The 144,179-nt window shown below is 36.5% G+C and overlaps 2 protein-coding genes across 12 annotated transcripts in view; one reads left to right on the top strand and one right to left on the bottom strand.

The window, feature by feature from the left end:
• The window catches only part of LOC106875078 (uncharacterized), a 97,897-nt gene extending 67,392 nt beyond the window's left edge, over nt 1–30,505 (top strand). For 4 of the 5 annotated variants that reach the window (XM_014923047.3, XM_089362504.1, XM_052972749.2 and 1 more), the window contains 4 exons: nt 1,472–1,634; nt 6,225–6,381; nt 9,286–9,412; nt 10,579–10,821. In XM_014923047.3, the coding sequence (XP_014778533.2) occupies nt 1,472–1,634; nt 6,225–6,381; nt 9,286–9,412; nt 10,579–10,617 (486 nt within the window). In that variant the 3' untranslated portion in view covers nt 10,618–10,821. Of the gene's footprint in view, nt 1–1,471; nt 1,635–6,224; nt 6,382–9,285; nt 9,413–10,578; nt 10,822–29,417 lie in introns of those variants that run through there. The other variant, XM_052972750.2, reaches the window with a different exon arrangement.
• A 23,634-nt stretch (nt 30,506–54,139) lies between these two features.
• On the bottom strand, nt 54,140–129,845 carry LOC106875077 (E3 ubiquitin-protein ligase MARCHF5). 7 transcript variants are annotated; one of them, XM_089362501.1, is made up of 8 exons: nt 129,694–129,802; nt 100,875–101,063; nt 88,353–88,555; nt 72,836–72,966; nt 69,706–69,774; nt 62,058–62,244; nt 60,942–61,105; nt 54,140–58,060 (listed from the first exon to the last, which is right to left on the bottom strand). In XM_089362501.1, the coding sequence occupies exons 2-8, from the start codon at nt 100,910–100,912 to the stop codon at nt 57,878–57,880; spliced, it is 975 nt and encodes a 324-aa protein (XP_089218627.1). In that variant the 5' UTR covers nt 100,913–101,063; nt 129,694–129,802; the 3' UTR covers nt 54,140–57,877. The 7 variants fall into 7 exon arrangements, with proteins under 7 accessions (XP_089218627.1, XP_089218625.1, XP_089218626.1 ...); XM_089362499.1 differs by lacking the exon at nt 129,694–129,802 and adding an exon at nt 101,675–101,827; XM_089362500.1 differs by lacking the exon at nt 129,694–129,802 and adding an exon at nt 101,800–101,827.
• Between the last annotated feature and the right edge of the window lie 14,334 nt (nt 129,846–144,179).

Genomic DNA, 144,179 nt, shown 5'->3' with positions numbered 1-144,179 from the left:
AACTTTATGTAAACTGTTCAATTCAATACCTGCAGGGAGAAGATTCCAGAAGGCTGATGTTCTAGGGATGTAAGACTGTGTATAGTGGTTAGTATAGGGTGGAGGATACAATAAGAATGATGAGAGGTGGAAGGACAAATGAGCCAGGAGTGCCTGAGTGACAGAAGTACAACAGCAGCCATTTCTGATAAACAGAGACTTTTATTATAGCAATAGGTAAGACAGAGAGGAAACAGCATGCTGATGGGCTAGAGACTGGAGTATGTCTGTGAGTGCTGCTTCCAAAAGTTTTTCTTCCATGTATATATTTTAAAGTACTTTTCACACTGAAGTTGTATCTGGTTAGGATCAAATCAACATAAATCCTGTTGTAGTTATTTTACTATGTGGTCAGAAATTTCCTTTTAACAGCCAGAAGTTATTCATAGTCTTAGTGAGTTTATTTTCTGCTGTTAACAATGTTGTATCATTCATTCATCTGCTCTCTCTCTCTCTTCCTTCTGATAGTTGGTGTGTTATCATCCTCTTTTTTTCATTATCTTTCTTCAAAAGTAGAGTTAATTAATTCTTCAATGATAAGCAAGCAGACAAAAACTAAAAGCATTCTATACTGTGTAAAAACCATACCAAAACAATTGAAGTACAATGCAATCCGCAGATCCTTCAGATCTTGCCAAAATATCCAACTCTTGCCTAAATCAAAAATGGACATTAAAAGATGATGACAATATACTTCTACTTAAATTGTTCCATAATTGCATATCTGACTCCTAATTCTTTAACCATGTAAAAATTGGTGTTTCCTTGCATTGGTATCTTATCATAAAATTTGATTCATCTTAAAATTCATGATGTTAAAGTTATATAATATAAGCCCTCTGAGAGAGATTATTGCCTGCATTTTATTCTTGGCATTTAGTGAGGCCTAATATTTAGAGAAGTCATGAAAGCTTTAGGTGAATGTTGGTCGTGTTCAAGGGTAATGTGAGGCAATGATGTTTTCTTGATGTGAGTAGTGTTTGTGGTGGGGGTTCACTGTTTAAAAGATAAGATTGGTATGGCCCCACAGGATGCTTTTATGGTCTCTATGGAATCAGTACAAATTTGATGTTTGGTATCTAAGCTGGATGTCGATGATACATAACTGGAGAAGATTAGGAATAGCAAATCATATCCTCTAGGTTAGAATGGATATTGTTGGATGTGATGACGAGCAGGTCATTGATGTATAAGATGTTTTTAAGGTCTCAACTCAAGGACATACAATTATTTCTAGTAGTAACTCATAAAACAGTGATCTACCTCTGCCATTATGCTTTGTAAGGTGATCACTACGAGATGGAATTTACATTGTCTGCTAGTAAACTGTATTGTGATACTCATTTAGTGAGGGCTTTCACATGGACACATATAACAGGGTTACCTTGGATTTATATGTACTAACTGCATGTTGACCCTCTTCTCATTCCAGAATGTCAAAAAGTCATATGAGAACCTTGAGACATTAGTGCCGTTGCCATGGGAAGCTGTTTACTCCAGTGAACTTGAGAAAGAGTGGCTAAACAGTGAAACCTCTTTAAACAGCAGCAGCACTGTACAATTACCAGAAGGCAAGGAACTACATTTAAAATCACGTGAGTCATCTTTGAAGTAACATGTATTTATTATGCATGGTGGCTGTATAATTCTGCTTGTTTTATTTTATCTCATTGCTGTCTTGTTCCATACCTATTTATATGACAAATATCTCTAGTATATGCATATGTGTCTATCAACTTGGTCCACCCATATGGTGTAGAAGTTTGTCATGGATGAGGATTGCTTAGATGTATAAATATTTTCTAAAGTACTACATATATTTCCAACCAGAAAAAATCTGAGAAATATTCAGTGATTATGAATGAAAACTAAATAGATTTCCTATGTAAATATGTATATATAAGAAAATTAATAAGAAAGGGTTGAAAATGCATAAAATTTTTATACATGCAAGAGTGGCTATATAGGCGCAGGAGTGGCTGTATAGGTGCAAAAGCGGCTGTGTGGTAAGAAGTTTGCTTCTCATCCATGTGGTTCCGGGTTCAATCCCACTGCATGGAACCTTGGGCAAGTGTCTTCTATAGCCTCAGGCTGACCAAAGCCTTGTGAGTGGATTTGGTAGATGGAAACTGAAAGTGGCCAGTCGTTTGTGTGTGTGTGTGTGTCCACCGTCGCTTGACAACTGGTGTTGGTGTGTTTACATCCCTGTAACTTGGTAGTTCAGCAAAAGAGACTGATAGAATAAGTACTAGGCAAACAAAGAATAAGTCCTGAGGTCGATTTGTTCAACTAAAGGTGGTGCTCCAACATGGCCACAGTCAAATGACTGTAACAAGTGAAAGAATAGAAGAATGTGTATTTATGACTTTTTAACACAGAAGGTAAATATTTTTATCATGTATTTATATATATATGAAAGTAAAAATACAAAAATGTTTTCACTCTACAAATGCTTTCATATAACAGTATTACTGAATAAATTTTAGTGCATGTTGTAATCAGAAGAGGTTTTGCAGTTGAAGAAATATCATGTGAGTGTGTGTTTACATGTAAGCAGAAAAGGTTTGTCAATGTTCTACAGTGTAAGGATCAAAGGCATAAATTGTTTTGGATTGTAAGGCAGTGTATCAGAAAAAAATCATGTTATTGTAGGAGAGAAGTGTGTTTATGGAAGGGTAATAGTTCCTTGTTCTTCAGGGTTTTAGAAAGAAAGAGGTATGGAAGTGCTATTTAGAAAGACTACTAAATGTGGAGAATGGATGGGGAAAAGGTAGAGTCTTCTTAATGTGAACCCAACAGCAAATCCATCCATTCTCATTGACAGCAGAGTGATAGACAAAGCAATTAAGAATATGAAGATAGGTAAAGTCTCTGGTCCATCAGAAATTACTGCTGGAATAAAATATGGCCTAGTCACTTGCATAGTTAATCAGTTTGTACAGGGAGGTATCATGCCCAATGATTGGTGTAGCAGCAGCATAGTCAACTGTTACAAACATAAAGGAAATACATTAGAGTGAAGTAATTAAAGAAATACCAAATTACCAAGTTCTGAAAGTCATTGAAAGTATCATATCTCGATTAATTAGGAAGAAAGTTAACGTAAATGAGATGCAGTTTGGTTTCGTGTTGGGGAGAATGTACTACTGGTGCACTCTTTACAATTTGGTGACTGTAAGAGAAGTATTTAGCAAAAAGCAAACTACTGTATTTTGTCAACCTGGAGAAAACTTTAGACCAGATGTGTCTTTGGGCAGTCACTGTAGAAAGTCTCACCTTATTGATAGTGGGATGCTATCGATAAGGTGAGAGTTAGCAATGCATACAGCAATGAATTTAATGTGCAAGTTGGAGTTCATCAGTGTTCAGTTATCAGTCCTCCTCTTATTTATCATTGTTCTTCAGATCATAACAGGAATTTAAGGCTGGATGCCCATGAGAATTCCTCTATGCTGATGACCTTGTTCCTATAACTGAAACTGTAATTGAAGAAGAAAGGAAATTCCAGGTGTAGATGCAAAACCTGGAATCACAGGGTTTTAAAGTTAACTTAGCAAAGACTAAAGTTCTATTTAGCAGGAAAACAAGCAAGATGCTGATCCCTTTATATAAATGGCCCCATTCATCATGTTGAAGAAGTGTTAGTAGAAATTCCATATGGTGTACTCATTGCAAACTATGGTTGCCTAAGAGTTGCAATGGGATCACAGGAAGGTTAACAAAGTAGGTAGAATAAACACTAAAAGCACATAGGAAATAGATTTTTTGAGGATGTTTTGGAAGAGACATAAAGGTAGTAAATAGTTTCTGTTGCCTAAGAGATGTAATTTGCTGCAAAGGTAAGGGGAGTAATCTGAAAGTATAATTGTTAGAATAGCTGGAGAAAGTTCAGACAACTATCACCTCTGTTGGTAACAAAAGGCTTCTCTCTCAGAGTGAAAGGCAGATTGTATGATGCCTATGTACAAACAGCAGTGCAGCATGATTATGAAACTTGGTGTGAATGCAGACGTGGCTGTGTAGTAAGAAGTTTGCTTCCCAGCCCCATTGTTCTGGGTTCAGTCCCACTGCATGACACCTTGGGCAAGTGTCTTCTACTATAACTTCAGGCCAACCAAAGCTTAGTGAGTGAATTTGATAGACAGAAACTGAAAGAAGCCCATCATATGTGTGTGTGTATTATATATGTATAATCGTGTATGTTAATATATATATATGTTCACATGTACATTGTGTGTGTGTATTGGGTTGGATCGAAAGTGCATACCATTTTTCAGTTGGCAGCATTTAAATACGATTTCATTTCTCACATAACAGAAGCATATGACAAATATATATATTCTGAAAGGCAACATTTCATCACATGTTTTTACATTTTTCTTATTGCGTGGATTATTGATTTCTAATGTTTTTATGTTAAAAGTGAAAATAGATGAAAATGAGATTCATTTTCATCATTTGATGCTCTTTTATTTCTGAGATGAAAAAAAATGCTGTACAAACAGCAAAAGAGATTTGTGCAATTTATGGAGATGGTGTCATAGCTAAGATTACTGTTCATGAATGGTTTGCTAAGTTTAGGAGTGAAAATTTTGTGCAAAAAGACTATGTATGTTCTGGCAGACCTACAGCTATTGATAAGGACTCAATGCTAATCAAAAGCAATCCAGGTTACATGACACAAGACATCACCGAGATACTCCACATGTAGCATATGCTCATTTCAAGGCCTTTAAAAACACTTGGATGAATTACTATGATTTTTTAATGTCTCATAATTTAGCATAAAAAATTTTCATGGCCCACATTTCCATCTACAACACCCTGCTCAAATGCAACAAAAACAACCCATTTTTGAAAAGAACAATCACAGGTGATAAAAAATGGATTTACAGTGTGGGAATGTAAAAAAGGTCCTGGAGAAAACGAAATGGACAACCTTTATTCACCCTGAAAGCCTGTCAGTATCCTGGCAGGATTGGAAGGGCATTGTGAACTCCTTCCATAAAATCAAACATTGAACTCAGACAATTTTTTTCTAATGAGAAGCATCAAGAATTGGCCATTCAAAAAAGTGTCATCTTCCTTCAGGACAACTCCAGGCATTACATCTCCTTACAGACCAAGCAGAAATTGGTACTGCTTAGCTGAGATGTTTTACCTTACCTATTGTACTCATCTGACCTTGCATCTTTGGATTACCATTTATTTCAATCCCTACAAAATTCTCTTAATGGGAAGAACTTCAATTCTTTGAAAGACTGTAAGATCCATTTCAACTGCAAGTTCTGGGAGGATGGGAACATGAAGTTGCCTCAAAGATGGCGAAAGGTAGTGGGACAAAATGGGATATATGTGGTTGAATAAAGGTATGTAGAAATATCTAAAGAATGTTTTTGAATTTTATGTAAAATACATTACAAACTTTTTCCATCCCAATATATGTATATATATATGTATGTGTCTATATATTATAGGCCTCTTTCATTTTCCAACTACCAAATCCACTGACATGGCTTTGGTCAGGCAGGGGCTATAATAGAAGACACCTATCCAAAGCGTCATGCAGTGGGACTGAACCAAGAATCGTGTGATTGAGAAATAGACTTTTTAACCACATAGCCATTCCTGCATATACACGCATATATAAAGTAGGCTGAAGCTATAGTGCTAGTATTGAGACCACAGATATAGTTGAAGAATATCTGCAAGTTTTAATCTATTGAAGTGCTACAAGTGTTAAGATTCTGTGAGGATCATCCAACCCATGTCAATAAAATGATGATGATGATATATATAATATGACCGCAGCCACTTGGCTGAAACACATAAATAAAAAAAAAAATAAAAAAAAAATACATACACTTTTATTAAAGCTGAAAAATTCTTCACAGGCTGTTACTCATTTTCATGCTACCATTTGTCAGACAGTTGTGATCTTACCATCTGATCACAACTGTCCAACAAACAGTAACATGAAACACTTGAATAACATTTTGTGAAGAATTTTCCTGCTTAAATAAAATCATATTACTCTACCTTCAGTATCCAAGTACTATTTTTTTTTTGCCTTGTTTTGCATGTATGTGCTTACTCATGTGTATATATATATATATATATATATATATCCATATGTGTATAATGGTCTTTTTATATTTTGTTTGCCTTCTTCGCTTTATTTTTAGGGTCCATAAAGAAACCTTGCAGCTTTTTCCTGGAGGGAAACTGCCGGCGCACTGAATGCAAGTTCTCCCATGATATTTCTACCATCACCTGCAGGTTTTGGGAGGATGGTGAATGTTTTAAAGGGGACACTTGTCCATTTCTACACGGCTATTATACGTGAGTTATTCTTATGAGTTCCATCTCTGTTATCATTGTGGAAATTGGTGTGACGTGACACCCTGAACATTGCCGAAAATCATTATCACTATTATCTCAGCCTGCAACTTATGTCTCAACACAAAACTAATGAGGAAGCTTCTACATAATTACTCGACATACTAGATGTAGTAGCTACATTTTCTCAAATAATACTCTACTGAAAGACACATGAGATAATATTGTCTTTGATGCTTTGTCTGAAAAAAAATACACTCAGTTGGGGCTGATCTGGTACTAACCAGTATCAAAACATAAGCACAAATTTCTCTCACAAGTTAAGATGAGGAGCTTATAAAGAAATTAAGGGACTTACTTGCTTGATGTAGAAGCCAAATATCTAAGAAAATCAACTTGTCTTCTGCAAACTTTTCTGTTTTAAATGCTAAATATGAGCAACATGCCTCACAGGAAAGATATGCTAGTTACAACTCAACAATACTCTGATCAGCTATTTCCTTGTAATGACAATGAAATGTGAACTGTGAATGAGGACATGTGAAGACTAGAAAGAATGTGCAATGTCAGTGTGTACATATGACAAAGTGCAAATATGTTGTTGAAAGAAAAATTGGGCATAAAGAGGAATCAGATGTAGTGTGGTATGGAGATAACAAAGGACCAAGATGAGTGGCAATTTGTCATGCTAGAGAAGGCTTGTCCATCTCAGCAAAAATAGGGGGTCCTAAATGTATATCATCAAATGTCTATGCCCCTGCACTCAATCTGTACGAGTCAAGCCTTCTCCATAACTCATCTTTATATGTTCACACAGTTCTACCATAACTCAATGTCACTGAGGTGGGTGGGTCTTCTCCAAAATCGTATATCACCAATTACCTTGATCCCTTGTCATCTCCACTATGAATTCAAGGTCCTGAGACCAGCCTTCCCTGGCTCTTCAATCAGCACATTTGTCCCGTGTCTTTCATGCACATTCAACAAAGCATGCTTGCCTTATTTCTTTCTTGAAAGCCCATGTCTAATACTGTACAGTGTGAAACTGGCATTGTCCTAGCCTTTATGATCAGACTTACCAGCAAACTGGTGCTGCTTTCTTTTACCATATCCAAGAGGAAATGAAAGGGTAATTTGCCTGAAATGGAAATCAACTGTAACTGTTTTTAGTGCCTATGCTCCTACAATGACAAACAAACAAAACAAGGAAGAGTTTTATGATACACTACATTGACACCTGAATATTATGCTAACAATTGATAAGTTGCTTAATGGGGATAGTTTACCAAACATGGGATTCACCCCAAGGTAATTTGGGAAAAAGTAATATTAATTCGACTGGACAACTTCTACGTGAACTATGCACCAACTATAATCTAGCTGTGACAAACATCTTATCTCAGCTTTGTAAAAAATGGTTTTACAGCTGATACCATTCTCAGTGAAAGTGATGGCCTCTATTGCATACTCATTTGACTGCACCTGAGGTGACATCCATAACTTCTGGAGTTGTAACTGGAGATGGCTCTCTGGAAGCCAGCTGGTCTGTTGCTTCAAATGCTAGCCTTTCCAATTCTTCAGGACAAAAGGCCCTCAATAGTTCTTGTTCCCATATTAATAACAGCTGTGGGCCTTTTTGTACTACACCATCAATCTCATACTTTTTGTTACTGCACCTTCAACTAGGCAGAACTCCAATATGGTCTTGTGGTTTTCAGGTGTCATTTGGATTTGCAACATTGATTAACCATTGGGACTTGACCATATCCTTTATATTTCTTCTGCCTCACATACTAGGCTACAAGGTGTGTCTTACTATTTTAGCCTATGTTTTAGCTGATTTCTCAACCCTTTTATGTCCTGTAAGGCTTCTTCCAGTTGCTGTTTTGTGAGTCACCGGAATCCTCAACCATTTTTTTAAAAGGCACACAAATTAATTTATAATTGACCTATTCTTATATGTAGTTTTTAAGCAGGGATTGTCTGGAGTGATATTGTATTCCCAAAATAGCCCTTTTTCAAGGAAATTCCTCATGTCCATAGTTTCCACCAAGCATGTCATGTGAGCAAAACTGACTGAATCTGTAATGTTCTTAATAATTTGGCTTAATTAATGCAGCAAGCTGGCAGAATCGTTAGCACACCAGGCAAAATGCTCAGCAGCATTTCATCAATCTTTATGTTCTGAGTTCAAATTCTGCCAAGGTCAGCTTTACCTTTCATATTTTTGGGGTTGATAAAATAAGTATCAGTTGAACACTGGGGTCAATGTAATCAACTAACCCCCTCTCCAGAATTGCTGGCCTTGTGCTAAAATTTGAAGCCAATATTTTGGCTTGATGTCATAGGCGTTTGTATGTCATTGTTGGCAGTTATGGACAAAAGAGATAGCATTGTTTATACTAGTCATGCTCACAAGGGAATCATCATTAATAGTCAGTTTATTATAATGTGCTTGTCTTTATTCATAATGTTTTCTTGCTTTCCCTGTTTGCAGTTGGCTTAGTTCTACAATTTTTCCTTTCAAGGGCCCATGGTTCAAAATCTTTTACTTCCTCTTTCCCTTTTTTTCAATAGACATCATGAAACAAATAAACTATCTAAAAAAAATTGGTAAATGTCTTTTTCTATCAAACTGGTATGGGTAGACTCCAAGCTTTCTGAAGTTGTAAGCAGGTGATTTAAATTAAAAAAAGTCTCTTCTATGTGGTAATTATTCTTTCTTTCAAGAGTGACTTGAAAACATTTGACTTGGTTAGCAGTGAATAATAAAAACAAAAAATTGTAAATTAACTGAAAATTTTAAACTTCATTTTTTGTGATGTATTATGAAATGTTGAACTGCATTTTATTGAAATAATCACTAAATTCTCCTTCATTTACTCTCAAATTGTTTATCCATTGCAGTACTGCTACTGTAACATCTTCAGCCACTACTGCAGCAGACAAGTATGAAAGTGCAGCAGTTGGTAGTAGTTCTGAAATTGCTTCTTCTAGTACCGTGAAGGAACTCTCTTTCCTACCTCAGTCTAAAGTAAGTAGTTTTGCCTTACACCTTCAGCAGCAACTCTGCATACATAGCTTACATACCACGGTCCAATGTAATTTGACAAAAATATTCTCTATGGCCCAAGGAAATTTATGGACTAGTATCTAATACAGGCTTCTTGGTGTTGCACAGATGAGAGATAAATCTCCTCTAGATAAGTTGCTGGTCTATTTTAGCTAACATTGCCAGGGAATCTGATTTATAGCTAAACTAGATAAATGTAGGAAAACATTTTTGGTTATTCAATGTTAAGCTCACATGAGCTTATGCTGTTGGCCTTAAGATTTCTTTAGTAAATTATAAGAGGTACACCTAGCAAAGATGAAATAAGCTAAATCAAGCCAGTGAGGAAGCTTCTTGTTAGCACTTGGGCTGGTAAAAATAGCTTCTAAATCTGAAATTAACATATTGGCCGATGTAATCTTAGAAACAACATGTATGAAAGAAAAAAAAAAGATGGTCCCAGCAAGAATGTTTTTATACTGTTTTAAATATACAACCGAAATACACAACAAAACTTATCAGTGGATGTGTGTGTGTGTGTGTGTGTGTGTGTCTATTTCTAGTTTAGTTTAATATTGGTTTCAAATTTTGGCTCAAGGCCTACAATTTCATGGGAAGGGGTAAGTTGATTACATTGACCTCCAGTGTTCAACTAGTACTTATTTTGTCAACCCTGAAAGGATGAAAGGCAAAGTCAGCCATGGTGGAATTTGAACTCAGAATGTAAAGACAGACGAAATGCTGCTAACAATTCTGCCAGCTCGCCACCTTCAATTGAATTTAATGTAGAAGGTTAAATGACTCAGCAATCAAATCACCAATAGTATATTGCAAATTGAGGGCTTTTTAACTATTCTTTTCCTTTCAGTATGTAAACTTTTACATGAAGTTAAATATACATCATCATTTAACATCATTGTATTCACCGTTCAAATCCCAATGATGTCCACTTTGTGATAAACTCTACATTAACTAACTGGACTGATTCATCTGAATATACTACTATCCTACTCTTACAAATATTAACACTCTGGTTAAACGGAAAAAATCATCGTTGGTGTTTTGTTCTTAATTGCTATGTCATTTAGAGAAATATCTGTGTATGTCAGTGAATAAATAAAGCAAGTGCTGTTTCTGTTCTGTTACAGGTGACCGACAACCCAGCCAGCAGTCAGACATGTGTCTGAGTCATGAAGTGTTTAGGAACTGTGATGCAAATGTAACCATAGACATTGTTGCTATGGCTGGATGTAAGAAGATGAGATGCAAAGTTGAAGGATACTCACAATGTCCCCAATTCCTTTTCCTCATTCTTCTGTAACTTCTTCACCCATCTGTTGGGTGAAGCCCAATAGATTGTCTTTCAAATAAATTATATTTATTTAACTAAATATAAACATACACATGAACAAATATTATGTGTATGTGTGTGTATATATGTATATATATGTATATGTATATATATATATATATATATACACACACACTCACACACACACACATACATACATATGCACACATATATATACATACATATACATATGTGTATGTGTTTATAAATGTATCTATGTATTTGCATATATGTATATGCATATATATTGTGTGTATGTATATATATTTTGTGTGTGTGTGTATATATATATATAATCTCATTGTGTATTTGTGTGTGTGTGTGTGTGTATATATATATATATATATATATATATATATATATATCGACAGATATAATGTATATATGTATGTTTATAGATATGTGTAAAACTGTAAATATAATGTTATATGTATATATACATGTGTGTGTGTGTGTGTGTATATATTATATACATATGCACATATATATATATGTATGTGTGTGTGTATATAAGATGTATATACAAATTTTATATAAATTTCAATCTTACTAGCATATGATTTTTTGGCCTTTCTGTGAGCTGTTCACTATATATTAAAATACATATGTTATGTATATCAGTAAGTATTAATGTCTGTGTGCATAAATATATGTATGTATGAGCTTGTGCTTGTATATCTGTGTTTGTTCATGAATTTCTGTTTATTATATGTTTATGTATATAAATGAATGTTTACATGTGTGTTGTTTGTGTGTTATACACACACTGAGAGGTATGTGTACATATATATGTATGTATATACATACACCCGTGTGTGTTAAGTCTTGGAACTATGTTTAAGTAACACCATTGACATATATACACATACTGTAATTTTTGGATTGTAATATATACAAAGTTCCAATTAATCATTACAAGTGTATGTGTGTGTGTGGGCATAATTATATGTATGTGTTTATATGTGTGTATGTGTATAAGCTTAAGTATATGTTCGTGTGGTTGGGGTTGTGTGAATGTGTATTTCTGTCCTGTACATGAAAGGATACTCACCTACAGGTAATGTGTCTTGATGCTCTCTCTAAACCTTTTGTCCTCAAGCTCTGAAATGTTTCTGTTTTTTGTTTTGTTTCCCCCCCCCCTTTTCTGAGAAATTCTTTCTTAGTTGAAAAACATGTATTTCCAACAGCAGAGGCATCCATTTGTAGCACAATACCTTCATAATTGGTAATCACCTAACCCCTGCTACCATGTGTCTGAGTGTGTGTTTATATGTATATATTGGTATATATGTATGTGTGTATTATACATGTGTGTGTGTGTTTGTATATGTATGTATATACATGTAAATGTTTATATTTACCTGTATATATATTTTTATGCATGTGTATGCGCATATATATATATATATATATATATATATATATATATATAATGTATGTGTGTATGTTAAGGCTGTTTGCCAAATTGTAATATTTGGCTTATGTTTGTAAGGTTGTTTTGATTCCTGCAATGTGCAGCATGTTGTGTCCCTGAGCAGGACATGTCATTTCATGTTGCTTCAGTCTATTTAGTTGCAAAATTGTACCAGCTGAATGCAGGCCCAGCTCTCTCTCTCTCTCTCTCTCTCTTCAGTTGTCGTAACCTTCAAATTCCACTGAGCCATGATTGGGAGTGCTGAGATAGATGATGTCTGTGTCTACTTGTGCCTACATTGGTACCAAATACGATTAACAGGAGCATCATACATGCTAGTATGTGTTACTTGCTTTCCTGTGACAGTTAAATTCGTGTATGTATGTGTATATCTATCTACATATAGTAGGTAAGAAGTTGCTAGTATAAGTATAGAATTAGTGCTCAGAATTGTCAGATTCTTAAATTCCAACATTCTAATCAGGGCAAAATAGTCCAACAAAACAAGAGTTGGCTATAAGAAATACATAATCCAAGCAAGTAATAAAGAGTCAATGTATGGATAAACAATTATAGATCGCAAGTATTCATTTATGAGATGTTACATATACATATTCCTTTTACAAAAAGATAAATCTTTACAGCTGTTTCAAAGACTCAGCAACTGGTTGATGCTATAATGCATATTGTGCAAACAGGCATAATAATATTAGAGTTCAATCTAATCACTGTTGAATTTGTTTTAAGTATTGTTAAGAGCATCTTCTTTAGAATTTCCTACTTTTCCACAAATCATGATATGTTTAATAATCACATCCCAAACTATAATCAAGCCCTGCATACTAGTGATTTCCCTGATAAAATATCTTACACCCAGAACACTAGGCACAAAATCATGCTTAAAGAACTAATTCTACACAATAATTGTACTATAACTAATCTTAATTAGACCACTAATTCTAATAAGGTTTTAATTAGGATAGTAATTATGCTGCCAATTTCATAGTCTTTCATAGAAAACACCCCTCTCTTCCTAAGTATAATACTAACAGTTCGCCCTTAGTTATGCCATGACTACCCTTCTGGATGATGGGTTTGGAGAACTCAAGATTCATCTATCCCAGGATCATAACCCACTAAAATATCCAGGAAAGTATAAGAAGTATAGGAGGCATGAGGCTTTTATGGTTTGCACCACTATTTTGTTTACAAGTAAGTCTCATTGAAACTGATCCTCATTATTTCAATGTTCAGTTTTCCATGCTTGCATGTACTTGACAGAATTTGTTGAAGCAGATTTTCAATAGGGTGGCTACCCTTCCTGTCGCCAACTCCCACCTGTTTCCAAGGAAGGCCAAATGTGCTTGCATGGAAGGAAGGAAATGAAAGACACCACTTGTATGTCAGCCACACTCTTTTAAGTCCATTCAGAATACTTAGGTCAATTTGGAGTTGTAGCAGAAGACACTTTCCCAAGGTGCCATGCATTGGGACTGAACCCAAGACCATGTGGTTGAGAAACAAGCTTCTTAACTACACAACCACACCTGTACCTACATGTCTTTCAATATTCGAAGACCACCTTGATGTAAATACCACTCCAAATCTTTCATGTCCACAATCAAACTTTCTTATTCTACCACACCTAATCTTGGATCCATAGTCACAGCAGCAAATAAATGGAAACTCAGCCTTATATAGACTTGTAAATTTTGTATTTAGTGTTACCATAATATTAATAATGGTAGTGGTAGTAATAATATTAATAATGATATGAATGTGGTTTACTATCTTCATAATAATAATAATATATTCTTGAACAACAACAATTGTGATGATAACCATAATAATAGTAATAATGATATTAATAGCAAAACCAACATCATTCACATCAGACATGGAAATAACACCCTTACTGGAGATATGAATAAGAAATGCTCCAATATCAGCAACAGCATTAAGAAGAAGAATCCCAGTTGTAATAATTTTATTTACAGTAATTGTAATCTTATATTATAAAAGAGAAGCCGATCTTCATCTGACTGTCCATAACAACATGTATGTAGAGGGAGGGAAGAAGGGGAGAAATCAACTGGGGAGGTAACCCTTGTCACAGCATATGTTTAGGAGAGGAGGAGAAAAGTTGTTGAGAGAGAGAGAGTGTGAAAGATAGATAAATAAGTAGACAGGTAGTGTTGTTACCAAAATAACTAACAAGTTTTTATTAAAAACACAAGAATTTTAAGTGAAAGTCTGTCAACACAACGCAGACTTTAAAATAACTGTATGTATAATATATAGTTATTATTTTTGTTGTATGTTTCTGTATGTCTTTCAACATATAAACAATGCAACACAGACTTTAAAAAAATACTTTCACTATAATGAGAAGTGGTTATTGTTGAGAGAGAGCGAGAGAGAAAAAAAAAGAAACAGTTTGTTGTTGAGCATATCATTGTGACCGCTGTCTGTAGTAATCACCAAAATATACAAAGACTCTTTGGCTGATTTTAGGAGATGCTGTTTGGCACATATTAGTTTGTTCTCTAATATTAAGCATAAATCTTCTACTTAGCTAGTAAATTATATTCATCATCTCAAAGCTAATAGTATTTCCTTTAACATCTGGTTAAATTAGGGCTGGAAGACCTTACATGGATGGTTGCACTGCATACAATTTGTGCAATGAAGAATCCCTTAAGATTTTACACGAGAATAAGGATCTCTTTAATAAGCAGTATTATATAATAACATTCTGCAGGCATAGATTTTTAAACATTTTTCCTTTTACCATAGATTAACATGTTCCAGTTGGCGTTTATAACTATACATTTGTATTCAGATCTAACATTCTAATTCTTGCTTTTATGTCTTTAGCCTAAATAGAATGTTGACCTACCTTAATTCAAATGGAACTTTACAATTATTGTACATTTTTCATTTACGTAATATTGTTGATTTTTATAGTTCATCCTTATACATTTACATCTTTTTATTTCTTTATATTTTTCTACTGGCTTTATTCTTATCTACACATTCAGACACTTAAATCAGCTTGTCAATGCCTCTTTTACACAGAAGAGGCCATTTCATTTACCATTTCTTTTTTCTTAATAGATTCTCTTTCATCTCGCTTCTTTATTCCATATTCTTCAAACTTAGATCTACAACCTTAATAGTCAAGCTTTTCAAACCAGTCTTTCATTCTTTACTTTCTTCTTTCTCACCCTTTTTCTATATCCCACCTCTCTCACACATTTTAATGACATATTTTTGCTCTAGATCTTACATCCTTTCTCTTCTTTTCCTTTATTCACATCACCAGTTCTAATTACCCTCTTCTTCCTCCATCTTTTTATTGATGCTTATGGATTTTCCTAAATATGTAACCTGCTACTATTGCATTCACATTTGCTACTGATCCTTCTGATGAAAATATTCAGCATTTCTAGCATAAAGATATTAACGTATCATGCTTGATATTTTTGCTTATTTGCTGTATATGATTATTGTTTCGCTATGTACATCTGTTTGCCTAATATGCACTGTAGCATCAACTTTGGAAACAGCTGTAAAGATAACATCTCATATAATTGCATTAATGCCATCTTTTATTTCATGTGTGTGTGTATATAAATATATGTATACACACACACACACACACACAACATTTGAAGGCAGTTGCATATGTTTGTGTGTGTTTGTCATCACTTGGCAACCAGTGGTGATTCTTGTTTTTAAACTTTTCATAACTTAGTATTGCATCAAACAGTTACTGAAACTCGGTACCAAATTTAAAATATGTATTCATTTGATCTGGTGAAGTAATGCATATACACATACACACGTGTCTGTTTGTGTGTGTTTGTAGGCATATATACATATATAAGGCAAAGTATGCATATGTGATTAGGAGGATCACTTATCCTTGTGGTTTTGGTTTTCTCCTACCCAGCAGCACCTAAAGCTACTGTCTACTGCTGTGAAACCAGGCTAGCCAATGTTTTGCAAATGAATTTGGTAGACAGCTGTTATGTGTGTGGGGAGGGGAGGAGTAACTTAGTGAATGTTTATACCTTCCAAGCTTCACATTAAAATGTCCAGAGCTCCAAGCAGTTAAAGTTTGTTGTCATTTTTCATGTCAGCAACGTTGTCCATTGGCTCTGCACTTTTGACAGTATGTTTGAGTAAGAGATTCCTTGCTTATATAACAGGTAAGGTTTGGTGACAGGAAGAGCATCTGGCTGTAAAATAATGCCTTAATAATAAATATTTGTCTAAACACATTCTAGAATAGTGAGAAGTGCATGGACAAGCAAACAGTGTGTATGTGTGCATATATATATATATATGGCAAGATGGATTAAATAGATTGAATTGTTTGTATGTGAATTTATAGATATATTTATCATAACTGGTTTTAACAAGTACATTTACATGTATGTTTATATGTATATGTTTGTCATGTATGTGTGTGTGTAGGTTTTATGTATATGTAATGTCCATATTTGAATGTATGTATACATTTTTTATTTATGTACACGTGTGTATATATGCGTGAAAGTATTTTTGTATATATAACTATGTAAATGAATATATGTTATACAAATATATGTATATATTATATACATATACATCTATATATAATATATATATGTATACATATGTGTGTGTATATTCATTTATATATGCCTATATACATATATATATCCTTGTTAAGTTTGAAGTACTTATATTCTGCTGTTGATTTGTCAAATCAATGGCAGTGTATTGATTGAACTTCAAAATCTGGTTAAATTAATGGGAATTGTCCTCCAAAAATTAACACAATTCTATTAAAAGAAATATTTATCCACTCATCCGGTGTTTAGTACTCATTCTTTCAGTTCATTACTAACATATCCATATGTATCTCTGTGTGTCTATATATATGTGTGTGTGTGTGTATTTATGTGTATATGTATGTATGCACATATATATATATATATATATATATATATATATATATACACGTGTATATGTATACAAAAATGTATGTATATTACGTGTGTGTATTTCTGTTAACCATCCTACCCATGCATGCATGGAAGACAGACATTATATGATGGTGATGATATATATATATATATATATATATATATATATGCAGGCATTTATGTTGGAATGTGTGATCATAAGAGAGAGTGCATACATGTATCAGTGGTTCTTACAGGAGAAAACACAACCCATGAAACAATGCATGTGCTGCTATATCTGTGACTAAGACTGAAATGTTTGTGGAGTAAACTCTATGCCCTTGAGCCAGTGATGTAGCTCCACAAATTACACAATTGTATACAGATATAGCACAAGGTATATAGACACACACACACACTCATGTATGTATGTATATATATATATATATATATATACTGTTATGTTTGCATATAATTGTATAAGTGTAATTTAAAATATGTATTCTCCAACCTATGCCTGCATGGAAGACAGATGTTAAATGATGATGATGGTGACATAAGTATATACATATATGCATTTATGTATTTACATTTTCGCATCTATCTTTTTGTGGAGAGTGGTTTTAGTGTTTGGCTACAGCATAATGTAAACGTGTGCATGCATGCATGCATTCACATACACACACACATGTACATATATGCTGTAAAATGTGAATTTAATTTTCCCTGAATATACACACTATTTCATTCACATGTGTATCAGTACACATACACACATTCGTGTGTGTATGTACATGTATATACATCAAATTCTTCTCATGCACATGCATCCAATTTTTTGTTTTTGTTTATTTGTGAACATATTTTTTATGTTTTATTTTTTACTTTTTGTTTGTTACAGAACCTAAAATCCACTCCTGTTACTTGTGACTAAATCCACTCTCGTATACCCTTTACTTATCTACACAAATGATTATATGCATATGCATCAGTGTTTGTTTTTTATTTTAATGTATATTCACACAACCAAAGCTGTATGTCTAAACTAAAATTAGCATATGCACACAAACATACATTTTTATATGGTTGTGTCTGATGAGACACACACACACACACACACATGTATTTGCATGTATATATACAAACATACACACACTCATGCTCACTTCTTTATAGTTACACAAATATCAACCTGTCAAAAATTCCTGACTCCACACATGATAACATGTTGAGTAACATGTTGAGACAGCTGAGCAAATGTAATATACATGCATATAAAATAGTTACTACTAATGTAAACTTTCATTTTTCTTAATCCCACACACAGACATATCTGTCCTGAGATATATATATATATATATATATATATATATATATATATATATTTATTTATTTATTTACACACACACACACATTATATGTGTGTTTGTGTGTATATATATTTACACACACACACTTTGTGTGTGTGTGTATGTATACCCACAGATGTACATATATATATGTATACATATATATATATATATATATATATATATATATATATACACTCACACATGTATGTATGTAATTATATATATATGTATATTTATCAAAACATTGTAAGAGCCAAGTGTTTCATGCATAGCACTTACCAGACTTAAATGTATATATGCATCTGTGTGTGTGTGTGTTTATATATATATATATATATATATATATATATATATAAACTTGGATTGAGTTCTTCTCTGGAAATACCCTACAAGGACCTAAGATATATATATATATATATATATATATATATATATATATATATATATATATATATATACGTGCCTATGTAAATTTATCTATCCATAAACGTTTGTATATATTTGTATATTCAATATGCATATGGATAAATATATGTGTTGTGTATGTGTATATGTGTGTTTATATGCATATGTGTGTATATATACATATATATGCATATACCTGGGTGTATAAATGTGTATGTTATATATATATATATATATATATATATATATATAGTGTAGTGGCCAAAACTCTTATACCCTTGTTACCTGTTGGGTTCATACTTTTTCCTCTTCATTATGTTTGTAATCAATTTCAAAAGTTTTGTTGATCTTTTATCTATTTTACTTTGAAATTGATATGTTGTTCACACTAAAACAGATATTAATAAAATTAAGGCTGTATAAATCTGTTACTGAAAGTAAAAATGTGATTTCTGTACTTCCTGTTCATTAGCCAATCAACATTGTAACAGGATCATTCCTCTTTAAGTCACCAATTAGTGGTGAACACAGTATGATTACTTTCAGTAACCAATTATTGTTGAAGCCCGATCACACTAGTTTCAGAGGTTGCCTTTCATTGATCTACACTCTCATTATTTCTCGCAACTACTCAATCATTGATGGTAAAGTATTGAATTTGCCTTCTTCACATGTTCTCACATGTTCAAAATAATTGGCCACCATCTAAGCTAGTGGTTGTCAACTAGAGTCTACATGACCCCTGGGGGTGGAGATGGGGGGGGGGGGGGCCCATGAAGAAATTTTTCTTTAGATGTTTTTACAGCAAGGAAAATCTGTTTCTTTCTCTAATATTTTATATAGTTCAACCTACACAAGTTAATCTTTGTAAGACAAAATAGGAATTTTGAAAGAAGTATCTGTATAAATAGTTTTTAAACATTGAATAGCTATGGGGTTCACCAGTGTAAAGTAGTGATGAAAGGAGTCCATAGGTAAAAAAAAAAGACTGGTTGAGAACCACTTATCTAAGCAATGAATAGATCCTTTGAGAATAAGTTTACACCTTTCAACAAATAACTAGAAACATTGTAGAACATGGAACAAAATGTGGCATAAAAAAGTTTGTCAACACTTATAAAAAAGGTTGAAACTGTGAAGACTGCAAAACACAGCGAGTAGCCTAACCAACATATCAAGTCAGCTCTAACTGATCATTGGAAGACATCAAAAAAAATCTTGCAGACATTATCAGCTTGAGAGGTCAGATCAAGCAATAGAAGTATCAGGTACAAGCTCTTTAATTTAAAACAAGACTGTCAAGAAATGTAATAGTGTAGAAATTGTAGCCATATTGAAATTATAAATAGAAATTTAAATTTAAAGAAACTATTTTTTGAATGAAGTTGACATACTTCCTCATAATTCAAATGAAGCAATTTTTCAGGTTGACAGCACCCCCATATTGAGCGAAATCCGGTATGAAATGGTTGAAGACCATAAAATAAACGTTTTTACAATGGATTGTAAAGAACCTCAACCTTAACCCGATAAAACATTCATAATCAAGAATGTAGACCAGTATCAGTTTTCAGTTTGGAAAACTCAGTTGATTGAAGCAAACATAATATTGTTCTGAACACTAATACTTATTGTTATACAGTACACTAAATTATTTTGCTTTATATGGTGCTTCAGGTACTTGACATTAATGCATTTTGCAGTATTTAAATGTCAATGTTGCTTTATTCAGTTGAAGAACAATATCCATTTTAAAGTAACTTAGGTTACAGAACCATAAAGTATTCTTTGAAGATATCAAGGAAAATTATTATAAATAGGAAATGGGCACAAAGTCAACAAGCAACAACTATGTAAGAAAATGTTCAGAATTTTGGCCACTGTGTGTGTGTGTGTGTAAAATATATATAGTGTATTAATATACATGTTATATATTTATGTGTGTGCGTGTATATATATATAATGCATACTGCTAATAGCATATGCAGATTGCAATCAACTGAAGGGTTCTGGAGTGAAAAAAATCAAAACTATTTCCTCCAGTGATAGACAGACAGTTAGTCTGATATTTGCAAGGGCAATTATGTATTTTCTCAGAAACAGTGTTATGCTGTGTCCCTCATCTTGAACGATGGCTTTTCTACCTATCAAAGAATCTAAGAATGTTCTGAGGAAAACTTGTCTTTTTTTTTTTTTTTCTCTCCTCTTGTTGTTTTACACTCTATTATTGCCATTGATTAACTTTTTTTGTTGTTTTTGTCAGCAGCCATGTTGATGGTGGTTGTTTTTGCGGTAGAATCGCAAGTGACATTCACTACCCTTGTTATTGTTATTGAGATTGTTGTTGATGATGATGATGTTTGTTTTTCCTTTATCAAATGTGGCAGTTTTGTTTTAGCAGAATTGAAAACGCCTCAACTCCCCCCATTCCCTACCACCACATCTACCTTCTTCACATGTATTCTTTTTCTTCTTCACTTGATTTATAGAATAATTTCTTGTTCAGTTTGAGTATGTAGCCATATCTTGGTTTGTTGCCAATGATATTTTCAATACACTCTGTAGTCTTTTCCTATTCTTATTTTCACTTTCTGACTCTCTCTCTCTCTCTTGTGTGTTTTTTGTTTTGTAAACTTATGGAACAGAACTAAACTCGCAGATGTGTTTGCACACACATTGTCACTGGAGATAAAACTATTTAATAAAAATAAAATAAATTTTGAAATAAGCAAAGTAACATTGGAAGTGTGGTGGTTTGGGAGGATACTAATTTATTCATTTTTTTTTCATGTTATTATTCAACATTTGAAGTGACAGAGCATAAAATAGAGGCCAATATATCCACCCTCCAACTCATGTATGTTCTTTTTTTCATATGTGTATACTGTATGTATGTATTTGTATGCACTGTCTCCCCTCAAGATAATATTGCCAAACATCCACCTGATAAGCGAGGGTTGATTTAAGATTTTTAGGATCTTCTGCACACAAGACATGATTCTCACATGTCACTGGTTATAATTTGGTCACCTTGGTTCTATCATGTATACTTAATGTCTCTCAAAGAATGTGAAATGGAGAGTGCAGATAATCAAATGAATGGGATGCAACTCTAACAGCTAAGTGAAGCAAACTCTGAACTGGTGTTAGTAATTGGTGTAGTTCACAGATGTAATCTTTTGTAGTATTTCTAAAAGCGATGAGTTTTTATTAGCTTTGAGTTTACGTCCACCTGTCAATGTGGCAAAGGCAATGAAAAAAGCACTTCACTTTGTTCTTTCTTGGAATCAATATATTATCACTTGCAAGACTAAAAGAAAGTATTGATGGATGATTAACTCAAAGGTGTAGCATGTTTGTGTAATCTTGCTGAGCAAAGTATCAATTAATTGTGAACCAAGTTTGAGAATCTGGATTTGAAGGATGGAGTTCTGTTTTGGAAACACAACCTTCAATTAATATTTCTCTATTAATAAAACCTCTCTCTTTATATATTCACACATCAATTATAGATTTCAATTTCCCAAAATAGAATTAGGGAGGATTTTGGTTACTTGATGTTATGCCAGTGTGAGAAACCATTATTTTATTATAGTAACTAGTACTTTAGTGAATTCACAGTGCAGTTTCGGTTCCTGGTTGAAGCCATTTCATACCTTTACACTGCTAATACCTTTCAAATTAGTACGAGCATCATGTACCCTATTTCCTTCCTCTTTAAATCTTCAACTTTGTGACTCATCAAAAAGTATTTTGATTTTGTATTTAATGTTTCTTTCCCTGTTATCAAGAACTGGGTAATTTTCATGATCAAGATATGTGGCACTTTATTGTTGATCTACCCAAATCATACCAACATGCAAAAATGGACTCTAAAACATTGGTTATATATGTAGCTATGTCACTACATTTCTATCCATATGATCATGACTCCAAACCTTACTTTATCTATCATGTTATGTCTCTCGACAGACTGCATAACTCTGCCTGCAACAGTCTGTCTACTTGACAATCACAGTCTATTATTACATTAGTTTTATTTTCAATGATGATGATGATTAAGGCTCTAGCATCACAAAAATGGTAGTGATAGACAAAATGAGTTGTGGTAAAGGAGATTGATTCAAATTGATTTTGCCTTTCATTATTCCAGGGTCAATAAAACTGGTTAACAAAAAAAAAAGGCCTGTGTCAATTTAAAATTCATCATCATCATTATTATTGTTGATGATGTTATATTAATGTAGAATATCTAGAAAGATAAGATTTCACATTCTGGGTTCTTACCTGTTGCCAGCATTCCAATGTTATCCCTGAACAACACTTTACTTGCACTTAATCAAGACTCAGTTGGTGTGTTTAGTTAGTTATTCAAGACATATACTGGAAGGTGTGCATTGTTAAATTGTGTTTTTGATGCTCTGATGTTCGTTTAGTTACTGGATTTTATTAGATGCTAGAATTGCAGTGTAGCTTTCTAAGAATTTAGTTTCAATTAAAAACTATAGCAGCCAGTGTGAGACACATTAAAAATTTTTGATGTGCTTGTGTGTCTCTATAATAATATTGAAATTGCATAGAATGTTTAGATTTCCAGCTTCTGGTGACCAAGTGCACTTGTGCTCCATTTATTTACTCGTTGATTTTCTTGAAAAAGTTAAAAACTGAAAGAAAAATAAAAGCCTTAGGTTGGTGTCTCTTTTAGTGTTGTATATTATTAATGGAATGAGACTATGTCAGTATATTTATGTCTCCTGTATTTAAGCACTTAAGAAAGTTCATGATCAGGGTTCAAGTATTCAGGGTCTTAAACCCTCTCAGATGTGTGGAGCCTAGTTCTGTAGATGATTCTTGAGTTTGTAATAGCTAATATGTAGGTCAGATAATGCTGTGATTCTGTGTAATAGTGTGATATATTACAAGTTAGGGTGTTGCATTACTACTACTACTACTACATGATAAGGAGACATGATATAGAACTCTAATGTCATTGGCAAGAGTTTTGATTGGATTTGAACTTGTTGACCAGAATTAATGTTCACAATGAAAGTACAGTCTTAGCTCACATGGCTTTACCTATATGTAATCCATGCAAGGATCATTGCTGCACTTTTGAAAACATGAAGTGCCTTTAGGAATTCCACTTGTCATAAAGAGTTAACCACCAGAAACTGCCTGATGGAGACCAAGTTCCAGACTATGCCAGTTGAAGAGAACTGGTCATATAATGTCTCTGATGATTAGTGGGATAACTGACATAAAAGTGAATATACACCTATTTATCGCCAAGACACTGCCAAGTAAAAGTCAGCTTTAGTCAGAATACCAGCCCTATCAAGTTTTGAACTTGTGATTCCTCTTTCTTTTTCAGTCGACCAAAGAACTGTATTGTATTCTAAAGCTTTGCTTGGACAGGGCTGAGTGGTTGAGAGAGGTGGGGGACTAATGTAGTTGTTCTGTAAAATTTTCAAATGTTTTGTAAACATTATTGTTGTTATGAAAGAAATTATTATTTATGAAAGAAATCATTATTGTTATTACATCAATGTGTAATAGCTGAATGCTGCTCTGTCATGAATTAGTACGCTCTTAAAAGCATTTTGTTATATCTAGACATGATTCTTGGCTCTATTTGCCTTACAAAATTATTACTACAACTACTATTCACAGTGACATTGGACTACTGTATCACATTTAACAATAAAATGTCCTCAATTTGCTCACATTAGTGATATTGAACTCTGCTCTTAGCAAGTTTGTGTCAGCTGTTGTTTCTATGTCCATATGTGTAAACCACTTCTTATTCAGGTCCTGATTAATTCATGAAAACATAAGCAATCTCAGAGTTTTTCCAGTCTCAGTTTTCTTCAGTAAAATAGTTAGAAATGAGTGATTGGGAAATTACAATTAGTTAGATCTTGATTATTTCACTTGTAGAAAATAAAGGATTTGCTGAGATAATAATACTAAATTATGTATCATTTGTCCTTTATTTTCTACATACCAAAAAAAGAAAGATTGTGTTCTGTCTTATTGATAGAATAATTCAATAGGAACTAGACTGCACATTGTTTCTAAAATGCAGGATTGAAATAGTTACAATAATTCAAGCACAAAATGTAACGGGTTTCAATTTACAATCCGACCAAATTTACATAAATCATAATGTATTACAGCTTTTTTTTTTTTAATTACAAAATTGTCATTTGTGTTGTAGAAAAAGCATTATTAATATAATTGGCTTGAAGGCAATTCATTTAAACAGGACATGTCTTGTACCATGACTAGCTAAATGAGAGGTTCTGTATTGTAAAAAGTAATGTTATGTCATTGACTTATTTGAGTGCCACATGTATGCAAGCAGATCATGAGAAAAGGAAAAGAAGTGAACATATGTGTATTATTGATAGAAATCACTAAATGGTTGGTTGTTCTGCTCTGTATTGCTTTTTTACTGTGGAAAGAGAAAACAGCTCAATCTGCTCCATTGAAGTGAAAACCAAAAAAGAGTAAACTGTCACACTCCTATTTAGGATAGTTAAAATGGTGAAAATAAAATGTGATAAAACAGTGAAACCAAAATACCACTTGTTGCTTGAAGAGAATGAAATTGTTACATTAGCCGCTTAGATTGATGGAGAAGCAGTGATTGATAACAACTAACAAAATGGTAATACAAATATTTTAATAGAAGTGAGTTGACTGTAGAACCAACAGAGAAATAGCATGTATGCATGTGCAAGGTGCAAATTGGACAGGTGGCTGCATGATATGTATACAAGATACAAGTGAGTGTGTGATATGCACACAAGCTACAAGTAAGGTTTTGCATGTGCACATTGCAAGTGAATCTTAAGAAAATGCTTTCATATAAGAGAATCTGCAGAAAGGTGAAATGGTATAGTTTTCCTAACATAAATATGGTTTACTTTGATATCACCATGTGCTCTAAAGGAATATCTAGTTGGAGGGGAAAGCTGAAAACTGCAGACTACAGCAAGTCTGCTCTTCAGCTGCATAATTAATTGATTAATGTGTATTGTTCCTGTATTTATGTTAGTTGTGTGTGTGAAACAAACGAAAATTGAGTTAATGATAAAGCCACCCAAGAAAAAGGAAATATTTGTTACTGGGTGGTAGATTAGGCCAATACATGTTGAAAACAGTTAAAAGGTTGAAATGATTAATTATTATTTAAAGATATTAACTGTTTCATTGCTTGAAAAATTAACAAGATATAAAAGAAACTTTCCCAAGAAATCCTGTTTACATAGGTAACCAGTAATTAAAACCATATTTCTACTGAATTTGTTTGTTTGTTTTTTCTTGAGTTTTGGTAGAGAGATGGTGATTAAATATTTGCCATAGTTAATGTTGATCTGTTTCATGTATGAGATGATGGTATTGATGTGCCACTGTTGAGCTGGTTAGTGTTCCATGTAATTGACAATTGTTCTATCATAATTGGATTACCAATTATTTCTGTCTAAACTGCATCAATAATGAAGGCAAAAACTACTCGCTATTTTGTCATGTTAGAGAATGGGGTTTAAATCATGGAAAACAAGATGGGTTGTTGGGTCAGCTTCATGCAGACAACTGACTCAAAAAAAACTGGGAATAATAGCAGCAAGAATACAGACAAACCTAGTTGTTGTAAACAAAACTATTGGGAATTGTAAACAACTGTATTGTACTCTCCTATCAGAAGAATGTCTATTGAATCGAAAGCATTGCTGTTTGTTTGAAAGTCAAGGGTCAAGAATTGTATAAAATTAAGGGTTCATTACAATAGCAATGATAATAAATATGCATACTACTTATATTGTCTACATGCCAACAGAAGATAATGTTCTTCCAGTCTAATTGGTAAAATAATTCAATACATGATTTGGGAGTGCAAATTTGAAACTGGAGAATTATACAGATATAGAATATAACTAATTTCAATCAAAGCAAAGTTTACATAAAATGTATGTTTTACAAAGCCAATAGAGTTGTAGAAATAATGCTATTAATATAATTTGCCAGGCAGAAGAAATGAAGCAATTTTATGTTACATTCAACCCAGTTATTAAGAACAGTGAAGTAAAGGTGGGTCAATATTACAGAAAATAATGTTAAATGAATACCTGAGTAAATGTTTCCTTTGAGTGCTATGCATATGCTAGCAAATATTGACACACGAAATTCATTTACAGGGTGTTTGAGCAAAATCTGATGAGATTCTTTTTTTCTGGGGGTTTTTTTTTTTGTCCTTTTTTTAGGAATAGCTTGATGTATTGGTGAAGAGCCAACAGCATTGGAAAGCATAAAAGTTAGCTAACATGGAGGACTGGATGCCATCTGAATACTGGAAAAGAGTTACCATGATGAGTCAGGCTAGGTGTCAAGATGCTAACATGATGTTCAATGCTCTGTAAACATTGTAAAGGCTGCAAGGCATGAAATGGATGGCTGCAACAGAGACTATGAAGCTATTGCCAGCAGAAGGGGAGACGCTCTGACTGCATCTGCACACTGGAATTTATCTCCACTGACTCAATTGAATCAGCTATGTGGAGCTGCTGGAGACTAGTAAATCCTGGGCTGAAAGGCTATACGTGTAGCAACAGGATTTGGCTCCTTACTATGCCTCCAGAAAGAGTTAGAAGTGGTTGTCGGAGACTTTACCAGCCACCATTCCTGGGGTGCAGTTAGGAAAAAAACACCAACTGCTCTGCCTGCAACCCCTAGGCCAAGATCAAGGTGTTCATAGATCTTACTAGAGACACAGGTTCCAGAGCTCTCTGGAAGCTGAGGGTGGCTACTTTGAGTAAGTTATCTTCCAGACATAATCTACAGGGTATTTGGGCTAAATTTGATGATTTTTTTTTTTTTTTATATTTCCTTTTTTCAGGTACAGCTTCATATATTGGTGAATGGTCAACAGCATTGCTGAGCAAAAAGATTAAAGCTGTAGTTGAGAAATAATTAGCTGGCATAGAGGACTGGAAGCCATCTAAATATTGGAATATGATGATTCATGCCAAGTACCAAAATGTCGACATCATGACTGCTGCTCAATGTTCTGTGAACACTGTAAATGCTGTAATCTGGACAGCTTCAGTGGAGACTACAGTGCTGATTTATGTACTAAATATTCTTTATAAGTTATTGATTCTGAAATAGATTCAAATTTATTTGGAATGAATCGGTCAAAAGCATTTATCACCAATATCTATGTTCAATGATACTACTGACATTGTTAATTAATGTTCATAATTCAACTCTGAATATTAAAAATAAAATCAATGATTTATGTACTAAATATTCTAAAGAATTTTCACTTGGTTTAGGCTACATCATAAAAACAGGCCACACTTTGCATTCTTGTGCAAAACTAATAAATTGGAAGGTTAGATCATTACTGTTTCCAAAAGCCAAATTAGTGAAAGAAAATTAACAACATAAAATCCTTTATAACAAATTAGAACTGACTAATTACAGTGATTAAGTTGCACCAATTTTCACTGACTGGAAGCTGAACTGCAAAATTCATGCCTAGCAATTACAAAATCTCAAAGAGACTAGGGTAAAATGATAATATGATGATTTGGTCATGCTGCTTTCACAGATTCCCATGACTCTGTCACCAACCAATTCCGTTATTATGAATTTGAATTGGGAGCTTAAATCATACTGAATCTTTCATTAGCTGATTACACAACCATGGACGCTACCCCTATGGATGCATTGCAGTTATTTTCTTGATGGATCTTGGTGTTCCTGACCATTGATCTTCCAAGATTCCTCTGCTCAGCATCATTGGCTCAGTCGAGTTCTTCTGTTACCTCTTCACAACCCACCATACAGCAATCCCATGATTTCACTTTCTCCCTGGCAGGATGGCTGAATGAGTGCTATACTTTGCAAAAGGGCAACCTGTAACTATGCAGAACATGGCCATCACTCCATGAGGTATTTTCATGATATCCACATAGCATCCCCACCCCGCAAAAAGCCAGTATAATCAGTGTAAAAGGCACATATTTACAGGTTAATAGAAGAGACACGAAAATTATTTCATATAAATATGCCTTTCAAGTACAAATGAATGCTATTTGGGATTTCCAGTGCATCTAGAACATTTTTATATTTTGTTTGATCAGACGTAATCTGACATAAAAAATTGTGCAGTATACTGGACAATATCATCCTCACCAGCATTATGAATGAGGAACGTTTAAATAATTTAGAAATAATATTTAAAGAGTTAAGTGATAATGGCTTAAAGTGTTATAAAGGAAATGCAGTTCTCTTCATTATACAGGGTGGAGCATAAAAATCTCCCACATTTGGAGGCTGCACCATGTGGACTTCAGTAAAAGTAGAGAGACGGAACAGGCTTCATTTGGAAGACTAAGATATATCATTTTTGTATTCATTATTAAATACTCAAAAACTTCTTTTTTTAGGTTCTACCATTTTCATATTCATTCATTACTCAAAAAATTTCTTTCTTTTTTAGAACCCGTCATGAATTAGACCAGTGAACATCATGGCTTTGTTGTTCAAGGATATTATGAAAACAACCGATCTGTAATAGCGACACAGCAAGCATTCCATAGACACTTTGCACTCAGTCGGAATGCATCTGTACCACACCAGAAAATGATTTTACTTTGAATTTCTAACCTTCAAGCAACTGAATCCACATTGAAAAGAAAATCTCCAGGCAGACCTAGGACCGTTAAAACTCCAGAAAATGTAGCATTAATGATAGCATCTGTTCAGCAATCACCAAAGCATTCTGATCATAAGCATAGCATTAGAAAAATCTAGCTGAAGTTTGAGGAGGATTCTCTGCATGCTGATTTGAAACTGCATCCTTACAAAATGATGTTAGTTCAAGAATTAACCGACACCAATCATAACAATCGTAAAGCCCTATGTGCAGATATTCTTGCACAAGTTCTTGCTGTAGCTGTTCTTCTGAGTACCAATGAGGCTCACTTCCATATCAATGGAAACATTAACAAGCAGAATTTTCGCTACTGGGCTGAACATAATCCTCACGAACTCCTTGAAAGACTGCTTCATTGCTGCTTTTGGAGTCACTGGCCCATACGTTTTTGAAGAAGGTGATGAAACAGTAACGGTTACCTCTGGCCAGTACTTTGAAATGTTGGAGAATTTTTTGCACCCTGAAATGGATGGGTTGGATACCAAACATCTATGGTTTCAACAGCACAACATTCACTTGGAGTGTTGAGGGAAATGTTTCCTGGGCATTTGATTTCTTTGAAGGGAGATGTGGGGCAGCCGGCAAGGTCACCAGATTTAAGCCCTTGTGACTTTTTCCTTTGGGGATACCTAAAGGAAAAAGCTTTCCAGCATCGTCCTCGAACTCTTGAGGATTTCAAAGAAAGGATTCATGAGGAAATCAATGCAATACCACCTGAGATGACATGGAGAGTCATGGAGAACTTCTGGGAACGATTGCATCAATGTATTGCCAACAATGGCCACCATTTGCCCAATATAGTTTTTAAAACCCAGTAATATAAACTGTTTTTTATGTACTTTTCAGAAATATAATAAATTTTTTCCAGGGTGGTTGTGTTCTCTTTTTATATTCATTCACAATGAAACTCTGCTTGCGAAGACCTGTTGGGGCAAGCGAAATCGTGATGGCACCTGTGCCCAGTGTTGCCTTCCTGGCACGTGTAGAGACATTCGAGTGAGACCGTTGCCAGTGCCGCTGGACTGGCTCCTGTGCAGGTGGCACGTAAAATACACCATTTTGAGCGTGGCCGTTGCCAGTACCGTCTGACTGGTTTTCGTGCTGGTGGCACGTAAAAGCACCCACTACACTCTCAGAGTGGTTGGCGTTAGGAAGGGCATCCAGCTGTAGAAACTCTGCCAAATCAGATTGGAGCCTGGTGGTTCACCAGTCCTCAGTCAAATCGTCCAACCCATGCTAGCATGGAAAGCAGACGTTAAACGATGATGATGATGATGAATGTGGGAGATCTTTATGCTCCACTCTCTACTATAATTTCTTATGGCAAAATATTATCTAGAAAAAAAGACAAGGCAATTAAAAAACTTGCACAAGTTGAATATCAAACACTCATTAAGATCATGGCAAGCTTTACTACACCAGTATATAATTTAACAGAAAAGAATATACCATTCAAATATTTAGTTGATTTTGAAAAAGAGCTGTTGGGTTGAAACAAATAAATGAAGCCACAGAGTTCATGCATTGCAACAATAATTTGACACTAATTTCGTAGATATGTTGCCATTCAGTGTTGGTGTAGTGCTGGAATTGGCCCACAAATCCAAACTATTGAATGCACGTTAATGGCAATATCCAAAGAAACTTTCTATTGTATTTCATCTCCATAAATTTAATCAATTCTTTTGTGCAGAGCATTTTTAATTAATCACCAATCATAAGCAACTTAAACACATATTCTTCTGATAAAGATATACCAGTACTAAAATTTCATTGACTGTTCCTGATTACAATTTTGAAGAAAGTAATATTCAATCTGGATTTGAAATACATGAAATTATTAATGAAGTCTTCATGGCTGGAAAAACTTAATATTTAAAATGTTCATCTAAGAGAGTTTTGGATTAAATATGATGCAAATAATTACTATGAGAATTTATTAATTTTATAGTCTAATTTTTCATTGGAAACATTACAAAGTAAAATTTTGTCTCAACTGTATGAAGATTATTGGGGCATGTCCTTAATGAAACAAATGAATTATAAACACTGTGACTGGCCAAAAATGTGAGAGATTATCTGATGCTGTTGCCAGAACTATCTGGAACAGAACAAGTAAAAAGAAAAATTCAGAAGACAAAGTTGACTATATTGAGACCAATGAGTCAAAAGAATATTAGCAGAACTTAAAAATTAAAACAGCCACCAAGTTAAAATACAACCAACCAGATATTGTGGGACTACAAAGGAAATAAAACATGCTCTGTTGTTGAAACCAGCTACCCTCTGGACGCCCATGTAGTTAGAAAAATACAGGAGAAAGAGAACATCTATGGACCATTGATAAGGAGTTTGAAAATCCAGTACCCAGTATATGCTTTCAGCTTCATACCTATTATCATTGGAGCAAAATCATACGTACCAACCCACCTGGAACAAAATATGCCTGAACTTGGATTCATGGGGAGGGAATACAACTTTTTAATATTTGCTACAAATGTTGAAGTTATTTAGGAAAATTAAAATCAGCAGGACGTTCTTAAGATTTAAGGGATAATGAACAAAAGATCCTTTCCTTCAAAACTTTGCAGCTAAGTAAATGGCCAGTCAAAACTAACTAAATTAAAAACAGAAAAAAGAATAACATACATACATGTGGGGTAGGGTATTTAGGCTGGTCCAGTGCCCTATCCTGGAGTTTCCGCTATGTGAGACAAATCGAAACTCAGGTACAACAAACCAATGGAGCGGCCTGGATAAACTATTGCACTCTAAATTTGTATCGAGTATTTCTTCTGATCGTTACATAACAACAGTGTGTGTGTGTATTCGCGTACATAAGTAAATTTATGTATACTCGTGTAATCATAAACTTTGACTTCGCAACACTGAAGCAAGTGAATGAGAGTTACTTCCCTTGAACTTTTGCCTGCGTATTGTCGAGCTGATATTAAACTTCGTAAAAGTAACGGAATTTGTAGCGTCCAGAGAACCACATCTGCTATTTTTGTTTTAATCTGAACTCGCAGCCTGAACGACTGCAATATAGTTTTTGTGTGAACATGAAGCTTAGATGTGCAATGCTGATTCTGGTATTAGTGTTAATATGTAGCAGGATGGTGTAGCGAAAGATGTTGAGGTAGCAGACGAAATAGGTATGTGGATGACATCGAAGTAAAACAATGGGAAAGCATCGAATTGTGGTTTAAATAATTTATTTAATTGACGCTTGCATTTACGTATTGTATACACCAGAAAATTTACTACATGACATTACCAACTTGCTTCGAGTAGGCGAAGAAGAAAATAAACAGGGGAAATAGTGTCGATGTGATTAGTTAGAACTGGGTATGTTTTGTGTCTGTGTGTGCGTTGGTCATTCGGTGGTGTCTGTTTATGTTCTGCGACTGCTACTGTGTTGGGTCGTTCATACTGAATATGTGGTTCTATGTTGGCTGCTTGACTGGCGCAAGTTACTTGCTGGCTGTCTGCTTGTCTCTTGACAGTTCGCCTGGTGATGGCTATCTGTAGTCCCTTGACAAATTGCCGCTTGAAGGCTATCTGACTGTATTTATAATGGTCATGACAGCTAGGACAGACATACCACAGGAGTAATTTCTACTTATGTAAGTCGCCTCCTGTCCACTTGAACCTTAAATGACACAGCTAAGGTCATAGGTCGAAGGGAAATCAATCCATTACTTTTTGACAGGACAATGAAATTTCTCTCGAGCCTTAGATTCGGTTTCAAATTTCAGTTCGGAAAAAAGAAGTGTAAGTTTTTACAAATATAACTGTTATATCAATTGTATATATGTAGTTATATTTTATATTGTATAATATAAGAAAGTTTTTATTACCAACAGAAAATAATTGCGTATATAAAACGTATGTATATGATACATATGTAATACAAAACCACACTATATAATGTATATTGTATTAATATTGTTTGGTTAGAAGTGAAGGGCTGTACCGATTACTATTTTCAAGATTGGTACAATGATAGTGTAGCAAGGCCCATAAAGGCTAAAAGGAACAGGGCAGAATGATGTTTCCTTATTCTATCATCAGTAGGTGACGCTGCAATGGCACTTCCGCTACAGAACTATAGAAACCCAAGAGGGACAACGATTTTACCCTCTTTTCACCGCTCTCGCTTGTGGGCAGTTTGACTTGTCAACTGACACAGCCATCTAGGACTGCTGGTTTGCTTCGCCTTTGGCCATTACTACTACCGCATTATGTAGCAGGCGCATCTCTTACTCTCTTCATTTTCAGCGTCAGTCAGTCACATAAGATGTAACCATGTTTGTACGACTTTTATTTATTCACGTCCATTTTTGTATAAACACTATCATAAAAAGTTGTTGTTTAACTTTGACTCGATGTTGTTTGTCACACCAGTAGACGCACCTTAACACAAACAAGAACACAGGATTCATGTTTACTCTTCACCAAAATGGTGACCCCAACGTAAGAATATTCACGTGGAATATTCTCTCAAAAATAATTGTGTAGAGTTGACATGTGTCTGATTCTTCTTCCTAAGGCGGCCCACTGGGTACGGCATATTTTTCTTTTTCTCGCTGACCATCATCCAACATTTTCTGTACCCTGGAGCAACATGCAGCATTCTTCTTTGTCCGTTTTAGCGGTGATGTCCGTCTCTGGTTTGTTCAGGTGGAAGACTGCTTTGTGGCGAGCAATATTCAGTCCAGCCAGCAGCAACTAAACATTCTACTCAGCGCCATTTCCGTTGCCTTAGCTGCTCAACTCAAGGATCTAATAACTGACACACCACATGACGCGACTTATGCATCCATAAAGTTCTTTGCAGGACATCTCTTTCGGCCGAGCGCCGTTTCCAGACCCTGGTAAACTACGAACATTTGGATGACAGAAAGCCCACTGAATTTTTTCGTTGCATTCGCGACCTCACAGACTTGTCCCCTGAAGACAGCTCTCTTCTAAAACAGTTATTCTTCTCGCGCCTACCGTCACACGTTCAGTCAATTTTGGCGCCCATGGCCGAATGAAGTTCAGTCAAACAAATCGCAAATTCGGCCGATAAAATCATGGAATTTTCCAGAAATCCGCCCGCGACAGACAGAGTCGTTGCTGTGACTTCATCGATGGCCACGGCTCCCGACCAACAGCAGCTCTACTCAGTCGGCAACTTTAGAAACCATTTTATAACTGACTAAGCTGGTGCAGAGGTTGTGTTCGTCCCGAAGTTTCCAGCATCGCGGCCATTCAACCAGTTGTGGCCAGCATTCTTCGTTGCCCGCCTCGCCACATGGTTTTTGTTGGTACCATGACCGTTTTGGCATGAAGGTGCGGAAATGCCTTCCGCCATGCTCTTATGCGCGCCAGGAAAACTAACCAGGAAGACCCTGATCACGTCAGCAGCTCCCGCTAACCCTAATCGTGCATTTTTGTGCTGGACCGTAACTCGCACAAGAATTTTATGGTTGACGCCGGCGCTTCATTAGCATCTGGCCGGTAAAGTTCGTGACTGAGTAAGCCTGTTCTCTCTCGGATTTCTCTGCAAGCAGTCAACCATTCTCCTATCGATACGTTCAGACAGATATCTCTCTCCTTGGATTTGGCACACCGGAGGGACCTTAAATGGATTTTCGAAATTGCGGACCTACCCTATCCTATTCTTGGAGCAGATTTCCTCCACCGTTTCTCACTGTTGGTGGACGTTCACCAACAGCGATTGTTGGATAATTCAATGCAATTATCGGTTCGTGGTTGTCCAGCGTCCGCTCCTGTTGTAATCCCAGTAATTTTTAGTGCTGTATCCGGTGATACATACCATTCTCTTCTCAACTCTTTCTCGGAGCTTACCGATTTAACCTTCAACGTAGCTGATCCTGTACGTTCAATGAGACATTTTATCCACACCAATGATCTACCAGTGTTCGCTCGTCCTCACGGTCTTCTTCCTAATAAACTCAAGGCTACAAAAGCGGAATTCAAGGATCTACTGATTTTCGTCCTGTTGGGGATTATCAAAGATTAAATCCTATTACGATCCCTGACAAATACCATTTTCCATCTTCTGCAGGACTTTTCTTCTACCTTGCACGGTAGTACTGTTTTTTCGAAGGTTGATCTCGTCCGGGCATATCACCAGATCCCTTTAAATCTAAACGATATACCAAAGACTGCCGTTACTACTCCTTTTGGTTCATTTGAATTTCTTTCAATGCCTTTTGGGGTGCAGAACGCAGCTAGCAACTTTCAAATGTTTGTAGACGATGTCATTCACGGTCTCGACTTCGTCTATGTCTACATTGATGACTTACTCATCGCCAGTCTTACAAAAGAAGAGCATGTCCACCACCCAACGCTCCTTTTTCAGCGTCTACGCGATTATCGAGTTAAAATCAACCCGGCAAAGTGTGTGTTTGGTTCTGCGTCGCTTGAATGTTTGGGCCACATCATCGACCATGATGGAATTCGTCCTCTCCCAGAGAAGGTACAGACAATTCAGAAGCTCCCTCCTCCATCTTCTCTTCAGTAGCTTCGCCATTTCCTCAGTTTAGTAAATTTTTATCGTGGATTCATCCCAAATTGTGCAGAAAAAATTGAGATCACTTACAGCATTACTGAAGGATCATAAGAAGAACGAGGTTATCTCCCTTTCACCGTCACTTGTTTTCTGATTTTCAGACTGTCAAACAGGCGCTGGCTAACGTTTCAATATTAGTACACCCGAAATCCAATGCAAAGCTCTCGCTTGTGATAGATGAATTGAATGCAGCCGTGGGTGCAGTATTACAGCAAGCTGACCAAGAAATTCTGCAACTGCTGGCATTTTCTTCCCGCCAGCTCAAGCCCACGGAGATGTACTAAATAAAGCACGTTTGGAAGAGAATTACTTCATGTAGTGAAGCCTTTTTGTCATTTCCTGAAAGGAAGGGAGTTTACGATATTCACAGACCACAAACTCCTTACCTTTGCTCTTTTTACCAAGTCGGACAAGTATTCGCCGAGATAAATCCGTTATCTTGATTATATATCAGAGTTTTCTCGTGATATTCGGCATATTTCCGGTGTCTATGGTAGTATGGTGGGGTCACAAATAATATCAGCTTTGATATACGTGTACTTAATTCTTGCTCGATGAATAAACAAGACTATACGAAAGAAGTATACACATACGTATTTGTTTATTCTTAAAAGGAAAAAAAAACCCTCAAATCGATAGTATTTGATGTTCTCTTTTTCCACAACTTAAGACGAAGCATTCACATCCTCTAGACAGCTGACCTCTGCAATGTCGCATGATTTTTTTTTTTTTTTTTTTTTGAATGTCCAATCACTTGGTCTATTTTATTTGCACATGTTCTGGTATTGATGCAGTCTGGTTCTCACGTAACCTCTTTGCTTTGAAATTCGGGATATTCTTACAGATGTAAGTTTGGCAACAATATGATGCTTTATAGGAAGGTAATACTTTGTGTACATATTTTGGTAGCTACAAATGTGGGTATCATGTTATAATCATGTATCGTTGTTCACAAACGTTGTCCCTGCAGTATTTGTTTTTAAGGCAGAAGCAACGCTACAGCATAGGGAAGGGAAGACAACTCTCACAAACCCTTTTTATTTCAGTAAATAGCTTCTTGAAAGTGTGTATGTGTGCCTGCGTGTCTCCTAAAATGTACGCATCCACTGAATTAATATAAAATTAGTGTTTATTAAAATATATTTCATTTTCAAACTTTTTAAAATATCTGCAGACAATTTTATATTATTAATAATGAACGCTTGTTTTCAAACAGATAACCGTTCTTATCCAGGTACTGTTAGTAACACCAAACAATGAAATTGCAAACATCAAAAAACATTTCGTTCGGTATTTTTGCGCATCCTCGTTCAATGGCTGCCATCAACTCGTCGACTGTTGCTGGTTTTGTACCCTAAACTTTGTCTTTTAAGTATCCCCCATAAAAAAAAGTCTAGTGGTGCGAAGTCCAATGAATGTGGAGGGTATTCTAATGAACCTCTTCGTCCAATTTATTTGACAAAATTTCAGGGTAGGCCTTTATATTACTATGGTACTGTAGGGTGCCCTATCTTGCTGAAAATAGAACGTCATCTCTTGAAAGTCCTCTTAAATTCTTGGCATGACAGATTGTCGCGGCAAGTTAAAAAGTAAAACTCCATCAGCCACATTACCATAAAAAAAGAAAGGTTCAATTAATTCTTTTGATGATAAGCTACAACATATTGTATCTCCTACTATTTAACACGATGTTCCTACGTAATATGCAGAATCTCATGTTCCTAATAAGTGTAGTTGTAGTAGTTAATTGAGCCATTTAATTTTAATGTAACCTCTTCACTCTAGACAATTTTTGTTGTAAAGAATGCATCCTGTACGCATCGCGCCAAGTATCACTCGCAAAATTTCACTCTACAGTTCAGATCATCTTCATTGAGAACATGGACTGTTCTTGGAATGTAACTTTTCCAATAGCAGCACTTTAAAATGCGATGGATGCTTTGATTTTGAAATTCCTGTTTCACGACTCGCTTGCTACACAGATTTACTTGAATTCTGGCAAAATGTTTGTAGTACCCTTTCTTGATTTGTAACGCTCGTCGATGTTCACGGTCTTCTGGAACGTTTCTTGTGGACATTATGAAGTTTCATCCCCCTTAAACATATTTGTAATTCAAGTGATGGTTAATCTCATAGGTGAATCTGTTTTAAGCTCATCTCCTGCATTGTCTTTGCATTTCGACTTCGTTTTAATATTTTCAGTAGCAATTAAGAATAAATTTTCTTTGTTCAAAGCTTAGTCTGGTTCCCTTCGTTATTTCTAATGAGTAAAATCTGAAAAGAAATGAAAATTAAGTTATCACCTTTTAAAGTGTGTATACATTTTTGGGATACCCCATCCATCCGTGCGTCCGTCCGTCCATCCATCCATCCATCTATCTATCTATCTATCATCGAGAAACTAGTCGACAAGGCGCAAACATGTGCCGTACCGGGCAGGAATATCCATGACAACCTCTATCTGATGCGCTACATCATAGACGGGGCAGTTAAGGAACCCAAGGTGGGTGGGGCGCTGATCAATTTGGATCAATCGAAAGCTTTCGATAGGATCGACCATCGTTACTTGGAGGCAGTCCTTAGAGCGGCTTATTTCGGTCCCGTCTTCTGTGGTTTGATCGCGGCCTTGTACAGCGACATCTACTCGGTAGTTCGCGTAAATGGTCATCTATCAAGACCGTTTAACTTCACGCATTCGGTCCGTCAAGGATGTCCCCTCTCATCGCTTCTGTACGTATTAACTCTTGAGCCACTACTGCAGAAGCTGGTGAAGCTGAGGGGCATCCTTCGAGAACTGGGACGCGGGAGGAGAGTGTCTGCATACGCGGACGACGTTACCGTCATAGTGGAGCCACAGGCATATCGACCTGGTCGGCGAGACACTGAAAGAATACAAAGCAGTAACGGGGGCGAAAATTAACTCGGAGAAGTCAGTGGCAGAAGCAAGTCCATGTTGTCCAGCAGCGTCTCCATTGTGGGACACTGGACCGACGGACCGGTTAAATTGCTCGGGGTCTGGTTAGGACCAGACCTCCAAATGGAGACTGGAACGAGATAACGAGTAGGGTGGCTTCTCTCACCCAGCAATGGGCCGAGAGGAAGCTATCCCTAAAAGATCGAGCGGAGGTGGCATCCGTCATCTATTACCGTCTGACCGTCGTTCCTTGTCCTTATCCTACCATCACCAAACTGGAACGCATACTCTTCCGCTTTTTGTGGAAGGGAAGCGTTTTGATGATGCGCAGACATGCGCTGAGACTGCGGCATCTCCGGCGCTTCATAGACGACGGTGAACAGGTATGGTCGCCGTTTGTGAGACACGCTTTACCGCAGTTCGTCTCTTTGATCAAACAGAGACCTATTCTAGGCGATGGCGCTGCGAGTGCCGCCTTGCTCTCGAGCAACTCTGCCGTCCGGGACCAAACTTGTGCGACTCCAATTCCACGAAGGCGTTCTATAGAGGATTAGTGGAGAGGAGGTGCGACGACATTCTTGAGGAGAACCTGGGCGTCGACAAGGAACACCTGACTCGCCTCTTCAGGACCACTTTCGGGCCGGGACCTATGGACAATCATCAGAGATCCCTGGCCAAGCAGTACTATCGGGGAGTATTGCCCGTTTGGGATAAGTTCTATAGGCACGGTTCGAGAAACACCGGACCGACTTTCCCGAAGTGCGGTCAGAGCGATGAAACCGTTCTGCACGCACTTGTGGGCTTATGTCGAACGGCTGCTGTCACGTGTAGGACGAATTCGGTTATCGGCCGAGTCTATCGTGAATATTGCCCCGCCACTTTCCTTTAACCGGGAAGGCAAGGCAGTTTTCATTGTACTGGTGGCTATGGCGAAAGAATGTGTGTGGTGGACTCATGCGAAAGGTTTAGAGACAAACACTTTCCTCTCTGGCCAATCGATCATCAACTTTTTCAAGTACCACTTGAAAAGGAAGGTGAGAATAGAGAGGGAAGTTTTGTCTTATGAAAGTGTCAATAAAAAGTGGGTGAATGTAGCAAAGATGGTATACATGAATGACGAAACCACTTTGAGCATGATCCTGTAAATCCAAAAGAGAGAGAGAGCGCTTTGCTCTCATGTGTTTCTTTTCCTGCCCGAGGTTACCATGGTCTTCTAGTAACGCCGTGCGCATGCGTAGTCTCACGCATGCGTGGAATTCAACAAGCAAGCTTTCCCGCTTCATTCTGTCTCTTTCTTGCTGGCCAGAAATTGAGCATGGACGTGTTTAGCTGTCTCTCTCCATCTTTCGAACTTACGCTAGACAGCTCGCTTACATCTATATACCAACGTCCCAACAACCATGCTCACAAACACAGAAGCAGTAACAACAAACAAGAGCTAAAGATGTATATATTTACCACCTGAATAAATGTTGCTAGAGTTGATAGTCTGGAGTTCAGCGTTCCGTTATATTCTTAATTTTATATAGGAAAGTGGTGTACATCTAATGATGTATAACCCACTTTCCTATAAAGTGGTGACCCCCGACGTGATTCGAACACGCAGCCCGCTGAGCTACAATAACCCACTTTCCTATAAAGTGGTGACCCCGACGAAGAAAAACGCAGCATGGATTCTGGACTACCAACCTATAACTGGTGAACCCGACTAAAGAACAAATGCGGCCATGGAGACTGAACTACCAAGCAACGATGACCACCAGCATCTCCAACCATAGCCAACACGACTTACTGTGTACTCAAGAACTTGGTATAAAACTCTCACGTGTACTGACTTTCTATCTGCTGTGATATCTCACATACATATAGACGGCCTGTCTTTTATTATGTTCTTATATGTCGCATTCACACTCTCACATACACATACATCTTTTATGCCACACTAAATATCTGTTGTTATTCATTTTATACGGTTGTGCATATCATCTTTGATATATTATTTTGTGTTCGACCGTGTGACACGTTTAAATAAAAGGAGTCCTCTGTTTTTCCATTCGTCACCATTTCTCCTTTTTGAGTTCGCACGGTCGTTCTTTCATCTTGGGTTAAGAGAATTTTCTTCAAGGTTTTCGCTAATGGTCGTACAGAGATTTGTCTGTCGACCGTCTGTAAAAGCGCACCTCTTCAAACACCATCATCACCGAGCGACCTTTTCGCCACCAGCTTCGTTCAACTAAGATTACCACCGTGACGACAACTACTACTACTACTACCAACTACAAGCATTCCCCCGACGTCGCCAAGTTTCAACAGGACATCATTACCACCGTCATCATCATTACCACCACACATACAGAACACAGCTATATTACAGTTCCTGCGCCGACGTCTTCACCATCAATGTACTGTCTACCAGAATGTCGTGCGCCAACAACCCCACCACCAGGGACACACCAATATCAACACACTCGGTTTTATGGACTCTGTTAGAGTGGATGTTTCCACTCACGATCAACAGACCAAATTTCCTTGAGTAACTTTTATAGAATATTCCGTACCAGGTAACCGGTCACAACTGGCATCCGACGCTCAACTATAGCTCTGCCAACTGACCACGACTTCCTGAGTACAGACATTCTATCTCCTTGTGGAATTTTAATACGAACTGGTTTTCTCTATCTCGGTGTTTTAGGATTTTTCGCAGTCTATACCACAGACACTTTTACTATATTCTGTGTTTTTTCTCACACACACACTTGTGCACTCATATATTTTCTTTCCTTTCAGAAAGAACAAAAAAATCAGACTTTTACATCGCGTGATTCCAGTTTCCTGGACAGTTGTCATCACGGTTGTTTTGTCATTGTCATTTCATTTGTACATTGCATGCATGTATCTCACAAGTGTACATTCATTTCTTTGATTTTTCTTTGTGTGTGTTTGTACCACATCTTGTGGGTGGTTTCGGTGGCCATCCTGCCTCAGGCGTTCCAACAGATTTCATATTATCGTGCGTTTCCGCACTGGCAAGGGAGCCCTGTAGTAACGCCGTGCGCATGCGTAGTCTCACGCATGCGTGGAATTCAACAAGCAAGCTTTCCCACTTCATTCTGTCTCTTTCTTGCTGGCCAGCGATTGAGCACGGACATGTTTAGCTGTCTCTCTCCATCTTTCGAACTTACGCTAGACAGCTCGCTTACATCTACATACCAACGTCCCAACAACCATGCTCACACACACAGAAGCTGTAACAACAAACAAGAGCTAAAGATGTATATATCAACCACCTAAATAAATGTTGTTTAAGTTGATAGTCTGGAGTTCAGCGTTCCGTTATATTCTTAATATTATATAGGAAAGTCAGGTATACATCTAATGAGGTATAACCCACTTTCCTATAGTCTTTTTCGTAGGCTTTTCTCTCCACGGATAAACCTAATCTGTTTTACATTTTTACTCCGCATTATTTTGCTATTTACACATCCCAAACGCTTTTGATCGTATTCTTTCTTTCTTTCTTTCTAAAAGAAAACTTCTACATTGTACTGTCTCCTCTGTGTTCGGCCCTGTGTGACTAATAAAGAAATCTATCTATCTATCTATCTATTTGTCTGTCTATCTATCCATCTGTAGGCGCAGTTACCTCCCTTGACGGCATATATATATATATATATATATATATATATATATATATATATATATATATCAAATAAGTAACAATGATGTCCAGGTATCAGTGCATTACAATCGATCGATGAAAACATTACATCAATTTGAAATAAACTGCTCTCGTCAGTCGCAAACGACCATATAGATTTCTAACATACAAGATATGCCATTATAATTTTTTAGCAAATTTTTCATCAGTACTAGAGACTAAAATAATTACATTGCTTCTCTTTGCTATTTTTGTGGCAGAATGAATTTAAGGAAAAAATACTTAAAGCCTACTATAATGTAGAGTGGCAGAAGAAAATAGTGGGGGGTCAAGAAAAAGGAATGGTGATATAGCTACATTCATCTTTATTCTTATCACATTCAAAAGACTCAATGCAGTATGTAATCTACAACCGAGGAGAGCGGTTTATTTCAAATTAATGTAATGTTTTCATTGATTGATTAAATGGAGCCGCTTGAAACGGTTGTAATGCACTGATACCTGGACATCTGTGTTACTTATTTGCTTTTTATTCACCTAACTTCGAGCTGTGTGGATCGTACCAGATTGACTCGGTGCCTCAACTCAAGTACCTAATTCAACTGAATCTTAATTATTTATTTACATACATACATATGCATGTATACTTGTAAGGTTGTTTGTTATGGCCGTTCAGAGTGTGATCATTGATTTCACACCGGTAAAGCACTTAGCTGAATCGGTGACTCGTCAGACTCGTTGGCCGGAGATACATAACCTCTTAACAACTGTTTTAGATTTTTTGTTGTGTAACCAAGCTTGTATAAATCCGTATCATTATCATCAGAGAGAGTATGCACACATCCAGCAGTACAGCTATAGAACACAAACCACATGGTGGTCTATTGCAGAAGTAACAGAGTGACTCAAGGTCCGAGAGTTTTGTGCGTTGGCACTTATGTATGTATGTATGTAACCACACACGTGCTGTTTGTGATTTTTTCCTTTCCGACGAAGAACTATACTCAAAACGTCAAAACTCTCTCTTTACTGAGCGGCAAACTAGTACAGTCCTTGTGCACGTCCTCTTATAGTTTGTTATTGTTAACTTTCATGTTCATTTATTTGAATTGACTCTGTATGTATATATGTATGCACAAACATATAAAAAAGAGAGAGGGGAGAAGGAGTTACTTCGACGTCACCAGAATTTCTCATAATCATATGAATTCCCGTGTCTAGAACACAAATATGGTGGTGGACACTTATCCAATAGCCTTTTTTCCACCACCCCCAATATAAAGCTTCCACACATATTGTACCCCAACACACTCCACATAAAGGCCCCACGAATTTGACCAATGCATAAAGAAAAGGAAACACACTAACGAACACGGACGTGTATGCCCACAGCTCCTTGCAAAGGTTATACATATAGTACCACTACACATATTGCATTTCCATGCACACATTTCCCACAAACTTTTCCAGAAAACTCTTACTGACTTGCAACAAAACCACTCCAAGTGATGATGTTTTGATAGCAAGGTACATAACTCTTTACTCAATCCTTTGCTTGATTCATTTCATCGCCTTTTTCACAGCAACCACAAACTGGATATGTCTGTTCACCTCCAACAATAGAGAGCAGTCACCATATTTCATTCCATAATGGCTACCTCTGATGAGCGCAGGGTTACATAACTGGACTGTTACCTAACACTCTGTTGAATTCCTAACACGAAACCGATTAGTAAGATCAGCCATAATATATATATAATACTGTACACTTTGATTAATATATATAATCAAATGAATAATAACATACGATGGATAATTGTCAGCTCATTACAGCTGTTTCTTACATATCATTTTTAATAGAAGAATGAGAACATCACTCCATTACAAAGTCCATAATCATCAGATGAAAAGTAATTTTACAAACAAAAGAATATCCCAAGAGTACAGCAGGGATGTGGCTGAAGTCTGTCGAGGCCAACTATGAAATGGGAGAATGACCAACAAAGTTGAGGTTAAGAATATAGTTCTTGAAAGTGTGTAATATGATATCTAAGGTCAGTGACCTGGGTGAGATATAAGCCTGCTAGACTGCTTCTTGGGTAGACTGGTGTGGGATGTAGGTGATATTTTATTATAGTAGATTTAAAACATTGGGAATTAAGGAGAGGTCCTAATATAAATACACACATCAAGATACAGTTATTTGAGCTGCGCTTGTTAAATAATAGATAGAACACACTATCCACACTTACCTATGACTATTGTCTGGACCTGTTTTACCTGATTCACACAAAGGTGATTATACTATTTGATTAAATAATATTAGCACCACCTGTATAAAATTCCATATTGTTAATCATTACATTACTTCCTACTGCTGGCTTTCCTTGATATCCAATCTGGTATTTCCTCTAACTCCATACTAGGTGGAGTTTATTATATAATCCTTCTTTCTTTAAACTCCTTAATGATAAATAGTACTCTACTTTTACTAACACTACTATTCCATAAAAGTTAGATCTTATTATTCGATTGCCTTCATACCCTCCCCCAATTTTCTACCAATATCTACAGAATACCCCAAATTTCTGTGTATCTCTGCTCTCTCCTTTTATCCTTTAGGATTAGCTAGCAAATCCTAAACCCTGACCCCATGCTTAATTGGCTTGTATGCTTTGATTTTTCTTCACCCTTAGTTTTGCTTTATTTATTCTTTCTTTCATTATCCTTAATTCCTACTGCTCTAAGCCTACTATAATAAAATATCATCTAAACCCCACTCCAGCAGACTCTTATCTCACCCGGGCTGCTGACCTTAGATATCATATTACACATTCTCAACCTATATTCTTAACCTCAATGGCCAACTCTGTTGGTCATTTTCCCATTTCATAGTTTGCCTCGACAGACCTCAGCCACATCCCTGCTGTACTCTTGGGATATTCTTTTGTTTGTAAAATTACTTTTCATCTGATGATTATGGATTTTGCAATGGAGTAATGTTCTCCTTCTTCTATTAAAAATGATACGTAAGAAACAGCTGTAATGAGCTGACAATTATCCATCGTGTGTTATTATTCATTTGATTATAATACACCAAGGGAATTCATTACTTGTTGGACACCCTTGACTATACCAACAATGTACTATTCAAAGTAACAGATGACTTGGACCAGTCCCTAGGCACTATATACTCATAGGGTTGGTTTTCTCTGTGTACACAACTGGAATATACTTACCAACCATAGGCTGAAACCATAAGTTTATCCAGTCCTACCTGGTGCATATCTTTTCAAGTACCTGATTCTATCTGAATCCTTATTTTACTATATATATATATATATTTCACTTAGGCATTGCGATACTAATAATCTGGTGTAGAACTCAATATATGTATCCTTCAGAATGAAACATTAGTCAGGTACAAAGCGGTAATAAGAAAAGTGGGAACAAAGGAACTGCATGTTTTGAGGCTCTGATGAAACTGTAAGGTGTTACTCAGGTACACATCACCTTATAGTGATGTGTACCTGTATCAATTATTCCTTTGTCATCTCTTTTCTCATATATATATATATCCGTTTAAGAATCCATAAGTCAGAAAAATAGGCACTCATATATTTGTCAATAGAGTGGCTATATTAATCTAAGAGTACAGTATTATATATCCATTATGGTTGAACTTACCAATAGATTTCATACTAGGGGTTCAACAAAGTGTTAGTTAACAGCCCGCTTATGGAGCCCTGCACTCCATTGTAACTATAACTGCCAGTCACACAACTTCGGCCCTTCCACCAGCTTGGCCAGGGTTGTGGCATTTCGACCCTCCAGGATGTTGAGGAACTTGTGGTTGCTATATAGGATACAGAAGGAATCTTCAGTTGCACCCTCATACTTTCACATGACTGGTTGCCCATTTGGTCCAATTACTGTTACCTCTGCCTCATACATGACAGTTTCTGTATTACAGTGGTCTACCCACTTAAATGCTCCAAAGAATTCAACCAAAGCTTTAACAAAAAAAAAAACACAGAAGCTTATGGGGTCTTTGGGCACCTGCTCCATTGAAAACGATACACATATAGTACCACTGCATATATTCCAATTCTACATGAACACCAACCCCAAGACATACATAAATTTCCCATATACACTTTCCAGTAAACTCCTATCACCTTCTAACATCCCTAGAGGTATTTTTTTTTATATGCCAAGGGGCATAACTCTTAACCCTTACTCGATTTGTTTTGTCGTCTTTTTCACAGCAACCACAAACCAGATGTCTTTTCACCTTCAACAATAGAGAAAAGTCGCCATATTTCATTCCATAGCTGTCATCTCTGAAGAGCACAGGGTTATATAATTGGATTGCTATCTAACACTGTTGAAGCCCCAGTGTGAAACCAATTGGTAAGATCAACTGTAATGGATGTACACTTTGATTAATATATATATATATATATATATAAAAGTGCACAAATATGCTTAACGTGTTTGGCATGTGGTCTGCTTTCAAAAATGAATCAAATCAGTAAAGGCAATAAGAAAATATTTTGAAGCATCTTGCTGTAGGATGTCAGAAATCATAATTTACTGCAGTACTTCATGTCAAATTCCTATTAAGTATATTGAATTCTTTTATTGAGCCTAAAGGAGTTTCATATTTAAATATTTGTTTTCATTATTATAATAATCAGTGGTGGTCCTTCACTATTATTGAGAAAATTGTTTTGCTTTTATGCTATTCATATTGAAGCAATTTTATCATGACCAATTCATCAAGTAATTTCAAGTGTGCATGGCCCACTACATTTCGTCATTGGTTTCTGAAAAATCTCTTCTCCCATGAAAGTACTATGCCAACTAATTGGAATCAACACTTCAAGCTGAGACATCCAATTTTTCAGTATCACTGATGGCTAAAGTGATTTATAACACCTAAGGAAACCTATTTACAGCTAAATTAACCTGGCTATTGGCTACAGAAACAATATCACCAGTGACATGAAACTAATTGTCAACTGGCTGTCAGTTATCCAACTGACTCACACACCTGTAGTTTTCTGAAATAATTTCATTTTCATATAATTCTTCAGTAACTCGAGGATTGTCATTTTAATTATGACAGAAATTTCTATCAGTTTCAGTGTAGAATAGTTAAATGGTACCTCAAGCCACTCTAGACAACTTACGGAACTCTTATTATTGATATTTGTTAGCTTTTATCAGGTGTTGTTTACTACATTACAAGTCTCTTAAATTAAATATTGAACAAATCAATAATTTCTCACTGAATCAAACATTTCACCATCTTATTTACTGCCACATTGAAAATGCTTTATCCTCCTCTAAATGTCCATGGATCAGAAAGCCAGGAAAAAATATATATAGGTAACAAGGAATAATTTGACAAAGAAAAAATTGCAGCATGAGTAAGCAATGACACAAACTGTCCATGATTGTTAACAGTTTGAACCCCCTTTAGGTCAACAAGATCTTTACTAGTTACACATTTGTAAAGCTTCACAGTTTATAACAAAGTACGAGTTAGTGGGTTTCTGTTACTAAATAACAACTGTCCAAATTTTACTTACTCCTAGCACCTCCATCTTAACTCAGGAAGACAAGCAAAAATAAAATATCAGTATTAAGAGTGGAGTAAAGTAGGAAGCTGGCAGAATCATTGGCACACTGGGCAAAATACTTGGCAGCTTTTCATCCATCTTTATGTTCTGAGATCAAATTCCATCGAGGTCAACTTTGCCTTTCATCCTTTCAGGGTCAATAAAATAAATAAACGTTAGACACTGATGTAATTGGCTTGCCCCTCCCCAAAATTTGAAACCAATATTGGAAGCAGGGATTAATATTCCCAAAATGAAATTTTACATAAATAAGATCATTGTTACAAGAAACCTGAAAACTGTGTACCATTTCATTCCTGCTACAATATTGTAGCAATCGTCATCATTTAACGTCCGCTTTCCATGCTAGCATGGGTTGGACGATTTGACTGAGGACTGGTGAAACCAGACGGCTACACCAGGCTCCAATCTGATTTGGCAGAGTTTCTACAGCTGGATGCCCTTCCTAACGCCAACCACTCCGAGAGTGTAGTGGGTGCTTTTACGTGCCACCGGCACAAAGGCCAGTCAGGCGGTACTGGCAACGGCCATGCTCGAAATGGTGTATTTTACGTGCAATGATAACAGATATTACTATTAAGTTTAGTTAGCATCAGAGGATTGCTTATAGAAGCCCTGAAGTGAATGTTAGCAACAAATAAGATTCCATCATTTACAGCTTGAATTCATGAAGAAAACTTTCATTTTTATTTTTGTATTACTATGCCAATAAGAGTTGAACAGTTAGCTGACTGAAATGAGGTTTGGTATTATCTCCACTGAGGGATTTCTCCTTATTAAAAACAAATACTGTATAAAGGTAAGTATAGTTCTATAAACATAAAAGAGATATTGACAGGGCTTTGTTTATTTTGCACCACAGAGCTACTGAACAAATGACACCACCAGTAGTACCACCACTTAAAATGCATTAGATTGGTATTGCTATTATTAGTGATTAAGGTGGCAAGCTGGCAGAATCGTAAGCACGTTGGACAAAATGCTTAGTGGCATCTTTGTCTCAAGTTCAAATCCCACCAAAAACAACTTTGCCTCTCCTCCTTTCGAGGTCAATAAAATGAAGAACTTATCAAATACTGAGTGCAATGTAATTGACTAGTTCCTCTCTCTCTCCTAAAATATTACTGATCTAGTTCTAAAATTTGAAACAATTATTATTGTCTTTCAAAGTATAAAGGTGCGATTTTTTTTTCTCTCTGAATACAACTTCATTTCAAGTATTACCAGACGCAGATTTTTATATTTTGGGGTACTTACCAATAAGCATTTTAGTTACCTGTGGACAGTCTACCATTGATGCCCTGAGGTAGACTAAAATAGGTTTTCCACAGACTTAATTTTAATTACTTTCACAACTTGATGACATTTCCTGTCAAAGTCTCTAACAGATTTGCCTGCTGCACAAGGCAACATATTTGAACAGTACACAAAATGAAGAAAAAAAAGAAAAGAAAAAGACAGCTGTAAAACAAGTTGCACCTCAGTAAGAACACTTACAGAAAGAAGAAAATAAAGAACATTTTAATGAATAATTAACAGAAAAAAATCATTCCTAACAGTTTAGCAAATAATTTTAACAAAGGCGATAACAAACCACTCATGCACAGAGAAATATACATGATTAACCAAATAGTAGTTTTGCCTCTGTGGTTTTTTAGATTTAACACAGTTCCCTGAAAAAAGAATTGGGAGAATCTTATAAAACCAACTGGTGTCCCTTTCCTGCATAATCTAATCCAAGAGATCAAAGAGGAAAATAAGATATTTCTTCTTAAAAAAAAAAGCCGTTTCTAATTGCCATCAAAACAGTGGTTAGAAGAAATTCTCTCAGTCAAGAAGAGGCAGGTTTATGACGTGGTTTGCTGCATTTTCAAGAATAGAGACTCAGCCAAAACCTAGACTGAAATAGGTATAACTCTGACCATACACTTGTGCCTTCAGATACAAGGTGACAATGAAGGACGTTGGAAACAATGTGAATCCATGTCTGGTCATTTTTGTATCACAGTATGGGCAGGTGATTAAAATAGGAGTGACAAGATGCAGTGTGGTCATTGAGAATGCCCTCCAAAGACCACAACAGAGCTGTAGATATGTTGAGGCTACTGAGACAAATGGCATAGCACTGTAGGACAAAAGACCTAGCTGAAGGCTTTTTACCCCAAAGAATTGAAAAATAAGGAAGGAAAGCAATGGGGACAAGCTGAAGCAGCAACAATAAGCCTCAGTCTCCAAAGCCCCATCAATCACAGCTCTGAGAATGGTGGCTATTGTCTTGTATCCAGTTTTGGAAACAAATGAGCAGACACCCCATTATCATACGAAAGAGAGATAATGGTTGTGGAGCAAACTTTCCAAACTGCAAAACATAAGAGAAAGACATCACAAAAAAAAGATGACTAGCAATAGCAAACATGAAAGTTTCTCATGATAGGAAGGAAAACAATGATGAAAAACAGGATGGATTGAAATCACCATCCTTCAAAGGTCGAACAAAAACCTAATAGACACAACCACACATTTACAGTGTAGTGGATATATTGATTCATGAAACTCAAGGTTGGATTTAAGGAAATCTTCAAAAGACAGGAGGTTGGTAAAAATAACTGAAGAATATAAACTGAAAGAAATGTATTCTGATGACATGGGTTTTCACTTACCCCAACTCACTAAAAATATGATAACAAGCCCCTTTGGGTGCACCAGACTGAAACATAAGCAATAGCAGATGAGTAGAGATCTGGAGTGTTCTAACTTGATTAGTTAATAGATTACTCATCAGCGAGAATATTGTTTTTCCCGTTTTCTGTTTAATGTATATTTTATCTTAATGACACACTTTTAATTATTCCGTTTTTATGCATTTTAACTTGTCCCTTTATATATATATATGTATAGCAACCATCACTCTTCACCTTGTCTTTGTTTCATCACTTTTGTCCTACCTCACACATTTTGCAACCCCCTGTTTAGCATTCATCATCTCTTCAAAACCTTGTGGCTAATAAAGAAACTATTATCACCATGTATAGGTGTATGACCTAGTAATGAAGAGTGTTCAGTTCATGATATGATAGTCAGTTCAATTCCTAGACCTGGCAGCATGTTTGTCCTTGAGCAAGTCACTTTATTTCATGTTGCTGCAGTCTACTTAGCTGTAATACTCTCATAGCGATCTTTGTGTGTGATGACCACATCCTGAATGCTCAGCTGGATCAAGGAAAAGGGGGCCAAGAAAAGGTTTATGGCTGTGGCTTCAAAGGCACTTAAAGCTATTAGTGAAAGCATAGTATACATGACCAAGCTATATTCACAACTGATTGTTTTATCCTTATCATTTAGCAGACCATTACATTCTGAGTTCAAATTCTGCTGAAGCTGACTTTGCCTGCCTTTCATCCTTTTGGGGTTGATAAAATGTTGCTGACCACTCATCCTCCACCAAAATGTCAGGTCTATAGCAGAAAGTATTATCATCATCATTTAAAGTGGTGAGCTATCAGAATGATTAGTACAGGGCAAAAATGCTTAGCAGCATTTTGTCCATCTTTATGTTCTTAATTCAAATTCTGCCAAGATCGATTTTGCTTTCAACCTTTCGAGGGTCAATAAAATAAGTACCAGTTGAATACCGGGGTTGATAAAATTGATTTGCCCCCTCCCCAAAATTTGAAATCATTAGTATTGTTATCAGAATAGAAGATACATAGAATAATGGGAGCACGAGAAAAACTACTTTTCAGTATTTGTTTCAGTTATGTTCTCAGTTCAAAGTTTACCAAGATCAACTTTCATCCTTCCAGGATCAATAACATAATACCAGTCAAGTAGTACACCTCCACTCAAAAATTCCTGGCCTTGTACTTAATTTAGAAACAATTATTATGATTATTATTTCACCAAGTGACAGAAATGATAACAGCACACTTGATAAAACAGAGCACCGGACTGAATTGCCTTCTGTCAACTTTGCTTTTCATCCTTCCAAGGTTTATAAATTAAGTATCAAATGTCATTTAATTGTAACCCTCCCCTAAAATGTGGCCTTAAGTCAAAGGAAGAAACTCTTGTTATTATAATGGAGTGGTTAGGAGTTTCTTGTAGCAGAATTCTCAGCAAACTGTGATTCAGTTTCAGTTCCAATGTGGACAGCATTTGAGCAGGAAAAGCAATAATGCTATAACTTCCTATTTTCTTTGAAAATCTGAGGATTTATACTTACATAAAATATGTGTTTCCAATACAAAATATGCCTAGACCAACATTGTTTTTGTACAAGTTCTAGAATATACATATAATATTGTAAAGTTGAATCAATGTTGAACTATTCATTGAAGGCATAAGATTAATATTTTGTCAAAATACATTGGTATTTTACTTGGCTATGTATTTTTTTATTTCAAATCTTACTTAAAAAGAAAAGAAAAAAAAAGGTGATTTCACATTTCTTTATCCCATACAAATGTTAAAATAGATGAATTCTAGTTATGTTCAGTGGGTAAAAAAAACTAGGTTCTCAACAGTTACCAAAGTTGACCAATGTTGTGTTTGGTTAGTACTTAGATGGGAAGCTCCTTAAGAAATCTAGGTGATGTAAGTAGCAGCAGTACTCTGAGTGAGTCTGACTTAGCTTGTGTCTGAATATCTAGAAATCTGTGTATGATAAAGAAATAGTATTTCTATTATTACTGTAGATAGCCAAGTCAATCATCTATTAAAAGTAGCTGAGTCACTTTTATTTCATGTCCAGTTACTGGTGTTATTCTCTGTCTGGGATGAAAACACTTAATTCTCAGTTGCTCAGTTTATCTAGTTACAAAAGTTACATGATATCTTACTGCTATAAGTGATCACAGTAGTGTAAAAACTGCTGAAAGTTGTATTAAGTTCAAATTTTCCAGGATTTAGGAAGGTGAAAACGGAAGAAACAGTAATCATTAAAAACTAATATTTCAGAGGATACTAGGGCTGTGAGCTGGTAGAATTGTTAGCATGCTAAACAAAATGCTTAGCAGGATTTCATCCATCTTGATGTTCCGAGTTCAAATCCCACCAAGGCCAACTTTACACTTCCATCTTTCAGGGCCGATAAAATAAATACCAGTTGATTATTGGGGTCAATGTAATCAACCTGCCCTGTCCCCTGAAATTGCTGGCCTTGTACCAAAATCTGAAAGCAATATTTCAAGAGGATACTGACACCTGTTATAAACTCCTTTTTAAGCATATATTATTAGAGAATAAAATTGAACCTAAAAATTAGGAATCCCTGAGATTTGGGCAAAGTTTTTAACTATCTTATCTTGTATGTTAGTTAATTGTTTAGTTAACTTTTCAGCCATACTTTTCACATACGTAGTTTTTAAAACAATAACAGAAATATTTCAAATTCTACTTATCTGTGAGTGAGGATAACATTACTTGAATTTTTAAATTCCAACAACAAACAATCAAATCATTATATGAAGAATAGCCTATTACCATCCCACTGAGCCTGGTGTATCTAGTATTTCTTTGAGATATTGCAAAAGTTGTGTAACCAGGCAACCATAAGAGAACAGAGGAAGCAATGCTGGTAAAACATCCATTCTTTAAACAAATAATTATTTTTAAGCAACAAAGCTCAAGATTATTTACTTTCACAGATCTCTGCAGTCCATTTGGTCTCCCTTATCTCAAATTCAAAAGGTATTAACAAATTAGTCACTGTACAGAATACTAATTTATTGCAATCAACTGTTCTCACAAAGTAAAATAAAACCCTGAATTGCAAGCCTATGTGCTGCTATTGCTTGCAACTGTGAATTATATCATTGTATTAATTGCAACTACAGTACAAGGATGTGGTATTGAGTTTTGATCTTAGGTACAATGCTAATCCAGTGACAGGCTACAAATTCCCATCCTCTTCAACCAGTTGTCTTGTCAGTTGCTTGATACCTTATAACTTAACCTTCTGTATCTTTTAACGATAAAGAGACAGCAACAGTTACAAAATAGTTCAATGCAGGTGATTTTATCAGTTATATCACTGTAACGACTATATTTTATTGCAGATGACTTGATTCAATGAAAATAATCAGTTATCAACAATTACTGATGTAAGAGTAATGGTGGTGATTATTAGTATATCCAATAATTCATTAGTATTAGCTGTATTCCCAGGACAAGATATTGAAATACTTCTTACATATTATAGTGTGAGGTTGTAGTACCATGCCCAAAGCTATTATGAGTATGAGGGTATTTGAAAGTACCTCACAGAGTGACGACTGTACCCTGCATAGATATGGGCTGCCTTTTGGCAATCCTGCCAAGGATATGGCAAAGTCATGAGACTGCATTATGGCAACTGTGAAGTGGTTGCAGAAGAGCTCAACTAAGCCAATAATGCTTCTTACATTGGTGCTGAGTTAAGGAATCCTAGGAGATTAAACAGTCAGGATCACCAAAATCTATCAAGAGTAACTGCAATGCATCCATATGGGTGGTGTCCATGGTTGTGTAATTAGCTAATGAAAGATTCACTATGACTCAAGCTCTCAATTCAAATTCATAATAATAGAATTGGATGGTGACAGTCATGAGAATTTGCGAAAGCAGCAAAGAAATATTAAAAAAAAACATGCTCCAAACACAGCACTAAACAATTCTTGTCTCATTTATGCAAAGGGAACATTGGTGACTTTTAAGTGTTTTTATAGAAATTGTAGTGATATGGTGATATGGTGATATGGTGATATGGTGATATGGTGATATGGTGGCTATTATTATCACCATCATGAAGGTGGCAAGCTGGCAGAACAAAATGCTTAGCAACATTTCATCCATCTTTACGTTGCAAGTTCAAATTCTGCCCAAGTCAACTTTGCCTTTCATCCTTTTAGGGTCGATAAATTAAGTAGCAGTCAAGCACTGGGGCCCCAATGTGATCAACTAGCCCCCATATTCCAAAATTTCAGGCCATGTGCCTATAGTAGAAAGGATTATTATTGATAGTATCCTTTATTTTGAGTAGAGCACAAGACATTCCTCAGTCTGCTTCTCTAGAAGTAAAGCAGGTGAGTGATTTGTTGGTGGGGATTCACTTGGTCTATTAGCTGAATAACTTGCTTCTGAAATAACATGTAAGTGGCTGAGGATAACATTACTTGAATTTTTAAATTCCAACAACAAACAATCAAATCATTATATGAAGAATAGCCTATTTCCAACTATTACCATCCCACTGAGCCTGGTGTATCTAGTATTTCTTTGAGATATTGCAAACAGACAAGTGTACCCTTCACAGGTAGAATTGGCAAGACACTGTATGACAAGAATTGCACCTTTTCAATTACAGATACAATCTACCTGATGGGCTTCTATGCAGTTTCTGTCCACCTATCTTCACTCGCCCAAGGTTATAGAAAATGACATTTGCTCAAGATGCAGTGGAATTGAACTCAGGCATCCATGGTTGTGAACTTCTTAACCATTCAGTCATGGTGGAGAACTAAGCTAAAAGAAATTTACAATTTTGGTAAAGTGTGAAGATCAAATCCCTCTCAAAATGAAAATAACCAACAGTAAGAGGTTTATTTAATTTCAAGCTCAGCTCATATCACCAAATCCATTTTCAGTTGGTAAAAAATAAACACAAATATAATCTTTCCAGTATTTCCAACTATTATGTTTCTTTGAGATACAAAAGGTTTCTATTATGTTATTTTAGCAACAAACAAAAATCTCGACATTTTATGGAAAAACCAGAATATCAACGCATTTTTAAAAATTCAAACCTAGCATAGAAAAATATCAAATTTCTTACTCTGTCAGCTCAATGGTAAGATTCTGTTATAAACCATACCTCCTCCCATGTCATCACACATTTTATAATTTGCGAATAACCTCTCCTCCTACACGTTTATGAATAACTAAGCTTGCCTTGCACATTTTGCAAATTTTATTAATGACCAATCATTCTCTCACTTCACATCAGTTTATGAATGATAATCATTAACTCCTCTTGACACCATTTCATAATGGTCAGCTTTTATAAATTTTAAGTTCATATGAGATTATTGAGCAAGTTCATTCTTCCTCTTCTGGATCAGTTTACGCCAAGTCTCCCTTTGCTTTAAAAAAAACTTGTCTTATAACTACTCTTTACTGTTTCTTCAGACCAATCATCATATGGGAAATATTCAGTCTCTTTCACTCAAAGCAACTTGCTCATTATCACATATTGGATCTTGTCTTAGGACAACATGCCCCATAATAAAAGAGGAAATGGCCATGACATTGAATGTTTTGCTCAACCCAATTCTTTCATGTCCTACATCTGCTCATTCAGAGCTAATTGTGATGATTCAAAGACTAAAATCAGCACTAATCAGAAACTGAACTCCAGACACTGAGGCACAAAACTGTAGATGAGATAGCCACAGTTGTAATGCTGATCACAGGATAGGTTGCATCCAATATTGACATACTAGACATCCTATAGGCATAGAGGCATTGCAGCTCCAGGATGCTGGATATGTGGATTTGTAATGAGCATTTGATCAGTTATCTCTATGCTATAATTTTAATTAGTTAGAACCAACTAAGTCAATAATAACAACAGCTAAGAGGACAAATGTTATAAAACATTTCTGGAAGAAAAAAAAAAGGGGTTTTGTACTTATTTCTGCTTTCCCTTTTTTTTTACATTCATTCTGAAAAAATCCTTTATACATGTTTGGTGCTGGTCGTTAAGGGCAACAGACAATTGAATGAGTGGCAGCAACATTGTGCCTATATATATGTACATGTGTCTTTGTGTATGTAATTGCATATGTAGATTGATGATGACATTGGTTATATTTATAGAAGTGTGTTGATACATAAGTATCTGTGAATGCATGATTCGTGATGATGCAAATAGATGTGTGAGTTGCACAAAGATGTATGTGTATATATGCCAGTGTATGAAAGCACAAGTATGTTTGCATATTCATTCATGTGTATAGCTGACAGGAAAAGGAAAGAGAGATTTGGAAAAGAAATTAAGATTAAAAATAAATTTGTGCACTTGAATATCTTCACTTTCTTTCTACTTTTCTTCCCCTTTTTAATTACTTTTTTTCTATTTTCTTTGCTTTATTTTAAAAGTCTTTTTTCTGCCTTTTAAATATATTAAAAGGAAAGATAATTTCATTGAAGTTTATCAAATTTCATTGAGAAAGAGAATGAAATTGATAGAGAGGAGAGACGGAGACTATATCACTCTTTTCTTCTCAACCAATTTCCTTCTTAGTTTGCCGCCTACTCCTTTTCATCTCCCACCACCAGCAATGAACACATACACGCACACACAACACACCACCACCTCCAATCTTTCTTTTCTGCAACAACTGCAATGACAGCAGAAATAATTCGGACAATAATGATATGGTGGCATACTACATCAAAAGAAAATCACTGATGGTCTGACGTTGCTGTGGATGCCATTGATGTAGCCATGCTGGGAGAAACACTGGAGCTAGGTGATACATCGTCTTCATTAAAGTCCTTCACTATACGACTCAGTTGCTGGATGTAGAGCTGTTGACGCAGGTAGATCTTGAGGAAGCCTTTGATTATGATAAATGCCACACCACCCTACGGGAGAGAAAGGGATAAATATTAAGGGAGCAAGATGATGAGAAAATACAACAAACTTTAAACTGAGTGTAATTCCAATCTCAATATTAACACCCTGATACTCACCCTCAAATATCCTCCCCCAATTCTAACTCACATTACACATTTTTCGGATCTTTTTGGTTTGACAGGCAACACTTGTTTTCTTAACGAAACACTTTCAAACTTGGGATACTAGTAGAATGTGTCATATAAAACATCTTTTTCTCTTAGCCTTCTTAACAAAAATTAGTTCTTAATCAGTTATTTCATGTTAAAGTTGTCGTATTTGTGTAATTTCAACCAATCACTGACGTCTATTGAGGTGAAAACAATTACTGCCGTAGAATATTCTAACGGTGTAATGGGATCTTTTCCCTTGAATAAAATTAGTGCCGTTGTTTGTCAACAACAACTATCAGCGGTAGTTATTTATAACATCGTTCGTGCGTTTAGGTTAGGGTTCGGGTTTTAGGGTTAGAGTTGGGGTTAGGGTTATGAGTGAGGTTATGGCAAAAATAATCATAACCCTAACCGTAACCCTAAAACTAACTTTAACTCTAAAACCGGAACCCTAACCCTACAACCAGTACAAACGCACGAATGATGTTATAAATAACAGTACTGCCGATAGTTGTTGTTGACAAACAATGGCACTAATTTTATTCAAGGGAAAAGATCCCATAACACCGTTAGAATATTCTACGGCAGTAATTGTTTTCACCTCAATAGACGTCAGTGATTGGTTGAAATTACGGAAATACGACAACTTTCTACATGAAATAACTTCGAATACAAAATTTTTTTTATCTGTTCTATAACACAAAATATACAAGTATACGAAGTTTGAAAGTGTTTCGGTACCAAAAACACTACATAAAACATAAATGAAAAATGTTGCCCGTCAAACCAAAAAGATCCCATTTTTACTCAATTCTAAAAATATCAGCTGCTGCAGAAAATCGTCTCTTCAATCATTTTTCCTAAACCAACAGTAATGTCTTCCACTACCTTCAGTTATAATCAAAACAACTAAGTTGTATTTGGTATTTGCTGATGGTCACATTTTCTCTAAACATCAACTCTCATAGAAACCAAACTCTTATTCATCAACAATTATAGTGTAAGGAATTTTCTTCCCATTTATTCTTAACAGCAAAACTAATGCCTATGAGCAGAAGTATGTTGTGTCTAGAATTCTCATATCTCCATTTCTTAAAAAATTCAAGATTCTCGACACACAGCATGTCGCAAAGTAAAAATTGAGGGCTCTTTATTTGTTGAAAAGAGTTGTCGTTTGCCAGTTATTAAGTGATAGTCAACTAGATTGTAGGAAAGGGAATGCATTTAGACCAGACTTTGAAGCATCTATATTGATCTTAATCACAACTTGGATAGTAACCCAACTCCAGTCATAATATCTTGAAACTGACTTGATCATGATTGCAAAGTTTCAACCATCTCAACACTGTTATAACAAATAATGTAACATATATGTGAAAGTCCTGATTACCTGAATTGAATTTGTACAGTTAGCTGAATTGGCCATTCTACAAGTCAAAAAATAATTCACTAGTTAAATCCTTCACCAATGCTAAAAATTGGTCCTGACAAGCTTAACTCAATTACATAGTCAACACAGCCGTAAATGGTTGTCTGGTGTAGGTCTAAATTTACTACTACAAGCAGTAGGAGCATTCAGTAGACTGCTGTTAGTGCTTCTCATTTTTTTATTTCATTTTATATTTACAATTTGGGAACAACAGCATAGTTTAGTTGGTTTCTAATGGGTAAATCATTGGTTCACATTTTTGATGGTGAGAGTGACCAGGGAGTGTGAAACCCAATGCAAGAAACTTCCTTTGTAAAGCACCATTGTGGGATTTGATGCTGGGAGGGTTGTCTCACTAATGTTTAAATCCTACATCAATATAAACCAACAAAGATATATAAATACAAACACACACATATATATGCGCAATAGGCTTTCATAGTTATCAAACTCCACACACAAGGTAATGGTCAATCCAAGTTTTTATTATAGAAGACACAGTGGGATCATTTTGAACTCCTTAGCTGTACAACCAGTCTTGAAGAAAAGTACTTTCTAGTGAATTTTTTCTTGAATCATGCAAAGATTTCTTCAGTGCCTCACTAAACTAGAGAAAAATGGAACTGGACTACAACTTTTGTTAGGAAAAGAATTGCCAAGAATAAAAACTGTTCAACAGTGAAACAAATGCTACTTTTACACACATATTGTTGAACACATAAGAGATATATCAAAAACCACACTACTGAACTATCCTGGGTCACAATTCATAAACAATACGGAGCTCAAATTATTACATACCCACTTCCACAAGCTACACTGAACAAATATTCATAGAAATTATACATATTCAACAGTGACAACAGATAATAATAGTTAAACCTCTAAAAAGCAACAACAAACTGTATATTCATCACTACATTTATGTGCATATTACTGTCACAGAAACAGCCACAACTCTAGATGATATTTAAGGAAAACCTACTCACTTGATGAACAACACTATTTCTAAAACACAGCAAACATTAGCCCATTTATGTGCTATTTCTTTTTCTCTTACCTCTGATTTAACAATTCACTTTTGCCCCAGAACTATACTCTTTTGGAAATCACTTCACACATATCCATAACATTTTATTATAAAATAGTTGTAAAACTAAGTAGAGTGACAAGTATTCTTTATATGAATGCACATATAAACAACAATAAAATTTTCTAAAATTCTTTCTCTGCTTATTGTGACCTACAGATGTTCAACATATATTGTACTAACAGCTTTGCTTACTCAACAAACACAAACAAACTTACAAGGAGAGTACGCTGGAAGTTTGACTGGACTGAGCTGAATGCTATTTTTCCAACTGATGTAGCTATGGTAGGTAGTATTAATGCTCCACACATGACTCGAGTAGCTGACATTGGGTTGGTCTGATCCGTACGGCCTTCAACCATGCTAGTGTCACGGTAGCACTCTGCAATAGAAACAAGGGTATCACTGATGTGGCAATGTTATAATTGCTTGTTGTATGCTACAAGTAAACATCTAAGATGCTGCTGCAGCAAAATAGGTTTCACAACAAACAATATTTCTGGGTTTCATATTCTATAACTATGAACTGCTGACACAGGCAGTTGTAAATATTTGCAAGTGCCATGATCTTCTGGATTCCTAGATATTTTAGGTGCATGAAAGACCACTCCACTAGAGTGTTTGAGAATGAAGGATGCAAGATCAAGGTTATAAGTTGCACATGAAGTTTAATAATTGCTTCAATGTCTAGATTCAACTGGCTGATTTTGGTAAAATGTTTACAAAGGATACTTGACTGCAAGTATACAGATATGTTGTTTGACTACAGGTAAGCCTTGATCAAGCTGACCTATGGCCAAAACTATTCCCTCTTAACCATTGAATGTTTACTGAAGACATAGTACATTCAGGACTACATTATTCAAAGTTGTCTTTCAGTTTTTAAAGATGATAGGGAGTTAAATAAGTGAGATTTAAATGCTTTCTCCAGCAGTTCAAACAACTGTATAGACACGCTTTTTGTTGGCCCATTATTAAAGCATGAAATATGATTATATGATCATTATCAGAACTGTTGAGATAGTTCAATGTTGTTTTTATAGTTCTTACATTGATGCTGACCAGAGGAAACCTTGAAGACCAACAGTCAGGATTACCAAGATCTATCAAAAGAATAACTGCAATGCATCCGCAAGAGTAAGAATTCTGATCTAATAATCAAAAATATGATTACAGCAACATGACAGATTTTATATGTAAAATGGTAGAAGTTAATGAAGTGTAATGTAATTACATAGTGAGATATAGTATAGTAAGGTATGCTATAACTTTATATTAGGTTTATTGTGATAGAAATATGGAGTGAACAAATAAAGCATTAAAAACACACTCACCATCTTTGAAAAGATAATTAATAAGAGGTAACCGAGATGAGTGCTTGCGCCACAGCCGCAAAACATAGTCCTCCCACCTGACCAACTTTCCACAGATCAAGGTTAGTGGAATGGCAGGTAATCCAAACAATAAAAATAATGGATCAGCTCGTTCCATCACATTCAGGCCCTCTTTGTGGCCCAACACCTAGACAATGAGAAAAAGAACATCAACAACAAAGTCAGAATGAGATATGATATTATCTAGCACAATATACCACATACAAGTAAACATGGAAAATTAAATAACAAATAACCTAAATTCTACATGTTGTACAACACAAAATCAAACTGAATAAACTGGATACAATAATACTACATTACATTCCTACATACAGCTAAATCTTTATTTTTTTATCCTGGTCTCTGTATTATTAAAAATTCCCATGCAGTCTCCACTACAAGTTTTGAGTCAACAATCTGTTTGTTTTAGGGGGATTTAAAAATCTGAGAAGAATTTAAAATTTACCAATAAGAACTTAAATATATCAAAGCATCTTTTATAAACAGAAGGAATCAAGTGCTTACATACATGCAGCAGTGGTCTAGTTGACAAGGACAATACTGCACTTGTCTTAGAAACAAAGATTCCAAACTTGGATCTAGTTTGCAACCATATAAATATCCAGGAAAAAGATACTGCATGACAATTGGAGATCAAAATGTAGTTTAGATATAAACTACTCAATAGCAGCGTTTTTCTACTGTCTGATGCATGTATATGTACCAATAAGGGAGACCTCTAAGTGGTAGTACAAACTGCTAGAAATAGTAGTCAAATCCCCCTCAAATTACATCCTATTGTTATATGCATAAACCAACAAGGGCATCTCTATATTTCCACACAACAGAAATAGTAGCCAAATATCCCTTAAATTACTCTACATCATATGTATGTATGTATGTATGTATACATGTATGAACAAACATCTCCATAAATCATACTCAACTGTCATATGTATATATAAAATCATCATCATTGTCATGATGTAACATCCTTTTATCCATGCTGGCATGGATTGAATGGTTTCATAGGAACCAACAAGCCAGAGAACTGCACTGAGTTTCAATGTCTTCTTTCGTTTTCTACAGTTGGACACCCCTCCTAATGTCAGCCATTTTACATAGTGTTAATGGCTAAGAGAGTATGATGGATGTTTGTAATGAGTGATACTATGTGAAAGAGAGTAGTGGCTAGCATATAGAAGGGGGGAGGGTAAAGTTAACTGGTAAGGGAGAGCATGGGTGATGGATAATCAAGCTGGTAGTAATGATGGTAAGAGAATGATAGATGTCAATAAAAGAGTGATCTGTGAGATGGAGTAATGGCAGCCAGAACAAGAGGATAAATGGGAAGGTGCTTTGGGTACCTTCATTATTCAGGCATCATGATAGCAGAGAAACATTAATGGCAGTTACATGTTTGCTAGAAAGAGAGACAGAGAGCGAGTGAGTGATGGATCATAGTAAGGATGTACTGAAGGCACAATGAATAGGAGAGTGGGGTATCAATAGATAGATGAAAGGGTATCAAATGGGCAGTGGGGTGGAGTGGGTGCACAGATGGAGTCTAAACAAGTACAAAATGAACAAAACATATATCTGAGTCACCACCACTAACTCCATTAAACTTATGTTTCACAATGGATGCATGAATGGATGAGTCTTTTCCAGCAATGCATATTGCCAATTGCCATGATCCCCTGTCATTTCTTTTATGAAAGTGCAACATCTTGAGATCACTTTGTACAAAGTTTTTGTATGTGTCTCTCTCTCTTTCCTTGTCTTGGCATTGGGTGATTGTAAATGAGTATCACTGTCATTTATTTCAAATATACGAGAACATGTCTGGGCAAGGGGAAATATTATCTTGCTTGCGATCGGGTGAGGGTTGGTGACAGGAAGGACATCAGGGCTGTAGAAAATCTGCCTCAAATAAACTCTGCCTGACCCATGCAAATATGTAAAAGTGAAAGTGGTTAGTGATATACTTTTAATAACAGTTTGATTCAGCTCCACAAGACCTTTAAGTCTTGTGGGCACATAGGACATGTCCATTTCATTAGATGTTAGGAGCAAAGTGAGAGTTTTAAGAGAATTTCAGGATGCCTTCTATATGCTAGACATCTGTTGGTCAGCTCAAGTTACACGGTATTAATGCTATCAAGTGACACCACATTTTCAGGTCAATGTGCTTGAACAGAATATTAACAGGGTGCACCAAAGCGTATTCTGTAACATCAGTTCTTGTGTTGGGTATTGCATTGGTAAACTGTGATCTTGGGTTGAGTCAGTAGCTCAGCTGTCGTTCAATGGAGCATGAACACATTATTGGCAACAATATTTACATGGAAATAGCCAGATTTGCTGGTGCTGGGTTACTGCTGAGGTTGTATGACCAACATGGGTGGCCTGTAGAGTTGCACAGTTAACTTGTCAGTATATATATATATATATATATATATATATATATATATATATATACCAGCTGAATAGCCCAACATTGCCAGGCAATTTTTACAATAGAATGTCCTATATAAATTTTTTGTTTATTACATGTCAGGTCATGCCTTCCCTGACAGATAGGCCTCTTGATCAGGGCAGATTTGTGTAATTTTTCACAAAAAAACTTCATTAAGGATATTTTTGCCTTTTTAAATTATTTACGTGTCTGTTCAATTGTTTCACATGACTTTATTCATTAAAACTTATTAGAACTTCAGAAGTTCTTACAACTTTGGTTATCATAATGCTTTGCTTTCGTTTGTTTAACAAAAATTTCTCCTCCTAATGATTTTGCTTTCATTTTGTGATAGACAGCAATCATGCAGAAAATGCCAGCTTCCAAATCCTGTTTTCTGATTAGGTAAAATTGATTAAACTTTAAATCTCAGTAACATTTTTCTGGAACAAACAAATAACAAAATCAGATTTAACGTGGAAAATTCTTTCAATATACCAAATTTGAAAATTTCGACGTAATTTTAAAATCTCACAATATGTGACAGCAAGAGGAAAGACCCTACAAAAGTGGAGAGACAGACAGTTATAGGATGTGACACACACATAACTACACATTTAAAAATGTACATACAGGTAATCACAAGTTTAAAACGTTGTATAGTAGACGCATGTATGTATGTATATATATGTATGTGTGTGTGTCTGTGTCTGAGTGTTTCTCAGGATGCCCCTGGGAGCTCCTCTATGCTGATGACCTTGCACTAATTGCCAAATCACTATTAGAACTAGAGGAGAAGTTTCAGGTGTGGAAGCAGGGACTAGAATCGAAGGGCCTTAGGTTCAACTTAGCTAAAACCAAAGTTCTAATAAGTAGGAAGGTAGACAAAACACAGACCCATTCAGGTAGATGGCCCTGCTGGATCTGTAGAAATGGTGTAGGTAGAAATTTTATAAGATGTACCCAGTGCAAGCTATGGACACATAAGAGGTGCAGCAATATCAAAGGAAGGTTAACTAGGAAGTTAGTTTTTGTATGTGGCAGATGTTCAGGTGCAATAAACACTGAAAATGTGCAGAAAACAACTTCTGTCTCATTCCAGGGAGAAAAACTAGAGGTAGTTGATAGCTTCCGCTATCTGGGTGACCAGGTTAGTAGTGGGGGTAGGTGCGCTGAAAGTGTAGCTGCTAGAATAAGAATAGCCTGGGCAAAGTTCAGAGAGCTCTTACCTCTGCTGGCGACAAAGGGACTCTCGCTCAGAGTAAAAGGCAGGCTGTATGACGCATGTGTACGAACAGCCATGCTACATGGCAGTGAAACATGGGCCTTGACTGCTGAGGACATGCGTAAGCTCACAAGGAATGAAGCCAGTATGCTCCACTGGATGAGTAATGTCAGTGTGCATACCCGACAGAGTGTAAGTATCTTGAGAGAAAAGTTGAACCTAAGAAGCATCAGTTGTGGTGTGCAAGAGAGACGAGTGCGCTGGTATGGACATGTGGCGAGAATAGATGATGATAGCTGTGTGAAAAAGTGCCACACCCTAGCGGTTGAGGGAACCCATGGAAGAGGCAGGCCCAGGAAGACCTGGGATGAGGTGGTGAAGCATGACCTCCGAACTTTAGGTCTCACCGAGGCAATGACTTCTGACCGAGACCTTTGGAAATATGCTGTGCGTGAAACCAAAATCCAAGGCCTCTGCCAGGGCCAGGGATAGACCAAAATCCAAGGCCTTGCCAGGGATGTAGCCAGCGCACTTATACATAACATTCCTTCTTTGCATACTAAACTCCGCTTTCGAAGACCTGTTGAGGCAAGTGAAATCGAAATCGAACTAAATTTGTAGACTGGTACCCATGCCAACGTCTTCATTGAACACTAAACTCGGCTTGTGAAGACCTGTTGGGGCAAGCGAAAGCGAAATCGTGATGGCACCAGTACCAGTACCAGTAACTCACTAAGAGCACTGTCCAAGCGTGATCGTTGCCAGAGCACCAGCTGCCTGGCTTCATGCCGGTGGCACGTAAAAGCACCCACTACACTCTCGGAGTGGTTGGTGTTAGGAAGGGCATCCAGCTGTAGAAACTATGTCAAATCAGATTGGAGCCTGGTGTAGCCATCTGGTTCACCAGTCTTCAGTCAAACTGTCCAACCCATGGAAAGCGGACGTTAAACGATGATGATGATGATGATTATTAAGGCAGCAAACCGGCAGAATCATTAGCATGACAGGCAAAATGCTTAACAGCATTTCATCCATCTTTATATTCCAAGTTCAAATTCCACCCAAGTCAACTTTACCTTTCATTCTTCTTGAGTCAATAAAAATATGTTTGAGTTGAGCATTGGGGCTGATGTAATCAACTAGTCCCATCCCTGAACTTGCTGGCCTTGTGCCAAAATCTGAAACCATTATTATTATTAATATTATCAATAATAATAAGGCGGCGAGCTGGCAAAATCATTAGCACGTTGGGCAAAATACTTAGCAGCATTTCACCTGTCTTTCAGGGACAATAAATTAACTACTAGTCATATGCTGAGGTTGATGTGATCAACTTACCCACTTCCCACAAATTTCAGGCCTTGTGCCTATAGCAGAAAGGATTATTACCTCTGCCTTAGCGAAGGTGGAGGTGTTGTTTTCAGTTGTGTTTGTTTGTTCGTTTGTCTGTGGACAAGATATCTCAAGAACCACTGGATGGATTCGGATGAAACTGTCAGGGATGTTTGGCCCCGTGACTTGTACAAACTAATTAGATTTGGGGATCAATCAGGTACCGGACAAGGGTTCTGGATTATTTGTTGTATTTACTTTACATGAAGTATTACAATCTTAAGTTGACTCTCAAATCTTTCTCTGATTATCTCCCTTGAAAGCACACTCATGGTTTCCACATAAGTCATGGCAGTGTTGCTGTTTCCAAAGTTTTATTTTTGTTTCTCTGTTATTGATTTTACTTATGTTTCTATCTTAGTAGAAACTGATGGATAAAGAAATCAAACTACATAAATAAATGGCAGCAAAACCATTCAGAAATTAAATAACACTAACATATTCAGTAACAATAATAAATTTTATTTATTCTTCACAATTTTTAGTTTTACCAATTTTGAATATATTGCTCCTGTTTAAAACCTCTTACCTACTTGAAAATTGCATTTCAGGCTCTGCCTTGAAGGAAGCTTTACTTCTTGGACTCGTGTTTTTGTGTGCAACGATGTTGTTAAATCTCTGTTAACAATATTGTATGCAGGTCCTTTCTGTTTTCTTTCACGCATGGATAAATTTTTCACTATAGACCTTAATGGTCATAAAGACACTATATCAGTGAATAGACTAAAAAAAAGCCTTCATAGAGAAAACTGTCCCTGTTCCCACTGCAGATGAGACACACACCGCATTACAAACATGGCCCGCACACCCACCTTCACATTCCATGACTACCATTGGGTTCGATCAGGTACTGGACAAGGATTCTGAATTATTTTTGCGGCTTTTTTTACTTAAATTTTGAGAGTGGTCTGGTTCATTTTTAGTATTCTTGTTTGTAAGAGCAGTAGAATATATTTTAGATATTCTCATTTTAAAAATCATCTCTGGCCAATTGTTGAGAGGACGTTGGTGGAGGTTTGTGCTCTCTGAGTGCTCTTTATAATTATTGTTGATATTACCATTATTACTACTACTAATATTACTATGACCAGAACTCTATTTTCATCTTTCCTTACAACTTGTGTTTACTGTATCTTCCATTTGTGTTCATTATTTTTTATCTTATTATCATTATTGTCATTCTCTATTTGCTTTTGTTTGTTTTTATATTCTATTCCTATTTGATTGTCATTATGGCACGGGTGGAACAGAAACCAACGAGTTAGAGGACTGCCTTCAACAATGTCTGTTTTGACAAAGTTTCTATGGCTGGATCATCTTCCTAACACCAATTACTTCACAGTGTGTACTGGGTGCTTCTTTTTGTGGCACTGGCACTAGTGAGGTCATCAAGTAATTTGCAAGGAAAAGCAAAGACCATCAACTGAGTGGAGGTATAGAGAAGGATGTGGTATTTGAGAGGCTAAAGTATGATAGAGAGACAGACACAGATCTCTTATTATAAAGGAGATACATAGCTACCCCATATTATATAAGCTGGAAAGAAGACAATGATGTTGATAATGAGAGTCAGAGGGTACTATCAAGATACAAGGTGTGTGTAGGAAAGAATATGGACAAAGAATTGGAAAGTGGGGTGGATGAGTTAATTACTGGCACAGTCAGTTATGATGACAGTGGAAGCCAATCAGTGAAACAACCTGCTTGTGAAAGACACATGTATCCTTAACACAGTTCTCTAGGAGATTCAGCATGCTACAGAACGTGACAAGGCTGGCCCTTTGTAATACAGGTACTACTCATTTTTATCAGCTGAGTGGATTGGAGCAATGTGAAATAAAGTGTCTGCTGAAGGAGGACACAATATGCCGCTGGGAATTGAATTCACAACCTTTCAGTCATGAGCCATATACCCTAACCACTAAGCCACATGCCTTCATTAGAGTATGAGAGTAGCAGGATGGATTGTTAGAGATGGGTGAAGAGATTAATGTAATGAATAGGACTAAAGTGGAGGTGTGGTTGATGGTAAATATCAGTACAGAGAGGGTTAAAGTGAAAGAATAGGAATGGTTCGAGGAGATAAGTGCCAGCACAGGAAAGGAGGAGAGCAGCAGTATGATAAACCTGTAGGTTTATCACAAAATATGTAGATGACTGTAGGGTGGGAAAGTGGAGGTTGGTAAAAAGTTGTAGGCTGCCTGAATCAAGAATTATATACAGTAGAACCTCACAGTACAAGCTGACGCTCATGCAAATTTTTGTCTTGCGAGTTTCTTACAAGCGACAGTGAGGCAGCACTGAACACACACTTGCTCTCCCAACAAGCGCAGTCTCCGCTCGCTCAGTTCATATGTTTATCTTGTTGTGTTTTTCCTTGTGTTTTTGTCTAGTTTCGTGCATTTGCTGCTATTATTTTATAATAATTAGTTGTGTTAGCCATGGGTCCTAAGAAGGTTAGTGCAAAGGACGGTGCTGAGAAGAAAAAGCTAATCATGACAGAATTGAAGAATGAAATCATAGATACACACAAGAGAGGAATGCTTGTAGTGGACATAGCACATCAATACGACCAAAGCAGGTTGACAATCTGCACCATCCTGAAGAAAAAAGACGAGATCAAGACCATTACAACAGCAGTGGGTGTCTCCAGGCTCTCTGAGCAATGCACATCTATCCATGAAAGGATGGAAAAATTGCTTCTCCTGAAGTAACATGCAGGGGATACGATTACGGAGACCATCATCTGCAAGAAGACACAAGCGCTGCATGGGGATCTCCTGAAGCACAACCCTGGAACATTGATGGTGGTGACATCAGCAGACGCATTTAAGGCTAGTCGCGGCTGGTGTTTATAGCGTCATCAGGTATGGAGAAGCAGCGAGGTTCTGACACAAAAGGCAGCTGAAGATTTCATGCATGAATTCCATCAGCTCATCACAGCTAAGGGGTACATCGTACAACAGGTATTCAACTGTGATGAAATTGGCCTTTTTTGAAAAAAAATGCCCAGAAGAACCTACATAATTGCAGAGGAAAAGAAAATGCCAGGCTATAAGACTATGTAAGATAGGCTCTCACCCTTTGTATCAATGCAAGTGGAAACTTGAAGATTAAGCCACTCTTTTTCTACCATTCCGAAAACCTACAAGCATTCAAGTCACTCAAAATCCTGATGGAGAAGCTACAGGTCATATGGAGGGCAAATATTAAAGCCTGGGTCACCAGGCAATTCTTCTCCAAGTGGATCAACCTTGTCTTCAGACCAGCAGTGAAAAAGATCTTCCTCTCAAGACCCTCTTCATCCTCAACAATCCTTGAAGATGATATCCTGGATGAATTCAAATTTATAAAAGTTCTGTACCTTTCACATAACACCACCCCCATCTTGTAGCCCATGCACCAACAGGTTATTTCCGATTTTAAGAAATTGTACAACAAACACCTGTTTCGTCAGTGATTTGAAGTCACCGAAAATACAAATCTAACCCTTCATGAGTTTTGGAAGGAGCACTGCAACATTGTAAACTACCTGAAAATCATCAATATGGCCCGTCAGGGTGGAATGAGAACGCTGAATTTTGCATGGAGAAAACTGTGGCCTGACAGCATATCCTAAAGAGACTTCGAGGGGTTTGAGTCTGAGACACCTGTAGTCGAGGAGATAGTGTTTCTTGGCAAGTCCATGGGCCTTAAAGTTGATGATGGAGACATTAACAATCTTGTTGAGAAACACTCAGAGGAGCTGATGAACTCCTGCAGCTTCAGGAGCAGCAGCATTTGGATGCGGTGGAAGAGATTGGTTCCCTAGAAGCGGACAGTGTAGCAGAGAATGCTATCTCTACAATTGACATAAAGGTAGTGTTGGCAAAGTGGCAGTATGTTTCTGAATTTGTAGATAATCATCATCCTGAAAAGGTATCTACAGGTCATGCAACTGCTTAATTTAATGACACTGCTCTGATGCATTTACGCAACATTTTGAAAGGCAGGAAAAAGCAAACTTCTCTTGATATATTTCTAATGAAACAATCTGAAAGTGTAAAAAGAGAAGAAAGTGTGTCCAAAAAGCCTAAATTAAGCGAAGTGAGAGAGAAAACGTCAGAAATTGTTCTTCCTGAAGTCTTAATGGAAGGAGATTCTCCTTCCCAACAGTAATCCTTCTCCTCTCTGCTCTATTGTCTTCCTCGCACACAAATCATCCCATCTTTAAGGTAATTCAGTTAATAAATCCAGTTTACATATTTCTTTTGCATTCTCTTTTTTATAATTGACAATTTACTTGTAACTATACCTTTTCCGTTTTAAAACCCATAAAAAAATTAATTTCGAGTGGTTTGGTGGGACTGAAACAGATTGATTATATTTTAGTTAATTTCAATGATGAAAATTGATTTGTAGAACGAGTAAATTGTAAAACGAGCTTGGTCATGGAATGAATGAAATTCATACTGTGAGGTATCAGTGTTTGATGAAATTCCACTCTTAAAAATCCAGATCATGAAACTCCATGTGCTACTGCTCATCATAACCAGGATCCTTCTTTCTGCATCTTAACACTAACTCATTTCTCTTCAGATAATGCTAGCACCTTCTTGTTCTTTCAATGAGCTTTGTTATAGCAAAGCGTTATGCTGCTACTTAAAGCCAACCATTCCACAAGGCACTGCAGCCACTCATTCCACAAGGCACCACAGCAACCAACACCCTATACCTTAACCACAACTCTCAGCCTCAACAGCCTTAGCTGCTCTCCAGTTCTGTCCTGTCTTGATCTCAGCTCTTACTTACCAGGCCTAACATATCAACTGTGGCTAACCAGCCTTTCAGATTGCAATCAAACACTTATCCCAACCTCTTCACTGGTTTCTCAGTGATGGATGGTTTCTGTATGCTAGCAAATAAGAAGCTGAATTTGCTGACTCTGCCTTTCTTCAGCTCAAGAGATCTGGATTTAAATGGTTTATAATTCAAGTGAGCCCACTTTATCAGTTCCTCAAAGCCCTTCAGGATCCTCTTGCCCTACCTCTTTCCCCATGACATATTGTTAGTTAGGTCATTGATATAAAAGCCCTAATGGAAGCTGGACACTAGACATGGTGGATGGTCTCCTGTACTGAACTACACTCAACTTCCCCAGCTTATTGATAGTAAGCACAAAAGGAAGATGCAAGTGACACCTCCAGTGGTGATACCCTTCTCAGGCTTGTGACATTCTAATTTAGAAGCAGCAGAAACCCTCAGAGTGAAGCTGTTTAGTAGCCCAGAATGAGGTTTCTGAACCGTTTTGAAATAACATGGTGCCTGTTCAAAGCCTCTCCAACTAGTGATCCACATAGCCTAATAACTTTCTGAACCAGAGCATTAAATGTTTATGTTCTTCAGAATGTAGCTGTCAGGCACCAAGCAACAATACTAAAGAATATTTCACTTCAACACTGGGCAGCAAGATTATTCTAAACTGATTGATAGTCTTCAAATTTTCTGTCTTTGGAATCCATGAATGTGTGAACGTGTGTGAGCATGTGTGTGCATGTATATACACACACACTCAGACAGGTATATACAAAATATTTCTTTTTAAAAGTAAAGCTGAAGACCAAGAGTACATTGCATAAGACAATGTGAAATTGAAATAATTGAACCAAGCTATAAACATACCTGCATCACAGTAACAGCCCCATATGTAACAGCCATCCAATAGACTGAGCCTATAAATATACCTCCAGCCAAGAATGGACACATCTTATAGATGACTTTGTCTGTCATGTCCATTATATATACAAGACGACCTGTAGTGAAAGAAAAACAAAGATTAGAATTGTAGCTAAAAAGGGAATTGATAAAATTTAAAAATGACAATTCTGTGGTTCAAATCTCTTGTCAACTCACGATACAGTAAAATGAATAAATATATGAAGGTTTAACCCTTTAGCATTTAAACTGGCCATATCCAGCCCAAATATTTTATCTGTTCTATATTCAAACCAGCCAGATCTGTCATTTCAAAAAGCAACAATCACATTATTGAACTCTCAAAGCTACAAGAAAATGCATGATTAATTTAAAACAATATAAATAAGCTTTACATTTGAGAGAAAAATCTGAATGCTAAAGGGTTAGTCTATTTTTCATTTCCTGAGTTTCATTAAGGATGACTTAGCTCTGCCTTGCATTTATTCTTTTAAAAATCTCTTCTATGCCATACAAACACAAAAAGCATATACATGCAAAATTAACAGCAGCATTAATAAATCCCATTTGTTCATGTTTGTATGTCAGTGTAAGTTAGTCAACTTATATCATTGATTCAATGTCAGTTAGACACAATTTTTGCTGACTTCTCTATGCACAGTCTGTAAATTTATTATTTGTACACAACTATCTTTTCTAATGTAAGACTTGAAAATACGAGCATTATCATTTTGAAAATCTCTCATAATTTAATGCAAGAGTAAATGCTCAATAGTAATTATTGCATTTTACTCTAACTAATCTGTACATCCTTCTTGACTTTTCCCTTTCTATTATCAAATGGCTTGCATTTACAACAGATTGACATAGGTTGATATTTGAATTGTTACAGGGTAGTAATTGTGCAGCAGAAATGAAGGTAGTATAGGAGTTCTAGCAAATACTATCCTTGGAGGAAATATGAATAAGTTGATGAGGATAGAAAAGAAAGGAAGATATAATTCAAAAGTGAACAAACAACTGCAGCATTGGTGAGCAAAAGTTGTTAGATAAATAGCCTTTACTCGGATGTGATCAAGAATGTTCCACGTTTGCAATACTCATATTAAATGTTATGCTTGGTTGTGAGGGGGCATAAGTAAAGACTTAAGAATTAAGACCAATAACATGCTCGAAATTAAAGTATATCATTGAAAAGGATGCACCCTATTTCTGTGTACACAAGCTACGGTAATCTAATATTTCTGCAATTAGTGTGTTATGTTGTATATAACACATTTCCACTCTTTCCATTGCAAGCTTCACTTTAACTTCCTTTGTAAAAGATAAGTAGTGGCTGGGGATTGCAGTATTTTCTGTCCCTGAAGAAGAAGATATATCTTTATCATTCTCTATGTTAAGGATGTGCTGTGGCCAAGACAAATCTACAATGATGGTGAGATGTAGGAGTTGTAGTGACCTTGAGGAATCTAGTTGAGTACTGATCATATTCAGATAGCTTACAAGACCGCTTTCTTTATATGTCTTGTGAGTATGCTTTTTTAATGTTGAAGAACTGAAAATGGGCATGATGTTGCTGGAAAATGTTTCTGAGGTTTCTGTTCATGTAGTGCAAGTTTAGCATGAGGTGTCTAGGTTATAAATGGATGACACTTTGGTATGAAAGGTTATCAAGGAATGAAGGGTGATAACATATGCATAGGAATGAGTGTTGGAAGTAATAACTGGTAAGTAATTGATATTTGAGAGAAACAGTGTATCAGAGAGAGTTCCATTAGTCATGATGATGCAATCTGACAGGAAGCCTCCAATCCAAGAGACAAGAAATGGAAGAAGCACATAGGAACAGAGGAAATTCATATACCATGTACAGTCAAATGCTTTGCAACAACAATAATGTTAGCAACATTTTCAAGGGTGAGGGCAACCGAGATTTAGGCTTTCAGTAAATATGGCTTTATGAAAGCCATACTGTTGATCATTAAGTTGGAAGAGGGATTCAATGGTTGTTATTGATGATCTCCATGACCTTCAAGATGTTGAAAGTGAGAGCAATAGGTCAATAATTGATGATATCAGATCCCTTCTTGTGAATGGGACACACAAGCATGTTTCTAAAGATGGGACAAATCTCTGAAAGAGAGAGTTTGAAGAGTTTGGTGAAGAGTAAAGGTTAGTGCTAGGGTACACTGTTTATGAGTAACAAAAGGAACTTTGTCAGGGCTGGTGCCTAGTAACCAGAAATGCTAGAGCACTTGGCATATATGAGTGTAGAGTAAGCCTGATGGAATGGAGCAGGATAGTTTGCAATGGAGTTGAGTGCAAAAGAGGATTATATGAAGTTGATAAAAAAATTATTTTAGTAAGGGACCAAAAAGAATCTTCTGAGCAGGAGGTAGAACTGCTTGCTGACTGTGACACTGAAGGGTATCCTTAGCATTTCTAATAACTGTTGGATCAGGTGATGAAAGTCAGAGAGAGGGTCATAACCCAACTAATTTGGGAGGGAGTTAGATTAGATGAGATGCAATTTGGGTTTGTGCCAGGTAGAAGCACCACTGATGCTATATTTCTGGTAAGATAGTTGCAAGAGAAATTCCTAGCCAAAGAAAAACCTCTGTACTTGGTTTTGCTGACACGGAGAAATCCTTTGACAGGGTCCCCTGACCCCTTATCTGGTGGTCAATGCAGAAACTAGGGATAGATGTGTGTTTGGTGAGAGCTGTACAAGCTATGTACAGGGATGCTGTCAGTAAGGTGAAGGTTGGCTATGAGTATAGCAAAAAATTCTAGGTAGAAGCAGGGGTTCACCAAGAATCACAGTCCTCAGCCCCCTCTTGTTCACCATATTCCTCCAGGCAATAACAGAGAAATTCAAGACAAGCTGTCCCTGGGAGCTCCTCTATGCTGATGACTTTGCTCTGACAGCTGAGTCACTACCACAACTAGAGAAGAAGTTTCAGGTGTGGAAGCAAGGTTTAGGATTGAAGGCCCTTAAAGTTAAACTAGGAAAAACCAATCTTAGTAAGTAGGAAGGCAGACGAATCACAAATCCCTTCAGGCTGATGGCTCTACTTGATCTGTAGAAAAGGCGTAAATAGAAAGTCAATAAAATGTACCCAGTGTAAGCTATGGACACATAAGAGATGCAGCAATATCAAAAGAAGGTTAACTGGGAAGATAGTTTTTGTGTGCGGAAGATGCACAAGTGCAATAAGCACCGAAAATGTACAGAAAACAGATTCCATTACATGCCAGGGGGATAAAACCAGAAGTAGTTGATAGCTTCCGTTACCTAGGTGACCAAGTCAGTAGCAGGGGTGCATGCTTCGAGAGCACAGCTGCTAGAATAAGAATAGGCTGGTCAAAGTTCAGAGAGCTCCAACCTCTGCTGGTAACAAAGGGGCTCTCGCTCAGAGTGAAAGGTAGACTGTATGATGCCTGTGTGCAAACAGCCATGCTACATGGCAGTGAAACATGGGCTGTGACTGCTGAAGACATGTGTAGGCTTGAAAGAAATGAAACTGGTATGCTCTGCTGGATGCGTAATGTTAGTGTGCATACATGACAGAGTGTAAGTGCCTTGAGAGCAAAGTAAGACATAAGAAGCATCAGATGTCATGTGCAAGAGAGACGACTGTGCTGGTATGGTCATGTGTTGTGCAAGGATGAGAACAGCTGTGTGAAGAAGTGTCACACCCTAACAGTGGAGGGAACCTGTGGAAGAGGTAGACCCATGAAGACATGTGATGAGGTGTTAAAGCAAAACCATCGAACATTAGGCCTCAAAGAGGTAATGACAAGTGACTGAGACCTTTGGAGATATGCCGTGCTTGAGAAGGTCCGGCGAGACAAGTGAGATTTTAGTCGTGGCCAATACTAGTGTTGCATCACTGGCCCATTTAGATGCACCCTTCTATTGTTGGGCAACATGCCATGCTTGTGAAGACCCTTTGAACAGAGTGAAATCATAGTCGTGGCTAATGGCCAGTGCCACCTGACTAGCACATAAAAAGTGCACCATTTGAGCATGACTGATGCCAGTGCCACCTGACTGGCACCCATGCCGATGGCACATAAAAAGCATCATTCAAGCATGGCTGATGCTGCGTGACTGGCTCCTGTGCTGGTGACATGTAAAAAGCACCCACTACACTCTTGGAGCGCTTGGTGTTAGGAAAGGCATCCAAATCAGATTAGATCCTGGTGAAGCCTCTTAGCCTGCCAGTTCTCAGTCAAACCATTTGACCCATGCCAGCATGGAAAACAGACGCTAAACAATGATGATGATGATGATGTTGCAGAGTTGGGTAAAAGTTGGCCAGCTTATAATGGTAGATAATTTTCTCCAATCACTGTAAGCAATGTTCTTTATTGGAACTGTGGCTGTGAAGCAGCAGTGGTAGTGTGAGGGATACAGAACATCTTTAGAGTATGGTTTCAATCATCCTCATAGTTGTCTGATAGGTCAAGGCTGACTTTAAAATTCAGTTCCATATTACTAACAATTGCAACTGCACCATTTTCATTGCACATAAGCTCTGAAATGAGATCTACATAAGCAAAATGAAATGGAAATAGAGGACTGCTTCCACAAACACATCATGCCAATGTCCAGAAAAGTGTGAAAAGAGTCAGAAAATTCATGGTATCTCATTTCAATCCAACAGACTATTTTAGTGTACCGGCAGATCCTTTCACACCTACAGACATAAATAGAAACACATCAGCTTTATCCTTGAAAAGCCTCTATCTATCAGTATCAATGAATGCTTATGTTCTTTATTATCTGTCCCTACTTTTTAACAACCCCTCCATATCACCTCCTCCATTATTTCTTCATAGCAATCTAACGTGTTTCTATAGACTTAGCTATATATCACTTGGGCTTCATATCCAATCCTGCTAGCTCCTTTCCCTTTGCAAGAATGGATGGTTTTTTTTTTTTGTCTTTCACCAGTTGAATCCTATGACTTTTCTATCTTTTTATTGTTTACCCTCTCCAGTTCTTTCCTCACCTATATTTTGTATTTAAGTGTACGTAGCATGGCTATATATCCGTACATATGTGTGTCTGTGTGTGCGTGCATATTTACATAAATAATTATGTACTCTATATTTCTTTGGTTTAATCATTTAATTTAATCTGTCTCTTTTATCTCTTCGTTGCTGTTTTGTGACCTTATCAGCAGTCTCTGTCTTCGTTTCTTCTTACATTCCCAGCCATATTTACAATATTCATTGGCAAAAGGAGCTGCAACCTTAAAATTCACTTCATAAATTGTATTTTCATAAACTTCTATTGCACAACTGATTTTAACCAATGTAACATCATTATCATCATCATCAGCAGATTATTATTCAGAGTGTGTGTTCGTGTGAGAGAGAGAAAGGTTTTGCATTTGTGTATATTTACTATACGCGTGCACATGTAAACACGCACATACACACACTTCCACTGACTCATTCAAGCAGGTCGGCTGACTATTGGCATGTGCTGGTGCATGTGTATGTGTGTGTGTGTGTGTCACCCATCTGCCCATATCATAGCTACCAGCAGCTGATGGAAGTTTGATCGATATTCTTGTTAGCAACACTGTGATGACAGTGGGAGGAGAAGGAGACTGTATTAATATTTTGACATGTTGGTTAATTTATGCAGCTAGCACAGGATGGCTCTTCTGCTGATGTATACAAAGGGAAGAGGGGGAATGGAGGATAATGATGTTGCTGCTCATGATGATTATATATGAAGGGAAGAGGGGAAAGTGGAGGATAGGGCTGCTACTGCTGCTGATGTATATGAAAAGAGAAGGGGGGGTGGAGGACAGTGTTGCGGATGATGTGTATAGGAAGAAACTAGAAGTGGAGGATAGTGCTACAGCTGCTACTATGTGTGTGTGTGTGTGTTTTTATATATATATATATATATATATATATACACATATATCACTTAGTGGGGAGTAAGGGTCATAACTTAGCGTGTGAAAGATACAGAAGTGAATGATTGCGTGTGTGTATGAGTAATGTTATTGCTGTTTTGTAGTTCCGTTTTCAGATCTGATCCATGAAAAATAGGAAGTCAGCTGACTGAGTGCATCCACAATTTCAAGTATACTACTTCACTGGAAGCAATACTGTCACATGTATATGGAGTGCAATATGGCAATCTGGCCATGAAACATTTCTTTCATTGTCCCATCTATTCCTGTAAGACTCTAGGTTCCACTGAATGTAAAGCAAGAAAAGTGTCCTTGATCAAAGGAATAGTATATATATATATATATATATATATATATATATATATATTCATCATCATCATCGTTTAACGTCCGCTTTCCATGCTAGCAGGGGTTGGACGATTTGACTGAGGACTGGTGAAACCGGATGGCAACACCAGGCTCATATATTATATATATATATATATATATATATATATATATATATATATATATATATGTATGTATGTATATGTATATATTCTTTATTTGTGAACTAAGGCTACCATTGGTTTCATGTTAAGAAGAGCAGGAAAATATAAATAGGCACAGGGAGGAATATAGATGTTGCATGGATGGTAGTCGAACCAAGAAAGAGAGGTCAGGCCTGGCCGAACACCGGCCATGTGGGGAGAGAACAGGGAGAGGCAGGGGGATACAAGAATTAAGGAGGGGCAAGAATAAAATGAAAGAGACACAGTGAAGTGAAAGAGGAGGGGAAGTGAGCATGAAGAGAAGGCTAGGAAATGCAAGAGAGGGGGAACGAAAGAACAAAGAGTGGAATGAAAGAAGTATGAAAGGGCTGATATAAAGAAGGAAAGAATGAAAAGCATAATAGAGTCATACAAAATTTAGATATATACTTACATATAAGAGACCAAAGTGTATGTACGCCAATGTATACACACACACACACACACACACATATATATATATATCATCATCATCATCATCGTTTAACGTCTGCTTTCCATGGTATCATGGGTTGGACGATTTGACTGAGGACTGGCAAGCCAGAAAGCTGCACCAGGCTCCAATCTGATCTGGCAGAGTTTCTACATACAGCTGGATGCCCTTCCTAACGCCAACCACTCCGAGAGTGTAGTGGGTACTTTTACGTGCTACTGGCACGAGGGCCAGTCACATGGTCTGGCAACAGCCACGCTCAAAAAGGTGTTTTTTACGTGCCACCTGCACGGGAGCCAGTCCAGCGGCACTGGCAACGACCTCGCTCGAATGATTTTCTAACGTGCCACCAGCACAAGTGCTAGAAGGCAACGCTGGTAACAATTACGCTCTAATGTTGCTATTTACGGGCCACTAGCACGGAAGCCAGATAGCTGCTCTGGCAATGAACACGTTCGACAGTGCTGTTAGTGCTCCACTGGTGCATTAGGTGTATAACAGTTGGGTTAGAATATGTTGCATCATGCAAGTGGAAAGGACTTTCTGGAAAGTTATGATGGAGGTTGAACTTGACTGTTTACAACCAAGGGCTGTAGTATGTGAGAGTTTGTCCTACCCTTGCAAGTAGATGATGATGATAGTGGTTTGTGTAGTTGATCATAACTATATGTTTTTTAATTTTATTTCTTTCAGATACAATGCCAAGAGGAGACATTGGAGACGTACTAAGCTGAAGATGTAAGAATGGAAAACAAATCTTCACCAGTTTGGTTATAGTTCCTTGTTGGACATTCTTGGTTTCTCAAACATTGCCAAAATAAATGGACTTCATAAACCCATAATTTGTCTTTTCTTGATTTCACTCTTATGTTGGTGTCCTTATTACTGGATGTATTTCTTTTTATAATTAACATGGAAGTCTGTAAACAAGTCCTGTCTTCTTCAGGAATGGCTGTGTTAGAGATTTCTCTGGTATGGCTGAGTTGCATGGTGTCTAATTAATGTTCGTTAACCCTTTCGATACCAACCTGGCTGAAACCGCCTCTGGCTCTAGTACAAATGTTTTGTTTTTGTAAGCTCTGAATTGAAATCTTCCAAACCTCAGTCACAATTTATGTTCATAACACTAGCTGAATGATAAGTAAGTTATTTTACTAAATTCTTTGTTATGTAAAATTAATTGAAAACACAGCATCTCAAAATAAATATGGTAACAAAAGGGTTAACCTCATTCTCTGTTTTCTGTGTTATTATAATTTTCTAATGGAAACAGAAAGAAGCCTGTCCTCTGTGTTTGTGGTGACTAATAGGCTAAGTTCCAGGCTTAAAAAAAGTAAATGCTGGTGTCGATTGATTCAACTAAAATGTTCTTCAAGGTGTCGTGTTTCCATCATGGCTGCAGTCTAACTCATGACAATCTTAACTAGTTCAATGGGGTTTTACTTATAGACATTGTAGTTGATCTGTGCTTAAAAAGGTATATATATGTATATATATGTATATATGTGTGTGTGTGTGTGTGTATATATATATATATATATATATATATATATATATATAACGTGAGAGAGTTAGGGGTTGGGGGTATATATATATATATATATATAACGTGAGAGAGTTAGGGGTTGGGGGTATATATATATATATATATATATTGTCCAATCCTTCCATCCTGCCCTCCACTTCTCCTGCACTATCTCTGACACCTCTGTCCCCTTTCTTGACATTTCGGTCAGCATTCATCACTCCACTCTTACCACCTCCATCCACTACAAACACACACTCTTATCTTAACTTCTCCTCCTCCCACCCTAAACACAGCAAGCTTTCCATTCCCTATTCCCAATTCCCCCGTCTACGCAGGCTCTGTAGTGACAACCATGACTTTGAGACTCAGTCTCAACTCATGGCTCACCACTTCAGCCTACGGGGATATCTCCTTACTACTATCCACACCACCCTTGCATGTTCCGTGGACTGTACATCTGCTCTCTCCCCCCCGAACCCGCCCTGCCGTCTCCCGCTTCTCCTCACCTACCATCCCACCACACCATTCTCTGAGATTTCCGACGCCTCCAGTCCGACCCCTCCACCTCCCACATCTTCCCTAACCGCCCCCTCCCCTCCTTCAAACGAGCCCATAACCTACAAGACCTCTTGGTCCACAGCTTCTCCCCAACCCAACCTCCTAACCTGGCTCGTTCCCTTGCTCCCGCACTTGCCCTTACCTCTCCAACACCACCCTCCTCACCAATACCCATCATCGACCCTATCGCATCACCAACTCCTTCACTTGCACTTCTACCAACATCATCTATTGCATCTCCTCTTCTCTCTGCCATTCTCTGTACATTACACAAACGCAGTGCCACCTCGCTGACCGATTCGCAGAACACCTCCAAGGCATCAACATTTGCAATGATACCCCGGTGTCACGCTATTTCCGCTCTACCGGTCACTCCTTGCAGCAAAACCTATCCGTGTTTGGATTGTCCTTGCACAGGGGCCATCCGGACTCCCGTTTGCACAGTGAACAGGGATTGATCTTCTCTCTTCGCTCCTTTGCGCCACATGAGCTCAACTCCCCGCCCCTCTTCATCTAACCCCTCCCCCTCCCTCCCACCCACCTCTCCGACTCCTACTTCTCTTCACCCCCTACTCTTTCTCTCTCCTTGCTTTGTCCCTCCTCCTATACCCACCTTCCCCTTTCTTATATCCACCTTCCCCCTTCATTGTCAATCCTCCCTCATAAGCCCATCCCATCCCTTACACCCACCCCAACCTCTGCCTACCCACATACCCCTACCTCTACCCCCACCCTCAGCCTAACACACACTCTGCCCATGCTTTCCCCACACTCGCCTCCCCCACCTCCCAACACCCTCACATCACACCATGCTACACCATATCACACACCACATCACTTCACAACACACCACCACGCACACACTAGCACTGACCAATTCCCTTCCCCACATTTTCACACCTTCACACCTACATACACACATGCATACGTTAAGATCACCAGCATTCTCTCACACACACACAGCTTCTCGTCTTGGGTTCACCACTTCTTTGTTATCACCCCTTTTTCTTAGCTCTCCTGTGTTACCCTTCTATCTGGCATTCGTCATGATAGATTGCTGACCACATTTATATTTTTTCTCTCCTTGTTCCTTTCAGTTGAAGAGCATAGGCTCGAAACGTCAAAGACTTTCTCTATTCTCGAGCATTAAACTAATACATCCATTTGTTGTTTACACCACCTGTCTTCGTCTGTTGTTTTTTTCGCAAATTCTCCCATATATATATATATATATATTTCTGTCTGTATGTATATATAAATATATATATTTGTACATATATATATAATTATGTATATTTATTCTTTCATATGTTTCAGCCTTGAGGCTGCGACCATGCTGGGGCAGCACCATTGTAATCACCTTTTAATTGGCCAATTCTATGGGTTTAGTGTCTGGTGAAGGAGGGAGTCCAATATCACTGCTCTCTTTTGAGTTTCCTGCCTTGATATTGGTTCATCTGGGATCTTGGATAGTAAGAGATCAAGTTTTTTCTTGAAAACATCTACTCCCACTCCATTGAGTTCCGAGATGTTTTGGCAAGCGTTAAAAAGCTGTGGACCCTTGAATCCCAAACTATTGCAGTACATGTACCTTACCCTAGATAAGACAGCTGGGACTTTTGCAACAGTGCAGTGATGTCCATTTCGACATCTGGTATAACACTCAATTCCAAAGCCCCCCCAGTACCTTCTATACATATATCACTGCGTACCTCTCCCATCTTCGCTCGAGGCAGTAGAGTCTTTTAATTTCTCCCAGTAGCTCAGCTGTTCCATTGATGCAATCTTCCTCATGTAATATCTCTGAACTGCCTCAAGTTCTGCTAATAACCCTACAGTGTAGGATGACCATAGTTGAGAGCAGTAGTCCAGACAACTTAGGACAAATGTCCTCCATAGGACCAGCATAGTCTATTGTTCTGAAGGTTCTCAGAATCCATCTGGCCATTCGCCTGCACACTGCCACCATCTTGGTGACATGCATGTGAAACGAGGCATTGTTGTTCATATCAATCTGAAGATCATGCACAGTATGTGATTCTAGGATTTCCACTCCTTTTGGTCCAAAGTATCATTGTTGTGACTTCTGAGCACCAATTAGCTGGTAGCAGAGGGCTTGGAATTTGCATGCATTAAATTGCATGTTGTTGTCCTCAGCCTATTTATATATGACATCTAGGTCTTTCTGTAGAAAATTAGCGTCGGAAGGTTCCTTGACTGCTTGTACTACTTTTGTGTCATTGACGTAGCTAGTAAGTGTGGCTATCTGTGTAACTGATGGTATGTCTGAAAGAGTCCCCATGAATCATAGTGGCTCCAATACAGTTCCCTGAGGCACTCCACTTTCTATTAATGTCTCCGTGGAAAGGGCTCCGTTGGTTGCTAAAGCCTGGCTTCTGTTTTTTAAGAAGTCATGCAACCACTCTCCATAGTTTGTGACATATCCCATGATCAACCTTATCAAAGGCCTTTGCAAAGTCAAGATATATCACATCTATATTTGAGAAATTGTTAATTGCTTCAACACCCAGTCATAGTGTTGCAAAAGCTGTGTCAGGCTGCTTCTGCTGAGCAAAAGCCATGTTGGGTAAAAGGAATCAAGTGTAATGAAACCTGGTCATTGTAGAGAAGTGTATTTGAAATAACTATAGCTGGTTATTGAAATAACATAGGAAATATGTAAATGAAAACAAAGTTTATTTGATATGTGCAAATGATTGATTGTTCTGGAAGGTGGTGAGTTAGCAGAATCGCTAGCATGCTGGGCAAAATGCTTGAGCGTATTTTGTCTATCTTTATGTTCTGAGTTCAAATGCCGCCGGGTCAACTTTGCCTTTCATCTTTTCGGGGTTGATAAATTAAGTACCAGTGAGACACTGGGGTTGATGTAATCAACCGGTCCCCTCTCCCAAAATTTCAGAGCTTGTTGTGCCTATAGTAGAAAGGATTTGATTGTTCTGGTCTTAACATCAATTGGTAAGAATAGAAGTCATTTGATGACACCCTTTTGTTTGTAATTGGCTATCCTGTTGCAGGTTCAATCCGAGGAATATTGAAATAATACCCATCTTGTCCATTCCACAGAATAAGATTATACAGAACATCATAAGAGGGTTGAGTCTGTGAAACATGCTCAAGGTTGCTATCTTGAATACAAATGAGAATATGATTTTCAATGGGATCACCAACCATTAGATGTGGGCTCATTAAAACAGTGTAAAATGTTCTTTACTATAGTTTACTATAGACGTAAGGAATGCAGAAACACAAACACACACACTCATAGAATTGATAATATTGAAAACAGCAAAACGTACACACACAAAGTTCAAGCGAAACAAAATGTAGTCAATATGGGTGCAAAACATACTTTCTGTAACATAGTTATGCTATAAAAAAATGGAAAGTCACCAACTTAGCAAAAGTTAGCATGCATCACCAATGTAAGAAAGTACAGAAAGTCAACATTTATTTGGAACATGTACTAAATGTTATAAAATTCATGACTGAATGAATGTCATGGTGATGAAAGTGGAAGTCCAAGAAAATTCAGAAGGTATAATTAAAATTTTCATACAAAAATAATTTATTTTACAATTTTGAAACAAACACTGAACCAAGCGTATAAAAAGGAAGATGCTGTTTTTGAACTGTGTAACATTATAGGCTGCAGAATAAATACTGAGTAACACAGTAAAAAGGTTGTATAACATTGATACTCACAATGATAAAGAATACAAGGACTGTTAAAAAAACATTATCTTGAAACTGGTTAGAAGGAGTGGAATAACATTTCTGTAATTATATTGAAAGAGCCACTGAGGCTTTCTACTTCGCCAAGTTTCCGAATTTGTTATAATAACCAGAATAACATTTTTTTTTTCAGATTTTTCTCTGCGAGTATTGTGAGTAGTGTTAAATCAGCCAAATCTCCATGTTGTTTGTTTGAAGTCCAGGCTGCAAGTAAACTTTCAATATCGGTGCATTTCACTGTTGGAGGGGAGGGGCGTTACATATGTAAACTAAGAGACACACACACGTACATTAATGCACACCTGAAGCCTATCTCGATCCTTGTGTGTGTCTGTCTCTGTCTTTAGATGTGTGTGTGTCAGTCGTCACAAAAATGTATGTATACTGACAGACACATACACCATCACACACATAAACATGCAAACACACTCATATAGAAAATGTGATGTCATTGTCATTGTGGTGGTGATATAAAATGTTGTTTATGATAAGTGACTAAAAGAGAAATGATAATATTAATTTTGAATGAAAATATAGTTTAGTAGGTAGCCAAAAGCTTACTGAATCTTTTGATACCCCTTACGTCAAAATCAGCAACTCAGTTTTGGAATTCATAAGGAACATAGGCACACACACACATATAAACTCTCTTTTATAGTTATAGATATATGCATATATATATATATATATAATCAAGTAAAGGTAATAAACCTCATTAAGGGATCATAAATCCAATGAAAATACTGTTTAGTTACCAATCTACAGAAAGTTCAGCGAAAAGGTAACCATATAAACCGTGGTTCATATATTTACATATTTAAAGAATAAGGAGAAAATGGAGAGGTAATTAATAAAATTATCTACTAATTATAAAATATAACAACATCTCTAACAGTTGTTTTGATTCAGAAATCTTTAGATGGAGAGTATATTTTAGATTAAAAAAGAAGTTTGTTTACCTTAATTTTGGAGAATAAAAGAAGTATTAAAAAAACTACATTATTTATGGGATGACATAAAATATAAAGAAAATAAAGAAAGTCAGGAGGTATGAGATGAATACATTTCACTAATTTATATCCACAAGATTACGACCATTTTGCAGCCAACATCATTAATCATACTCTTCCATACATTACTATTTCAAAGATAACATTTTTGCATGTGTATACTGGAGTTGAAGAATAAATGTAAAATAATTTATTCTATACAAATATAACTTTTGGATGCGTAAAGTCAGTCATCCTATGGATATCAACTGGTGAAATAAATATATTCATTTCATACCTTCTGACTTCCTTTATATTCTATATATTCCTAATGAAATAATCATCACTGATTGGATTTACTGGATTTCAATTGCATAGGACTACATATTACACCCCTATGTATTGGTTTAGTGCATGGTTTGTAGCATGGTCCACTAAAGGAGCTTTTGTGTGAGTACCACCTGATTTGATAAATCCATATATTGTGCATTAAATTTATATATATATATATATATATATATATATATATATAGAATGTATGCTACATTGATTACTAACAAAATTTACTGCTTCCAATATATGAACTATGATCAGATCCTAATCTAGCAATATTTGATGCATTGTAACAAATCTATATGTGTGTTATGACAATGTATTTATTAAATACCACCTTCAGCTTAGTTCCTTTAAAATGCTGTTATTTTTTGTGACACATGTATGCTCGCATGTGTGTATACATATTTGGGTTACTTTTTATTGAAACTAACAGTCTGTCTCACAATGTGTTTCATGCCACTGCAATTGTCAGGTGATGACCATTACAACTCAGTATTGGTGGTATATTTATTCTTTGCTGTGCATGTTTGGGTGTGTGTCTAGTGCTGCGTTTGTTCATTGGTTTGCTTTCCATGTTTATTAATTGAGTGCTGTTTTTCTGACCTCTTCATTGGTTGTTTATGTTATGTTGTGTGCTTTGATGTTTGTATTTCTTGAAGTTGTAGGAGGGATGTTGTGTTACTATATTAGCAATTTGTTGAGAAGTTAGTGAGGGGGTGCTTTTTTCCCTACCATCATCATCATTTACGTGTGTGTGTGTATTTATGTAGAGCAAAAGTATGAATTGATGGTCTGATGGTATAGGAGGAAATCAGGAAAGATCTAGATTAAAGTTCATAATGATTCAGGTGTCGACAAGTACATTCAAGGTCGAGGTAGCAAAGAAGTCCTTAGTGTTGATTTGACTTAGATAGATAAGTAAAGGCGGCGAGCTAGCACAAACGTTAGCATGCCGGGCAAAATACTTAGTAGTATTTTGTCTGTCTGTCTACGTTCTGAGTTCAAATTCCGCCGAGGTTGACTTTGCCTTTCATACTTTCGGGATCGATAAATTAAGTACCAGTTATTTACTGGGGTCGATCTAATCAACTGGCCCCCTCCCCCAAATTTCGTGACTTGTGCCTAGAGTAGAAAAGATTTGATTTAGATAGGTAAGTAAACACTATGCACTTAAAGTTGGAATTTAGGCACTTGGTTTGGCCTGAACATTCATCATATGTACTTATTACTTATATGTCTTCTTACCTATCATTTATATGTATGTTTCCAGTTCATTTTCTAATACTATATGCACTAAGTATGTTAATACTGCTTCATTCTTGATAGGTATTTACACAAACGATTTATTCTAAAATCCTTAAAAAGGAAAAAATACTTCAAAAGAACATCAATAAGAGATGAAAGGCAGTCATTACCTGGACTTGGATAAACAATGGTAAATTCTGTATTGCACTGTGGACAGCGTACTTTGGTTGACAAATCTTCCAGTTGCTGACCATCAATCCAACGCTGAAGACAAGTATTGTGGACCCATTTGGTTGATCCACTGCATCGACACGGCTTCAGCCAACCATTTTGACCTTGAATGTCAGTGTTATAACAAATATAACATGTTCGTCTGAAACAGAAAGGCCGGTCCAATCAATGGGTCTGTTCACTAAATTATCTGGCAAAGACATGCTTCCAAATTTTAGAGGTTAAAAACCACATGTCAAACAGTAGATGACAATAAAACAAAGCCAATGAAACAAGATTCTTTTCAGCAACAAGAGGAAAATGTATCAATGGATTAAACTTCATTAATTATGTGCAAAATTATGTGTAAGCATGATGATATTAGAGAGCATGCTATCTACCATTCCATTGTTACAAAGTCAGTTCTGATATAGTAACCAAGATATTGCAATCATAAATGTTTGAGAAATAAGTAGTTAAGTTAGTGACACAAAACTTCAAATACAATTCAGTAACATGAATCACTGGTATCTAGTCATGAACAATATACATACTTAGACGCAGGGTATTGTCACCAAATATACATTCCATTTACTAATATTATCATGCTGGCTCTTATATATCAAAATAGCCTTGTGACAAAAATAAACAAGCAGGTTATAACTTAAAAGAAGACTAGCAATAAAAAAATTCTAGCTTTTCATTTTGATATAAAAGGAGACTGTATCAAAAATAGTAATAAGAAATGACATGAACTATTACTGGGTAAAGGAGTTTAAGTTATTTATGGCATGGAAGACTTCATGTTTTAAGTGTAGCTTGGAATATATTGAAGGTGTGTGTGTCAACAAATATGTGATGCATATATAGGAATTGTATTGCAATAGTTTAGGGATGTCACTCATTTCTGCATTCAACAGCAGAATTTCATTTCATCTGAGACATATATGCAACAAGCTTTTCTATCAATCTTCATTTTGTAAGGCAAATTACCTTCTGTATAATGTAATTTGATATGAGAAGGTTAACTTTGTAAAACCTTTTCACATCAACCAAACCTAGAATGCACTGATATCCTATAAAAATTGGAGACCAAAATAGATGCTATGTTTAACACACAAGCTAAACATATTATGGCATATTCTGTATTGCTTGACTAGTGTTCCAACTCTGATTATACCCTCTTTTCCAACATATTCCTTTCAGAATTGGATCCCTCTATATGACCTTTCCCTTTTAAAGGTAATAAAGAACAGCATGTGGTGCTCAATTACCCTCTAGTATATTACTAGATATATTTCAAGTATATCAATCACGTGCTCAGTAGTTCCTCACACACAAATTAACTGCACCTCATAAAATAAACTACTGTGTATCAGAAATATATAGTGTAATACTCAATGAAGCAGAAGTAGGGTATGTCGGTATCTTAAGTGCTGGATTTGTGGATCATACCCAATTATTCAACCAACTACCTATAAGTTACACATCTGCTTCATGAGGGATATACAACAATCTCTGCAAAGTAGCACGTGCAATAAAACCTCAGACTACATTGTACAAATATCCATAAAAATCAAACACTTTCTCCACTAATCATGCCTGTTTTGCTTCAATTTATGGTTACAACCACCAGGAACTTCAACCATACAGATGAGCTCTATTGGAGGTCTTGTGAGTCTTAATCACTTATCAGATATCACTCTGCTAGAACTGTGTTAACTGAGCCTGCTTTACAATAACAACCACTTCTGTTCTGTAGATGTCTTTATTAATTAAAATATTATTACACATATTCATTGTTAAGAACAGAAGTATTATATTATGAAATCTGATTTTGCATTTGATTTCACCCAATTATTTCCAAATGATAAGAAAATTTGTCAACAAATCCAACTGTTTTCATACAATTACTATCTTATCTAAATGAACACCACTCCAAAATTAAACACTGTCAAGCTGTTTCTCTCACTGTTTCTTCCAACATAAATTAATCTATTGTTAATTTCTAAATGAATGAAATCAATATAATCTCTATCAATATCATCATGTGAAATTTTTAAAATGTAATTTTTATATCAAAGGAAAGTGTGATGGATCTGCTTATTATTTAACAATCATTGGAATTGAAAAAATGTGCTGTTTCCAGTTAAATTATACAAAATATATAAATTTTCAAAGGGAGTGTAGACTTTTGCAAGGCACTGTATATCATCATCATCATCGTTTAACGTCCACCTTCCATGCTAGCATGGCTCGGACGATTTGACTGAGGACTGGCAAACCAGATGGCTGCACCAGGCTCCAATCTGATCTGGCAGAGTTTCTACAGCTGGATGCCCTATATATACATATATATATATATATATATATATATATATATATATACACAGACGTGTGTGTGTATGAGTGAAGGCACACAGCCTTGTAGTTAGGGGGTGCACTTGCAATCACAAGATCGTGGTTTCAATTCCTAGATCAGTTGGTACATTGTGTTCTTGAGCAAATCACTTTATCTCATGATGCTCTGCGATCACTTCAACACCTGACATATTGCGCACCAAGTACTTATTCAGGCAATGGCGATTTGATGGAGAGTGAGCTCATGTGCAGCACATACATTTGATCACAATAAACAAATTATTTGAGCAGGTTGTTCAGCAAGAAATTGCAGAACTGTCTTTCTCTAGAATCATCATGTCATGTGTGTGTGTGTGTGTGTATACAAAACACACAAATCCTAGAACATACAACACAAGTCAATGACAGAATTTATCTGATTGCTTAACCTTCTAGAAATAGCAGTCAAATCTCCATCAATTCACTTTAAAATTAAAAAACTGATTAGACATTGCAGCCTTAAACCCACTTCTTTAAAAAGAAAAAACAGGATGATCATGAATAGATTACTTTTGATCATAAACTTACTCAAGCTGACCTTTGAATAAACAAGACAATACATAGGACTAAGTGACATGACAACCTTGTCTGTTTTTAACAGCACCTATCACAGAAATTCTTGTATCTCACTCTCCAGCTATGAATAGCATACAAATAAAACCTTCAAAGTTGCCACAAGTGTTAAACCTCAATATTTCTGATGATTTCTCATGTTATATTCCACATATATAACATTACCAAAACAACATCTTAAAGACTAGGTTTCCTCTTTAAAGCTAGAAAATACTTTAGTTCTAATCAGTTGCTAACCTTTACAAGGCTCAAGACCCACACTGGAGTACTCCTTACACTGACGAAGGTGGTACTACTGCTTCATATACTAACATCCAAAAGGCCACTCAACTGATTAGCAAAAAGACTCAAAACGCCAACACCCTTTAACCGCTAGTTCACAGATGCACTGTTTTTTACTTGTATTGTCTGGCACTACAATGACCTCTGCTCTTCTGAACTAGCTTCTTACATACTTCTGGCAACAGATAATTCCTTTCATTCAACTTTTTGGCATTTGTAAGTCATCTCCTGAACACCTCAATCTCATCTTCCTAGAAGAGCAGCCTTTTTGAATATCCTGCGTGGTTTTCCTACTAACACTGATTTTAAAGATTGTAGGCTGAACCTCAATCTCACCAGTCTGGAAAGACCTGCAAAGACCACAAGTATTGCTCCACTCTCATTTGAATAATCTATTTCACAGTTATACCACAAAACAACCACTCCCAGCTGTATCACACCACCACAATGCAACACTCCTAACTGTACCATAGCACCACAACACCTAAATTTACTACCATTCAATGTCCTGAATGCACTATTGTACCACCATAAAACACTCCTCACTGCACCTTAGTACAACCACATATATTCATCTCTAGATTAGTACTACTTCAGTACTATTTCTTTATAAACCATACCACAGTACCACTACCTCCAATTATACCATAGTACCATTACACCTGCAATTGTTCTGTGATATTGCTACACTACTACAATTGTATCAATGATGCACCATTACACTATCCTTACAATAGTCATGCTACCACGACATTAAACTCACAACTGCTATGTGGTATCACAATATCTGCTGCAAAACAGTGTTGTAACATCAAACCATAACTGTGTCATGGCACCACTTCACTAAACCTACAATTGTCCACCACCTCACACTATAGTATCACTATATTATATCTACCTTGTGTTGTGGTATCACTATGCTACACATGGCACCACTACACTATACTGGAGTAACACTACAAGTTTCACTAAACTATAAGCACTATACTTCCAGTTATATTGTAACAGCAGAACCTTCCACTCTACTATATGATACTAAAGTTTGGTTGAAGTGTAATACTAGAAGAATACTGTTGAATCCTAACCTCTGCCATATTAGCATGATCCAGATATAGTTGTGAAATTTATTTTGCAACATGTGGTTTTGAGTTTGACTCCACAGCACAGCACCTTGGGCATGGATCTTCTGCCATAATTTTAGGGTTGACTAGAGCCTTGTAAGTGAAATTTAACCCGTTAGCATTTAAACTGGCCCAATCCAGCCAAAATATTCTACCTGTTTTATGTTAAAACCAGCCAGATTTAGCCTTCCACAGCTGTCCTGTAATGTCATTTTACACATAAACAATCACATCATTGAAATCTCAAAGAGATAATGCTGATTTAATCAAAATAATGTGAATAAATAAGCATTATATTTGACAGAGTAATCTGAATGCTAAAGGGTGAAAGATAGAAATGAAAATTGCACAGAATCCAATTGGATGTATATATGTGTATTTGTATCACTCCCATCGTTTTAACATCTAATTTTCCATACTTGCATGGACCAGATGGAAGTATAATGGGACAGAGTTTTCTACAGCTGATTGCCCTTCTTGATGCCAACTACATCTGTTTTCAAGAGTAGTAATAATCTCCCAGTTCACTTGAACGTGTTTATAAAGAGAAATGGAAACAAATGACACTACATGAATGAGCCCTTTGTTTACAAAGATTGTGCAACATATCAAGAAGCCTGTGGGTGGCAAGCAACCAACTCAGTCAGTGGAGACTAGGGAAATACGAACACACATACACACACTTAAGTTTCTGTCTATCATATCTAGTCACGAGGCTTTTGATTGGTCTGGGGCTATAGTAAAAGACACTTACCCCAAATGCCAGACACAGAGACTGAAACCAAAACTATGTGGTTGGGAAGTAAAGTTCTTAACACACAGTCACAACTGCATCTATATATATATATACAAGTGGTTTTGTGTAACAATGCAAAGTGTACATTAGAGATTACATCTCAGGATATTGAACCTCATATGAGTTAAAAGATGAAAATGAGTAGCAATATGCTGTATAGCAAACCCATACAACCCAGTGCAAGTACTTGGCATATAGAAGATGCAGAGGGATCTGTGATAGGCTAACAAAGAATTCATGAACTGCCCAGCTAATTAATGGAAGTTGATATATTTACTGGAGGCTGTCGTAATGAGAGTATTTTAGCAAGGTGTTCGCAGATGTCCTTTAGCCCTAGATCAAAACTGATCAGCCAGATTATAATCAAAAGCATTCCACCAAAGAGTCTTCTTTTTAAAATGGTAGGTAATATTCAAAAGATTGACTGCAATCTTTAGCAGATTGAATAATCATACGCAGGCTTCTTCAGCTTGTACTTTAGCTAAAAGAAAGAGGCAGAAGTTCAGAAATGTTATCTCTATTAGCAATAAAATGTTCTCTCACTGAGCAAAAGGTTGTATGAAGCAAATCTAAAAACACATACTTCATACAGGCTTTTTGTACACAGAAATTTTATTGCTAATATAGGCAACAACTTTTTTAAATTTTACATGTAATGGCAAAAAAACTGCAAAGGAATGAGCTGCCTGTACTCTGTTGGATGTCTAATATTTACAGTGGATTACATCCAACCCACCAAAAATGGCTTGGCAATAGAGTTACTAGCCAAACTATGTCAATGAAACAACAGTACTGAACTAAGCACCAAATTAAATGAAATAAAGTAGCAGTAAAAGATCCTTAAAGAATTAGTAAAATAAATACAGTACTTCAAATGAGAATGAAAAATGAACAGTGAACATGGTTTGTCAAGAATTTAAGCTTATCCTATAGTCCTCTACTCTGAAGGAATAGAATAATTAGTACAGATTTATACACTGCAGTAAGAGCTCAATTCAAGTGATTAAAACTGGTTTCATTTAAGGCATGGGTACTGTAGATTAAGAGGTAAGATCATGACAACCCAAGAGTACAACCATTCGGATTCCCAGTCAAAAACATTTCACTTCTGTTATGCTGTTACTGCCATTAGAAAAGGTAGAGACATCATTTTCTTTTCCCCTTGCAAATCAATAGAATTCATCTGCTCCAACTAATAGCAAGAAATTGTCCATTTAGCAACTTAGGGCTTAGAAGACAATTACATTATTTACACTACTTCCATTGGTAGTGATGATGTAACAGTAGCTGCTGTCACTAATGATATGCACTGGGCAAGGTAACAAACAACTGACATATTTACCAAATTGAATAAGAGGTGGGTAGGGACTAGTAATATGGTAGTAAACAATATAACATGGAAAATGTGGCAGTTATAAGTGTTGAAGAACCTATAGAAGTGCTAATTATTGCAGAAATGCTTGTAGCTCTTCTAGCCACCATCACTGGTATTGCCTCTTAGACAAAGCACTAGACAATGCTGGACTCCAATAGAACTGAAATAGCTAGAAAATTTGCAAACTATTTGATTTACTGCCTCAAGGTCATATGTTTCTGACATGCAGAATAAATGATACAATAATGTGGTTAGAGCATCGAGCTTACAATTGTGAGGCTGTGAGTTCGATTCCTGGACCGGGCTGCATATTGTGTTCTTGAGCAAGACACTTTATTTCACGTTGCTCCAGTTAACTCAGCTGTAGATATGAGTTGCAACATTACTGGTGCCAAGCTGTGTCGGCCTTTGCCTTTCCCTTGGATAACATCAGTGGTGTGGAGAGGGGAGGCTGGTATGCATGGGCGACTGCTGGTCTTCCATAAACAACCTTGCCCGGACTTGTGCTTGAGAGGGTAACTTTCTAGGTGCAATCCCATGGTCATTCATGACCGAAGGGGTTTCCTCCTCCTCCAATGTATAGAAACATAACTATTATCACAAGACTGCTCAAATTTTCAAAATGAATGACAATAAGCTAAAATATTTCAATTGCATTCAAAGTATTTTTTAAACCTGATTTTAAAATTAAAATTCCACTGTAAGCATTAAAAAATTTTGTTCAACTTGCTCAAACCAAATTTTTGTTTTTAATGGTGAAAACCAGATAACTACACAAAGCACTATTACTAAGGGAATATCCTTCTGTTTCTTTTAATTTGATAAGGACAGACCGAAAGTATTCTGCACTTAACTGATTTGGCTTCATGTAAAGAATGAAAATTGATAATTGTGAGACAAGTGTTTAATTTGTAGTGCCGAAACAATATTACCATACAAATTCACATATACTTTAGCTGAATTTTTTTTTTCTGACACTGTGCTGTGGCCAGCTTGACTGTCATAGAGAGTATTTTTGGGGTGCAACTCAAAAACATTTTTTTATATTATTATTGAGAGTATTTTGATTTTTTTGTTGCTCTGATTCATTTGTTTGTTACTGCTTAAGATAAGAAAGGATGATTACAGGAGATTTGGTTGCAATTTCTAGCTCATTGAGCAACTGTATAGAGGCCCCATTGTGAAGTAAAATAACAGAAATTATTCAATTTGCATTTTTTTGAGCTCAAATATGAAAATAATTCATTTATTTCTGTTTTTATTTTTCAAAGAATAATTATTCAAACAAACTAGAACTTACTTTCTGTAATGAAGTGATATCGACAATAATGTTCTAGCAACAAGAATATTAAACAAATGAAAATAGTTTAAAAGTAAAGAAGGAAATTTTTGGTCAATGCTCAACCACTGCAATTTATAGGCTAATTCTATAATACTAAACAGTAAATTCATGAAACAGACAATCAAATTGTAATCGAAGTCTCATCAAATCCTTCATCCCCACCATGTTTATATGTCATTGTGTTATCTTCACAAAATTATTTCAAGTAACAATTGAAAACTTCTTCAAATCTACTGCTCATTCAATAACTTTTTTCTTGATATGATGCCAAAAGGATTCAAGACTTAGTCTGAGCATTATGGCTAGCAGGACTGACATAATTCCTTCTATGGTTCACAGTATAGTGGCACAATACATGTGGTAATAATTCTATTCCATCATACAAACTCTAATTTTCAAAGTGTATTGTCCGTAAGCAAGTATGTTTCCTATTATATGTAGCAGTGTGTCAATCAATCTGCCTTATATTTCTTCAAAGAAACATTTCTTTGTGTCTCCTTGAACTATACTTGTAACAACCTTCTCTTCTTTAGTCTCTTGCATACTGTGAAAATACAGGAATCCTTTGCTTTACAGAAGTAATGTGTTCCTGAAAATCTGGCAGTAACATGAAATTCCATAATGCAAAATAAATTTTCTTATTATCAAGTGAGATTGTGTTTCTGCAGACTTTTTTGTAAAAAAATAAAAAGAGGCACAGGAAAACAACAGAGAACAAGCAACACGATCACCTTTATACATGAAAATACCTATTTCTAAACATAGACAGTACAATAAAGACGCATTAAAACAAAAATATTTCAAGAGGAATAAGTTAGGAAATTAATAAGAATCATAATATCATAAAAATGTTCTTCCTACAAAACATGTTGACTACTGTGTGAAGAGTGGTGGTGGAAGGAGCATTACTAGTAGGATGACGGACAACATTTACTATCTTATAGTTCATTATCACCAACTTGATGGGTGAAGGACTTATCCAGATTTGTCTGTTGGTTATAATGCATCATGTTTTTGTACAGCTCAGTATAGGAACTGAGCTTGTTGTAAGCTCTTCTTGTAATTTTTATGTTACATTCACAATTAGAATCATTATCAGCTATAATCTGCAGACCTTCCACTTTAAGTACCAACCCTTTAGTAATGATTTTTGCAATCAGTTTAAGTAGTGTATGTGAACCTTCCATTATTCCATCTGTATTCTCAGCTTGTTCTTTTTCTAACAGCATCGGCTCCTCTAGCAATTCAATAACATCATCTTCTAGGACTTCTGCAAATCCTACATCTTTTGTAAGTATCACAATATCTTTCCGAATTTGATGTAGACTTTTCTGCTTGAGGAAAACTTGTAATGTTATAGATACAGTCTGGCCATATGCTTTTCCAAGCACTATTCAAAGTTAAAGGTTTCGCTTCATCCCATGACTCAGCTATATTATCCACAGCATCTATTAAGTTGAATGTCTCCCAGAAATCTCTAACTGTAGGTTTATCCTCCCTGTCAATTGCTTTCATATGTTGTTTGAAAGCTCTCATATATGCCTTTAAGTTAGCTATCAGACCTTGATCCATTGGCTGGAGCAAAGAAGCTATATTCATGTGGATATATTCTACTCTCACATTATCAGAAAGGTCAGCTAAGTTAGCTGGGTGGCTTAGTGCATTGTCCCAAAAGAAGTGTAAGACAATTTTTGGACGCTTTAAATCATCATCATCATCATCGTTTAACATTCGTTTTCCATGCTAGCATGGATTGGACGATTTGACTCAGGAATGGCGAACCAGATGGCTGCACCAGGCTCCAATCTGATCTGGCAGTTTCTACAGCTGGATGCCCTTCCTAACGCCAACCACTCCGAGAGTGTAGTGAGTGCTTTTACATGCCACCGGCACGAGGGCCAGTCTGGCGGTACTGGCTCGACCACGCTCAAATGGTGTTTTTTACGTACCACTTGCACAGGAGTCAGTCCAGCGGCACTGGCAACGACCTCGCTCGAATATTTTGTTCACATGCTACCAGCACAAGTGCCAGTAAGGCGACGCTGGTAACGATCACGCTCAAATGGTGCTTTTAACATGCCACCAGCACAGAAGCCAGATAGCTGCTTTGGCAGTGATCCCGCTCGGATGGTGCTGCTGGCGCTCCACTGGCACAGGTGCCAGTCATCAAATTTGGTTCAATTATGATTTCACTTGGCCCAACAGGTCTTCGCAAGCAGAGTTTAGTGTCCAATGAAGGAGAGGTTGGCATGGGTGCCAGTCGTTGAATTTGGTTCGATTTCGATTTCACTTGCCTCAACAGGTCTTCGTAAGCAGAGTTTTGTGTCCAAAGAAGGAAAGGTACAACATAAGTGGGCTGGCTACACCCCTGGTAAAGGCCATGGGTCATAGTCTCACTTGTCTTGTCAGGTCTTCTCACACACAACATATTTCCAAAGGTCTCGGTCACTAGTCATTGCCTTGGTGAGGCCTCATGTTCAAAGGTCTTCCTGGGTCTACCTCTTCCACAGGTACCCTCAACCGCTAGGCTGTGGCACTTTTTCACACAGCTATCCTCATCCATTCTCGCCACATGACCATACCAGCGCAATCGTCTCTGTTGCACACCATAGCTGATGCTTCTTAGGTCCAACTTTTCTCTCAAGGTACTTACACTCTGTCGAGTATGCACACTGACATTACATATCCATGGGAGCATACTGGCTTCATTCCTTGTGAGCTTACGCATGTCCTCAGCAGTCACGGCCCATGTTTCACTGCCATGTAGCATGGCTATTCATACGCATGCATCATACAGTCTGCCTTTTACTCTGAGCGAGAGGCCCTTTGTCACCAGCAGAGGTAAGAGCTCTCTGAACTTTACCCAGGTTATTCTTATTCTAGCAGCTACACTTTCAGCGCACCCTCCCCCACTACTAACTTGGTCACCTAGATAGCGGAAGTTGTCAACCACATCTAGTTTTTCTCCCTGGAATGTGGCAGAAGTTGTTTCCTGCACATTTACAGTGTTTATAGCTCCTGAACATCTGCTACATACAAAAACTAACTTCCTAGTTAACCTTCCTTTGATATTGCGGCACCTCTTATGTGTCCATAGCTTATACTGGGTACATCTTATAGAGTTTCTACCTACGCCTTTTCTACAGATCGAACAGGCCCTTCAATTCTAATCCTTGCTTCCACACCTGAAACTTCTCCTCTAATTCTGGTAGTGATTCAGCAAGAGTTGTTCCATTTTAGATATTACATTTGATCTATGGCAAAATAAGGTCCAGACAGTGAACAGAGTAGCTTCTTGAACACTTGACATAATTTTCTCTCTGCTGTCACATGTTGTTCCCACTGTAGACTTTGCAAGATTTAATGATTTAATGCTTCAGCATGAAGTCTTTTTAAAACATCAAACTTAATATTCCGTGTAATATTAAAGGAAAGTGTAGTTTTAAAATAACAATTTAAAATTAAGAAATACAAGTTTCCGTAAGAGTGAAATTATAAAGCGTACTTTACATTTTCCCTATGTGCAAAGTCCTGTAACTTGAGGTAGCTGTAACACAGGGTATGCCTGAACTTTGTTTTGTGTATTTCCACCGTAAGACGTTCATCGCTATCTTGATTGATTCCACTGATAACAATCAGAATGATCGAAACCCAATGACACATCCCTCAATCTGCTGGTTTTGTCTAATTAAGATTCTTTATCAATTTTCAATGAATCAGTCTCAGTGTTCAAAAAAAGATAACACATCAAGGAACTACTTTAATAGTAAGTGCCTTTGGCATATTTTGTGTCTCACAAACCCATTCCCTTTTCCTAGAAAACTACACCAATATGTACAAAATATGAAGTGTCTTTTCACAAACTTTACACTAGATGTGTCTAAATGAACCCGGTACTAGTGATAAAACCTGCCTGTAGGTGGACAGTTGTTTATAATTGTGCCAAAACAGAGATAGATTTTCTGAAAGAATCCACTTGTGCATGATCATATACTTGTAGTAATTAACAGAAGGAAATAACAACTAGTGGTCAGTAAAGATAACTTGGGAACTAGTGGCCAGAGACAACCCTGAAGAAAAGCCAAAACTAAAAGGTCAACTGCAATGTCCCAGGTCAAGTGAAAACAATTTTTGTGAAAATGGAAATAGCATGTTATTCAACATCGACATTTAAATTCCATCTTAAACAAATAAAACCTAAACAATTTAATCAAACATACCCTCCCACTTTAAACAAAACCTTTAAATATCCCCTACAACGCTGGCAACAACACAATTCTTCGGCTATTAACAAACAGATACTAGTTTAAGCTTGAGAAAATAAAACTAACACGTTTATTTACATAACAAGCTTCTACACAAGCAAACTGTTCAGCCTCTAAGTGGTCACTCAAACAGCAAGAAATAACAGGAATCTATCAAATCACACCTTACTATTATAAATAAGGGAAACATGAGGTAATGTTTTCCAACATACCCTAAAAATAGACGAGTAGTCACAGCTGGTGATCATATGTCAGGGCCGGTGAGGGCTAAACAAGCTCCTCAGTTCAAGCTACACGCCAAACTATCCAACTTGGGTTCGGTACTCACCCTTCGTCTTCCGGATCGCTTGTGCTTCTTTCCGTCATGGTGATTTTCAGTTGAGCACTGTAAGAATCTCAGCTATCTCGACTGAACAAGATACTTCCTAGAAAGAAGTTTAGCAGGACACGTGACTCGAACTCTGCTACGTTTTTCTTAATCGGGTGAACTACAGGCTGCCATGGTTGGTTATCGTTTCTTAAATATACAAACAGAAGACAAGCGTATAAATTGATGATATAGTCACACACACGGAGATGACAAAGGCTGCGAGATTATATGCATAGTCTACAAAGGCAAATAAATTCATACAAAGCTGGCGAGCGGGCTGTTTACAAAATACTCTATTACTTGAGGGGAAACAATATTTTCAACATCAATAATATATTTTAACCGCTAGTCCAAGCTTAGATTTATAGAGGACTCAACGTCTATAATCATAAAGAGCCATGTTTGTTAAGGGACAAAGTCGGATGATTGAATCTAGTTACATTTGTAGACTATACAAGCTTAGATTGATAGAAGCAATACAGAGGTATGGTACATAGGAATGTTGATTATTGTAGAAGAGAACAAGCCGTTTCTTAAACAAAAATATTTACTTTTGTTTAAAGACATAGACGAATATCTAAGTAGAAAAGAGAGAAGCAAAAACAGGCTAGGCGTATATTAAAAGCATGACATGGCAGAAATGTGTTTCGGTAAAACAAAAAAATCAGAAGAATTCTATACGACTATCGATTACAAATATGGGTAATAACAATCATTTGCAGTAGTTATATGATAATTGTCAGAAAAGTAGCACATACAGTAAAAGAGTAGTGAGCTACTCGGTTTCCTTTTTTATGTCCGGATAGAATGTTTTCTTGTTAGTATTTGGTTAGTCAAAAACTCTATAAAAATGAATAAGCAAATGTATCTGTTAATAACTAACCAGGTTGTACGGCGTGTGTTTCTATGTCGCCGGATGTAGAGGATTTCACGAGTCGAATAGTTTCCGCTTTGAGCGGAGGGAGGAAAACAGAATAATCGTTCTTCATAAATCTGTTCTTTCTAGAACATTTTAGACAAAACAACTAAAACGGACCGGGAAAAATCTGAAAGGAAATATAAAAAGGCTTATGCGTAATTTGTTAATCTTGTGTTTGTTAACGTGTTGGTTAGAAGACTTATTGTTGCTATATTTTTGAAGTCCTACGCTTGGCTTGCGATTATATATATTTTTTGACTTTCCATTATTTGCCGTTCGTTAGTTTTTGACTTCATAGGTTTGTAACGGAAAACTAATACTAATAATTAAATAATAAAAATATGATAAGTAGCTCCCACTAATGACGCAGAGGTCGAATAATTTATCTTCTTCACTTATTTGTCCCAGCTAATATCGACTCTTATACATATCCCTAACACACCAAATACCCACGATCTGTTGCTCACCTACCAGATCCAACCTTTTATGGTGCCCTGCCGTCTCGCCACTTACACGGATTGTTCAATTATTCACTAACCAAGACAACAACCCCCTTTCCCACATCAGCAAAGCACCCAATGACCCACGTTTTATCCGTCAATTCGAGTCACTTTAACTGGAACTGATAACAACACGAAGATAAAGTAAGCAAAGAGTGTATGTAGCAGGGCATTAAAAAACACAGCTAATGTATGAAGGGAGTTGGCTTCATTCAAATTTGTGCGGAAAACGTGATGAAAAAATACTTCTGCTTGACAGGGAAAGAGGAATAATACTAAGAAAGGAAAGGGGAGTACAGAACGATAGGCCTCAAATGCAATCGGAGAATCATCCAGTTTATGTGACCATAGTTTCTTACTTCGCAAGAGAACTTCTATGCTGCAACATTTGATAACTTACAAGACCTCAACATTGCAAAATTTGTCAAAGATACTTCTGCTGAAAAAGCACCAACTTTTTAACATATGACAGACTTGATGTTGAGGTTCTTTATACTCATGTGTCTTCCCATAGATCATCCTATTCTGTCATCACAAAGCCTTTGTCCAAATATCTTTGTTGATTCAATTATACCTTGATCCATTGGCTGGAACATGGAGGTAATATTAGGTGGCAAGAACATACCTCTTAATTTATAGTTGGTAACCATTAACTGATGATTTCTTGGAACAGTAATAATGCACTAGTAGCTGATAAATTATATCTTTCAAAATTCATAGATGTGCTGACCTTCCCACTACCACTTACTTTAAAAGGGACAAACCTAATATCTACATTCTTGTAATGCAGCTTCAAAAAAAAAAAAAAACTCCTTAATAATTTAGGACATATAAAGGCTTCGTTCTTAAAAATTAGGGTATTCCTCAGTATGTCCTATCAATACAACCTTGTTACATCCCTATTATATGCTCAAAAAATTGAAACCCTTCACACTTGTCATTTAACCTTTTCCTGAATGATTCAATGTTCTTGTTTCACCAAAAATTACATCATTACTCAATTCATGAAGATTTCTAAATAGCCATTACTACCCATCACTAGCTTTTGAAATTCTTTATACCAGTGCCTGACTAGCTTGGTAGCAGCACTAAATTTCTACATCCCAAGCATAGTTAAAGCAATATCTTTAATGAATAAACCACATCATCACTGCCTCCTCAAGATTTATATATTGTGCATATCTTCTTTGCACCAATATATAATTTAGAACTTGTATCAACATTATATTTCAAAGAAAAGACAGTGAATTCATCCTTGACCTTGGCTGTGTCCAAAATTATTTGCTTTTTGTCATCATAAACTTCACAGATTTTCCACCACTAAAGCACCAGCCCCTAACTTCCTTGTAAGTTCCAATTCTGGGTTTACATAGTAATTTGCTGCTTCTTTAAATTATTGCTCTCAATTGAAGTCCTGATGTAAAATACAAACCTGAAAGATGCATAATCTTTGAAATAGCAATGAAAATTACGAGGCAACATAAGTTGCATTGCATACATTGATTATTTTCACACTGCACACTGTTATGCTGAAACTATTAAGTTGAATAATTGTTACTAAAGAATAAACATACAAACTTAAGATCACTTTGACCTCACTTTATGTTTGTTTCTGAGTGTGTATTATTAAATTTTAAAACGAATTATGGTCAGTGTATATCATGGGAAATCAGTTTCAATTAAATTTTGCTGAATTCATGGTTTCTTGTCATGAAGTCTTATACAAGTAGTAGGCTGCATACAAATCAAAATAAGTCGGGAGAAGAAAGAGTGAATGATTTTGAATTGTTGGCAAGTTAAGAGGCTTGTTAGAGAGGAGTTTGAAGAGCTAGAGAGGAACGATATTTCTTAGGAAAGGGTGAAAAAGCAAATAACATGATGTAGAGCAGCAGCGACTTTCGACTTTTTATGATCCCTGACACACTGAATAAAGTGTTAAATGTTATGGTGCACATAACACTTTATTACATAAAAAAAACAGAGATAGATATACACATTGCACTTTAATTCAAAGAAACACACTGGTGTATTCAATGGTGTATTCAACTTGCACCAAAGTAAATTTTGATTTCACTCTGTGCTCATAAGTTAGAGTTAAGGCAGTGAAAATACAAAGATTTTGTAGTTATACTTGTGTTGATGTAGTGAGCTGAGTGCATTCCCATCTCTGAATTAAATGTACAATATCTAAAATTCTAATCATTGTCTTACTAAAATTTTCTCTTCGATAAAGCAATCAACATTTATATTATATGATGTATTGTAAATAGAAAACCATTTAGCAGTTACATAATGCTTTGAATTTACATTATATAGTTGGCAAAAAATATATATCTAAAATAGAAGTATAATCAAATGAAAATTGTTTTACTTATATAATATTAGTGGGAGACTTACATTTACTGATGCCTTTTGATATCAAAATTAAAAGTTACCTGTTAAGGCTCTACAGTGTTTATTAATGCTTAATAATAATTAACAGTATAGTTTATTAAAACTTAAATTGTCTACCCTTAACTGTTAAGAGATATATATGGGTACAGTAAAAAAAACAATACTCACCAAAAAGAAATTACAGTCAGAGAGAAGGAAAATGACATGCTTAATAAATGAACCATGGAACATATTTTATATTGTTTATTGATTTTAGAAATAGCAAATTTTAAAAAATGGAAGTATTATTTGGTGTCACACATACACAGTGTAAGAAAGACAAGAGCACTCAGAGAGTGCAAGGGCAACACCAATGTCCTCTCAATGATTAGCTGGAGATGATTTTTAGAATGAGAATATCTGAAATAAACTCAACTGCTCTCACAAACTGAAATACTAAGAATGAACCTGACCACTCTCAAAAAATTAAGTAAAAAAGAACTGGAAAAATAATCCAGAATCCTTGTCTGAATCTAATCAGTTCATGCTAGTTATGAGGCCAAACATCCCTGAAAGTTTCATGCAAATCCATCCAGCGGTTCTTGAGATATCTTATCCATGGACAAACAAACAAACATGACTGGAAACAATACCTCCGCCTCCACTAAGGTGAAGGTTATAGAACAAAATAAAAATTTAGTGGGTTTGATCATTAAATCGTTGGTAGTAAACAATATTACTAAGCTGCATGTGAAGGTGAAATGACCACACAAATATTTATAGAGGAGAGCAGTTGAAGGAATCTGGGGTAAAGGGAGACCCAGGAAGACATGGGATGAGGTGGTGAAGCATGACCTTCGAACATTGGGCTTCACAGAAGCAATGATTAGTGACTGAGATCGCTGGAGATATGCTGTAACTGAGAAGACCCGGCAAATAAAGTGAGTTCACAGCTGTAACCTACTCCAGTGTCACATAACCAGCCCACTCAAAAGTACCTTGAATCGTAGGGCAATATGCTGTGCTTGAGGAGACCTATTGAGTCAAGTACATCAAAATGAAAATCAAATGGAAATTGTAGTTGTGATCCCCGTGCCGGTGGCATGTAAAAAGCATCAACCGATCGTGGTCGTTGCCAGCCTCCTCTGGCCCCTATGCCAGTGGCATGTTAAAAGCACCCACTACACTCTCAGAGTGGTTGGCATTAGGAAGGCTGCCCAGCTGCAGAAACACTGCCAGATCAGACTGGATCTGATACAGCCTCTTTGGCTTCCCAGACCCCAGTCGAACCGTCCAACCCAAGCCAGCATAGAAAATGGACGTTAAACGACGACGACGATGAAGAAGTTTCCAGTTTTGTTTCTTTTTACCTGGATCATTTGCATTTGTGTATGCATAACCATTATTTGAATAAAACAGCATTCATCAGTTAGTGGCTGTAAAAGTTAAGTCTTCATTGCATAAAATAATTTCGTGATTATATGTAAATTGTTCATGGCTATTAAAGACTGAATAAGTAGAATAAGAATACTTGATCACAAAAGTGGCTAACACAGCTCTGTGTAGCACCAGAGATTGTTCTCTTTGGGAGTTCAGTAATCTTTCAAGTCTACCTCTTATTGATGGGTAATATCAGTCGATCTTACTAAGCAAACCACATTCACATAGACATTAATGTATTTTACGGTGACACAGTTAATTTCTCAAAGCTGTCCTTCACTTTTTATGGCAATATACTTCCACTGTAGTCTTGAGATGGGGTTCTGAATAAGATGATTTGAAACTAGGTAGAAGCCTTGTGTTGGCACTCCGTCACTTACAATGTCGAGAGTTCCAGTTGATCTCATCAACGGAACAGCCTGCTCGTGAAATTAACGTGCAAGTGGCTGAGCACTCCACAGACACCTTTAACTTAATTCTCGGGAATATTCAGCGTGACACAGTGTGACAAGGCTGACCCTTTGAATTACAGATACAACAGAAACAGGAAGTAAGAGTGAGAGAAAGTTGTGGTGAAAGAGTACAGCAGGGTTCCTCACCCTCCCCTGCCAGAGCCTCGCGGAGCTTTAGGTGTTTTCGCTCAATAAACACTCACAACGCCCGGTCTGGGAATCGAAACCGCGAATCCGCTGCCCTAACCACTGGGCCATTGCGCCTCCATAGGTAGAAGCCTTACTACCAAAGTATCAATCTAGCAAAGGAGGTAACAAAGTAAAGCATTTGATATTGAGGAAACCCACTCTGCACTTGCACACAAATACTTCATTGCTAAAACATGAGAGTAGTGAACTTAGAACAAATTATTGTTGAAAGCCAACTTCAAAGTGTGGCACGCACACAATGTTATTTTAATAATGGAAATCAAACTCTTGAAGCAGAATAGCAATGCATATAACTATCTTGATCAGAAATATGGAAGATATAAACAGATTATGCAGTGTAAATTTTACAGCATATACTGGAAAGGGAAAAGCCTGAAAAGGATAGTAGGTAAGATAAAAACAGGGACACAAAGGTAAAGAGATGAAAATGTATAGGCAGTGTGGGAAGGCAATATGGTAAACCCATATATAAAGGTAGACATATGACAGGCTTCAGAAAATTTAAAATCATAGAATATCACCATGTGTTTTTATATAAATCCTATTATACTTAACAAGTTTTTCTACAACCACTTGCTTTCTAACTCATATTGCTGATATATTTAATTGATACACCATTATCATGCTTATGTTCTTTTATATACATAATGTCCTGTTCAATATGCAAAGAGATGCATTATATATAATGCCACAACAATCTTAATAACCTGGACTTGTAAGCAACTGAATATACATATAAAACCCTATTTTTATTATTATATAATGTAATATGTTGACTTAGTTTCATTTTTAAGTATTTGTACATATCTTTATATATATATATATATATATATAGCAATAAGAAAATGGAGGGGAATATGAGGTGCTCATCAACTTGCAGACACTGTATTCCGTTGGTTAATCTGTTTATTTTATAACTAAATTGGCAAAAAACACAATATGCAGACGCTTATGACATACCATGTCATATCAACAATTAAGATTTCAAATTTAAAAGATATTTAGCAATTGGAGAAGGGACAAAATCTTACAGCTGTTTCAGCCTAGTATTGGCATGCCCCATTCTATCTCTATAGCTCCCGTACGCTGGAGTAATTAGTAGATGAAAATGATGTAATGGGGGTACATGCATTATTTGCTAGGCCTCTTCAGAGATTTTCAAAATTCAATACATGAATTTTGCCAAATTTTAATACAAATATAAAATAAGAATAAAATAAAAATAAAAATATTAATCAATGGAATACAGTGTCTGGAAGTTGATGAGTACCTCATATTCCCCTCCATTTTCTTATTGCTATATAAATTTAGGGTAAAAAAAACCTTTTACCCGCACCCACTTATTGCACTTGGTATAACACTAGTGTAACAATAATTGGGTACTCTCTCAGCAATATATTGGATAGATATTATCCCTAAGTGGGTTGGATCCTCATCGTTACCAGCGTCGCCTTCCTGGCACTTGTGCCGCAGCTTCGCCTTCCTGGCACTTGTGCCGGTGGCATGTGAAAGTCATTCGAGCGAGATTGTTGCCAGTGCCACTGGACTGGCTCCTGTGCAGGTGGCACATAAAATACACCATTTTGAGCGTGGCTGTTGCCAGCACCGCCTGACTGGCCTTCGTGCCGGTGGCACGTAAAAGCACCCACTACATTCTTGGAGTAGTTGACGTTAGGAAGGGCATCCAACTGTAGAAACTCTGCCAAATCAGATTGGAGCCTGGTGTAGCCATCTGGTTCACCAGTCGTCAGTCAAATCGTCCAACCCATGCTAGCATGGAAAGCGGATGTTAAACGATGATGATGATGATGATGATGATATATATAAATATCTATATCTATATATATAAAATGAGAATGTGTGTCTGTCTGTCTGTCTGTGTGAATCCCAAAAACTCGAGAACTACTCAACCAATTTCATTCAAATTTTACACATGCCTTACTTAGTCAAAAATATTTTTTAACTTCTTGCATAGTTCAAGCCCATAGCAACATAATATCTCCTCCACTATTTCAGTATTACGTGTCAAAAGTGAAACAAAAATACTCATGTCAAATACTTTCACTTTAAAAATGAAACTATTCCACTAACTGAAACAATCACATTTCGATACTGTAATGACAGATACTTTCACTTTAATGGTGTATATATATGTATATATATAGAGAGAGAGAGAAAGAGAGAGAGAGAGAGAGAGAGAAGGAGACACAAAGATAGAGAGAGATGTATATGTATACATATGTGTAGATGTATATATTATAGATGTACATATAATATGTACACATATATACATATATATACATGCATAGATATCTATACATATATACACCCATCACACACACACATACACACACATTAGTCATTTGTTTTCTTATCCAAAACTACGTCAAAAATACTGAATGGATCTTTATGAAATTTGGAAATTATATTCTATGCATAACGGCCATAACCCCCATGAAAATTCATATATTTTTGATGTTGATGAAATTTTAACCATACATATTACACACAAATAAAGTAATATTCCTAAAATTTTTTCTTCTTAGAAGTTACAAAGACCCCTTCATGGGGACTTCATAACCGCAATTTAGTCATTTTTCCTAAGCAAAGACGAATGCAGTTGTACCATTGGAAGCTATAGGGTCACCCGACCATAACAGATGAGCATTATTTGTAATTCAACAGTACAACAGTGTAAGTCTATCCTTTCAGGCATACTTACATTGTGATTTCTGCAATGTGGTGCATAAATTGTCAAGTAAATGAGATGCATCTTTGCCTCCACTGATTCACTTGCAAAGTGTTGAGTAAAATTATTTCGTTGCAGACCTCCTTTGAGTCTTTTTATTATCACTGCGACACACATAGTCCCCAGTTGATAACATTGATTTCAAGGCCTTCCCAGATGAGTGACTGGTTGTTCTAAGACATTTATCGATTATAATTTTTTTCTGCACAGTTACCTATCAGTATAGTGGTCATTTGCAAACTCCAGAGGCACACTTTCATTTCCCTTTACTCCAAGCGTCACACGTTGTTATTTCAATTGGGTCATGCCCTTCCAATTGCTATAGATCCGTAATGCATCTTACAGCTGTGCCTGTCACCTGTATGGTGAGGCATCCTACATTGGGGAGTAGTAACAACTAGGCTAGGGTAGCTGACTGATTATCGTGATCATTCGTCTTTTGCTTTCCTGTAGCTTTGCTCTTTTACAAACCCAGTGAACATACATATATTTCCTATTTCAAATAAATTCAGACAATACATATTACATACAAGTTAGAAAGATTCCCAACAATTCAACTTCTCTGGTTGACATTAATACACCCACCCCCAATAGGGGCCTTAACTCCCACAATTTTCAGCTCCATGAGCTACATTTTTCAGGAGTAAAATCCTTTTAGGGTCCATGTAGTGTCTTAGGCCAAAAAATTTTTTAACTTCTTGCATAGTTCGAGCCCACAGTAATATCATATCTCCTCCACTATTTCAGTATTACGTGTCAAAAGTGAAACAATAACATCACTCTACTGTAATGTCAGATACTTTCACTTTAACACTGAAACTATTCCACTATTTCAGTATTACCTGTCAATAGCGAAACAGTAACATGTCGCTACTGTAATTTCAAATACTTTCGCTTTAATACTTGCAATTTCATACTGAAATTATTACAGTGAGACTATACTCTCACATATATACAAGCATACTATAAGACCCAAGTTAAAAACATTCCCAACAATTCAACTTCTCTGGTTGACATTAACACACCCACCCCCAATAGGGGCCTTCATTCCTACATTTTAGAGCTCCATTTTTCAGGAGCAAAATCCTTTTTACAGGTTTCAGAGGAGTGAAATTTTGGAATATGCGCATAAAGATCAATAGTATGGGATACATGTCTCATGATTAGAATTTTTTTAGGGTGTGTAAAGAAGGAAAGAACCCTCATTTGCAATTTTCATGAAATTCGAATCATATGTATTCCAGTTCCTTACAGAAAATATAACACAAAATTCTCATTCTTCAATTGCATGTAACAGGGGCAACGCCGGGTATCTCTGCTAGTATATATATATATGTATGTGTGTGTGTATATATATATATGTATGTATGTATGTATGTATGTATGTATGTATATATATCTATATATATAAAAATGAGAATGTGTGTCTGTCTGTCTGTCTGTCTGTCTGTCTGTGTGAATCCCTAAAACTCGAGAACTACGCAACCAATTTCATTCAAATTTTACACATGCCTTACTTAGGGTTCCAGTTGTGTTTTAGTCAAAAAAATTTTTTAACTTCTTGCAGAGTTCGAGCACACGGCAACATAATATCTCCTCTACTATTTAAGTATTACGTGTCACAAGTGAAACAAAAACACTCATGTCATATACTTTCACTTTAAAAATGAAACTATTCCACTAACTGAAACAATCACGTTTCGATACTGTTATGACATACTTTCACAGAGAGAGAAAGAAAGAAACAGAGAGACAGAAAGAGAGAGATGTATATGTATACATATACATGTATATGTACACCATTTCGATACTGTAATGACAGATACTTTCAGAGAGAGAGAGAAAGAGAGAGAGATGTATATGTATACATATAGATGTATATGTACACGTATATGTATATATATATATATATATATATATATATATATATATGCATACATGTATATGTATACATATGTGTAGATGTATATATATATATATAGATGTACATGTAATATGTACACATATATACATATATACATGCATACAGATATCTATACATATATACACCCATCACATACACATGCACACAAACACACACATTAGTCATTTGTTTTCTTATCCAAAACTACGTCAAAAGTACTGAATGGATCTTTATGAAATTTGGAAATTATATTCTTTGCATAACGGCCATAACTCCCATGAAAATTCATATATTTTTGATGTTGATGAAATTTTAACCCGAACATAACAGATGAGCATTATTTAGAAAATGATGTCACACGTTATCGAGGCTACCATTCTTTCTGGATGTGCAAAAGTGGATGACGTCTTTATTCCAAGAATTCCTCTTACTCCATCAGGAGCAGACATTCCTTTTACATTCAGAAGACTACAATTCCCCCTTCGTGTGACTTTTGCCATGTCCATAAACAAATCTCAGGGTCAAACACTGTCTGTAGCTGGTCTTCTCTTGGAAGAGCCCTGCTTCTCACATGGACAACTGTATGTTGGCTGCTCAAGAGTGGGCAGCAAAAAAACCTATTTGTATATGCTCCAGAAGGGAAAACAAGGAACATTGTTTACAACGAGGTGTTATAATCACAACAGCAAGAAATTATGTACATGATCACCTTCTTTTACGAAACTTCATTGACTTTCATATATTTATATTGATATACATATATATACGTGTGTTTGGGTGTGTGTGTATATATACATCTCTATATATAAAGATGATGCGTGGCCTAGACGTCGTTTTTAGATTTCATTATTCTCTTTAACCCAGGCAACGCCGGGTATTTCTGCTAGTATATATATATATATATATATATATATATAAATATAGGGCATCCAGCTGTAGAAACTCTGCCAAATCAGATTAGAGCCTGATGTAGCCATCTGATTTCAACAGTCCTCAGTCAAATCGTCCAACCCATGCTAGCATGGAAAGCAGACGTTAAACGATGATGATGATGAATTACATACAAAAATAAGAGGAATGACCAGCAAAAGTGGACTCCTATATGCTAGAAATAGATGCCGAATCATCTAACCACGAAAAATATGTTCTCATTATATTTTATAAATCAACAGACTACGCTGATGATCCTGCAGATATTTACTTATGTAAATTTTAACAGGTGAAACCATGGTACGTAGGTTAATCGTTTTTTTTATTTAGTATTTTTTCATTTGTCTTGCCCTTTTATAGTCTGTGTCGCTAAATTTTTACTGAGAACATATTTTTCGTGGTTAGATGATTCGGCATCTATTTCTAGCATATAGGAGTCCACTTTTGCTGGTCATTCCTCTTATTTTTGTATGTAATATAATTTTAATCTTCGGATTTTTTTAATATGCTAGACTACTGGTTTTAATTGACTAATATCAATTTCTGCCCTTATTAATAAATTTTATATATATATATATATATATATATATATATATATATATATATATATATATATATATATAATTAATACAATAATAGGATAAACTCTTATATAAGAATTTATCAAGTAGTTATCGTGAAAAAAATTTCATAGCGAAGAATCTATCGTTTTTCCCTAAATATTATTTATGAGTGGCTGTGTGGTAAGTAGCTTGCTTACCAACCACATGGTACCGGGTTCAGTCCCACTGCATGGCATCTTGGGCAAGTGTCTTCTACTATAGCCTCGGGCCAACCAAAGCCTTGTGAGTGGATTTGGTAGACGGAAACTGAAAGAAGCCCGTCGTATATATGTATATATATGTGTGTTTGTGTGTCTGTGTTTGTCCCCCTAGCATTGCTTGACAACCGATGCTGGTGTGTTTATGTCCCCGTCACTTAGCAGTTTGGCAAAAGAGACCGATAGAATAAGTACTAGGCTTACTAAGAATAAGTCCTGGGGTCGATTAGCTTGACTAAAAGGCGGTGGTCCAGCATGGCCACAGTCAAATGACTGAAACAAGTAAAAGAGTAAAAGAGTATATATAAAAATATAAACAATATATAAATATATGCATATATCCATATATATATGTACATACCTACATATATATGTATATATACATGCATATATGGGTACAGTACATAAAAAAAAACGTTGAACACAGTGAGAAACAAAAACATAGAAAACGAACTTTTTTTCGAACAACGAAAAACACAAACAGAGAAACGTGACATGCAACATAATGAGTATACCCCTTCGTCAGTTGTCCCTGTTTCATCTACTTCGCATTTCGAAGGCTTGTTGAGCCAAGACGATAAAAAAAATTACTATGAACGCTAGGTAGATGAGCCATGAGAGAAGACAGGAAAGGCACGTCTTTTCTTTAGGAAGGAAGTGGACAGAAAGAAAGATCCCCCTTTCGTCATGTGTCAATGACAAGGGTCAAGGAGGAAGAGTGAGAGAGAGAGAGGGTATGTATATGTGTGTGTGTGTGTGTGTATGTATATATATATATATATATATATATATATATATATATATATATATATATATTTATATAGTAAATCCCCCCAAAAAGAACAAACACAAAGGAAACAAGAACACGAGGACATGATACATGCAAAATATTAGCAGACGCTCAGGGAAGGAAAGAAAGATGGTTTAACGTTTCAAGCAACGCTCTACATATATATATATATATATATGTATGTATGTATGTATGTGTGTGTGTGTGTGTGTGTATAAATAGATGTGTGTATTTTTCCCTTGTTAACAAATAACACAGAAAAAATATCGTTATATACTTCTCATTTATTTGGTTTTTTATTTCCTTTACCCCTCCTCTTACTATAGGCTACCTTTGACATTATATCCTCTCATGTTTTTTTTAAAAAAAACTTAATAGCATTCAGTTACTCACTATACATATCCATCATATTCTGTTAAAATGTCTTAATGTCAAGTTTCATTTCTTCATTTCCCTGAAGAGAAGATTACATCGTTTTACACCATTTTATTCCTTTGGAATAATACCAGTGATATCTTCAAAACATGTGCCGGAAGTAAAAGAATTTGAATAACACCTGTGTTTAACTCCATTTATTTATTTATTTATATATATATATATATATATATATATATATATATATATATATATATATATATATATATATATATATATATATATATATGCCGGTCGCACGTAAAAAGCACCATTCAAGCGTGATCATTGCCAGCTTTACCTTACTGGCTCCTGTGCAGGTAGCACGTAAAAAACACCTTTTGAGCATGGTCATTGCCAGAACCGCCTGACTGGCCCTCATGCCAGTGGCACATAAAAGCACCCACTACACTCTTGGAGTGGTCGATGTTAGGAAGGGCATCCAGCTGTAGAAACTTTGCCAGATCAGATCGAGCCTGGTGGAGCTTTCTGGCTCACCAGTCCTCAGTCAAACCGTCCAACCCATGCCAGCATGGAAAGCAGATGTTAAATGATGATGATGATGATGGTATGCAGATTCTCAGTGCAAGCATAGCTGTATGGTTAAGAAGTTTGCTTCCCAACCATAGAATTTTAGGTTCAATTTCACTGCATAGCTTGTTTCTTGGCCAACCACAGCTTTGTGAGTGGATTTAATAGACAGACACTGAAAGAAGCCCTTCATACACACATACATATCTGTTATATATATTTTTATAGATTTAGTGTGTGTGTGTGTGAGTGTTGGTTTATATATTATAGCTTCTCCAAAAATTTCTTTGCTACAAGCAGTGGCATTATTATTATTTCACTTATCAATAAATCTCTCACTGATTTGAACGTTTGAAGACATGTGAAGAAAGAGATCCCTTACTTGGAAAAGAGGTAAGGGCTTGTCACAGGAAGGGTGTCCTGGCGTAAAACAATGGCTCAACAATATATTCATCTAACCAATGTTAGCATGGAAAAACAGACATAAAAGGAAGCAAAATAACATAAGACACACACACACACACACACACACACATATATATGTACGAGGTGGTATCAAAAGTTCCTGGACTAGTCCTGTAGCGCACCAACAGATGGTAGCACATGGTTGCATGCACAGTGAGAGCTACCAGTGACCTTCATGAGGCAGTGTGCTGAGTGACATTGCTGTGTTTACTTTGCAAGTTGTGAAATTTGTGTTTTTGTGATCACGTGTATGCTGTAGTCTCCAATTTTTGTTATGCAAAGGAAGCTGGAACAAAGAGCCAACATGAAATCTTGCGTTAAACTTGAGACATTGAGCATGCTTCTGCAAGTTTACAGCAATGAAGCAATGGATCATACACAATGTTTCAAGTGGTACAGGGACTTCAAAAGCAGAAGAACATCCCTGGAAGATGATGAGCAATCTGAAGACCTGTCATGAGCGTCACCCACTGGAAATGTGGAAAAAAATTCATCAGCTTGTGCATGAGGATCGTTGGAAGACAATCAATGACATTGCTGATGTTGGTCTGACATATGGATCTGTGCAGGCAATCCTAATGTCTGGATTCTTCACAACGACAATGCACCCTTTCACCAAGCTCTCCTCATTCATGAGTTTCTCACCAAAAACAACATGGTATCACTTCCACACCAACCCTATTCACCAGATTTAACACCTACTGATTTTCATCTCTTCCCCAAGATGAAAATGCAGTTCAAAGGTCACCGTTTTAACACTGTTGTCGAGATCAAGAGTGAATCGCTGAAGGTCCTCAACTCACTTATAGAAAACGACCCCCAGTTCAGATTCCAAAAGTGGTGTGGATGCTGGGACTAGTATATTGCTTCACAAGATGACTATTTAGAAAGAGATGATGGTAAAAGTTAATTAAATAATTTATTTTTTATTAAACATAACTAGTTTGAGAAGTCTTTGATACCACCTCATGCATACAAACATTTGTACTTTGGCCCTTGTCCCCAGCACAGTATCTCTTGCACACTGACCTCACTCCACATCACCTCTCATTCCTCATCCCCTTTCTTCCTCTGAAATGGTATTCTCCATTGACTAGTACTACTCATGTTCATCATTTACTGAATTCACCTCTATCCCCATCTCTATCCATCTGCCACTCTCCTTTCACACACTCATGAACTTACCCATTCGTCCTGTCCACTTCTCTAACATTCACCTTCTTGTAACTTGCGGGTCTTCACCATCTTTTCTCTTTTTCCGCCTGGCTTAGCTATGTATCTTCGCTACTGCAAGACACCTGTTTCCATTTCTCTGTCATAACCTGGAATAAAGCGACTTTTCTCAATTACCCACACCCCCATTGAGTTGAGGGGTCTTGTCTTGCAAGTTACTTGGTGACCTTGCTTGTGCCAGTGTCATGTGAAAAGCACTCAATACACTCTGTGAAGTGGCATCCAATTGTAGAAAGTGTGCCAAAGCTGATATTGGAGCTTGGCACAATCCTCTGTCTTGTTGATTCCTGTCAAACTATCCAACCCATGCCAGCATGGAAAACAGCCATTAAATAATGATGATGATATAAGCAAGGTCACCAAGTAACTTGCAAGACAAGACCCCTCAACTCAATGGGGGTGTTCCATGCTAGCATGGGTGGGACAGTACCACAAGAGCTGGCCAGGCCGAAGCCTGCACCAGCTTCTGTGACTGTTTTGGCAGGATTTTTACAGCAGGATATGCCCTTCCTAACACCAACCACTCAGCAGAGTGGACTTAGTACTTTTTATGTGGCACAAGCACAGGCAAGGTGAGTAATGCTTTTTACGTAGCACAAACACAGGCAAGGTTTTTACAGCTGGATGCCCTTCCGAACACCAGCCTCTTTACAATGTAGACTGGGTGCTTTTAAGTGGCACCTGCACTGACAGGGTTACCAAGACAAAAACTTTTAAGAGGGAAGGAGGCATTGGAGGAGGTGATGATGAAAAGGTTATAGTGAGACAGATACAGGTGTCTTGCTTGAAGAGGATGTACAAGGTTAACTGGCCGGAGAGAGAAAGATCAGGAATGAAGACAGAAACAGGTGTTCTACCACAAAGAAAATACATGGTTGCCCAACCTGAGGGAAGAGCAGGAGAAGAAGAGAGAGAGAGAGAATGGGTGACTGCAGGATGGAGCTGGTGGCAAAATGCTGGGCGTACTCACAAGGAATGGGGATCAGAGTATAAATGAGATGGTTGAGTAAAGGAAGAGAAAGATATAGATAGTGGCAAGTGCCAGAGCATACCCTTGAGGTTCAAATGCCATTATATAAGTGACAGGATATTGCGAAGGGAGTGCGATTAAAGAGTGCAAGTAAGTGGCGAAAGAGTTGGAGGGGCTACTGGATAGCAATGATACAGAGGTAACAGGGGTGTGAGGAAAGGATTGGGAAGTGAGAACTAGGCAAGGAGTGAGAGCTAGGCATAGTGAATGAAAGAGGAAATGCAAGAAAGAGAAGAGATATAAACTGGTTTGTTGGGGTACGGTGAGGGAAAAGTTTTCTTGTTACATGTGGGTAGAACATCCAGGTCGGGAGCTAGCAGATGGCAATAATAGAGTGAGACAAGGCATGTGAGTAGAACACATAGATTGGGGGCAAGGAGAGCGCAATGATACAGTGGCATTGGGCCAAGAGGACAAGATTGGGGAGTGAGAGGTAATCATAGTACATGAAGTGAAAATGGGAGGAAGAGAAGGGATGTAGAGACATAGTTTGGCTCAGCACTTCTAGAACTCAGTTTTACTGATGTGGGTGGGTCTTCTCAAGAACTTCATATTGCCAGATATCTTGGTTTATTGTCATTTCCTCCGTGAGGTCCAACTTCCTGAGATCAGTCCTTACCACTTCATCCCATGTCCTCCTGGATCTCTCTCTTCCACATACAACATCCACTTTTAGTGATCAGCACTTCTTTATGCAGCTGTCCTCATTCATACACATCACATGTCCAAACCAATGTAGTCTTCTCTCTTCCATGCTACATTTGATTCCTCTTAAGCCCAACTTTTCTCTCAGTACATTTGCACTGATGTTGCACATCCAATGGAGCTCACTGCCTTCGTTTCTCTCCAGTCAATGCATGTCTTCAGCATTCAGAGCCCATGTCTCACTACTATGGAGTATAGCCATTCTTACAACAGCATCATATAGTCTACCTTTCATTCTGAGAGAGAGGCCTTTTGTTGCCAATGGAGGTAATAGCTCTCTGAATTTCCTCCACCCAATTCTTATTCTAGAAATGATACTTTCAGAACATCCTCCCCCATTGCTAATTTGGTCACCTAGGTAACAGAAACTATCTACAGGGCACAATACATGTATTTAAGCACTACTAATACATGTATTGTACCCTTTAGATAAATAATATTTATCTCTCACCAGATACCAGATGGAAAACTTTTTTTGTTGAATTTTCTGTCACAGAACAGTACATTATATATGTATATAAAATATTCCAAGATTATCTTTCAACACATTAGAAAAATTTCCCTCCTAGTAGATACAGAAAAATCTTTAATAGTCATGCTTTTAAGCTTCCCTATTCAACTATTTCAAATTTAGTAGATAATATTGCATCAATCAAAAATATTAATCTTAGGAACATGTTTTAAATTATCATTAATAATAATAATAATAATAATAATAATAATAATAATAATAATAATAACCAATGAAGTAGATTGACAAATTTATTTTTTGAACCAGTGGAAGACACACAAGATGTCGAAATATTGTTCACAAGATAGCAAATGGCACTCTTCTTTTAATTTTGACTCTACATCTCCAGGAGGAGTTACCTCAATCCTTTCTATATTAACCAAAATGAAGTAGATTGACAAATTTATTTTTTGAACCAGTGGAAGACACGCGAGATGTCGAAATATTGTTCACAAGATAGCAAATGGCACTCTTCTTTTAATTTTGACTCTATATCTTCAGGAGGAGTTACCTCAATCCTTTCTATATTAATAATAATAATAATAATAATAATAATAATAATAATAATAACCCTTTCTACTATAGGCACAGGGCCTGGATTTTGTGGGGAAGGGGACAGTTGATCACAGTGATCCCAGTACTTAACTGGTACTTAATTCATAAACCCCAAAAGAATGAAAGCAAAGTCACCCATGGCAGAATTTGAACTAAGAATGTAGTGACAGATGAAATACCACTAAGGGGAGATTACATCGATCCATGCTCAACTGATTGACTCTGAAAGGAGGAAAGACAAAGTTGACCCCTGTTATAAAAATGATTGATGGACCTGCAAGTACTGATACAGAGGCTGAAACTAATCCTGAGCGGTTGAAAAAAATGATTGGGCTATACACCAGAGCAAGCATACAATGCTGATGAGACTACACTTTTCTGAAAACACATTTATTTCTTGAAAAGAAAAATCTAGTACTGAGGACTGGATGTTGCAGCTTGTATATGTGAACGTGAGAACAGTAAAAAGTCATATTTTATATTCAAAGAAGCTTATAAATTTGAAAGTAAACTTAGTATGAACCCTGAATTAGATGAAGAAGCTGAAACCACTGCTACCAAGCAAGTAAAATGAATCAAGCAGACTGCAAAAAAGAATGCGTGGAAACAAATTGAGGAGCAGTTGAGCCAGAAGCCCTTGCATGGACAATATATTCTTCAAAGTCAAAACGTTGATGTAAACCAAGCAACAACCCATCAGAAGTTGGAGAGTTCAGGATTGAAAGCAGAGACTGAAAGATTCATATTGGTGGCACAAGATTAAAGCTTGTTTACCTAATATTACCAGACTAACATTCTTCAATGCAGATTCTGCAACACACTTAATGAAACAATAGACAATTTATTTTTAGGATGTCCTATGCTGACACCAAACAAATACAAAAATTGATGTGATAGAATAGGACAGTATTTACATTGGAAAACATATAAATACGACATAATCAGCAATCCAGCTAACTGGTATGAACATCATCCCGAGCCAATCATTGAAGGTAAAAATGACACCAACCTCTAGGATTTTCCAGTCAACACTGATGGAATGATCCAAGCTGATCAACCTGACATAATTATTAAAGACAGGGAAGAAAATACTAGTAGACTAATAGATGTGTTCCCACTGATAAAAATATAGTTGTAAAGGAATTTGACAAACTTAGTAGAATTAAGGGCCTGGAAATTGAAATACAAAAGATGTGGCGTCTTAAAGCAAAAGCTGTTACTGTAGGTACCCAAGGTATAATAAAAAAAAAAAAGAGATGTCAGAAACATTTAGACAACATCCCAGGAGAACCATGGCTCAAAGAAATTCAAAAGATTGTGCCGAGAAGTACTGCTCACATCCTTAGAAAAACACTATCAATTTAAATGCTTGTATTATATTATTTGGAGCTATTTTAGTACCACTCTCACCACTTCCCCTCCCCAAGTTTTCAGTTATATTTCAACATCTCTTAACCTTCATTTACCCAAGGGTGCCGCGTGTGTCTCAGCAAGTGATTGCATCAAGCATACAAATAAAAAGAAAATAATAATAATAATAAGTCTTTCTATAAAAGATGGGCTACAGCAAGTATTCTGCTCAATACCAGATTTGCTTGTCAGTTGTTTGACCGTAACCTGTACTTAATTCATAACTGGTACTTAATTCATAAACCCCAAAAGAATGAAAGCAAAGTCACCCATGGCAGAATTTGAACTAAGAATGTAGTGACAGATGAAATACCACTAAGGGGAGATTACAATGGGTGATTCATTCAACATCCTTAAACAACCCTAATTCAGAGACCTTTTAAGTGGAATGGGCTACTTGACCTGAAGAAAATTCTAACTGGGCCTCACCTACAAGGTCATGCACTGTTTATCTTGATATGAGATCACCATGTCATGCACATATGGCTGTGATGCATGTGCCTGGTGTACCCTTATCAGACAGGAAGTCATGATGGGTATATTGAGCTTTGTATATTTTACTCCTGTGTCACTTTGATGGCATGCACTGCTCTCTCACTCAATACTACTACTACTACTACTACTGATGATGATGATGATGATGATGATGATAATAATAATAATAAAAATAAAGGCACTGGCTCTCATGGCTTCTGATCTTAACTGATTGGTAGTGTTATCATGTGCACTGTTTTGCCTTGGTATAAAAGATGGGCTTCACGAGCAGAAGTAGTGGGGGAGCATCATAGCCATGTGTTGAGAGGAATTCTTTGGGGTTTGAATAATTCACCTCTGGAAATATGAATGTTTCCTTCAACATCCTTAAACGACCCTTATTCAAGGACCATTTGAACAGGATGGGCTTGACCTGAAGAAAATTCTAACTGGGCCCCACCTGCAAGGTCATGCACTGTTTATCGTGATATGAGATCACCATGTCGTGCACATATGGTTTTGATGCATGCGCCTGGTGTGCCCTTATCAGACAGGTAGTCATGATGGGTATACTGGGCTTCGTATATTTTACCCCAGTGTCACTTTGATGGCATGCACTACTCTCTCACTCAATAATAATAATAATAGCTATAACATCCCAAGCTCTAAATCTAAACCCCAAATAAGTAATCTTATCTTACCTAAAGTGGGGTGGGGGTTAATAACATGGAAAATTTGAATATCTCTTGTGTAACTTCAGTAGAGTATAACATTTTGACTTGCAATTCAGGAGATAATAATGTAATGGAAGAGTGTGATAACAACAATTCCTTAAGTGATACATTAAAATGGAATAATGTCAATAGGATTCACAATATAGGTGACTAGCATCTTAGTGTAGCTGTAAGGAACATCCATTAAAAAGAGATTAATTTAGATTAAATATATCTATTATTTATTAGTTAATTTATTTCAAGCATAAGAAAGTTTTTTTCAGTTTAACTGGACACATTATTATTTCATCAAACTTACTATATGCTCTTTATAGTTAATAATTTCTAGTACTTCAATACAGCATAATCTATAAGCATCTCCTCCACCTCTGTATGGCCTGACACTTTACAACAGACCATGAGATTTAATAAGCAATCCTGCAATATTTCAGTTCTCCAAACTTTCCTGAGAGTTAGTTTTACCTTCTGATTAAAAACTGTGTAGATGGTTATGCAATCAGGCCTTCAAAGTCACTGAAATAGCACCAATATGTGTATAAACTAACTTAGGTGTAACTAAAATACATTTATATACTATAGTCTTAATGACGGGTTTATAATCCAATGGGCAGCTGTGAGGACATCTACAATTACACATACTATTTCTATAGGTGTAATATTGTTATAATCATTAACTGTAATTTGAGTCTTATTGTTATTAATATTACTAATGTAACTATTGGCTTTGCCTGCATCATAACTATCATCATTATAGTTGCTATTACTCTCAAAATTTATATTATCAGTGTCTCTGTAGTATGTCTTTCCATGATTATTATTAAAGCCCTTATCATTGACACTTCCACAAGTATTTATGAGGCTTAGTGTAGGCTACATATGTTGGATTTAGAGTACCTATTATCAATTTATTAGCTAAAATGGTACTGCACATTGTGTTGGTGGTTGAGAGACCAAGAATATCATTAGTATTCATCATGAATACCCTAATTTATAGATTAGTGACTAGTTGTCACTTTGAAAACTATATTTTGAATGGGAATTTGGCAGTGCCACCTCTAGCCAAACGATTATTTTGTGTTGATGAAGGGAAATAATCCGTAAATCGCGATACACAGATATTGTTTTGAGCTGAGTGGGGGTGCTAGATTCCCTTGTTCAAAAATATAAGGACAAAGATCGTGTCGTATAGCCAGCTGGAGATGATGTCTCCTGGCGCTAAATTACAGCAACATTCGTCCTAAACCAGGACTGCCATGTTATGTTGGCAAACAATCTTTATTACTAAATCATTATCACCAGATTTAAAATTGCTTAATGTCCAACTCTTGGTTATTGTTCGTTTTTATTTCATCTCTCTTGTTACTACTAGAACTTCCATAGTTAAAGTACTTATTGTGAAATTCTGTATAAGATGTTATTTTTTTTTTTCCATCTTGCCTTGTTTTGTGCTCTCTGTTACAATATTTTATAGTTTGTCATTGAATTAAGGCAGGGAGCTGGCAGAAACACTAGTGCACCAGGCGAAATGCTTAGAGGTATTTCGTCTGCCGTTACATTCTGAGTTCAAATTCCACTAAGGCCGACTTTGCCTTTCATCCTTTCGAAGTCGATAAATTAAGTACCAGTTACATACTGGGGTCGATGTAATCGACTTAATCCCTTTGTCTGTCCTTGTTTGTCCCTTCTGTGTTTAGCCCCTTGTGGGCAATAAAGAAATAAGAAACGTTAGCATGCCAAGTGAAATGCTTAGTTGTATTTCGTCTGCCTTTATGTTCTGAGTTCAAATTCCGCCAAGGTCAACTTTGCCTTTCATCCTTTTGGGGTCGATAAATTAAGTATCAGTTGTGTACTGGGGTCAATCTAAGTGACTGACCCCCCCCCCCCCCACCTCCACAACAATTTCGGGCCTTGTGCCTAGAGTAGAAAAGAATATTTTGTTATTGAATTGAAGGCAGTGAGCTTGCAGAATTGTTACTGTGCTGGGAAAAATGCTGAGCAGCATTTCTCCCAACTTTACATTTTGAGTTCAAATGCTGCTGAGGTCAACTATGCAATTCGTTCTATCAGAGTCAATAAAATAAGTACCAGTTGAACACTGGGATCGATGTAATCAACAAACCTCTCACCTGACACTGCTGGTCATGTGTTAAAATTTGAAACCAATACTTTGTCATTGAATATGCATGGGTCAACCAACAAGGAAGCATTATACTTGCATGCCTAATGAAACATGTAGTTTACTAGTTTCATGCTTACGTTGAAATCTGTATAAAACAATAGTTGTCTGAAGTACAGATGCATTCTGAAGCTTTGGGATTTGTAATATCATATTGATGAGGCTTTAATTCTAGTGTTTTTGCAAGATATTCTGACTGCCAGTGTGTAGTTTGGTATTTTACTTGTGTTCTCTTGTAAGTGGTTTTAAAAATTTCATATTTATCCGTTCTAATACTTGAGTGCCTTTATTGGTATATAATAGGTGTCATTTGTGTGTTTTACTGAGTGTTGTAATTTGTGGAGTGGATTAGCATTAGTATTCCTCATGAATACCCTATTATCTAGAGTGTTGAGATCCACCACTTGAAACAGTTCTACACCTTGGTTTACTAAAATGTTTCAGCATCTGATATTAACTAAAGTTTGTTTAACCCATGTGATTTTGTTTTATATAAAGATTCTTTTGTAAATGAAATTATGTCGAAAGGTTTGTCTCAGAAGAAATTTGAATGGACATTTTATACCTAACAGGATACTTGCTGTGCATGCATGCATGTGTGTGTGCGTGCGCATATATATATACTATTAATTTGAGCCCGGAAAAGTATAGGACAAGAAGTGGAAGCTTAAAAATATTAAAGTTGAAGTGAAGATTGAAATAAAAGTTTTCAGTTTCATTCAAATGCAAGAAGCATAGTTTCCCCTGCTTTCCTTTAGCGTGTAACTTCCCCTATGAAGAAAATTATATATGAAACTTCCAATATTTTCTCCCTTTATTATAAAATAGGGCGTTTGTCTCTATTGTAACATGCCAAGTTGGAAGTGATATTATCTAAGCATGAATAGCTAACCTTGGCATTACAAGCATTAAAGAGTTTATATTACATATGGATTCTTTGAAAATGCAGTCTACTATAGTCAAAAAGCTCTTAGCTGCATGAGTGAAAACACCTAGAATGCATGGAGGATTAAACCACATGAACTTTCCCTTTCTAACACTTTTCAGGTTTGGGTGTTGGAGTGAGGATTCTCTATAAGCATTAACTTATCAGTAGATACACTCTTTGCTAGCACCTTACTACAATAGGGTGTGTGCCTGTTGAAGATCTTTCTGTCTAATTATAGATTGGAAATTCTTCTGCTAATGTCTGTAACCAGGTTTCTAATTACAGGTGAGGATTGAATGGAGTATCTCTGGATATAAACAGTTTGTTCATTAGGATTTCTGTAAGAGTAGTACTTTCCTACCTTGAAGTCTAGGGCAACATCCAGGAAGTCAACTTTGTTACATTCAGGGTAACAGTTAAATATATAAACAATATTTCAGAACTTCATACATGCGTGTGTGTGTGTGTGTGTGTGTGTGTGTGTGTGTGTGTGTGTGTGTGTGTGTGTGTGTGTGTGTGTGTGTGTGTGTGTGTGTGTGTGTGTGTGTGTGTGTGTGTGTGTGTGTGTGTGTGTGTGTGTGTGTGTGTGTGTGTGTTATTTTTGGAAAATATACAGACCAGGTGTCACTACTTTTTTTGAATTCACAAATCAATGCAATAAAGAAATAAGGGGAAATTACAGAAACATACAGCAACAAGTAGTGTATTTTAGAAAGCACTTCTGATGAGGTGAATGTTGAAGATTATGTAAGGAAATCTTTATGCAATGGTCACTGAAACATGTGTAAAGATGCTATAAACAAATAATGTCATATTCTTTATAAAATTGAGTTTTGTGTAGTAGTAGTAGTAGTAGTAGTAGTAGTAGTAGTAGTAGTAGTAGTAGTAGTAGTAGTTGTTGTTGTAATGTAGTAGTAGTAGTAGTAGCAGCAGCAGCAGCAGCAGCAGCAGCAGCAGCAGCAGTAGTAGTAGTAGTGGTGGTGGTGGTGGTGGTGGTGGTGGTGGTGGTGGTGGTGACGGCAGTAGTGGCAGCATGGTGGTAGCTGCAGCAGCAGTAGCAGTAGTAGTAGTAGTAGTAGTAGTAGTAGTAGTAGTAGTAGTAGTAGTAGTAATGGTAGTAGTAATGGTAGTAGTAGTAGTATTAGAATAGTAAATAGTATGAATAAATGGATGGTGTATAATTAACCAGTAATATGGAACACATTGTAATAAGGATGTTTATGTGCAACTGGCTGCCACTGAAGTCAGCAGAAAAATTTGTTGACTTTGGACATGTCTGCTGCAAAGATGTGTGTTTGTGAACAAATGATGTTTGCAGAACAGAACAGTTTTTTTTCCCCCCTAAATAGAAATGAAATGAAAGTAAACGTAAAAATCTGTACAGAAAAAGTTAAAAGAGTCTCTTTTGCAAAGTCATGTGTGCAATATAGTTGCTATTCATTATTGTGTTGCCAGCTTCTGCTGGGCCATGTTAGCTGCTATTTCTGTTGAAGGAATTTTCCAATGCACTTGATATATTGTATACCTACAGTAAACTGTGAAATATAATCAAGGTGTTTACTGAGTTTTGCTGTCTAGTATATGTGTTGGAATATAATGTGTAGGTTATGGTTGGTAATCAAATCTTTGACTTCACTGTTTAAGGCAGGAAGCAAAACATTGACTAAAATGGTAAAATTGGCACGTATCTGAAGAAATTTTATTCACTGCAAAACTGGTTTCAAGCTGAGAAAACCAAATGGTATATGGAGGTGAAACAAAGGACAAGGCAGCTTGAATAGCTAAACTATTACTATTTTCAGAAGTAAAAGATGAGAGAGAGAGATGAAGTCACTACACAAATGAAAGGCTATAAAAAGATTGAATATTGGCCATTTCACAAACTTTGAGAAGTTCATGATCGACTTCACTCCAGAATTACATTCAAGAGATAAAAAAAAAGTTTCCAAGATGTTGACAGGTAGATGTGACTGCTATTTTAAGCAGGATAAAAGGTGCACCTAAGCTAACAGTGCTCTTAGTGTCATTGCCTGCAGAGGAAAGGATTGCGGTGGTAAGAATTGTATGTGCTGCGACTTTTGCACCCTTTGATCTTTTCTTCTTAAAATATTTGGTGGTTTTAAAGAAAGGAGTTTTTATACACCAGACCCTAACCCCTCCAAGAGAAAACGCCACAGGAAAGTGTTGTGGTTTACACCTCCCTTCACTTTAAGCATTAAAACGCATGTAGGTAAGATATACTTAGCTTAGTAAGCAAATGCTACTCTTGTACAAATAGATTCAGTAATATATATAGAGGCACACTCCGAGGGTTTCTTTTAACCGTGCACCTAATGTAAAAAAGATATTAGTAGGTAGGTCCACACCTGAAACAGAAGCAGGATGCCTATTTAGGGGTAGAAACTATCGTGTGTGAAGCAGAGGTCACAACAACTGAACCAAATGCGCAACTAAACATGCAAAAGTATGTATGAGCACCTGAAGGCCCCTTCAGAACCCAATACAACAACCACAATGCCTCCTTCAACATCCCAGAGAGACGAAATTCCACAACCCTGACCAAGTACATATGGTCATTGAAAGAAACCACCATGGAATGCAACACAAAGTGGAAGATATTGAAGAAATGCAAAGCTTACTTCTATAGCAGCAGGAGGTGCAGATTATGCCTAGCTGAGAAAAGAGCCAAATTAAAGAATGTTCAGCACCCAGGTATCTATCTGAATAGCAGAAGTGAAATTTTTAATCCTCGGCCCACATGTAAAGAAATACATTCTAACATACCTATATGTCTCATTGTGACTATAATCACCAGCTTTCCAAATTTGGCTCTTCCATCATCCACACCTGGGAATCAGCGATGAGTTTGACCAGAACAAACACAAATGCACTCACAGACACATATGTGCCTAACACGGCAGACATTCACCCAATAGTTTCTTTTCAGCCTCACCCGATATAAGCCCTTACACATACAGTACCCCTACACACACTCTATACCCACACAAATACTCTAAAGAATTTAACCAAAACATAAACAAAACACACACAAATACATAGTTACTTATGCAGCCTTTGGGTACCACCCTGCCCACCATAAAACGCTATACATATAGTGCCACTGGACACATTCAAACTACAAGAACACCAACCCCAAAATTTACACACATTTCCAGAAAACTCATCACCTTGCAACACCTCCTGAGGTGGTCGTTTGGTACCGTGGGACATAACTCTTAATTTTACCTTTGTTTAGTCCGTTTTGTCGTCTTTTTCATAGTAACCATAAAACAATGTCTTTTCCCCTCCAACAATAGAGAGTAGTCACCATATTTCATTCCATAACTGCTACCTCTGAAGAGTGCAGGGTTATATAATCAGGCTGCTATCTAACATCACATTAAACCTCTAGTGCGAAACTGATTGGTAAGCTCGGCCATAATGGATATATAATACTGTGCGCTTCGATTAATATATATGTAGAAAATGAAGAACACAAGTGGGATTAACTTGAACACCATCTGAGTTCTTTTATACATTACGTCACACTTAGAACCAACTCTGGGTTGGATCTATGGTTTATATTTGATTTGGTACCCATGTATATATTTATATGTCTGTGTATATTCATACATAGATCGATGTTTGTGTGTATACTACCAAAAACGACAGCTGAGAGTTGCTTTAACGTACTGAGCTCGATACTGAGTACCTGTCATTCCTGACGTTGATATACCTAGATTCTAATGAATCCTTAGCTGTCCTCTGTGTGTGTTAATAGTTGTAACGAACAAAATATATATGCAGTGAGGAAAAAGAATCACTTCTGGACAATTTTTCTGGCAAGCATATAAGAGAACTCTGGACATATTTGAGCTTTATTCTAACCTCACCAGAATAACATTGCCTTCGCCGTATGTACTGAAGTAAGGATGGATGAGTTTCTTAGCAAATGTACAAGATTGTGCACTTGTTTATTTTTAAATGAATCCACATCTTTCACGAATTTTGGTGCGCTTCCAATACGAAAATAAGGCTGTGTAGTTAGTATAATTCGTGTTATAGCGAACGCAAAATGTAGTTTCGCCAAAAATGTTCAGTACACGCGATAGAAATTACTTTTCTGTATGAAATTGAACTCTGTTTTGTTATATTGAGCCATATCAAGTGTGCTAAAATTCATGTTCCTCCATAATCTCTGCTGGAAATCTCATAGTAGTGGACGTTTAAATTCGAAAATTACTGTATACATAGTGAAACGTAACGCAGTAAATTACGTGCATATACACAGGATTTTATGTTAACACATATCTATATTTACACACAGTTAACAGGCATCACAAACATCACCTATATGGAGCCATCAACATCCATACACCCACACACGCCAACGCAAACAGAATCACTCCACTCACACAAACATATATCAACATGTTGTCACACGCAAACCAACAATCAATCGCGACGCCATACGAACGCACAAAATCGTTTCTGCTCCGAAACAGATTACATAAAATATACAAACCTTGAATATGACTGATACTGCTACCTAAGTAAATTCACCGTTAACATTCATTCAAAATATGTGTTAGCTGTGATTTTCCGCCTTCATTAATGTATCCACATGTATACTTTATGCAATAGAATATCACACCACTATACGTACCATCAATATAATCGACCAGAGCTGCATTAACAACACACATTCACTCCAGTAGCGCTTCCCAAACTTATTTCAACATGGAACAGCTTATGTGAGTTTCCGAAAATCAGGAAATCCATACCTATACAATCTGTCCATTCTTATTTCAGTAAGATATTAGATGATGCAAAAGATTTTCAGACAGAAAATTTATTCACATGAAAAAACATTACTTATTTTTTCAAATAGTGAATACTGTTATAATAACATGTTTTTATTAAATCTCACAGAACCCATTTTGGGAAACACTATATTACATACAAGTAGTAGCATACACTTGCGCTTATACATCACCACCGAAGTAATACAGGTGCATGCATACGGCATACATCAATACTCTCGCATTCTCCACTTGTGACTATCATTGTCATTCACAAAACACACAGACAGTCATTTATGCCAACCATATATCATTATAACCATCACACTATGTATCATGATCACCGTCACGCACCATTACTACTCAAGCATTTTGGCCACCACCATATGCCACAACCTCCACTGACGAGGGGGCCTCCACGTGGTCGCCACTAGAAATATATATTCTAAGCTATACATAGGAAAAATTAAAATACGGGATGATCACGACTGGAATGCTTTTAATTATAATTATAAGTCTACTTAATGAGGGTAACATAAGGGCTAAACAACTACTACCTCCTCACAACTGTCAACAATTGATACACAACCACCACTTTATTCCCCCACATACCTCCAGCACTACACCACAGTGCCCCCCCCCCCCAACCAATTAATTACATCCATTCCACTTAAATTTGGAATAAAACTGTTTCTGCGTATCGAACACCACCATCACGCATCTTTATTGCCACCACAACCAATCCCAACATTGCTACTCTGCTTGAACTATTACCACTACTACTGCCTACATACTGTGTTACTATCCACCCCCAACATTACCAACACGACTTCACTGTCTTAGATATCGCCATTGTTATTGTAACGGAACATTTGGGGGTGGGTAGATAGATAGATAGATAGATAGGCCAGTAACGTCGTATTGATTCTGAAAACTATTAAAATTATTTGCTTTCATTTACGATTCTGAATATCCTTGCGAAAGGGTGTGAACCAAAGCCAACATTTCCACATTCTAAACAGCTGTCCTTATACTTCGAGCTTTCATTTTTTTTTTCAATAAATAACTGATAAGGCGTTGTTATGGGATCAGCTGTAGAGTGCTGAACTGCTGTTATTTAGACTCAAATCACGCAACAGTTCATTTGTTTTTCTTTTATTCCTCCGGGAGTAAAATTAGATATAATAGCAGTGCGCTGAATGTTGCAAACATGTAAGCTCTCCAGTGCGCTGAGATCGCCAAGTGGTGGAATTTTTGATCACTGCAAATTCATTTAAGTCGCCAACGTCCTTTGGGAAATATTCCAATATTCCAAATACTTTCACCTAAAATGCAGCTCACAAAATAAATAATAGATAAATAAAATAACAAATATAATACGGGTTGTATAATTCACGAACCAGTTTCGATACCAATTTACTTACACTGCGAACGTTTTTTTTCTTCTTTCTTTTACAATATTAGGTGTTCATGCTATTTATCATTTAAAAAAAATTAACGTTTCCTAACTCTTGATATGTTGGTTAGTTATGATTAAAAGTTTTGATTTTGTATAATATACTGACGATAAATCAACCTGGAGAAGTTCACTGCACTCTAGATTATAACTGACTACAGGAATATGTAGGTATGTGCAGAGGCGGATTAACGTAGTAACAAATGCAGTGGACCCCCACATTTTCAAAGGTTCCCCTCTGAATGCGTGCAAGCTGTCAATTCCGACCCAATAATTCTACTGTATTACTTTATATTGCCTTCAACGTTTATAAACAACTGAGTGTTTAAGGCAGATCTCAGAGTATTTCTGAGATCTTATACAATTTAAACAAATTGCAATAACAGATTGAATGGCAACAGTAAATAGACTTAATTTCTGGCGGCAGTAAACTCGTCATACAATGATTGTGCTTTATTATTTTGCTCACAAATACGAACGGTTGACCGAATCAGATTATTATTGATATTAGAACGTCGACCATATTCATTAAATTGATTCAGATTTTTAATCCTGTAGTGTTTATTATTGGCACAATGACCCTCTCGAGATACACAAAACATTAAAATGTTTCTTATTTTTGTAGTTGCTACTTTAACCTGATGCCAGTAAGCTCAATCGTAAGACAAATAACAAGTTTAAAACTGATGTAATCACATTTTCAATATTACGCAAGTACATATTTATATTGCGACAATAGCTTGTTGTGGGAGTGCACTTGTGGGTGTATGTGTGTATCTGTTGCTCACGTTTCGATCTTCAATAAGGATTTGATTTCAAATCATCCCAGGAATCTTTTCGTGAAAAATGTGTGTATGGATGTGGAGGGGAGAGGTTTCTTGGAAATCAAATGATTCACTTTAATACTTCCTTCACTAGAATGATACTTACATATTTATTCGCCCTACATAACCTGTGATGGGGAGATTAGGTCTTTCCTCAGTATGTTATGATATACGTTTCATTTTTTCCCTTTCTTCTTGTTTTGCTTAAATTTGTACACAGGATGAATACTGAAAAATCACTTTCTATTTTCTCTGAAGATTTCTTTTGGGTAAATTTTTTTTCTCATTAAGTAAACATTTTTTTATATTGAACTTTTATCTGTATCACAACAGAATAGGATAGATAATTTTTCACCAACAATACACCGTTAACTAATATAATTAACCATTAAATCTCGACAACTATCGTTTTCTATACATACGTAGAATGGGTTTTAAAGAAACGACTATTCGAAAGAAAATTAGGAAAGGAAGAAGACAAAAGCAATATTGCAAAATAAAACTGCGAATGCAATTAACTGAGAAGGCGATGCGTTGAAATGCTTTTGCGAAACTTAAATAAGATCAATGATATTTGCAATTGAACAAGAATTCCAGTAACCCTTTTTATATGAATACCTGAATGAAGGCGACCTTGTTACAGAATGTGAACGTAATGGAAAACAATTGTACCGAAACTTAAAATGAGACCTGATACCAGTATGCCATTCACCCTTACATACCAGTTTTCAGTTCGAGTGGCTTATACAATGACATACTGAATTACATTATCTCTGAAGTGAAGAAATACGTGCATTATTCTGTTTCATTGGATTTTACACCTTATTTCTTTTATAGGAACCAGCTAATTTTATCTATGCATCTTGTTTCACCATCTGGGCCAGTTGAAAGATGTATGAAGTTCTGGGAAATGGAAAATCATAATGTTAAATCGCTCATTTCAAATTTTCTATAGTATTTTTTTTTATTACATATTCACTAAATTTAACTGGAAAACGCGCTTTTGAATATTGTCAAGAAGCATCATTTTCTTTGAATTTGCTGACGTCTTTTTCTCCAAACTATCGGTGATATCTCTTTTTCCTTGCATTATTTAATAGTGGTTTTTTGCCTGTTGTGAAAAGAATATCAGCTATCAAGTGCTCAGCTTGTGCAGATATTCTTTTACGAAGCTTTTCAGCAATAAAGCAGTGTTGGATGACGTTTCAAATAACAATGATCAGGAGAGGTAGTTGCAACAATAAGCTTGTGGATTACTTTTAATCATAGGAAAGGTGGAAACAGAAATAATAGTCACACTGTGGAATCACCTTAATATTTTCAAGTGGTCAATGTGTCCTTGCAATATTCTGGCCAAGACTTGATCACAGTTTGTGCTCTCTGTAAATTATTGCAGTAATTGTTGAGAAAGCATGTACTATGGCAGTGGAGAGTAGATGAAAATACTACATTTGATAAGACAAAATAAGCACAGTGTTCCCTAGAATTTCCTGTCCATTATGATACAATTAGACCTCTTTTGTTTTCATGTGATGCTTCTCCCTCTGGAATGGGAGCGGTTACATCCTTACATCTGGATATTGTGACTGAATGAAACTATGCTTAGACTGAAAGAGAAATGCCCATTGTTAATTGTGTTAGGTAGTTTCACCCATACCCGTTTGGACAAAAATTTACCACTGTCACCAACCACAAACCCCATTTTTGATTTCTCACCAAAAACAAAATAATTCCCGCCATATATCAACCTATTAAACATTTCGAAACCATTGTTTTATTTTTTTTTTTCTGAACCAGAATGAAATTCCTTAGCCATGATCATACAAGGCTCAGTTCTTTTGTTTAAGTTATAACTGCTTTGAGTCAAAATTGTCAATTTTTCACTCAGAGGTCACTTCATATTTTGATTTGGAACTCCCGTTCCTATATGGTTACACACTAACCTACAATAGACTAGGTAATTTTGAATTTGGGAGGACTTGTCTCATGCAAGAACCATATAAACTGCAACAAATTTGTAGCACATTTTTTATTGGGACTCACAAATGAATATGTGTGCTTATAATAACAGTTTTTGAATGCGAGTTCTGTTGCTCCAATACATGTTTTAGGTTCATCACTGCTGTTTGATTCAACCATGGCACTGTATACTATCGACTTTGCCATCTAGTGGACAATTTTCATGAATTCTATGGATGCATGATCTTTGTTGCTTAGCTATTTGTAACTCTCTTCTATTCAGTTTCACAGCATTATAACCTCTGAAATAACACTCAAAATTCTTGCTAGCTGAAAAAGTAAACTTAACACAGTTCATATATATGCCCTGTGGAAATTGGTGAACTATTAAATTAAGAAATTCTCTAGCATACAGCTAAGTATCCTTCATGCAAATACAAGCCTCCTTGAATTTCATTCTGGTTCAGAGGTAAAAAGAACATTGGCTTTGAAATGTTTAATTAACAGGTTTTATTGATATATGTTAATATGTTTGGGTGCATGTCTGTGTGTGTTTATATGTGTATATGTATACATGAATATATAATTCTGTGTATATATGTGGAGTGTGCACATGTGTATATGTATGCATCTGCACAGGCACATATGAAATAAACACCCACATATGCACTGTTTGTTTTTAAAAAATATTTGAAATATTGGAACATTCGTTCTTTCCCAAAGGATGTTGGAAACTTAAATGAATTTACACTGATCAAAAATTAAAACCATTTCACAATCTCAGCATACTTAAGAGCTTACATGTTTCTCTATGTGTTACCAACCTTCACCCGTTTTCAAGCAAGGTAATATTTGCCCACAGCCAGATGTGTTTCTCACAGAAGACTGTAAACGAACAACACCAGTTGTATAATGGTAGTCCTCATTTACAACTATCACATAATGTCAAGCAAGGACGCACACACACACACACACACACACGCCCCCCCCCACACACACACGCCCCCCCCCCACACACACGCACCCCCCACACACTCAAAACTTGTTCCAGTTTCCATTTATCAAATCCTTTCACTAGACTTTGGTCAGCATAGGGTTATTGTAAAAAACGGTTCTCCAAAGTGTTGCATGGTGGGACTAAGCCCAAGACTACAGGTACTGTGATGATTGACATAATTCTTTGAGAATCAGTATCTTCACAGGGACTGTGGGTTCAAGCCCAGCCACATGCACATTTTCTGAGATGAAAATATATATATGCAATACAGTTTATGAAGATGTATTTAATCTTAAGTGATGATAGTGCAGCAGAATGATATTATTGAGAGACTATGTCTTCCATTTAGTTCCATTGTTAAGATTGTTTACATTTTGTTGATGTACAGGTAGAAATAATATATAACAACTAACAAGGTTGAAAAGGGGACAAGTATATAACAAAGATGTTCTGAAATAGCACCTTTAAGTACTACATTTGTGTACATGATATCATCTAGAATCAAACACTTCAGAAAAAAAATATTCCATTTAAAATAAAATAATGCATTTCATGGTTCTTTATTTTTAAAAACATGTCTTTATTTCTTTTTTATAAATACTATTTTGTTTAAATGTTTTTGTTGTTTGCCATATAGATTACTTTGACAATTTAATATCAAATATATTCATCAATATAAGATGGATATAAGCAATTAACACTTCAGTATACTGGATGTGCCGAAAGTCACTCCCAAAATAACTTTAATATACTTCAGAGCGGTCAAAGATGCTTCAATTTTTGTAAAATTGAATAAAATGAACAAAATAACGATGAATATACATGCATTTGTACATGATAAACAAAATCGATAATGATAATAATGTAATATAAATGAAATGCCAAATGATTTGATGCGTGACTTTTAGCCCACCCTGTATGTGTTTTGACTAAAAAAAGAAAAGAAAAATATGCAATAAGGAAAGTATTCAAAGAACAGAAGTATTTGTATATATTAACATCTCTGGAAGACACAAGACAAAGTGGTGAGAAATTATCTTCAGATGTTGAGCTTAACAGAGATGACAAGTGATCGAGACTTCTGGTGATGTCCTGTGACTATGTACACTCTCTATGCCCTCTCATTCTTCCTTAACCTCTCCAATTTCCCTCAACATTGCTCACACACAAATACATACACACATATACAGGGGTTGGACAAAATGATGGAAACATCTAGCATCATAGCATCATAATTTTGAAATATCTATAAAACCGTCAAAAGCTTGTTTATTTTTATGTTTTTTGATTTATTATTATTAGTGTTGCTTTATATATTTTGCTAAAGTTGCTGTTTCTTTCCAGATATCATCAGAAAAAGGTAATTTAAATTCATTAAAATGACAGATCTATCAGACTTTTAAAGAGGTCAAATTGTTGGTGCTTGTATGGCAGGCACTAGTGTAATGAAAACAGCCGAAATGTTTGATGTATCAAGAAATACTGTAACAAAAGTAATGACAGCCTTTGAGAAAGAGGGGAAAACCTCCTCGTCGAAACAAAACTCCAGAAGAAAACCAAAACTTTCAGATAGGGACCGTCGGACTCTTTACATGAATTGTTAGAAAGGATCACAAAAGTACAGCTCCCAAAATTACTGCAGAGTTTAATGACAACTCCGAGAACCCAGTTTCTATAAAAACTGTTCGCCGGGAGCAGCACAAAGCCAAATTTCATGGGAGGGCTGCAATAAGAAAATCACTACTTTCAAAAACAAACTTTGCAAAGCATTTAGAGTGGAGTAAAATCCTACAGAACTGGTCCCTAGAGCAGTGGAAGAATGTTATTTTCTTGGATCAGTCATCCTTTACCACCAGCTGAGTATACATGTGGAGACAGCCAAAAGAAGCATTTGACACAGACTGCCTTCTTCCAACTGTTAAACATGGCGGAGGATCTGTGATGATCTGGGGACTATATTTTGGAAATCCGCCGGCCCAATGGTTTCCCTTCATGGTAAAATTAATATTCAAGACTATTTAAGTATTTTATCTGGTCAAATTCATCCTATGGTTGTGGAACTGTTTCCGGAGGGAAATGCAATCTTTCAGGATGATAATGCACCAATTCACACAGCTAATGTTGCTACTGAATGGCACGAGGAACATTCTAGTGAAGTTGAACATCTTATCTGGCTACCACAGTCCGCAGATCTCAATATTATTGAACATTTATGATGCATTTTAGAAAAACAAGTAAGGAGGCGATATCTCCACCATCATCATTACAAGAACTGGAGACTGTTTTAGCTGAAGAATGGACAAAACTTCCTTTGGAAACAATTCAAACTTTGTACGAGTTCATACCTCATAGAATTCAAGCTGTAATTGCTGCCAAAGGCAGTCCTATCCCATATTAAAATAAATTTGTTTGAAATTTTAAGGTGTTTCCATTATTTTGTCCAACCCTTGTATATATATATTTATATATGTATGTATATGTATATATATATATATATATATATATATATATATATATATATATACCAGTAGACTACCTGGTAGCCAGTTCATAACGGCCATTTAGAACTGTTGCATAACCCGATCCTGCACAAGCACTGCTTCTTGCAAGAACTCAAGGTAGGCATCTCATGCCCCACAGTCCTATCATTGCAGTCACCGCACTCTCAGTCATCACTGTCCTATCACGGTTGTCACCATCCTTTCATGGTTGTCACTGGAAAACCAGAGGTCGCAGTAGAAGAAAACACAGAGAGCTCCATTTCTCATTTGGCTTCAATCATCAGCTGAGCACCATGCTTTGAAAAGATTTCAGCCCATCAAGCTCAGTATCTCTCCACATGGTGGGCCTGCAACATCTGGATGTATTGCATTGCAACCAGACTCATGACAGCTCTATGGCATTATCCACATTCATAAACCTCCTGGTAATCCAAGCACTATCCTCAACTGCTTTCTCCCCACATACCTTGATGGTCTTCCTCACAGCAGATACACCAGCCAACTTCACAAACCTTTTGAGAGAAGCTGCTGGGAAACCACTGCAGCTGACCTCAAATGCAACCAGCTCACAGATGTAACCCTTCTCCCGAAGGTATGTATATATGTAGGTATATATATATATATATATATATATATATATATATATATCATCATCATCATCATCATTTAACATCCACTTTCCATGCTAGCATGGGTTGGACGATTTGACTGGGGACTGGTGAACCAGATGGCTACACCAGACTCCAATCTGATCTGGCAGAGTTTCTACAGCTGGATGCCCTTCCTAACGCCAACCACCCCGAGAGTGTAGTGGGTGCTTTTTACGTGCCACTGGTACAGAAGCAAGACAGCTGCTCTGGCAGTGATCCTGCTTGGATGGTGCTTTTAGCACTCCACTGGCACGGGTGCCAGTCATTGAATTTGGTTCAGTTTCGATCTCACTTGCCCCAACAGGTCTTCGCAAGCTGAGTTTAGTGTCCAATGAAGGAATGTTGGCATAGGTGCTAGTAATCGAATTTGGTTCAATTTCGATTTCACTTGCCTCAACAGGTCTTTGCAAGCGGGATTTTGTGCCTAAAGAAGGAAAGGTACGCATAAGTGAGCTGGCTACACCCCTGGTAAAAGCCACATGTTATGGTCTCACTTGTCTTGCCAGGTCTTCTCACACACAGCATATTTCCAAAGGTCTTGGTCACTACTCATTGCCTCGGTAAGGCCTAATGTTCAAAGGTCGTGCTTCACCACCTCTTCCTGGGTCGACCTCTTCCACAGGTTTCCTCAACTGCTAGGCTGTGGCACTTTTTCACACAGCTATGCTCATCCATTCTTGCCAATTGAACATACCAGCGCAATCGTCTCTCATGCACACCACAGCTGATGCTTCTTAGGTCCAACTTTTCTCTCAAGGTACTTACACACTGTTGAGAGGCAACAAAATCTTCCAGGTTGTCTCCATCTCTTCAATGTTATGCAGGGATGAACAGACAAGGCTTGGACAATGGATGTACCCCTAGGCTTCTTCAGTGGGTCCAAGTAGTTGGGGGGCTAACACATATAAAAGTCAGTTAAGAATAGATAAGGTATGCTTATCATTTTAAATAGAGTAGAGTAAGAATAAGAGCAAAAACAAGAATACAAGTGAAATATAGCATAGTACAAATATTGTGGTGGACATAGCAATACATATATATATATTTAATGAATATGTGTGTATATAATGTGTGCACATATATTTATAAAGTGTGTGTGTATATATATATATATATATAATTTATATATATAATGTGTATATATATATATATATATATATATATATATATATATAGAGAGAGAGAGAGAGAGAGAGAGAGAGATAAAGTATGGTGGAATAGTTCACAGGTGATTAGGTATGCTAGCTAAGTGCTGTAACGGATTACTGGGGCTCCAAGGTTATTGCCGAGACTGTAGTTATGGAGTCATTGCAGATTTTTGATGCAGCGGATACATAATTGTTAAATGAGACATCAAACATTAAGGCAAGGCAAACATCTCAATTCATATACAATAATATTATAGGAAGAAATTCAAAATCTTGCAGCTCTTTCTGGGATATACCCCAGGTATGGGATATTCTGTCATCAGAGATAAATAGGGGGAAAAAATATGGAAAATCAGAATGGTATATATTAATAAGATGATAACATAGCGGAAGGGAGTAAAAGAATAAGGAGATGGTAAGAGAGAAGGAAAAGAAGCATAAAAGTCCATAGTTCAACTTTCCGAAGTTATAGACACCAGAGCATGAGTCCTTAGGTGCAATCCTGTGTAGATCCATGAGTGTAAGTCCTTATGTGCAGTCCTGTGTATATCCATGATGGTTAAAGTCCTGATATAGTAGACATTCCAAGAAAAAATGCGAACATATCAATGTTAATAATAGAATGTTAGCAGAGGTGGTTATTAATTGGTAAAAGTAAAAAAGAAAATAAATAGAAAGAGAGGTAGATAGAGTGAGGTAGGGGGATTTTTAGGAGTGGATATAGGATAAAGTAAGGTGCATATGTGTATGGTGTCTAAGAATTGTGGGTAAATTTCTGCACAATTTTCACTTCAAAAAATAAAAAAAATCGGATTTTTTGCATGGAATCAAGTACCCTGACTTCTTAATATGCTGCAAATCCCTTATTCTGGTTTAAAAAAAAAGGGGTCGAGTGGGGTGATCCCCCCCCCCCCCCCCACCTTCCTGGAATCATTGGAAATTTTTTTCTGTTGAAAGAATTCCTGTGACCTCCTAATATGCTACAAAACCCTTTTTGGGGCTCTGAAAAATGGGGTGGGGAGAGTTGGAAGCCTCGGAAATTTCACCTCCACCTCCATTGATCTTTTCACCTGCACGAAAAAAGAGGGGTGGCTCGCCCACCCTTTTTTCCGAACCAAAATAAGGGATTTGCAGCATATTAGGAGGTCAGAATTTTTTTTTTTCTTAGTGAAAATCACGTAGGTGTTAATATAGAAATTTACCGAATTGTGTGGGTTAGCCCATACACAATTCTTAGACACTATAGCCTTGAGTGGATTTCATACATGGAAACTGAAAGACAACTGTTGTATATCTTTGTATATTTGTTTGTGCATGTGTGTGTGTTTGTACCCACCATTGCTTGACAGCCGATGTTGCTGTGTTTACGTTCCCATAACTTGCAGGTGGCACGTAAAAACACCTTTTGAACATGAGCATGGTCATTGCCAGAACCACCTGACTGGCCCTCATGCTGGTGGCACATAAAAAGCATCCACAACACTCTCGGAGTGATTGGCATCAGGAAGAGCATCCAGCTGTAGAAACTTTGCAAGATCAGATTGAGCCTGGTGCAGCCTCTGGCTCACCAGTCTTCAGTTAAACTGTCCAACCCATGCCAGCACGGAAAGCGGACATTAAACGATGATGATGATGACGATGATGATATATACATATATATATATACATAGACAGATATATACATATATATATATATATATACATATACCTATATACATATACATATATACATATACATACACATGTATATATATATATGTATATATACATACATACATATATATATATATATACATATACATATATATATACATACACACATACATGTATGCATAGATACATCTATAATATACTAGCAGTATAACCCGACGTTGTCCGGGTGTGACTTATTACGCCATCTGCAATAAGTTTTGCTAGGTGAAAATCAACTAAAAAAAAAAGCCTTACAACGAAAAAACCCTTATGATGTAAATATGTTCATAATTCAAAAGATGATGAAATTAATAGGGAAAGTCTGAAGGCTGTTTTGCGTAACATTATTAAGTGTACGTAAATTTTATCTGTCTAATTGGCTATAGAAATGCTTGTGCAAAACAACTTTTTGCGCTGCCTTGATTATACATAGCAGGGTAATTCCTTTTCGCAGGAGGTAGGACGGTAATTTCTGATGAAGCAATAGTTGGTGATCTGTTGGTACACAGTTCTGCCAGAATTCTATCAGAGTGGGCAGTAGATGTTGATGCACCATTTTGCATTATGTTCAAAGTAGCTTCAGGAATGTGTTGAATTACTGCAGTCTGTTGCTGTCTTTTTAAACTGGTTGCTTTCTTTCCCCAGCAAGCTGTCTTGTTTTGGAGGCATAATCTATGTACATATTAAAGAGAACAACAAAAGTTATAACAGATGGCAGGGTCGGTAGTTTTCACATTTCAGTAATTTTTCAGATTAACACCCGCACAATTACGTAACCGTAACCCTAAAACCCTAACCCTGACCCTAAAACCGTAACCATAGCACTAACCCTCATCGTAACCCTAACCGTAACCCTAAAACTCTAACCCTGACCCAAAAACTGTAACCCTAACACCCTAGTGAAAATCGTGTGGGTGTTAATCTGAAAAATTACCCACATTTGTAATGAAGTTCACTGATTTGCAATGTGTTGTCCATAAGCTCCGTAGTTTGTATATTTACAAAACATTGACGAACATGAGTTATCTTGTAGTGAATGCTTGTGTGTATGTGCGCGTGTATGCGTTTGAGAGAGGGAGAGAGGAAAAGAGAGAGAGGGGGAGAAAGGAATAGAGAACGGGAGCAATGAAAAAAGAGAAAGAGAGGAAGGGAGAACGGAAGACAGTTATAAAATAGCAACGCGTGCATATGTTTATATAAGAAACACACACAAACTAAATCTTATATCTATAACGTTGATGTGTTTATGTGTATGTTGTTGTCACAGATCACGTATGTGTGGTTGTGTGTGTTTTTACATTTCTATGTTATGAAAAATATGTTAGAGGTAGAGGGATAGAAGAAAGCTATTAACTGGGAGAGAGGAAGAAGAACGAAGTAAGAGTGAAAAGGTAGAAGGAAAGAATAGTTTTAAAGCAAGTTAATCTATGACTTTGTATGCATCACTTTCTCTCTCTCTCCCTCTTTTATTCTTATTCTGTATATTATATGTTGAGCGTGTGTTCGATGTGTAAGAATGCCGATACAGGTAGAAGGGAAGAAATATAAAAGTTGCTAGAAACAACAGCCAAATCTCCCTTAAATCACACAAAGTAAATGGAATTTAAAAAATCTAATTACTGCACTGGAAAGTTCACATCGAGAAAATTCCATTGATGTAAAAATTTGTACGAAAAAGTGGAAAATGTGTATTTCTATAAACTTTTAAAAAGGCTTCACACAGATACAAGACTTCAGCATTATATATTAAGATGGGCAACACACACACACACACTAAATAAAAAAAAAATGACAGGTATTTGTATATATGTGTGCATTAATGTGTATTCTGTGTCTCTCTCTCTATACATATATGGTAGTAAGTAAATGCGTTTTAAGAAAGATGATTAAAAAAATTCAGTTTGTAGGGAATAAATGTTTGACTGTTGATCGTATTTGGAAGAGACTGACAGGTATTTGTATGTATGTGTTTATTTGTATGTACGTGTGTATTTGTACGTATGTATGTATGAGTGTGTATTCAAAAACATCCATATTTACACTTTAAAGTTGGTTTTCATACTCAACCCTGTTCTGCAGAATCAGTGTAGCGATGGGAGGTTTGTACCAATCTCTACGTTCTGAGTTCAAGTTCCGCCTAAGTTGACTTTGCCTTTCATCCTTTTGGGGTCTAAAAAATAAGTACCAGTTGGACACAGGGGTCGATATAATCGACTATACTATTCTCCACCTGCCCCAAGCTGCTCTTGTGGGAAAAATTTAAAATAATAATAATAATAATGACCTCTGCTGATCAAACTCCCAACCCACATCTAAGTCTTAAGTGTATATATATATGGGTAACACACACACTAAATAAAAAAATGTTAGTAAGTAAAAGTGTTTTAAAAAAGATTGTTAAATTTCGGATTAACACCAGCACGATTTTCACTACAGTGTTAGGGTTAGAGTTAGGATGAAAAAGTGGAAAATGTGGATTTCTATAAACTTTTAAAAAGGCTTCACACAGATACAGAACTTCAGCATTATATATTAAGATGGGTAACACACATACGCACACACTAAATAAAATAAAAAATGACAGGTATTTGTATGTATGTGTGTATTAATGTGCATTCTGTGTGTGTATATATATATATATATATGGTAGTAAGTAAATGCGTTTTAAGAAAGATTTAAAAAAAAATAAAGTTTGTAAGGAATAAATGTTTGACTGTCAATCGTATTTGGAAGAGACTGACAGGTATTTGTATGTATGTGTTTATTTGTATGTATGTATTTGTACATATGTATGTATGAGTGTGTATTCAAAAACATCTATATTTACACTTTAAAGTTGGTTTTCACACTCAACCCTGTTCTGCAGAATCAGTGTAGCAACGGGAGGTTTGTGCTCATCTTTGCATTCTGAGTTCAAATTCCGCTGAAGTCAACTTTGCCTTTCATCCTTTCGGGGGTCTAAAAAATAAGTACCAGTTGAAC

This window comes from Octopus bimaculoides, chromosome 14 (assembly GCF_046866305.1).
Source record: "Octopus bimaculoides isolate indiv1 chromosome 14, ASM4686630v1, whole genome shotgun sequence".
In the NCBI taxonomy this organism is placed as follows: domain Eukaryota; kingdom Metazoa; phylum Mollusca; class Cephalopoda; order Octopoda; family Octopodidae; genus Octopus; species Octopus bimaculoides.
This window is presented reverse-complemented; position numbering and strand designations above follow the sequence as displayed.

Bases quoted from the DNA above. Each gene is read 5' to 3' on its own strand.
- LOC106875077 (XM_089362501.1), bottom strand. From the start codon at position 100,912: ATGACGGAAAGAAGCACAAGCGATCCGGAAGACGAAGG. The intron at 69,775-72,835 runs GTATGTTTATAG...TTTTTTCTTCAG, and splicing joins GGGCTGTTACTGTGATGCAG to GATGGTGCAGATTGTCAACC. The intron at 61,106-62,057 runs GTGAGTGTGTTT...TTTCTATTGCAG, and splicing joins TAATTATCTTTTCAAAGATG to AGTGCTACCGTGACACTAGC.